This window comes from Pan paniscus, chromosome 18 (genome assembly GCF_029289425.2).
Source record: "Pan paniscus chromosome 18, NHGRI_mPanPan1-v2.0_pri, whole genome shotgun sequence".
NCBI classification, from domain to species: domain Eukaryota; kingdom Metazoa; phylum Chordata; class Mammalia; order Primates; family Hominidae; genus Pan; species Pan paniscus.
The window spans coordinates 34,540,703-34,656,601 of NC_073267.2; the positions used below are offsets into that span (position 1 = coordinate 34,540,703).

General features: G+C 49.8%; 4 protein-coding genes across 6 annotated transcripts; 2 read left to right on the forward strand and 2 right to left on the reverse strand.

Moving 5' to 3' along the window:
* The first annotated feature begins 21,570 nt into the window (after window positions 1-21,570).
* ITGAX (integrin subunit alpha X) lies at window positions 21,571-51,783 on the forward strand. Of its 2 annotated transcripts, XM_008959647.4 has the most exons (30): window positions 21,572-21,725; window positions 22,327-22,432; window positions 23,059-23,162; window positions 23,465-23,535; window positions 23,687-23,798; window positions 26,143-26,273; window positions 26,363-26,508; window positions 26,753-26,906; window positions 27,506-27,656; window positions 28,279-28,352; window positions 28,518-28,647; window positions 29,147-29,289; window positions 29,471-29,611; window positions 29,701-29,910; window positions 37,447-37,577; window positions 37,697-37,860; window positions 37,993-38,147; window positions 38,742-38,873; window positions 38,961-39,034; window positions 39,597-39,738; window positions 43,136-43,252; window positions 43,337-43,416; window positions 43,519-43,602; window positions 48,350-48,428; window positions 48,539-48,646; window positions 48,764-48,847; window positions 49,048-49,161; window positions 49,305-49,406; window positions 49,679-49,789; window positions 50,651-51,783. In XM_008959647.4, exons 1-30 carry the CDS (start codon window positions 21,689-21,691, stop codon window positions 50,753-50,755), a joined length of 3,492 nt encoding a protein of 1,163 aa, XP_008957895.4. In that variant the 5' UTR covers window positions 21,572-21,688; the 3' UTR covers window positions 50,756-51,783. The 2 variants fall into 2 exon arrangements, with proteins under 2 accessions (XP_054955161.2, XP_008957895.4); XM_055099186.2 differs by lacking the exons at window positions 49,048-49,161; window positions 49,305-49,406; window positions 49,679-49,789; window positions 50,651-51,783 and having other exon boundaries at window positions 21,571-21,725; window positions 43,519-43,610; window positions 48,764-48,853.
* Window positions 51,453-94,650, forward strand: ITGAD (integrin subunit alpha D). The gene is made up of 32 exons (XM_057299982.2): window positions 51,453-51,518; window positions 58,740-58,864; window positions 61,446-61,537; window positions 62,375-62,480; window positions 65,488-65,591; window positions 65,725-65,795; window positions 65,924-66,038; window positions 70,247-70,377; window positions 71,664-71,809; window positions 75,676-75,829; window positions 75,927-76,077; window positions 76,588-76,661; window positions 78,568-78,697; window positions 78,909-79,051; window positions 79,249-79,389; window positions 79,481-79,690; window positions 81,015-81,145; window positions 81,266-81,423; window positions 82,609-82,763; window positions 83,018-83,149; window positions 84,371-84,444; window positions 84,665-84,806; window positions 86,219-86,335; window positions 86,442-86,521; window positions 86,622-86,705; window positions 91,249-91,327; window positions 91,487-91,594; window positions 91,706-91,783; window positions 91,980-92,093; window positions 92,237-92,338; window positions 92,603-92,713; window positions 94,154-94,650. The coding sequence occupies exons 1-32, from the start codon at window positions 51,453-51,455 to the stop codon at window positions 94,265-94,267; spliced, it is 3,738 nt and encodes a 1,245-aa protein (XP_057155965.2). The 3' UTR covers window positions 94,268-94,650.
* An 869-nt stretch (window positions 94,651-95,519) lies between these two features.
* On the reverse strand, window positions 95,520-103,138 carry LOC100974033 (cytochrome c oxidase subunit 6A2, mitochondrial). Of its 2 annotated transcripts, none has more exons than XM_063597573.1 (3): window positions 98,750-103,138; window positions 95,830-95,966; window positions 95,520-95,663 (listed from the first exon to the last, which is right to left on the reverse strand). In XM_063597573.1, exons 1-3 carry the CDS (start codon window positions 98,778-98,780, stop codon window positions 95,580-95,582), a joined length of 252 nt encoding a protein of 83 aa, XP_063453643.1. In that variant the 5' UTR covers window positions 98,781-103,138; the 3' UTR covers window positions 95,520-95,579. The 2 variants fall into 2 exon arrangements, with proteins under 2 accessions (XP_063453643.1, XP_034795900.1); XM_034940009.3 differs by lacking the exon at window positions 98,750-103,138 and adding an exon at window positions 96,068-96,474.
* A 152-nt stretch (window positions 103,139-103,290) lies between these two features.
* Window positions 103,291-104,690, reverse strand: ZNF843 (zinc finger protein 843). Its single transcript, XM_063597572.1, is given in 2 exon segments — window positions 103,291-104,267; window positions 104,269-104,690. Coding segments are annotated over 2 exon segments (1,044 nt in total). The 3' UTR covers window positions 103,291-103,645.
* Window positions 104,691-115,899: the final 11,209 nt, after the last annotated feature.

Sequence of the window (115,899 nt, forward strand, 5' to 3'; positions counted from 1 at the left end):
CACAGCTACTCCGGAGGCTGATGCAGGAGGATTACTTGAGCCCAGGAGGTCTAGACTGCAGTGAGCCATGATCGCACCACTGCACTCCAGCCTGGGTGACAGAGTGAGATCCTGTCTCAAAAATAAACAAAATAATAAAATAAAGGTCGGGCACAGTGGCTCACGCCTCTGTAATCCCAGAACTTTGGGAGGCCGAGGCTGGTGGATCACCTGATGTCAGGAGTTTGAGACCAGCCTGTCGAACTTGGTGAAACCCCGTCTCTACTAAAAATACAAAAAAATTAGCCATGCATGGTGGCAGGCAACTGTAATCTCAGCTACTTGGGAGGCTGAGGAAGGAGAATTGCTTTAACCCGGGAGGTAGAGGTTGCAGTGAGATATGATTGCATCACTGCACTCCAGCCTGGGCGACAGAGCAGGACTCCATCTTAAAAAAAATAAAAATAAAAATAAAATAAAATAATAAAATAAAGAGATGGCTCCAGGAAATACCGAGGAAGGGAAGGCTGCCAATAACAGGTGTATCATCCACAGAGAAGCTGCTGTGAGTTCCTGGAGCTTCATCCCACTGGGCAGTTCTCGGAGGCAGTGCAGAACACGCACCTTAGTATCACCCCACCCAGGGGAGAAGGCTGGAGCGCATAGACACCGATTCCACTTAGCTATTGGATGAGGGCTGCTCTTGGTGGGGAGAGTGTTAATTTCCTACCACTTCTGGCCTGCCCTGAGTGTGAGGAGAGCGGGCTCTAGTGGCCAGAGAAAGTGATACCAGTGCTGCTGGCTGGATGTTTGACAGGTGAACACAGCCCCTGACACGGTGCCTTTGGTTCAGGTCAGGGCACCAGGAGCACTTGCTGCCAAGGTGTGTGCAGGTGACATTTTGGTGGCTGCTTCCTCAGAGGGAGGATGCTCAGTGCCTGTCCCTCATACTTTGCAAACACAGTAAACACTAGCCTGGCCTGAACATACCTCCTCTCTAATCCTCACACCAGTCCTTGGTATTTACATGAATTTCACTTATGAGGAAACCGAGGCTTAGATAGATCATACCAGTTGCCTGAGGTCATACAGCTGGGAAGGAATGGAGCTAGGAGTTAATCCCAGCTCTGCCTAGCTCTAAAGCTTTTCTCTTTTACTGTCCTGACAGCCTCAGAGGAATGGCCCCAGAACAGGCATGAGGGAGTGTGGGGAGAGGGTGGCTGTTATTTAACTGTTATGATATTGGGTTAAAGCATATGAAATTGATGACATGTTTTTGGACAAAAATGTTTCTTTTCTTTCTTTCTCTCTTTCTCTTTCTCTCTTCTTTCTCTCTCTCTTTCTTTCTCCTTCTTTCTTTCTTTCTCCTTCTTTCTTTCCCTTCCTTCCTTCCTTCCTTCCTTCCTTCCTTCCTTCCTTCCTTCCTTCCTTCTTTCTTTTTCTTTCTTTTTTTTCATGGTGTCTTGTTCTGTCACCCAGACTGGAGTACAGTAGTGTGATCTCAGCTCACTACAACCTCTCCCTCCCGGGTTCAAGTGATTATCTTGCCTCAGCCTCCTGAGTAGCTGGGATTACAGGTGTGCACCACAATGTCTGGCTAATTTTTTTTTTTGTATTTTTGGTAGAGATGGGGTTCCACCATGTTGGCCAGGCTGGTCTTGAACTCCTGACCTCAGGTGATCCATCTGCCTTGGCCTCCCGAAATGCTGGGATTACAGGCGTGAGTCACTGTGCCCAGCCAAAAAATGGTAATTTCATGATCTTCATTGAAATACAAGAAAATCATGGCTTAGAGGGACACTTGTTTCACATGTGGCAGGAGGAGAGAGGGCTTACTCCTTAGGGAGGTGAAGGAAGGGTCCCCAAGGGAGGTGACACCTGACTGAAGCAGGGCCAGAAGACCTCCAGGCAGAAGGGAGGGCAGGGGAGGCTGGGAGAGTGGGCAGGGCTTGGGCATGAGTGCTTTGTAAGCCAGAGTGAGTAGTTCCAATTTCACTCAAAGTGAAGTGAGATGCCCTCAAAAGGTGGCTAATGAGACAATGGCCCTTTGTATCTGTGGGGGTGGCACAAAACACGGTCACCTTTAGACGGTTCTTTGCTATTTCCTCTCCTGACTTAAATAAAGTCTGTTAAGAATTTCTGTGTTTCCTTATGTTGAAAGATAAAAGTCCTCAATATCTGCAGAAGTCCTGAATTGCTCCGGGAACAGAGAGAGTTCTGTACCTTTAGTCGCCTGTCCTTTCACCCTCCATGTCTGTAGTCGCCTGTCCTTGCAGCCTCCATGCTGGTCCTTGTAGCCTTCGTACCTAGTTGCTTGTCCTGGCAGCCTCCATACCCGTAGTTGCCTGTCCTTGCAGCCTCCGTGCCTGTAGCCGCCAGTCTTTGCAGGGCAGTTAAAGTCCTGTGAACTCAGAGTTCACCTCCGCGTCTTCAAATGAGAAGCATGTGTTGAATTCAGCCAGATAGGAGCTTTATGATGGGTTAGAAAAGTCAACCATTTCAAGCGACAGATTTCCCTAGCATGACCACAAAGTGACTAATAAACAGGACCATAAATCTGGTGATAAGTGGCCAAGTCCAGGAACGTCTGCTTGCTTTTATTTTTGGGGATTTCTCACTTCAGAATAAATGAATCCCTTCAGTATCCACTCTCCTTTTCCTACTTAGAGTAGAATCTTAATTTGGGCCACCATGGGAGATGGTTACAGTTCTGACTCCCAGTGAATGGTGCTTCCCGGCCCTACACCCTTGCAGTGTGACATTGCTGTCTCTGACATCACATGGTGCGGCCTGTCTACCTCTTTGAATCTGGGCTGGTCCTGTGGTTTGCTTTGATTAATAGAATACAGTAGGAGTGTGGTCGTGTGAGTTCTGGAGCCTAGACCTTTAGGAGCACAGCAGATCCTGCCCTGCACCCCTCGGAACACTGAGGCCACCACGCCGTGATCCATATGGCCCACTGGAGAATGAGTGGCCTCATGGAGGAGACAGCGGAGGCCACTGCCACTGTGCATGCATGAGGCCACTGTGATCCTTCCATCCAGCTGTCCAACACCTGCAGCCACTGGAGAGTCCCACAGAACTGCCTGGATTGTCACCTCATGCAACTGTGAGAAATAATCAATTACTGATGTCTCAGTCCTGCATGGTGGTTTGTTACGCTGCAATGGATATTGCGTATAGCCCCTTAGTCATAGGGTTCGTCTCCCCACCCCTTGTGCAGCTGGCGTGGCTGCCTGGCGAGGTTCTGGCTGATGGAATGTGAGCAGCAGTGAAGCGAGCAACTTCGGAGCCAGGTCCTTTGAGGGAAGAAGTATCGTTTCTTTTCACCACCTTCCCGCTGGCTGGAGTGTCAGCATCACGGTGCACAATTTTGGACCCTGAAGATGAGTTTGACATCGAAGAATGCAAGAGTGGAACAGAGGAGGCTGGGTCCCGCCTCTGTGGAGGCACCATGTCAGCCCTGGACTCCATATTCTCATGCCATTACAGGAGAGAGATGAGAACACTGGTCTTGTTGAAAACACTATCACTCAGAGCCTCCGATACAGCAGTTTATCTGTTTTGTTAACTGATATCACCACCTTCCCAAAGATTCTGTTCTCCCACTTGTGGTAAAGGCTGAAGTCGTCTTCTTCTTGTTCTTCTTTTTCTTTTTTCAGACAGTGTCTCGCTCTGCTGCCAAAGCTGGAGTGCAGTGGCGTGATCACAGCTCACTGCAACCTTGAGCTCCTGGGCTCAAGTGATCTCCCACATCAGCCTCCCGAGTAGGTGGAAATACAGGCATGTGCCACCATGCCTGGCTGATTGTTTTATGCTTTTTTTTTGTAGAGACGGGGTCTTGCTATGTTGCCCAAGCTGGTCTTGAATTCCTGGCCTCAGGTGATCCATCCTTCTTGGCCTCTCAAAGCACTGGGATGACAGGTGTGAGCTGCCACTCCCGGCCTCTGAAGGCCTCTTGGTGCAGCTACCCCAGCTTCTAGCATTTTAATCCCTTTCCTCTTATCACTACTCATGATAAGGCCAGCACTCAAAATAGAGGGTCCCCAAGATGGTCATAGGTGCAGTTATGTTTTCTCCATGTGTAGGACCTTCCGTGATGAGCCCATGTGGCTTGGTCTCTAGGGATTTACCCTCCACCTCTGAGAGCACTGTGGGGTGGGTCCTCTCCCTTCATTCCTTCCCACCTGGTGGCAGGATGACCTGATAGAGAAATAGGCCGTGACCTGTCCCCCCTGCAGATGCATGAGAAAGCTGCTAGAAAGGTGCTTCCCTCCCTTTCTGGAGTGATTCTCAAGAGATATGTGCCCAGATGGTGTGGATTTCCCTTTCCCAGGGAAAACACACAGGCTTTGTTTTTGGAGATTCTTAGCTCATAATCACTTCCAATTCAGAAAAGAGATTCCAAACTCGCAACCTTTGGACCAAATCCAGCTGTCAGGTCTTATTTGACCCACATGGTCTTGTTTGTTTGTTTTTGATTAGTTGCTGACATTTTAAAATTGAAAGATTTCTGAGAGGAATCTGTATTTATAGATTTTCTTGAAAAATTGGAGGCCAGTGGGGGGTGGAGCCAAGATGGCCAAATAGGAACAGCTCCAGTATACAGCTCCCAGCGTGAGTGATGCAGAAGATGGGTGATTTCTGCATTTCCAACTGAGGTACTGGGTTCATCTCACTGGGGAGTACCGGACAGTGGGTGCAGGACAGTGGGTGCAAGACAGTGGGTGCAGTGCACTGTGCATGAGCCGAAGCAGGGTGAGGCATTGCCTCGTCCGGGAAGTGCAAGGGGTCAGGGAATTCCCTTTCCTAGTCAAAGAAAGGGGTGACATACGGCACCTGGAAAATCAGGTCACTCCCACCCTAATACTGCGCTTTTCCAATGGACTTATCAAATGGCACACCAGGAGATTATATCCTGCACCTGGCTCGGAGGGTCCTACACCCACGGAGCCTCACTCATTGCTAGCACAGTAGTCTGAGATCAAACTGCAAAGTGCCAGTGAGGCTGGGGGAGGGGCGCCCGCCATTGCTTAGGCTTGAGTAGGTAAACAAAGTGGCTGGGAAGCTCAAACTGGGTGGAGCCCACCACAGCTCAAGGATGCCTGCCTGCCTCTGTAGGCTCCACCTCTGGGGGCAGGGCACAGACAAAAAAAAGACAGCAATAACCTCTGCAGACTTAAATGTCCCTGTCTGACAGCTTTGAAGAGAGTAGTGGTTCTCCCAGCATGCAGCTTGAGATCTGAGAATAGGCAGACTGCCTCCTCAAGTGGGTCCCTGACCCCCGAGTAGCCTAAATGGGAGGCATCCCCCAGTAGGGGTGGACTGACACCTCACACAGCCAGGTACTCCTCTGAGATAAAACTTCCAGAGGAACGATCAGGCAGCAGCATTTGCGGTTCACCAATATCTGCTGTTCTGCAGCCACCGCTGCTGATACCCAGGCAAACAGGGTATCAGCAGTTTACCTCCAGTAAACTCCAACAGACCTGCAGCTGAAGGTCCTGACTGTTAGAAGGAAAACTAACAAACAGAAAGGACATCCACACCAAAAACCCATCTGTACGTCACCATCATCAAAGACCAAAGGTAGATAAAACCACAAAGATGGGGAAAAAACAGAGCAGAAAAGCCAGAAACTCTAAAAATCAGAGCGCCTCTCCTCCTACAAAGGAACACAGCTCCTCACCAGCAACGGAACAAAGCTGGATGGCGAATCACTTTGATGAGTCGAGAGAGGTAGGCTTCAGAAGATCAAACTACTCCGAGCTAAAGCAGGAAGTTTGAGCCAATGGCAAAGAAGTTAAAAACTTCGAAAAAAAATTAGACAAATGGATAACTAGAGTAATCAATGCGGAGAAGTCCTTAAAGGACCTGATGGAGCTGAAAACCACAGCACGAGAACTACGTGACGAATGCACAAGCCTCAGTAACCGATTCGATCAACTGGAAGAAAGGGTATCAGCGATGGAAGATGAAATGAATGAAATGAAGCGTGAAGAGAAGTTTAGAGAAAAAAGAATAAAAAGAAATGAACAAAGCCTCCAAGAAATATGGGACTATGTGAAAAGACCAAATCTACATCTCATTGGTGTACCTGAAAGTGACAGGGAGAATGGAACCAAGTTGGAAAACACTCTGCAGGATATTATCCAGGAGAACTTCCCCAATCTAGCAAGGCAGGCCAACATTCAAATTCAGGAAATACAGAGAACGCCACAAAGATACTCCTCAAGAAGAGCAACTCCAAGACACATAATTGTCAGGTTCACCAAAGTTGAAATGAAGGAAAATATGTTAAGGGCAGCCAGAGAGAAAGGTCGGGTTACCCACAAAGGGAAACCCATCAGACTAACAGCGGATCTCTCGGCAGAAACTCTACAAGCCAGAAGAGAGTGGGGGCCAATATTCAACATTCTTAAAGGAAAGAATTTTCAACCCAGAATTTCATATCCAGCCAAACTAAGCTTCATAAGTGAAGGAGAAATAAAATACTTTACAGACAAACAAATGCTGAGAGATTTTGTCACCACCAGGCCTGCCCTAAAAGAGCTCCTGAAGGAAGCCCTAAACATGGAAAGGAACAGCCGGTGCCAGCCACTGCAAAAACATACCAAATTGTAAAGACCACCGATGCTAGGAAGAAACTGCATCAACTAACGAGCAAAATAACCAGCTAACATCATAATGACAGGATCTAATTCACACATAACAATATTAACCTTAAATGTAGATGGGCTCAATGCTCCAATTAAAAGGCACAGACTGGCAAATTGGATAAAGAGTCAAGACCCATCAGTGTGCTGTATTCAGGAAACCCATCTCACGTGCAGAGACACACATAGGCTCAAAATAAAGGGATGGAGGAAGATCTACCAAGCAAATGGAAAACAAAAAAAGGCAGGGGTTGCAATCCTAGTCTCTGATAAAACAGTCTTTAAACCAAAAAAGATCAAAAGAGACAAAGAAGGCCATTACATAATGGTAAAGGGATCAATTCAACAAGAAGAACTAACTATCCTAAATATATATGCACCCAATACAGGAGCACCCAGATTCATAAAGCAAGTCCTTAGTGACCTACAAAGAGACTTAGACTCCCACACAATAATAATGGGAGACTTTAACACCCCACTGTCAACATTAGACAGATCAACGAGACAGAAAGTTAACAAGGATATCCAGGAATTGAACTCAGCTCTGCACCAAGCGGACCTAATAGATAGCTACAAAACTCTCCACCCCAAATCAACAGTATATACATTCTTTTCAACACCACACCACACCTATTCCAAAACTGACCACATAGTTGGAAGTAAAGCACTCCTCAGCAAATGTAAAAGAACATAAATTATAACAAACTGTCTCTCAGACCACAGTGCAATCAAACTAGAACTCAGGATTAAGAAACTCACTCAAAACCGCTCAACTACATGGAAACTGAACAACCTGCTCCAGAAGGACTACTGGATACATAACAAAATGAAGGCAGAAATAAAGATGTTCTTTGAAACCAATGAGGACAAAGACACAACGTACCAGAAGCTCTGGGACACATTTCAAAGCAGTGTGTAGAGGGAAATTTATAGCACTAAATGCCCACAAGAGAAAGCAGGAAAGATCTCAAATTGACACCCTAACATCACAATTAAAAGAACTAGAGAAGCAAGAGCAAACACATTCAAAAGCTAGCAGAAGGCAAGAAATAACTAAGATCAGAGCAGAACTGAAGGAAATAGAGACACAAAAAACCCTTCAAAAAATTAATGAATCCAGGAGCTGGTTTTTTGAAAAGATCAACAAAATTGATAGACCCCTAGCAAGACTAATAAAGAAGAAAAGAGAGAAGAATCAAATAGATGCAATACAAAAATGACAAAGGGGATATCACCACTGATCTCACAGAAATACAAACTACCATCAGAGAATACTATAAACACCTCTAAGCAAATAAACTAGAAAATCTAGAAGAAGTGGATAAATTCCTCGACACATACACTCTCCCAAGACTAAACCAGGAAGAAGTTGAATCTCTGAATAGACCAATAACAGGCTCTGAAATTGAGGTGATAATTAATAGCTTACCAACCAAAAAAAGTCCAGGACCAGATGGATTCACAGCCGAATTCTACCAGAGGTACAAGGAGGAGATGGTACCATTCCTTCTGAAAGTATTCCAATCAATAGAAAAAGAGGGAATCCCTCCCTAACTCATTTTATCAGGCCAGCATCATCCTGAGACCAAAGCCTGGCAGACACACAACAAAAAAAGAGAATTTTAGACCAATATCCTTGATGAACATTGATGCAAAAATCTTCAGTAAAATACTGGCAAACTGAATCCAGCAACACATCAAAAAGCTTATCCACCATGATCAAGTGGGCTTCATCCCTGGGATGCAAGGCTGGTTCAACATACGAAAATCAATAAACATAATCCAGCATATAAACAGAACCAAAGACGAAAACCACATGATTATCTCAATAGATGCAGAAAAGGCCTTTGACAAAATTTAACAACCCTTCATGCTAAAAACTCTCAATAAATTAGGTACTGATAGGACCTAATTATCTCAAAATAATAAGAGCTATCTATGACAAACCCACAACCAATATCATACTGAATGGACAAAAACTGGAAGCATTCCCTTTGAAAACTGGCACAAGACAGGGATGCCCTCTCTCACCACTCCTATTCAACATAGTGTTGGAAGTTCTGGCCAGGGCAATCAGGCAGCAGAAGGGAATAAAGGGCATTCGATTAGGAAAAGAGGAAGTCAAACTGTCCCTGTTTGCAGATGACATGATTGTATATCTAGAAAACCCCATCGTCTCAGCCCCAAATCTCCTTAAGCTGATAAGCAACTTCAGCAAAGTCTCAGCATACAAAATCAATGTGCAAAAATCACAAGCATTCTTATACACCAATAACAGACAAACAGAGAGCCAAATCATGAGTGAACTCCCATTTACAATTGCTTCAAAGAGAATAAAATACCTAGGAATCCAACTTACAAAGGATGTGAAGGACCTCTTGAAGGAGAACTACAAACCACTGCTCAATGAAATAAAAGAGGATACAAACAAATGGAAGAACATTCCATGCTCATGGGTAGGAAGAATCAATATCATGAAAATGGCCATACTGCCCAAGGTAATTTATAGATTCAATGCCATCCCCATCAAGCTACCAATGACTTTCTTCACAGAATTGGAAAAAACTACTTTAAAGTTCATATGGAACCAAAAAAGAGCCCACATTGCCAAGTCAATCCTAAGCCAAAAGAACAAAGCTAGAGGCATCACGCTACCTGACTTCAAACTATACCACCAGGCTACAGTAACCAAAACAGCATGGTACTGGTACCAAAACAGAAATATAGACCAATGGAACAGAACAGAGCCCTCAGAAGTAATGCCGCATATCTACAACTATCTGATCTTTGACAAACCTGACAAAAAGAAGCAATGGGGAAAGGATTCCCTATTTAATAAATGGTGCTGGGAAAACTGGCTAGCCACATGTAGAAAGCTGAAACTGGATCCCTTCCTTACACCTTATACAAAAATTAATTCAAGATAGTTTAAAGACTTACATGTTAGTCCTAAAACCATAAAAACCCTAGAAGAAAACCTAGGCAATACCATTCAGGACACAGGCATGGGCAAGGACTTCAAGTCTAAAACACCAAAAGCAATGGCAACAAAAGCCAAAATTGACAAATGGGATCTAATTAAACTAAGGAGATTCTGCATAGCAAAAGAACCCACCATCAGAGTGAACAGGCAACCTACTGAATGGGAGAAAATTTTTGCAACCTACTCATCTGACAAAGGGGTAATATCCAGAATCTACAATGAACTCAAACAAATTTACAAGAAAAAAAGAAACAACTCCATCAAAAAGTGGGCGAAGGATATGAACAGACACTTCTCAAAAGAAGACATTTATGCAGCCAAAAGACACACGAAAAAATGCTCATCATCACTGGCCATCAGACAAATGCAAATCAAAACCACAATGAGATACCATCTCACACAAGTTAGAATGGCGATCCTTAAAAAGTCAGGATACAACAGGTGCTGGAGAGGATGTGGAGAAATAGGAACACTTTTACATTGTTGGTGGGACTGTAAACTAGTTCAACCATTGTGGAAGTTGGTATGGTGATTCCTCAGGGATCTAGAACTAGAAATACCGTTTGACCCAGCCATGCCATTACTGGGTATATATCCAAAGGATTATAAATCATGCTGCTATAAAGACCCATGCACACGTATGTTTATTGTGGCACTATTCACAATAGCAAAGACTAGGAACCAACCCAAATGTCCAACAATGATAGACTGGATTAAGAAAATGTGGCACATATACACCACGGAATACTATGCAGCCATAAAAAAGGATGAGTTCATGTCCTTTGTAGGGACATGGATGAAGCTGGAAACCATCATTCTCAGCAAACTATCGCAAGGACAAAAAACCAAATACTGCATGTTCTCACTCATAGGTGGGAATTGAACAATGAGAACACATGGACACAGGAAGGGGAACATCACACACCGGGGCCTGTTGTGGGGTGGGGGGAGGGGGGAGGGATAGCATTAGGAGATATACCTAATGCTAAATGACGAGTTAATGGGTGCAGCACACCAACATGGCACATGTATACATACGTAACAAACCTGCACGTTGTGCATATGTACCCTAAAACTTAAAGTATAATAATAATAATAAAAAAAAGAAAAATTGGAGGCCAGTCATGGTGGTGCAGTTCTGTAATCCCAGCATTTGGGAGGCCAAAGGGGGCAGATTGCTTGAGCCCAGGAGTTCAAGACCAGCCTGAGCAACATAGCAAGACCTGTCTCTTAAAAAAAAAAAAAAAAAGGGCCAGGTTCAGTGGCTCACACCTGTAATCCCAGCACTTTGGGAGGCTGAGGCTGGTGGATCGCCTGAGGTCAGGAGTTCGAGACCAGCCTGGTCAACATGTCAAAACCTCGTCTCTACTAAAAGTACAAAAAATTAGCTGGGAGTGGTGGCGGGTGTCTGTAATCCCAGCTACTCAGGAGACTGAAGCAGAAGAACCGCTTGAACCCAGGAGGCGGGGGCTGTAGTAAGCCAAGATCACACCATTGTACTCTAGCTTGGGCAACAAGAGTGAAACTCCATCTCAAAAAAAAAAAAATAATAATTAGCCAGGTGTGCTGGTGCACACCTGCGGTCTCAGCTACTCAGGAGGCTGAGGTTGGGAGGATTGCTTGAGCCCAGGAGGTCAGTGCTGCAGTGAGCTATGATGGCACCACTGCGCTCCAGCTTGGACAACATAACAATACCCTGCCTCAAAGGAAAAAGAAAAAAAAGAAAGAAAAAGAAAAACTGAAACGTTTGGCAATATGAGGCTGCAACAGAACTGCCCTATTAGGCAGGACACGGCTCTCCAATCACTCTGGTCCCCTGACTCCACATAGCACTCTGGCCTCTGAGCCTGGGCAGTTGTTTTTGAGGTGACCTTTGAGACCCTGGCTTCCTCTGTAGCTCAGCTTCTGCTCTGGCCCACCCCTCCCTCTTGAACCTCACATTTCCGAGGTGAGCCACACTTTGGGTGACCAACAGGCTTCTGAAAGTGAAAGGCATTGTGATTAGTAATTACCGGAGAAGCCCGGCTTCAACATGGCCTATCTGGGAAGGTCGGGACCTGTCCGCGTTCCCCTAACTCCCTTTCACCTCTCAACCTTTGCCTATGCTGTATCCTCTGCCCAGAACTCACTTCCTTTTCTTGTTCACCTGACCCCTGCCTCAGCTGAAGTGATCTTCCTCCAGATCCTCTTGATCCCCCAGCTGGGAGAAGTTCTGTCTCTCACTTGCTGCCATGGCAACCTGCATTTCTTTTCCTGGAGACTGTACATTCCCAGGGGACAGGAAGCCCCATCACACCCCTAGACCCTAGGACAATACCCAGAACATGTAACAAACAATTGCTGAGAGAGGGAATGAATGAATGAACAGGCTTGGGTTTCCCCAGCTTCCTATTCTCTGTGCACTCTTGAAGGAGAGACAGCTCTCAGACATCCCTTTCCCTTCATCCTAACACATCTTTAGGACCATATAGTATCCAACTGGGCCACTTCACATTTTTCTTTCTTTCTTTTTTTTTTTTTTTTTTTTCTTTTGAGACAGGGTCTCTCTCTTTCATCCAGGCTGAGTGCAGTGGTGCGATCATAGCTCACTGCACACTTGATCTCCCAGGCTCAAGGGATCCTCCTGCCTCAGCCTCTTGAGTGGTTGGGACTACAGGCCCACATTACTGTGCTAGCCTAATTATTTATTCATTTTTTTGAGACGGAGTCTTGCTCTGTCATCCAGGCTGGAGTGCAATGGCATGATCTCAGCTCACTGCAACCTCCGCCTCCTGGGTTCAAGCAATTCTCCTTCCTCAGCTTCCTGAGTAGCTGGGATTATAGGCACCCGCTACCACGCCTGGCTAATTTTTGTATTTTTAGTAGAGATGGGGTTTCACCATGTTGGTCAGGCTGGTCTTGAACTCCTGACCTTGTGATTTGCCCACCTCAGCCTCCCAAAGTGCTGGGATTGCAGGTGTGAGCCACCGTGCCCAGCCAGTACTAGCCTAATTTTTAAATTTTTGTAAAGTCAGGGTCTTGCTGTGTTGCCCAGGCTGGTCTTGAGCTCCTGAGCTCAAGTGATCCTCCTGCTTCTGCCTCCCAAAGTGCTGGGATTACAGGCATGAGCCACCGTGCCTGGCATACTTCACATCTTCTAGAGTCCAAGAGACTGAATATACAAAGGGATAGTGGTCAGACTAGACATAAAAATAGACATCTGCCCCCCAGCCTGCAGCAACCAGCCCAGGAAGCCTATCAATAACTAACAATCAGCCCCATGTCCAGGACTTAATCAATAACTGATGGCTTCCCTAATTTTTGTCCCTACTTCCAACTTAGGACCAACCAGACAAAGCCAAATATGTCCCCTAGTCAATTGCACAGGATGCCCGCTTCCAGTGAGCCACATACAGCCTCCCAGGCCAGCAGCTTCTACTTGGGGCATCCCTGAAGACTTCCCAGTTTCCACTACAAAGCTTTCCTACTGTACTGCCCATTTTTGAGTCTCTGCCAAAACACCAGTGATGGCCACTGACTCCCTTGCTAGAGCCAGCTTTGAATAAATAGACTTTGCCTGTTCTCATTTGGTTGGTCTTTGTGTCTTTCTGCAATCCTCTGGTCCAGCTACTGTGATAAATAGATCAATAGAGCAATTTCCTTTCTGCTTCCTCTGTGGGCATTCCCATCTTGGCGCAGACTTGAACAATTGCTAAAATCCTTCCCCTTATCTGCCCCCTATGCCCCACTGCCATTAAAGGATAAGATCCCTCTGCAGGCTGGGCTGAGTGAATGTGAACGGAATGCATTGGTTGCCAAGTTCTGCCATATACGCATTTGCCTGTTGAGACCAATCCTGCTACCATGCCAGGGCCAGGAGAGAGAAGCTGAGTGGGATGACCCTGCCTTACTCCTCCTCTTTGGAATTCTCCCTCTCTTAATTCACACAGGCATCTCCAGCCCAGCCCCTCCCAGGCACGGCCCCACTGGCTCAAGTTCTCACAGAGACCCTGGATTTCTGCCCTGTTCTGTTCTCTCACCCCACCTTCCTAGGGATTCTCTCACTCCCTCCTTTTACCCTAAAAAGGGATTAAGATGAAATCATTCTGTGGTCACTAGATGTTGTCTGTGCCTGAGACTGAGCGTGGATCCATCTCAGAGGCCTGCTGGGTTCCCCTACACATGGAAATAAAGAAAAATCTTGAGTTTCTTCAAGGAGAATTCCAGGCACCTTGCTAATCTGGAGAAGTATATGAGCAGCCCGGTAAGCAAGAAGATAACAGTCACTTCAAACAATAGCCAAGGAAGTGAGAGCCACAAGATGGAAGTGAGAGCCACAAGATGGTAAAACCCCAGAAAACCAAGGGTTTTAACATACATCCCTGAGTTGTTTTTCAGAAACCTGGACCCCCACTGTATTAGTCCATTCTTGCATTGCTACAAAGAACTTCCTGAGACCGGGTAATTTATAAAGAAAGGAGATTTAATTGGCTAATGGTTCCTCAGGCATTATAAGAAGCATGGATGGGGAAGCCTCAGGAAACTTACAGTCATGGTGGAAGGCAAAGAGGAAGGAGTCATGTCTTACACGGCTGGAGAAGGAAAGAAGACAGACCAGGGCGAGGTGCTACACACTTTTAAACAACCAGATCTTGTGATGACTCACTCACTATCACGAGAACAGCAAGGGAGAAATCCGCACCCATGGTCCAATCACCTCCCACCAGGCCCCTCCTCCAACACTGCAGATTATAATCCAACATGAGATTTGAGTGGGGACACAAATCCAAACCATATCACCCCCAGATGGAAAATGCCATCTGCTGGTATGTAGGCCACTGATAAGGAGGAAGTGAAGACTGAACTCTGATCACTATTCTTTGCTCTAAATTTCTTCCTGAGGGCCCTGGAGAGACAGTCACTCCCATAGGCCAGACCTTAATATTCCTTCCTGCTGACCCCAAGTTTTTAGATGAAGCTTTCCTTCCTTAACCAATTGCAAATCAAAGAATCTTTGAACCCATGTATGACTTGTAAGCCTTGCTTCAAGATATCCTGGCTTTTTAGGCCAAACTAATGTATAACCTCCAGGTATTGGTTTATGATTTTGCCTATAACTTCTGCTTTCCTGAAATGTACCTCGCCCTTAAAAACTCTTGCTTGGAGGGTTAACATTAGGTTAACACCAATTTCTCAGTTGCTGTGTTGACGCTCAAGGCTCACAAGTGCCCCCAATCTCTGGGGAATGGTCTTGCCTGCAGGGGAGTAGCCCCTTCTTCTGTGTGGCAGTGGGATAAGCTAGAGGAAGTGGGGAAGAATGGCTGGTGGTCAATGACTGACCCACCCGGGGAGAACCAAGGGCCACACTTCAGCCTCAAGGAAGGACCCATTCATGCTCACAGCTTCCGGGGACCAGGCTGGAGTCAGGGTCAGGGGAGAGCTCCTTGTCACTTAGCCTCTTTCCCCACTCTATCCTGCTTTCTTCTCCTTGTCTTTCCAACGATGGGCATTGGACACTGAGCAGATACAACCAGGGGTCAGTTCCTGTCTGTGGGTGTAGGACGGATGGGTGATGGGAGGGTGGATGGGTTTGTGTGTGGACAAGTGGATGGATGGAAGGATGGGGTGGTGGGTGGATGGGCAGATGGGTGGGTGGATGGGTGAACAGGTGGATGGGTGGGTGGAGGGAAGCCTCCACCTTCAAATGGAAGCCTTCAAATGGAAGGTGTGGGTGTTGTCACCAACACTGCAAACCCAAGCCCCCTTCTGTGACCACCTCTTTTCTATAATCTTTCCTCTTCTCTCCCTTCTTCCCCAGTTTCTCAGTGACTTGTCTTCACTTCCCCTTTTCTCCTGTGTGTCTATTTCACTGAATTTAAATACAAATTAAGTCCATATTCTTCTCATTCTGGTGAAATCGCTTGCCAGTGTGGGAGTCTGAGCAGGGACAGCCCTCATTTCTCCCGGGGCTTTGCCAGCAGGAGCTCCTTCCTCCCTCTTCCCTTTGCTCGTGACCCAGCATTTCCCTGTCTGCCAGGGATGCGTTGCCCACATTCCCCAACTTCTCATTGATTTCCTCTGCTTGACTTGTTTCCTGTTGCCTGTTACTCAAGTTAAATCCTTGTTTTATTCTAAATTTACACCAATTCAAGTTAGTTTACCTCTTAGGCGACTCTTGCTTTGCTCCAGGCGGCTTCTGATTCATGCAATTATTGAGCAGGTCTGCGGGTGAGGGGGCTGAGCATTTGGTCCATTTGCTTCAAACCTGTGCAGTCTCTTCTTCACCCACCCATCTACCCATCCACTTACCACCCCATCATTCCATCCATTCACCTGTTCACCCACCCATCTACCCATTTACCCATCCACGCACCACTGCATCCTTCCGCCTATCCACCTGTTCACCCACCCACCCACCCATCTACCCTTCCACCCATCCACTTGTTCACCCACCCATCTACCCATCCACCCACCACCCCATCCTTCCACCCATCCACCTGTTCACCCACCCACCCACCCACCCATTTGCCCATCCACCCTCCACCCCATCTTTTCATCCATCCACCTGTCCACACACAAACCTATCCACCCTCCTGTCACCCATCCATCCTACACCCACAGACAGGAACTGACCCCTGGTTGTATCTGCTCGGTGTCCAATGCCCATTGTTGGAGAGACAAGGAGAAGTGAGATGCAGTATCTCCCTTCAATGAACTCTCATCTAGAGAGTGTCATCTTTTATCCTTCACTGAGAAAGACTGATTATTAACTTCCCCTCCCCCACCCTCAGCTTAGAACCATTGCAGCAAATGCTCTTTCCCAGGCACATAACTGAGCTGCAATCGTGACTGGGACTGGAACTATCAGATCCTTGTGTTGCCTGGATAACATTCTGCCATTCTTTCACTTCATTCATGCACCAAGTATGGACTGTGTGCCTCCCATGTATCAGGCATTGTGTGAAGAAATGGGGATAAAAGGGTTAAAACTGCTGGGTGTGGTGGCTCACACCTGTAATCTCAACACTTTGGGAGGCTGAGGTGGTGGGGGTGATTGCCTAAGGCCAGGAGTTCATGACCAGCCTGGGCAACATAGCAAGGCCCCCAACTTCACAAAACATTTAAAAATTAGCTAGGCATGGTGGTGCATACCTGTAGTCCCAGCTACTTAAGAGGCTGAATTGGGAGGATCACTTGAGCCCTGGAGGTTGAGGCTGCAGTGAACTCTGATCACACCACTGCACTCCAGCCTGGGTGACAGAGTAAGACTTTGTTTCTGAAAAACAAAACAATAAAAGAAATGTTAGAAGGACACGGCCCCAGTGTGTGGAAGCCAGCAGTCCCTGCCCAGCCCCTGGAGCACCAGGCACTGCCTAATTCATCTCAAGCCTCTCCCTCTGCGATTCATCAAGCAGAGCTAATCACTTCCTTCCTTGGGTCACTCTGCTGTCTAGTAAAACTTCTGGGGTGTAATCTCCTTCTGGGGTGTGACTCCTTGAGGGCTGAGACCCTTTCCTGTTTGTCTTGCTTCTCACAGTGGCCAGCCCAGAGCCTATGTCATGTGGGCAGCCCATGCATGTGGGATGAGTGGTTGAGGGAACAAATATGACACAGGCAGCGTTTAGGGCAGAGAGGAGGAAGTAAAGTCATTAGCAAAATAGTCAAGACTCCAGCACCTTGAGTCCTGTCCTCAGCCCACACTAGCTGGGTGACCTGAGGAGGACGACCCAACTTCTCAGGGCCTCAGTTTTGCATCTGTGAAACAGGGGTGACAGCAGTCCCCGTCACAGGGCTGCTATGAGGGTTCAATTAGCTAGTATAAATAAAGTGCAATAGCAAAGACGTAGAATCAACCTGGGTGCCCATCCATGGTGGATTGGTTAAAGAAAACGTGCTACACACACCACGGAATACTATGCAGCCATGAAAAAGAATGAAATCACGTCCTTTGCTGCAACATGGATGCAGCTGGAGGTCATAGTCCTAAGTGAATTAATGCAGGAACAGAAAACTAAATACTGCACATTCTCATTTATAAGTGGGAGCTGAACATTGGGTACACATGTACATAAAGATGGGAACAACAGACACTGGGGTCTCCAGAAGGGGAGAGGGAGGGAAGGGAGCAAGGGTTGCAAAACCACCTATCAGGTACTCTGCTCACTATTTGGGTGACAGGATCAACAGAAGTGCAAACCTCAGCACCCCGCAATATACCTGTGTAATAGACCTGCACATGTACCTGCTGAATCTAAAATTTTAAAAAAGAAGCTGAGTGAGATGGCTCATGCCTGTAATCCCATAACTTTGGGAGGCCAAGGCAGGTGGATCGCCTGAGGCCAGGAGTTCAAGACCAGCCTGAGAAACCCCATCTCTACTAAAAAAATAAATAAATAAAAATAAAAAAGAGAGAAGAAAAAAATTGTTTTTACTAAGAAAATAAATAAAGTGCATGGTGCTATAAATGTCATCATGGCAGCTCCTGTGTCGGCCGCCCGATATCACTATCCCATGCCTGCTTCTTCTTTCCACCTCCTGAGCTTCCCAGACAGTGCTCCCAAACTGTCACGACACCGGAACGCCACGCCTTCAGGGTGGGTTTTTGGAGCAGAGCGTCTTCCCGAGTACCTCTGTATTTGTGTATTTTTACACTTTAGAATGAAAATAAATTGTATTTTAAGAAAATGTGGGGGTACAACAGGATTGTCCTTCAAAGAGAGAAGTGAGAGCGACTGCAGGCAGGGAGAGGAAGGGCAGAAACTTTAGGGTAACTCCACTCGGGCCCCGTGGGTGAAGATGGGGCGGAAACGGACCCAGAAATCCGAGGGTTTCTGCCCACCAGGTTTCTGTTCTCTTCTTTCCACAGAAAACAAAGGACACAGGAGACAGACCCCAAATTTTTCAGTTTCACTTAGGCAAATCAGATCCGAATTAAGGCAGCAGCGTCCGATCTGGTTTCTCCATATCCACCTCCTCCCCTGTTTGTGCCAGAACCACACCCCCCTGACCTGCTGCCCTGCTGGAACCTTTTTCAACCAGCGCTCCTGGGTTCAGGGATGGAGCAGGGATGATGAGGATCAGCCCAAGACAGGCTAGCTGCTCTCCAGACTCCCCCAGACCCTCCCTCTGCCCTTGACCTCTTGCCATGGGCTCAGCCTGGGCTCTGAGCACCCCAGGAGGCTAGATGGGGAGCTGGGCTCTGCTGACTCAGGGTCCCACGGGGCTGAGGAGATGGGTGACGGGCAGCCCCCTCCTTCCTCACTTTCATCATTTCCCCAGCTGCCATCCTTTCTCTGGAAACATCATAGTCATGATTCACTGAAGTGGGGCTATGAGTTTTAGACACCCTGAGTTCCAGCCTGCAGTCACACGGCTCTCATTTGTAAAAGGGGTGGGTTGAGTTGAGGACACGTCCTGTCTTCCTCTTTGCTGAGCCTGAGTTGTCTGTTCTAAAAGCGAGTGGTCTCACCATGGCTTTCTTCCAATTCGAGTTCACCTTGGCTGAGCCCGGGGCACCGTGGAAGTCGGTGGGCAGCTTGAGAGGAGACGGGGTCTTTCATATGTCCAGGGTCCTCCTCTCCTGCCTCCTCCGCCAGAGGTGGACCTCAACCCGCGGAAAGGGGGTGTCGAGAAGGCTGGGATTGTGGCCTCCTCGAAGGCGAGGGCTCTCTGGCCCTCACCCTGCCCACAAGCCCAGCCCTGCATCCCCAATTGCCAGTTCCTCTTCTATCCTCTCCAGACCCTGCACTACTTCCTCTTTTGGGGGGATTTTCTGTTGCTGTTTCCTTCTTGGCGTTCAACCCTCCATCTTCTCTCTCTGTAGTTTTCTTTGTCTCCCCCTTTCTCCAGGGCCCTCTCCTACCCATGCGGCTTGGAAGTGTGTCTGAGGCTGTCACTCCAGGTGACAGCACTGCCGCCTTCCTCACACCGGCCCCTCCTCTGCCCATGCCAGCCTGGCCTTCCCGCCGCCCCAGCATGGCCCACTCCGGGGTCTCTGATGGCCTCTGTGACCAGAGCCGGGGACCTCCTCATCTCCTGCCTCACTGGATGTCTGGCAGGCTGTGCCATGGTTCATGTCCCCTGTCCGGCCTGCCCGTCTCTCTCCCAGCCTCCTCCTGCCTCTCTGTGGGGCCTCCTCAGTCTTCAGCATCTCCTGCTCTGCGGCCACCGCTGCTGTTTCCATGGCCTGCATGCTCCTCCCTCATCACACTCTCACCAGGACCTTGCCCAGCACTTCTGCTGATGGGCCCAGAATCCAGGCTGTTCCTGAGGTCCAGACCCACACACCCAACTACCTCCGACCTCTCTCTCGGAGGCTCCACAGATGCCCTCTTCCCACCAGGACAGCCGTCACAGCACAGCAATGATCACAGCTGCCAGCCCAGGTTTCTACCCACTCTCCCGAGCCCTCCACACTACTCAACTCTCCCAGCAACAACAGGGGGTGTGGACTTTCATGATCACTCCCATTTTGCAGATGAGGAAACTGAGGCACAAAGAGGTTGAAATAGTCCAAGCTCTTAAACACTGCACTCTGGTTTCCTCAAAACTGAGGTTGGCCTAACCCCTATCCTTCCTCCTCCATCACCTTCATCCTCCCTGCAGTGACCGATCAGCCTCCAGCCCATCCCCACAGCCACCAGCCCACCCCAAAGACCCCCAACATCTCTCTCCTGACAAATCAGTCTCCAGCTGCTTCCCAAAGAAACCATGCCCCATATAACCCACTTTCTAAAATGCAAATGTGAAGATCTCAGTCCCCATGAATTCCCTTCAATGCTGTCCTCCACTCTCAGGACAAAATCAATGTGTCTTCACCAGGTGTGGTGGCTCACACCTGTGATCCCAGCAATTTAGGAGGCTGAGGCAGGAGGATTGATTGAGATCAGGAGTTTGAGACCAGCCTGGCCAACATGGGGAAACTCTATCTCTACTAAAATTTAAAAAAAAAAAAAAAAAATATATATATATATATATATATATATATATATATATATATATATATTCAGGTGCAGTGGTGCAATCCTATAGTCCTGGCTACTCGGGAGGCTGAGGCAGGAGGATCCCTTGGGCCCAGGAGTTTGAAGCAGCAGTGAACTATGCACCCACTGCACTCCAGCCTGGGTGGCAGAGCAAGACCCTGTTTCTGAAATTTAAAAAAAAAAATTGATGTACATTAGGGGGGCTTCCACGGCCTGAGGCCTGCTTCCCCTTCTTTTCCTCCCAGTGGCCCTGACCTTGTCTCTTACAACTTCCCACCCTGACTGTCTGGTTCCCATTGCTGATTTCACACACAGACCCTCCTGTCCCCTGCCTCATCCATGTCTGGCTGCTCTGTCATCTCCCAACTTTGGTTGCTTTCAATGCTCAGCTCAAGCGCCACCTCTTTCAGGAAGCCTTCTCAGAAAGCCACACCTTCACAACCCGGGTGAGGCACCCTGTGGTCTCTGTGCTTCCCCCTCACAGCAATGAACTTGCTGTTTATACATCTGCCTCTCCACTGACCCCAGGGCTGGGGCTTTGTGGTTTATGTTTTCTTCCCCACCTAGCAGAGGGCTTGCATCTCCATGCTCAAATTAGGCTTCTTGAATAAATGATGAATAAATGAGTGAATGAATGAATGAACAAATACTTGCTCTGTGCTCCTCCTAGGGACCCGGATGCCCCACTCCTTGGCCCAGACTTTCCAGGTCAGACTGGAGGGCTCCCACCAGGGTTTCCTTTAGGGTCCTGAGGGGTTGGCATCTGCCCAAACCCCCTCCAGTCTGGCTGAAATTTCAAGGTCAAGGGGTGCCTTCTGGCAGTCAAGGGTGAGCCTGAGAGGGGCAGGGCAGGGATTTGCATCCATCTAAGCAAAGGGCATCAAGCCAAGTCATCTGATGAGAGTGACTCCAGTCGGGGGGTGGGGGCATGTGGGTGGCCGAGCCTGTCCTCGGATCACTTGCGTACTCTGCCCGCCCCCTCTGACTCATGCTGACAATCTTCTTCCTTCCCCTGGCCACCTCTCTGCCCACTTGCTTCCTCAGTACCTTGGTCCAGCTCTTCCTGCAACGGCCCAGGAGCTCAGAGCTCCACGTCTGACCTTCTAGTCATGACCAGGACCAGGGCAGCACTCCTCCTGTTCACAGGTGAGCCTGGACCCCAATGAAGTAGGGCTGGGGACCCAGGCCCAAGGGAGCCAGGGCCCTGAACTGGGGGCTCAGGCTGGGGGGTTAGGATCTGGGTAGGAAGAGAGACTCAGTCAAGCCTGAGGGGGAGGCAGGCACATAGGGTTTGAGATTTGGAGTTTGTGGAGGGAGAGGATATTGATGAACCAATTTTGGGAGAGTTCCAGAGATGCTGGAAGAGAGGCCAGTTGTCTCTATACCGCAGAGATTTTTAAAATAGGCAGAATGCGCCAACTTGTGCTCTGTGGACAGGATGCTTTGGTCCGCAAGTTTTCCTGGACTCACTCTCATAGCGCCCGAGGTGCACGTTGGGGAAGGATCCTTTTTAGAGCCTGGGTACTGCTCTGCAGAAATGGAGAACTGCAACTCGATAGTGGATGGTGGGCAAGAGGCCTCCCTGGACCCTGGGAAGGAGAGAAGGGGATGAGTTGGGTGTCCAGAAGACCCAGGCACCCCGGGCATCAGGCTCGGAGGGGAGATTGGGACGCTGGGGCCGGGGGTGGAGGGCAGCCAGGCAGGAGGAAGACCCTTCTCCAAAGCTCTCTTCCCACCTCTTTCCCAGCCTTAGCAACTTCTCTAGGTTTCAACTTGGACACAGAGGAGCTGACAGCCTTCCGTGTGGACAGCGCTGGGTTTGGAGACAGCGTGGTCCAGTATGCCAACTCCTGGTGAGGCCCAGGTGGTGCTGGCCTTTGGCTCCATCCATCCTCTCCCTGCTCAGGGCCCCATGCCCCCGGCCCTGCCCTGTTATTTGCAAACTCTCCTCTCTGTCTGGTGTAGCGACTGCCCTGGCTAATGAAGATTTGCCTTGAAGGCAGGCACGGTCTCACAGCTAACATTTACAGAGCAGTAAGTGCAGTGCCAGGCTCATCACAGGTGGATGCTGATTTAGTCCACACGACAGCCTGTGAGTAGGAATCAGTCGTGCAACAAACACTTATTTGTTTTTTCTTTCTTTTTTTCTATACATTAAAAAATATATAGAGACAGGGTCTCACTATGTTGCCTGGGTTGGTCTCAAACTCCTGGGCTCAAGCAATCCTCCCGCCTCAGCCTCCCAAAGTGCTGGGATTCCAGGTGTGAGCCACCACACCCAGACTCAACAAATATTTCTTGTCTCCATATGCCAGAGAATCCAACAGACAGAAATCCCTTCCACATGGACTTTAAATTATCAAAATCCATCTTGCAGATGAGGAAGCTGAGGCTCAGGGAGGGAACGCAAACTTGCCGGAGTGGCAGCTGTGCTGCAGCGTCCACACTCTTTCCTAAAGTGTTCTTTGTCTCCTCGCAGGGTGGTGGTTGGAGCCCCCCAAAAGATAACAGCTGCCAACCAAACGGGTGGCCTCTACCAGTGTGGCTACAGCACTGGTGCCTGTGAGCCCATCAGCCTGCAGGGTGAGTCACTGCCCCTCCCGGGACCCAGGGCCGGGCTCCCAGGCTTCCCTGCTCCAGGGGCCCACGGACTCACCGGAGTGTCACTTCCAGCTTCCACTGTGTCTGAGACCCTCACCCTCAGATATGCTTCCTGGCCCCTTAAGGCCTCCCCGCCCATCGCACCCCCGCAGCTCTGTCAAGACCCGACAGCTTCCTTCACCGTCAGACCTCCTTGTCTCCCAGGTGGAGGTGACCCCTGCCTAGCTCTTCCACAGCCTTCTCTGTACCCCCGAGAGTGACCATGCACATATCTGTCCCCGCAGTGCCCCCGGAGGCCGTGAACACGTCCCTGGGCCTGTCCCTGGCGTCTACCACCAGCCCTTCCCAGCTGCTGGTGAGTGGCCCTGGGTCACAGGAGGCTTCTGAGGGAGGGAGGGAGGAGCCGGGGCCGCGGGGGGCTGGGAGTCTCCTGTAGGGTGGAGGTGCCGGAATGTGAGGGTGGGAGGAAGCAGGGGCAGCCCCCCAGCAGCCCGCTGTGTCCCCAGGCCTGCGGCCCCACCGTGCACCACGCGTGCGGGAGGAACATGTACCTCACCGGACTCTGCTTCCTCCTGGGCCCCACCCAGCTCACCCAGAGGCTCCCGGTGTCCAGGCAGGGTGAGTGTCGGGACCACCAAGGCTTTGAGGAGCTCACGCACATCCAATTGGGGGTGCGGTGGGCTAGAGACAGTCTTGCCAGAGTGGATCAGAAAGAAGGGATCTGGAAAAAGAGTTACCACGTGTTGCAGTGGTTCCTGACGCTGCTGCCCGCACATCCTGCCGGTCGCCCGCACGCTGCCGGACCTTTCCTGTGACCTTAACCTCTCCAAGCCTCAGTTTCTTCATCTGTTGGATGGGGATAATAACACACCCAGCACTGAAAGCAACACAGGATGATTCATGGCCAGGGGTTAGCACAGCAGCTAGCACCAGGCGACAGCCCCATGAAGGCCAGCTGTTGTTATTTTTAGAGGAGAGGAGCTATTTTCATCCAATGGGTCCTGGGATATGACCAATTGGTTTGTGCCGTAGTTTAGGAAAGGTCAGTGAAAGTGCAGTGTGAGCAACGTGTGTGTGTGTACATGTGTGTATATGTATGCACGTGTATACATGTGCACATGCACACATGTACATGCATGTGTGTGCATGTATGTGTGTGTGCGTGTGCACATGCAGGTTGAGACGCAGGGCCTGACTTCCCTGGTGCTGATGGGGAAGAAAGATAAGGAAGCAGAACAGTGGGCTTTTCAAACCTGGCAGGCTGAGGCCTCCCCCTGGTTTCACATTTGCTCTCAAGCCTTTGGTGAGACTGACATCTGGCTGCAAATAGGGTGTGCCTTCCAGCACCTCCGTGGGTCCAGACTCCATCCACAGGGGCCTGGGCACCCATCAGAATGCCCAGGACACCTGTCTCTCCGGTGGAGGCCTCTGGGGCAGAGGGGATGCTTGAGAGGTCACATGGAAGGGGGTTTCCTCTCCAGGTGCTGGAAGAGCGTCTCTTCTCAGGACAGATGCTAACTTCACACAGGAGGGGAGTGGGGGCCTGTATTTAAGCTGAGAACGGAACAGGCCCAGTGTGTGGCTGTTGCCTGGGATGATTTGTTTAAAATGTTAACAATCAAGGCAAGAGGGTTGTTTGAGGCCTGGAGTTTGAGACCAGCCTGGGCAACATAGTGAGACCTCATCTCTACAAAAAATAAATATAAAATACAAAGTAGCTTGGCATGCTGTTACATACCTCTAGTCCTAACTACTGGGGAGGCTGAGGCAGGAGAATCGCTTGAGCCCAGGAGTTGGAGGCTGTAGGGAGCTTTGATCACACCACTGCACTCCAGCCTGGGTGACAGAGTGAGACTCCATCTCAATTAAAAAAAGAAATTTAACAAAACTACCATTCAGCACTGAGCAGTGAGGACAAACACTGGCTAGGGACTGGTGCCAGTTTGTGTCATTGCTGGATGGGGTGACATTGAGGGAGGAAGGAGAGGTGGGTCCAGGGAGGGGCACAGATATCCAGGGTGGTGGAGGGGGAGGCCCTCTGCTTCCTACCGTCTGAATTGGAGAAATCTTCCTGTTTTTTTTTTTTTTCTTTCTTTTTTAGAGATAGTCTTACTCTGTCACTGAGGCTGGAGTGCAGTGGTACAATCACAGCTCACTGCAGCCTCCAACTCCTGGGCTCAAGTGATCCTCCCACCTCAGCCTCCAGAGTAGCTGGGACCACAGAGAAGAGCTACCATGCCCAGCTGATTTTTAACAATTTTTAGTAGATGTGAGGTCTAACTATGTTGTCCAGGCTGATCTTGAAATCCTGGGCTCAAGCAATTCTCCTGCCTAGGCCTCCCAAAGTGCTTGGATTATAGGAGTAAGTCACTGCACCCAGTCTGACCTTCACTTTTTTGTTGATGGGGCTGAGCAGCTTCATCACAGCCTTTTTCATTTTTTATTTTTTTGAGATGGAGCCTCACTCTGTTGCCAGGTTGGAGTGCTGTGGTGCGATCTCAGCTCACTGCAACCTCCACCTCCCAGGTTCAAGCAATTCTGCCTCTGCCTCCCGAGTAGCTGGGACCACAGGCGCGTGCCACCACACCCACCTAATTTTTGTATTTTTAGTAGAGACGGGGTTTCACCATGTGGGCCAGGATGGTCTCGATCTCCTGACCTCGTGATCCGCCCCCCTCGGCCTCCCAAAGTACTGGGATTACAGGCGTGAGCCACCACGCCTGGCTCATCACAGCCTCTTTAGGCAACTTTAAGAGAATGAAGGGCCTTGTTCCAGGCAAGGGGTTAGGGAAGCTCTGCCCCTGATGAGGAGAGGACCCAGGGTGTGGAACCTGACTCCCATCGCCAGACTAGGGGCTTAGGGGAGGAAGGGTTTTGGGAGAGTGAGCTCTTGTGGCCAGGAGGCCACGGTCCTGGACTCCAGGAGTGTCACTTGGAGGACCGGTGCCACCTCCTTCCCCAGAGTGCCCAAGACAGGAGCAGGACATTGTGTTCCTGATTGATGGCTCAGGCAGCATTTCCTCCCGCAACTTTGCCACGATGATGAACTTCGTGAGAGCTGTGATAAGCCAGTTCCAGAGACCCAGCACCCAGGTGTGCCTTTGGGGGAGGGAGGCTGCTGGGGGTGGGTGCTTGGATCCTGGTGAAATGGCCTCAGCCCCAGCCCTGTGTGCTTCTCCCAGTTTTCCCTGATGCAGTTCTCCAACAAATTCCAAACACACTTCACTTTCGAGGAATTCAGGCGCAGCTCAAACCCCCTCAGCCTGTTGGCTTCTGTTCACCAGCTGCAAGGGTTTACATACACGGCCACCGCCATCCAAAATGTCGTGTGAGTCCTGATTTCTTCCAGGCACAGTCCCAAAGCACCCAGGTCTTCCCTTGGGCCTCATCTGTCTCCACGAGAAGGGGACAGGCAGGGACCAAAATCCAGCCCGTGATACCCTTGCCAAGCTGGGGCCTCTGGGTGGGACTGGGGCCTCCCAAAGGAAAAGGCATCTTCTAATTTTCACAAGGGCACCAGGGGCTAGTGTGGTTTGGTTCACAGGCCTCTAAGACCTCTCCTTTCCTGATAGGCACCAATTGTTCCATGCCTCATATGGGGCCCGTAGGGATGCCGCCAAAATTCTCATTGTCATCACTGATGGGAAGAAAGAAGGCGACAGCCTGGATTATAAGGATGTCATCCCCATGGCTGATGCAGCAGGCATCATCCGCTATGCAATTGGGGTAGGGCGTGGGATGGCTTCCCACTTCTCCCACGGCTTCCTCTCAGGGCAACTTCCCTTTCTGTGTATGTTCTTTTCTCTTTGAGACAGGGTCTTGCTCTATCACCCAGGAAGTGGTGCAATCCTAGCTCACTGCAGCCTTGAACTCCTGGGCTCCAGTGATCCTCCCACCCCAGCCTCCCCAGTAGCTGGGACCACAGGTGTGTGCCATCAAGCCTGGCTATTTTCTTTTTGGTTGAGATGGGGTCTTGCTATGTTGCCCAGGCTGGTCTCAAATTCCTGGCCTTAAGCAATTCTACCACCTTGGTCTCCCAAAGCACAGGGATTACAGGCGTGAACCACCGCCAACAACATCCCTTTCAAGGATAGAAACACCAGCTCTCTCGGCTCTTCCTGCCTTAAGGATGAAAACTCTGCCCCAGACTGGAGACCATGATCCTTTCTCCTAAACTCCCTGATGCTGTCCGGGCTTCGTGTTTCTCCTGTGTCCACCGGGTGTGATCATGTTGATCTTGTGGGGTTATTGGAAGATGTTGCACCCAGTGCACACAGGCACATTTGATTTATTATTTTTACTGAGTTGATCTTTTCTGGGGACAGGTTGGATTAGCTTTTCAAAACAGAAATTCTTGGAAAGAATTAAATGACATTGCATCGAAGCCCTCCCAGGAACACATATTTAAAGTGGAGGACTTTGATGCTCTGAAAGATATTCAAAACCAACTGAAGGAGAAGATCTTTGCCATTGAGGGTGAGTCTGAAGGGAGCTCTTCGCTTGGGGAATCCTCAGCCGTTAACACCTTTCCACTTAGAACCCGAGGCTCCGTGAAACAGGTAGACAGCGTCTCGGTTCTCCTGCTTTCCCGGGACCCCGATAGCCACGTCTGTCAGCTTGTCCCCACTGACGTCCCCCAGCACTGTCAGAGCTGCCCCAAAGTGACCCCAGGGATGGCCCTGCTCCCCACAGAGAATGATCTCACACCACCACCGGCTCCACTGCAGAACAAAAAGCAATGCCAGGCCCAACCCAGGAGACCCTTCCACCCACACCGGGCCCTACCCAGCCCACGTCCCACCAGCCACTCACTCCCCTGGGCAAGGGGCACACGGACACCTGGCCCCCTCGGGTCTGCTTGTAGACCTGTGGGGGGCCCTGATGAGGACCAGATCGGTGCTGCCATCGCTGTCCACATCCATGTAGCAGAGGGGGGCCCCGAAGTCGGAGCTGATCTGGAGGGCAGAGCCTGGTCCCTGTCACAGGCACCAGCTCTCCCTGTAGCCTCCAGTCTTAGCTTCTCCTAAAGCTGAAGTGTTCTTGGACCTGGCAAAGCCCGTCTCCCTCCCTGGCACTCAAGCATCATGCCTTCCCCCAGGTACGGAGACCACAAGCAGTAGCTCCTTCGAATTGGAGATGGCACAGGAGGGCTTCAGCGCTGTGTTCACACCTGTGAGTGGGGCCCCTTAGGCCGATGATGTGCCATGAGGGGAGGGGGAGCAGGGAAGGCCAGGGTGGGTGTCAGGTGGGTAAGGGGCGCAGGCGGAAGGCATATCTCTGGTACATGCTGTCTTCCTGCTCCGGCCTCTGCTCAGCCCTGGAATCCTTTTCTCCCAGGATGGCCCCGTTCTGGGGGCTGTGGGGAGCTTCACCTGGTCTGGAGGTGCCTTCCTGTACCCCCCAAATATGAGCCCTACCTTCATCAACATGTCTCAGGAGAATGTGGACATGAGGGACTCTTACCTGGGTGAGAAACAGCCAGGGGTTGGGGACAGGTGGGAGATGCACTGCCCAGGGTGGGGTCCAGGGTTCTGGGGAAGGGGTATGGGGGCTGTGCTGCCCAGGGTGGGGTCCAGGCTTCTGGGGAGGGAGGATGGGCACTGTGCTGCCTGGGGTGGGTTCCAGGGTTCTGGGGAGGGGGGATGGGGACTGTGCTGCCTGGGGTGGGGGTCCAGGATTCTGGGGAGAGGGGATGGGCGCTGTGCTGCCTGGGGTGGGTTCCAGGGTTCTGGGGAGGAGGGATGGGGGCTGTGCTGCCTGGGGTGGGGGGCCTGGGGAGGGTAGAAGGGGGCTGCGCTGCCTGGGGTGGGTTCCAGGGTTCTGGGGAGAGAGGATGGGGGCTGCACTGCCCAGGGTGGGGTCCAGGGTTCTGGGGAGGGGAGATGGTGCTGTGCTGCCCGGGGTGGGGGTCCAGGGTTCTGGGGAGGGGGAATGGAGGCCTTTGTGCTGAGACCTGGGCCCCTCAGGTTACTCCACCGAGCTGGCCCTCTGGAAAGGGGTGCAGAGCCTGGTCCTGGGGGCCCCCCGCTACCAGCACACCGGGAAGGCTGTCATCTTCACCCAGGTGTCCAGGCAATGGAGGATGAAGGCCGAAGTCACGGGGACTCAGGTTGGGCGTGACAGGAGCCAGAGGGGAGGATGAGGGTAGGGGAGGTGGCTGGGGCAGAGGAGAGGATGGAGGGGCTTTGAGGGCCTTGGGGGAGGTCCTGGTACCTGGGGAGAGGTGGGACCTGGCCCACAGGGCTGCCTCTGGCAGGGACAGGCAGCTTGACCCAGGCTCTGCCCTTCAGATTGGCTCCTACTTCGGGGCCTCCCTCTGCTCCGTGGACGTGGACAGCGATGGCAGCACCGACCTGGTCCTCATTGGGGCCCCCCATTACTACGAGCAGACCCGAGGGGGCCAGGTGTCTGTGTGTCCCTTGCCCAGGGGGGTGAGTGACTGATGGGCCTGGGGTGGGTGGGGTCTGGTGTGGGTGGAGGGGTTGCCCGGGTTGGGCCTGGCACTGCTTTTTTTCTGCAGTGGAGAAGGTGGTGGTGTGATGCTGTTCTCTACGGGGAGCAGGGCCACCCCTGGGGTCGCTTTGGGGCGGCTCTGACAGTGCTGGGGGATGTGAATGGGGACAAGCTGACGGATGTGGTCATCGGGGCCCCAGGAGAGGAGGAGAACCGGGGTGCTGTCTACCTGTTTCACGGAGTCTTGGGACCCAGCATCAGGCCCTCCCACAGCCAGGTGAGGCCGTGTCCCGTTTCTGTCACTAGAGCAGCCTGCTTCTTGCCTCTCCCACTCTGTCATACTGGAAAACTGTCCCTTTTTACCTTTTCCTACCTCCCTTGCCCAGCTCTGAGCACCTTGTAGCAGTGGCGTGGTCTCAGCTCACTGCAACCTCCGCCTCCCAGGTTCAAGCGATTCTCTGCCTCAGCCTCCAGAGTAGCTGGGATTACAGGCATGCACCACCATGTCCGGTTAATTTTTGTATTTTAGTAGAGACAGGCTTTCTCCATGTTGGCTGGGCTGGTCTTGAACTCCTGACCTCAGGTGATCTGCCTGTCTCGGCCTCCCAAAGTGCTGGGATTATAGGCGTGAGCCACCATGCCCAGGCCCCTGCCAGTTTTACAAGGTACACAGGTCAGGCACAGAAAACCCATTTTACAGATGGAATCTGGGACACTAGGAAGACAAGGGCCTTGGTTTGTTGGAGGTTCAGAGTGGGTCCAAGATGGTGAAGGGCACTCCGGCCTCCTGACCTCTAACCCGGTGTGCAGTCTCCCGGCTCCCTGCTGCTCACCACTTAGGTCCAGTCATTTCAACCTTCCCTTCCACTCTCCCCTCTCCTCCCTGGATGCTACATGATTTTATTCCCTTCCTGCCATCAAGGTCCCACCAAATGCCCATCCCTGCAGCCGCCCTCCACCCCAAGGGAGCAGGGTTCCCTGAGAACAAAGGGCTGCTTTTCTTGGCAAAAGTCAAGAAAGCTCTGTTAAAAAATAGGCAAAGGGGCTGCTCCAGGTGGCTCACATCTGTAATTCTGACACTTTGGGAGGCTGAGGCAGGAGGATCACTTGAGGCCAGGAGTTTCAGGCCAGTCTGGGCAACATAGGGAGACCCCATCTCTAGAAAAAATTTTAAAAATTAGGCAGGCATTGTGGTGCTGTAGTAACTGTAGTCCCAATTACTCGGGAGGCTGAGGTGGGAGGTCACCTGAGCCCAGGAGGTTGAGGCTGCAGTGAGCTATGATTGCGTCACTTCACTTCAGCCCAGGTGAAAGAGCACAATCCCGTGTCAAAAAAAAAAAAAAAAAAAAAAAAGGGCAAAGGATTTGGATAGGGTAGACGTTTCTCCAAAGAAGAGGTACAAAGGGCCAATGAGTGCATAAAATGATTCTCAATGTCATTAGTCATCAGCAAATCAAAACTATAATGAGATGCCACTTCTCACCTACTAGAATGGCTAGAAACAAAGGCGGATAATGACAGGTGTTGGTGAGGATGTGGAGAACCGGGCATCCTCCCCCATGCTGGGGATGATGTAAATCCACGCAGCTGCTTTGGAAATCAGCATGGCAGGTCCTCAAAACATTAAACATAGGCTGGGCACAGTGGCTCATGCCTGTAACCCCAGCACTTTGGGAGGCCGAGGCAGGTGGATAACATGAGGAGTTTGAGACTAGCCTGGCCAACACAGTAAAACCCCATCTCTACTAAAAATACAAAAAAAAAAAAATTAGCTGGGCATGGTGGTGGGTGCCTGTAATCCCAGCTACTTGGGAGGCTGAGGCAGGAGAATCTATTGAACCTGGGAGGTGGGGGTTGTGGTGAGCCGAGATCGCGGCACTGCACTCCAGCCTAGGCAACAAGAGCAAAACTCCGTCTCAAACAAACAAACAAACAAACAAAAAGTTAAACATAGAGTTGCCATGTGATCTGGCAATTCCACCTATAAAACATACTAAGTGAGGGAAGCCAAACACAGAAGGCCACATGTATTCAGGCCAAATGTCCAGAACAGACAGATCTGTAGAGACAGAAAGTAGATGAGCAGTTTCGCAGGGCTGGGTGTGGGGGAAAGTCAGGGGCATGAGGGTGACTGCTAATGGGTGTGGAGTCTCTTTTTGGGGTAGTGGAAATGTTCTAAAATTGATTGTGGTAGTGGTTTCACAACTCTCTAAACATACCAAAAGCCACTAAGTCATATACTTTAAAGGGGTGAGTTGTGTGCTATGTGGTCTATAGCTCAAAAAAGCTGTTACCAAAAAGAAAAAAGTGCCAAGGAAGGTCCCTGCAGTTCTGTCACACACCAGCTGTATGATCTTTGACAGGTAACTCACCCTCTCTGTGCTCAGTTTTCTCACTGGTAAAATGGTGATACTAATAGAACCAACCTTATTGAGCTGCTGCTGTGAGGATTAAATGAGTTAGTATGCATGAAGTGCCTGGCACACAATAGGTATCATGTTGTTATAATCTGTTTTAATTATCATTAATATAGTTTAACAACTGGCCAGGCGCGGTGGCTCCCGCCTGTAATCCCAGCACTTTGGGAGGCTGAGGCAGGCAGATCACTTGAGGTCAGGAGTTCCAGACTAGGCTGGCCAACATGGGGAAACCCCGTCTCTACCCAAAATATAAAAATTAGTTGTGCGTAATGGCGCATGCCTGTAATCCCAGCTACTTGGGAGGCTGAGGCAGGAAAATGGCTTGAACCCAGGAATCGGAGGTTGCAGTGAGCTGAGATTGCGCCACTGCACTCCAGCCTGGGTGATAGAGTGAGACTCCATCTCTAAACAAACAAACAAACAAAAAACACATAGTTTAACACCTGAAGGGGAATCTAAAGAAGAGGGTGAAAGACTGTTGAGAATAACAAGGGCCCACGTGTTGTCATGAAACTGCAAACAGTTCGTACCAATTCCCACAACCCATCACATGCAGGCACACCTTGTTTTATGCGCTTTGCAGATACTGCATTTTTTACACGCTGAAGGTATACAGCGACCCTGCACTGAGCAAGTCTATCAGTGCTGTTTTCCCAGCTGCATGCACTCACTTTGTGTCTCTGTGTTACTTTGGTAATTCTCACAACGTTTCAAACTTTTTTGTAATTATCATGTCTGTGATGGTGATCTGTGATCAGTGATCTTCGATGTTGCTATTGTCCTCTTTTTGGGGCACCATGAAGCACGTCCGTATATGAAGGCGAACTTCATAAATGTGTGTGTTCTGACTGCTCCACCACTGATAGCTCCCCTGTCTCTCTCTCCCTCTCCTGTGGCCTCCCTATTCCCTGCAATGCAATGATATTGAAATTAAGCCAAATAATAACTCTACAATGGTCTTTAAGTGTTCAAGTGAAAGGAAGAGTCACATGTCTCTCACTATTTATTTATTTATTGAGGCAGGATCTCACTCTGTCACCCAGCCTGGAGTACACTGGTGTGATCTTGGCTCACTGAAACTTCCCCCTCTGGGGTTCAAGTGATTCTCCTGCCTCAGCCTTCTGAGTAGCTGGCATTACAGGTGGGTGCCACCATGCCTGGCTAATTTTTGTGTTTTTAGTAGAGATGGGGTTTCACCATGTTGGCCAGGCTAGTCTGGAATTCCTGACTCTAAGTGATCTGCCTGCCTTGGCCTCCCAAAGCACTGGGATTACAGACGTGGGCCACCACGTCTGGCCACATATCTCTCACTTTAGATCAAAACCTAGAAATGATTAAGCTTGGTGAAGAAGCCATGCCAAAAGCCAAAATGGGCTGAAGGCCTTTTGCACCAAACAGCCAGATTCTGAATGCAAAGAAAAAGTTATTGAAGGAAATTAAGAGTGTTACTCCAGTGAACATATGAATGATAAGAAAGTGAAACAGCCTAATTGCTGATATGAAGGAAGTCTGAGTGATCTGGATAGAAGATCAAACCAGCCACAACATCCCCTTAAGCCAAAGCCAAATCCAGAGCAAGGTCCGAATGCTCTTCAGTTCTGTGAAGGCTGAGAGACGTGAGGAAGCTTCAGAAGAAAAATTGGAAGTCAGCAGAGGTGGAAGTCAGCAGGGTTCATGAGGTTTAAGGAAAGAAGCAATCTCCACAACATAAAAGTACAAGGTGAAGCAGCAAGTACAGATGGAGAAGGTGCAGCAAGTTCTCCAGAAGATCTCTGATGAAGGTGGCTACACTCAACAACAGGTTTTCAGTGTAGATGAGATGGCCTTCGATGGAAGAAGATGGCATCTAGGACTTTCAGAGAAGTCAATGCCTGGCTTCAAAGCTTCAAAGGACAAGTTGACTCGCTTGTTAGAGGCTAATGCAGCTGGTAGGACTTCAAGTTGTAGCCAGTGGTCATTTACCATTTGGAAAATTCCAGGGCCCTGAAGAATGATGCTAAATCTACCCTTCTTGTGCTCTAGAAATGGAACAGAGCTGGGGAGACAGCACATCTGTTTACAGCATGCTTGACTGAGTGTTTTAAGCCCATTCTGGAGACCTGCTGCTCAGAAAAATAGATTTCTTTCCAAAGTTTGCTGCTTATTGACAGTGCACCTGATCACCCAAGAGCTCTGATGGAGATGTTCAAGGAGATTAATGTTGTTTCCATGCCTGCAAACACAACACCCATTCTGCAGTCCATGGACCAAGGAGTAATTTCGACTTTCAAGTCTCATTATTTCAGAAATACATTTCATAAGGCTATAGCTGCCATAGATAGTGATTCTTCTGATGGATCTGGGCAAAGTCAATTGAAAACCTTCTGGAAAAAAATTCACCATTTTAGATGCCATTAAGAACATTCATGATTCATCAGAGGGGGTCAAAATATCAACATTAACACGAGTTTGGGAGAAGCTGATTCTGATTTTCATGGATGACTTTGAGTGGCTCAAGGCTTCAGGGGAGGAAGTGACTGCGGATGTGTGGAAATAGAGAACCAGAATTAGAAGTGGAGCCTGAATTGCTGCAGTCTCATGATGAAACTTGCACAGATGAGGACCTGCTTCTTACGGATGAGGAAAGAAAGTGTTTTTTTTTTTTCAGATGGAATCTATTCCTGGTGAAGATGATATAAATATTGTTGAAATGACAACACAAGATTAAGAATGTTACATAATCCCAGCACTTAGGGAGGCTGAGGTGGGCAGACCACCTGAGGTCAGGAGTTCGAGACCAGCCTGGCCTACATAGGGAAACCTCTCTACTAAACATCTCTACTAAAAAAATTAGCTGGGTGTGGTGGCAGATGTCTGTAATCCCAGCTACTCAGGAGGCTGAGGCAGGAGAATCGCTTGAACCCGGGAGGCAAAGGTTGCAGTGAGCCGAGATCACACCACTGCACTCTAGCCTGGGCGACAGAGTGAAAGTGTGTCTCAAAAAAAAAAAAAAAGAATATTATATAAACGTAGTTGATAAATCAGCATAGAATTTGAGAGAATTGACTCCAACTTTCTTTTTATTTTTTATTTTTTATTTATTTATTTATTTTTTATTTTTTTATTGATCATTCTTGGGTGTTTCTCGCAGAGGGGGATTTGGCAGGGTCATAGGACAATAGTGGAGGGAAGGTCAGCAGATAAACAAGTGAACAAAGGTCTCTGGTTTTCCCAGGCAGAGGACCCTGCGGCCTTCCGCAGTGTTTGTGTGCCTGGGTACTTGAGATTAGGGAGTGGTGATGACTCTTAAGGAGCATGCTGCCTTCAAGCATCTGTTTAACAAAGCACATCTTGCACCGCCCTTAATCCATTTAACCCTGAGTGGACACAGCACATGTTTCAGAGAGCACAGGGTTGGGGGTAAGGTCACAGATCAACAGGATCCCAAGGCAGAAGAATTTTTCTTAGTACAGAACAAAATGAAAAGTCTCCCATGTCTACTTCTTTTTACACAGACACGGCAACCATCCGATTTCTCAATCTTTCCCCCACCTTTCCCCCCTTTCTATTCCACAAAACCGCCATTGTCATCATGGCCCGTTCTCAATGAGCTGTTGGGTACACCTGGTGGTGGCCAGGCAGAGGGGCTCCTCACTTCCCAGTAGGGGCGGCCGGGCAGAGGCGCCCCTCACCTCCCGGACGACTCCAACTTTCAAAGAAGCTCTACTGTGGCCAAATGTTATCAACCAGCATCGCATGCTCCAGGGAAATTTCATGAAAGGAAGAGTCCATCCAGGCAGCAAACTTCCTCACTGTCTTATTTTAGGAAATTACCATAGCCACCCCAACCTCCAGCAGTTGCCACTGTGATCAGTCAGCCGTGTCACCGTCAGGCAAGACCCTCCACCAGCAAAAAGATTATGCCTTGCTAAAGGCTTAAACGATTGTTAGCATTTTTTACCAATCAAATATTTTATTTTTATTTTTGAACTTTTATTTTAGATTTAGAGGGGGTACACCTAGCCTTTCTAGACTCCCTCAGTAATTGGTAAATTTCTCTTTTTATTTTGTTATTATTCCTTTTTTTCTTTTCTTTTTCTTTTTTTTTTAATTTTTATTTTTTAGAGACAGAATCTCATCATGTCACTCAGGCTGGAGTTCAGTGGTGCAATCATAGCTGACTGCAGCCTCGAACTCCTGGACTGAAGAGATCCTCCTGCCAAAGCCTCCTGAGTAGCTGGGACCACAGGCACAAAGCCAGTGTGCCCTGCCCATTATTATTACCTTTTTTTTTTTTTTTTTTTGAGACAGAGTCTCGCTCTGTCACCCAGACTGGAGCACAGTGGTGCAATCTCCGCTCACTGCAACCTCTGCCTCCCGGGTTCAAGTGATTCTCCTGCCTCAGCCTCCTGAGCAGCTTGGATTGCAGGTTTGTGCCATCATGCCCAGCTAATTTTTGTTTATTTAGTAGAAACGGGGTTTCACCATGTTGGCCAGGCTGGTCTGGAACTCCTGACCTCAGATGACCCACCCACCTCGGCCTCCCAAAGTGTTGGGATTACAGGTGTGAGCCACCGCGTCCAGCCATTATTATTACTTTTAATGGCTGCTAGTTCCAGGGTGCACAGAGATTTAAAGGGCACATTCTTCCAGGGATTGGGCATAACATGAGCACTGGGAATGAAGGTGATAGGTTCTACAGGGGAGGCAGTGCCTGGGAGGGTGGATCTGGGTGTGGGTGCAACCACTCCCTACCCCACCCCGGCTTTTTCTTGTCCTTTGAAGAGACAGAGTGACAGCAAGAAACAAAAAGGGGACTTGGGCCTGGGGTTGGACAGTCTGGTGTTAGGTCTGCAGTCAGCCTCTTAAAGGCTACCTGGGGTTGACACTGTCCCCAACCTCTCTCCTGCATCTTTGCAATGAGGGAGGTGAGGTTGGATGAACTCTGAGGTCCCTTTCAGCCTTAATACTCATTGTGATATATTATTGACTGCTGGCTGTATCCTGGGTGCTGTTCGAAGAACTGTAGGAATTCCTCTCCTGAGCATGGCTAAACTCTGAGCTAATAGTATCATTATGTGAAAGATGAGGAAACGGAGGCACAGACAGATTGAGTCCTTGCCCACGGCCTCGTGGCTCATACGTGGAGGAGTCAGAATTGGAACTAGAGACTGATCGAATGAATGACACTCGGGTCACCAGGACACCCTTCCAATCTCCACTCTTACATCTGTTTCTTAGCAATCATCTCCCAACTCCTACCTCCTCTTTTCAGGCTCTTCTTGGTGCCATCTGTTCACAACTCACCCCTTCTCTCCCTTTCCGATGGTCCTACCTCCATATTCCCCTTGTTACTTATTTCCAACTTCTTCCCCTACTTTCCATCTTGATTCACCCTTCTCTCCTCTGGCCAGCGGATCGCGGGCTCCCAGCTCTCCTCCAGGCTGCAGTATTTTGGGCAGGCGCTGAGCGGGGGTCAAGACCTCACCCAGGATGGACTGGTGGACCTGGCTGTGGGGGCCCGAGGCCAGGTGCTCCTGCTCAGGTGAGAGCAGCCTTTCTCAGAGGCTCCCCAGGTGGTCCTAGGTTCAGATGGGGGTGCCCACCCCACGTGGTGCTCCCAGGAGCCGACGGCCTGTCCTCAGCTCGGTGCTCTGCCCGCAGGACCAGACCTGTGCTCTGGGTGGGGGTGAGCATGCAGTTCATACCTGCCGAGATCCCCAGGTCTGCGTTTGAGTGTCGGGAGCAGGTGGTCTCTGAGCAGACCCTGGTACAGTCCAACATCTGCCTTTACATTGACAAACGTTCTAAGAACCTGCTTGGGAGCCGTGAGTCCCCTCCCCTCCAACCCAGGACACCCTGACCTCTGGAGTCCCCCATCCCAGGCCCCTGTCTCCCACCCTGCTCATTGTCCACCCAAGGAGTTCCTGTCTCAACGCCGTCCCTGCGACCGCCTACAGGTGACCTCCAAAGCTCCGTGACCTTGGACCTGGCCCTCGACCCTGGCCGCCTGAGTCCCCGTGCCACCTTCCAGGAAACAAAGAACCGGAGTCTGAGCCGAGTCCGAGTCCTCGGGCTGAAGGCACACTGTGAAAACTTCAACCTGCTGCTCCCGGTGCGTCTGGGCATGAACGTGGGTGGCGGCTGCGCTGGGGCTGGCAGAAGGCAGGGCAGGGAGAGAACAGGCTGTGTTCCGGCCTCCCTGTGGCTCAGCCCAGCACAGGACCAGCCATGCAGGATGTGCTTACTGCACGTTAGCCAGTGAGTGAGTGAGCGAGCAAACAAGTGATGAGATCGGCTGCAATTTCCAGGGGCCACACGGTTGGATTTCAGGAAAGAGAATTGGGCAGCCTGAGAGAGCTCTGGGGCTTCCGGCTGGGCTTTTTTTCAGGCATTCACTGGACAGGGGTTTATCGAGCTGCTCCTGGGAGACAGGCCTTGCCCTGGGGGCCAGGGGCATAGCGGTGGCCAAAACAGTCATTGCTGATCGGGAGGTCTGGGGGGAGGAGGAAAAAAACAAAGACAAACAAGGGGAGAGAACAGAGAGGGTGTCAGGGAGGCCTCCTGAAGGCGGTGACGCTGAGCAGGCCCTGGAGGAAGCTGAAGCCGCGTGGGAGCTGGGCAGAGGCAGGATAAGAACTGCGGATGAGGCCGAGCGCAGCTCTTACCCTCCCCTTACCCTCCGCTCCCCGCGACGCCCGTCCCCCAGAGCTGCGTGGAGGACTCTGTGACCCCCATTACCTTGCGTCTGAACTTCACGCTGGTGGGCAAGCCCCTCCCTGCCTTCAGAAACCTGCGGCCTATGCTGGCCGCCGATGCTCAGAGATACTTCACGGCCTCTGTGAGTCCTGGCACTGGGTCTCCCAGAGAGGGTGCACAGCGTGGGGCCTGGGTCTCGGAGAAAACCCCCCGTTGCCTTCCCACGCAGCTACCCTTTGAGAAGAACTGTGGAGCCGACCATATCTGCCAGGACAATCTCGGCATCTCCTTCAGCTTCCCAGGGTGAGCGCCCCCACCTTAGACCTGCCCTACTGCCCCAGCCTCCTTCCTGGAATCTGGGACTCCTGTCTCTGGCTCTCCCTAACATTGTCTCATCCTATAGTCAAAACCCAGGTGTCTTGGCTGGGCACAGTGGCTCATGCCTGTAATCCCAGCACTTTGGGAGGCCGAGGTGGGAGGATCTTTTGAGGCCAGGAGTTAGGGATCAGCCTGGGCAACAGAGCGAGATCCCATTTCCACAAAAACAAAACAACAACAACAACAACAACAACATCACTTGAGTGTGGTAGAGCATGCCTATAGTCCCAGCTACTTGGGAGGCTGAAGCTTAAGGATTGCTTGAGCTCTGGAGTTGGAGGCTGCAGTGAGCCATAATCACACCACTGCACTCCAGCCTGGGTGAAAGAGCAGGACTCTGTCTCTTAAAAAAAAAAAAAAAAAGAAGAAGAACCCAGGTGTCCGTCCCCTGTCTATCTCCCAAATCCCCACCCACCCCATTTTATCCCAGACCATTTCTAGCCTCAGTCACAGAATCACCTTCTCCTTCCCCTCACCTGATACCCAGCTTGAAGACCCTGCTGGTGGGGAGTAACCTGGAGCTGAACGCAGAAGTGATGGTGTGGAATGACGGGGAAGACTCCTACGGAACCACCATCACCTTCTCCCACCCCGCAGGACTGTCCTACCGCTACGTGGCAGAGGGCCAGGTGCACCCTCTGGGGAAGGAGGAGGAGGCAGGGCTGGGCGTTAGCGTAGAATCCCATGGGGTTCAGAACCCGGGCTGGGCTTGGAGGTGGTAGTGCCATCTGGGGCACGCCTCCGCTCGTGTGGGTGTTCAACTTTGGGCATTGCAGTTTAAGGACACTGACTATCAGGAATGATTTCCTGAGAGGCCGCTAATGTGGAGACAGAGGGGAACCTGCCCAAATTTCTTTCTATTCCATATTATATCAATATTCCTCTTTTAAATGAAAACATACCTCAGCCTTCAAATATTTTAAAACACTGTTCTGTAGAAGCAAGGGGTTGAATTTATTGGTCACTCTACATTAAGGCTTGGCGACCTTTTTCTATAAAGGGCTAGATAGTAAATATTTCAGCTTCGTGGTCCGCGTGGTCTGTGTCACAGCTGCTAACCTCTGGTGTTGTGGAATGAAAGCAGCCATTGACATGAATGAGTTTATGAGTGAATATACCTGCGATGCAGTAAAACTTTATAAAAATAGGTAGTGGCTGTTGGTTGCCAATCCCTGCTTTAAAATGCAGAACTAGGACCACGGGGAGTCAAAGAGAACCAGATTTTTTAAACAAAAATATTATGGCTGGGAGTGGTGGCTCACGCCTGTAATCCCAGGACTTTGGGAGGCTGAGGCAGGCGGATCACCTGAGGTCAGGAGTTTGAGACCAGCCTGGCCAACATGGTGAAACCCCATCTCTACGAAAAATACAAAAATTAGCTGGGTGTGGTGGCAGGTGCCTGTGATCCCAGCTACTGGGGAGGCCGAGGTGAGAGAACTGCTTGAACCCGGAAGACGGAGGTTGCAGTGAGCTGAGATTGTGCCACTGCACTCCAGCCTGGACAACAGAGCAAGACTCTGTCTAAAAAAAAAAAAGTTATTATGAAAAATTTAAAACATTTACAAAAGTAGAAAGTAGTTCAACAAACCTCCCCAAAACTTGTCACCTAGATTCAACAATTAGCAGCATTTTGCCACATTTGTTTCATCAATTGTTCCCCTTTGCTAAGGTATTTTCTTTATTTCTTTATTTTTGAGACAGGGTTTTGCTCTGTCACACAGGCTGGAGTGCAGTGGCACAATTTCAGCTTACTGTAGCCTCGACCTCCTGGGCTCAAGCGATCCTCCCATCTCAGCCTCCTGAGTAGCTAGAACCACATGCACACACCACCACACCTGGCTAATTTTTTAATTTTTTTTGTAGAGTTGGGGTCTACAAATGCTGCCCAAGCTGGTCTCTAACTCGTGGGTTCAAGCAGTCCTCCCATCTTAGCTTCCCAAAGTGTTGGAGTTACAGACATGAGCCACTGTGCCTGACCTGCTAAAGTATTTTAAAACAAATCTCAGACATGGGGGTCATTGTACTCCTCCTTATTCACTCTGCTATGGTTTGAATGCATCACCCAATGTTCGTGTGTTGGACACTTAATCCCCAATGCAACAGTGTTGAAAGGTGAAACCTTTTAAAGGTGATTAGGTTATGAGGGCTTTGCCCTCATGAATGGATGAATACTGTTATCTCAAGAGTAGATTAGTTATTTCAGGAGTGGGTTTCCTTCCTTCCTTTCTTCTTTCTTTTTCTTTCTTTCTTTTCCTTCTTTCTTTCTTTCCTTGAGAGGGTCTTGCTCTGTTGCCCAGGCTAGGCTGCAGTGGCACGATCTTGGCTCACTGCAGCCTCTGCCTCCCGAGTTCAAGCAATTCTTGTGCCTCAGCCTCCTGAGTAGCTGGGATTACAGGCGCCCACTGCCACGCCCAGCTAAGTTTTGCATTTTTAGTAGAGATGGGGTTTCACCATGTTGGGCAGTCTGGTCTTGAACTCCTGACCTCAAATGATCCACCCGATTCGGCCTCCCAAAGTACTAGGATTACAGGCGTAAGCCACAGAGCCTAGCCCAGGAGTGGGTTTCTAATTAAAGGATGAGTTTGGCCCCCTTTCCCTCTCACTCTCACATGCACTGCCTTGCACATGCAGCACAAAGGCCCTCACCAGATGCTGGTGCCATGTTCTTGGACTTCCCAGCCTCCAGAACCACAAAGCTTCTATTGATACATTACCTAGTTTGTGGTAATCTGTTACAGCAGCAGGGAACAGACAAAGACACACGCTATAGTTCTGAACAATGAGGACCTCTTATATGACCTCAACACCATTATCACACCCAATGAAATAAGTGATTCCTTGGTATTAAGATCATAGTCAAAATTGTGTAACTGTCTCAAAAAAAACTGGTCTATTTGAACGAAAATTCGAACTAGGTCCATGCATGATGGTTGGTTGTTATTTCTGCTGCCTCTCTTAGTCTAATATTCCCAGCGGAAGCGCATTTTGATTAATGTATAAAAGAACACAGCAGGAAAGGCCATCTCTTGCATGTGAGGGGTGATCACTGTCAATGAAAGTGCTCCTAGACATATCAACCAAATGTAATGGGTGGACCTTTGCTGAATATTGATTTTAACAAATGAGCTATAAAATAACATTTTTGGAGACAATCTAAGAAAATAGAACATGACCAGTATATTGGTATATTAAGGAGTAATTGTTAATTTTGTTGGCTGTGATTTGTTGGTTCTTGTGGTTACATTTAAAATACCCTTATCTGTTGGTGGTATACACTGAAGTATTTCTAGATGAAACAATATGGTGTTTGGAATGTGCTTTAAAGTGTTCAGAAAGAGAACATAGTAGAAACAAGAGTAGAAAAATGTTGGTTACTTAAAATGAGTGATGGTTATATGGGGTTGATTTTCCAGTCTCTCTATTTTTGAATGTGTTCCAAATTTTCCATAATAAGAGGCCTTTAAAATAACAATAAAAAGGTGAACATTTTAATACATTTGAGATTTCTACTTTGGAAGAAAGTTTGACCAGATAGCTATGGGGGAGCTTTTAAAAACGTAACCTTGGCTGGACATGGTGGCTCATACCTGTAATCCTAGTGTTTTGGGGGGACAAGATGGGAGGATTGCTTGAGGCCAGGAGTTCAAGACCAGCCTGGGCAATATAGCAAGGTCCCATTTATAAAAAAATTTTTTTAAAATTAGCCAGGCATGGTGGTGGTGTGTGCCTGTAGTCCTAGCTACTCAGGAGGCTGAGGCAAGAGGATGGCTTGAGGCCAGAGTTTGAGGCTGAAGTGAGCTGTGATTGCATCACTGCTTTCTAGCCTGGGTGACAGAGTGAGACCTGGTCTCAAAAAACAAACAAACAAACAAAAACATAAGCTTAAGGTGGGCTCCAGGAAGCTTCATCACTACTTCGTGGCGTGTCTTTGGAATGCTGTTATATTAGGTTGGTGCAAAAGTAATTGTGGTTTTTGCCATTGCTTTCAATTTCAACTAATACTCCTCTACTTTTTCTCATGCCTAGAAACAAGGGCAGCTGCGTTCCCTGCACCTGACATGTGACAGTGCCCCAGTTGGGAGCCAGGGCACCTGGAGCACCAGCTGCAGAATCAACCACCTCATCTTCCGTGGCGGCGCCCAGGTCAGCCTGGCTTCTGTCCCCTCACTGCTCCCCTGCCCCACCCTGACTTTACTGCTCTGTGACCTCTCAGTTCCTTTTCCTCAGATCACCTTCTTGGCTACCTTTGACGTCTCCCCCAAGGCTGTCCTGGGAGACCGGCTGCTTCTGACAGCCAATGTGAGCAGGTGAGCCGGGCCAGGCCAGGGGCAGTGCCCCTCATCTCCAGCCTCACACCCCATTCTCCTCCTCTGGGGCCTTTGGCAACTGGGTCTCTCCTCTTTCTCCAGTGAGAACAACACTCCCAGGACCAGCAAGACCACCTTCCAGCTGGAGCTCCCGGTGAAGTATGCCGTCTACACTGTGGTTAGCAGGTCAGCAGGTACCCCACTGCAGGAGAAAGGGTTCTTCTCTCTGACCCTGATGGGGGTGGATCTCACCCCCTGCAGCAGCTGAACATGAGATGTGTTAAGTTTTGTGTGGTAGATAATACTGCCAGCAGCACTTACCAGTCAACACATTTGTTTTGTTTTGGTTTTGGTTTCCTTTTATCTTTGATTCAATTATTATTATTATTATTGTTTTTTGAGACAGAGTTTTCTCTCATTGCCCAGGCTGGAGTGCAATGGCATGATCTCGGCTCACTGCAACCTCCGCCTCCTGGGTTCAAGTGATTCTCCTGCCTCAGCCTCCTGAGTAGCTGGGATTACAGGTGCGCGCCACCACACCCAGTTAATTTTTGTATTTTTAGTAGAAACGGGGTTTCACCATGTTGGCTAGGATGGTCTCCAACTCCTGACCTCAGGTGATCCACCCGCCTTGGCCTCCCAAAGTGATGGGATTACAGGCATGAGCCACCATGCCTGGCCTATTTTCTAAATTTTTATTTCAACTTTGATGTTAGATTGGGGGGTACCTGTACAGATTTGTTACATGGGAATATTGCATGATGCTGAGGTTTTGGGTACAAATCCCACCATTATGGTAATGAACGCAGAACCCGATAGGTAATTTTTCAACCCATGCCCCTCCCTGCACTCTCTAGTGGTCCACAGTGTCTATTGTTTCCATCTTTGTGTCCATGTTTGCTCAGTGCTTACCTCCGACGTGTAAGTGAGAACATGTGGTATTTGATTTTCTGTTCCCTCGCTAATTTGCTTAGGATTATGGACTCCAGCTCCATCTATGTTACTGCAGAGGACATGATTTCATTCTCCTTATGGCTGCACAGTATTCCGTGGTGTATATGCACCATGTATATGTACATTTTCCTTATCCCACAGATGGGCATCTAGGTTGATTCCATGTCTTTGCTATTGTGAATAGCACAGCAATGAACATATGAGTGCATGTCTCTTTTTGGTAGAATGATTTATTTTTGGGAAAGGGGGGATATATCCACTAATGAGATTGCTTGCTCAAATGGTAGCTCTGTGTTTAAGTTTGTTGAGAACTTAAACTACTTTCCACAGTAACTGAACTAATTTACTTCCCCACCAACATTGTGTGAGTTCCTTTTTCTCTGCAGCCTCATCAGCATCTGCTGTTTTTGACTTTTTAATAATATTCACTCTGACTGGTGTGAGATGGTTTCTCATTTTGGTTTTGATTTGCATTTCTCTGATGACTAGTAATGCTGAGCATTTTTTCATACATTTTTTGGCCACTTGTATAATGTTCTTTTTATTTTACTTTTTTGTTAATGTTTTATTACTGAAACACCATATATATTATTTTGAGAAGTGTCTGTTGGTATCCTTTGCCCATTTTTTTTTTTTTTTTTGAGATGGAGTCTCACTCTGCTGCCCAGGCTGGAGTGCAGTGGCGTGATCTTGGCTCACTGCAACCTCTGCCTCCCAAGTTCAAGTTCAAGCAATTCTTCTGCATCAGCCGCTGGAGTAGCTGGGATTACAGGCATGCACCACCACGCTCGGCTAATTTTTGTATTTTTAGTGGAGACAGGGTTTCATCATGTTGGCCAGGCTGGTTTCGAACTCCTGACCTCAAGTGATCCACCCTCCTCGGCCTCCCAAGGTGCTGGGATTATGCACGTGAACTATCATGTCTGGATGTCAACAAGTGTTTATTGTGGGCTAGTTATGATAATAATAATTGTGATGTTATTATCATTATATCCCAGTTTTAATAGAGGTTACTGAAGCCTTTCTCAAAAGCACCAAGATTCTCTTGGCTTCCCCAGGAGATACGAGACATGTCTCTACCTTTGATCTTCTTCTAAGCCTCACTGGGGAGCAGTGTCCAAGCCCGAATTCCATCTAGGGCCACTGTGGTTCTCTATTACAGGGGCGCGGGGGATGTGGGTTTCCGAGATGGGGCTAGGACCCCTTGTAAGGAGAGGCCTCAGTTAACACGGAAGGGTCCACAGCATCGAGGGGCCCTTGGCATCTGGACGGGACATTTCTTCTTGTCTTGGGAATACACTTGTACACTGCAGGGCTTTTAGAAGCCCCTCTTCCTCTTCCCAGTACCCTTGGGGAAGGATAGGGACAGATGACCTGCCTGCCACAGAGGCCGTATATCAGGGAGAAGCTGGGTAAAAATATAGGGCTGGCTGGGTGTGGTGGTTCATGCCTGTAATCCCAGCACTTTGGGAGGCTGAGGCGGGTGGATCACCTTAGGTCAGGAGTTCGAGACCAGCCTGGCCATGGCCAACATGGAGAAACCCCATCTCTACTGAAAACACAAAAATTAGCTGGGTGTGGTGGCAGGCGCTTGTAATCCCAGCTACTTGGGAGGCTGAGGCATGAGAATCACTTGAACCCGGGAGGTGGAGGTTGCAGTGAGCCGAGATTGCACCATTGCACTCCAGCCTGGGCGACAAGAGCAAAACTCCGCCTCAAAAAGAAAAGAAAAGAAAAAAAAAAGGCCTTGAAACGCTGCCAGAGAGGGTGAGATAAGGTGTTTGAAACTAAAAGGTCAGGTGTTTCAGCAGACACCTTCCTTCAGCCAATGCCTTCCTCGAATTTGCTGTGTGCCAGGCAGGGTGCTGTGGTTATTTTCCATACATTCATTTGACATTCATCGAAGATTTACTAAGCCCCCATTATGTGTGATCAAAACCAGACATGAACCCTCGCCCTTGTGGGGTGTGCCTTGCTGGATGTTCTCCTGTGCCTGGTGTTTCCCACTCTCACCTGCACCTGCATGCGTGGAGGCTCCCAGCCAGGTGCACGCTCTGAGCTCGTGTGCTGGGGTGTGCCCCAGGCTCTCATACCCCTTGGCAGGGGACCCACAGGCAGGGCTCATCTACTCTAGGCATGTGTGGTCCACAGCTTGGCCACACATGGCAGGTGTGATCCACAGCTTGGCCACACATGGCAGGTGTGACTCTGTGGGTTAGGGCACAGGGAGTGCCAGGTTGGGGCATTTCTGGGGGAGGCCAAGGTGGGAGGATTGCTTGAGGTCAGGAGTTCAGGATCAGCCTGGGCAATATAGTGAGACCCTAGCTCTACAAAAAATTGGCAGAGGAGGAATGAGGCTTCAGAGTAGGCGTGGTGGGCTGGTGTTTGGACTATGCCAGCTGGAGGACAGGTGCCGGAAGAGTGAAGCAGTGAGGCAGTGGTGAGACTGGCCACCTGTGTGATGGTCCTAGCTGCCCACCAGGTCTCCAGGCTTGTGCCCAAAAAGGGCTCAGGAGGTGTTAAACTGAGACCTCATGAAGAGTCTGCTGTGGGCCCTCCCTCCCCTCCAAGCCCCAGGCCCGGAAAAGCCAAGGAAATGGGAAAAAAGGGCCCCCGGGGAGGTATGTGGGGGACTGGGAAGGGGCAATGCTCAGTAGCATTTGGTCAACAGCGTCAGCCTGGGCCACCCCAACTCTGTGCTGTGTCCCACAGAGCCCTGGCATCCTACATCCCCACAAAGGGATGGAAGGAAAGCGGAGGGGCAGGCCATGGCCCATGCTCTCCTGCAGTCAGTGGCAGAGCTCTCTGATCCGTTCATTGTACCAACTACCCGGCCCCACTGGCAGCCTCCTCTGCAGGCAGCTATGAGCTCTTTGCACTCATTTTTTTTTTTTTTTAAAGCCCAGGTCTTGCTCTGTTGCTCAGGCTGGAGTGCAGTGGTGTGATCACAGCTCACAGCAGCCTTGAACTCCTCTTGGGCTCAAGCGAGCCTCCCACCTCAGCCTCCCAAGTAGTTGAGACTACAGATGTGTGCCACCATGCCTGGCTAATTTAAAAAATTGTTTTGGAGAGATGGGGTCTTGCTATGTTGCCCAGGCTGATCTTGAATCCTGGCCTCAAGTGATCCTCCCACCTCAACCTCCCAAAGTGCTGGGATTGCAGGTGTGAGCCACTGCACTCAGCCAATTAGCACTTGTTTGAAGCCCAGCCCTGCTTTTCTAGACTCTCTCTCTTTTTTTTTTTTGAGACCAAGTCTCACTGTGTTGCCCAGGCTGGAGTGCAGTGGTACCATCTCTGCTCACTGCAACCTCTGCCTCCTGGCTCCAAGCAATTCTCGTGCCTCAGCCTCCCAAGTAGCTGGGATTACAGGCACCCACCACCACACCTGGCTAATTTTTGTATTTTTAGTAGAGACGGTGTTTCTCCATGTTGGCCAGGCTGGTCTTGAACTCCCGACCTCAGGTGATCTGCCTGTCTCAGCCTGTCAAAGTGCTGGGATTATAGGCGTGAGCACTGTGCCTGGCCTCTAAACTTTCTCTCTCTGTTTTTTTTTTTTGAGAGAGAGAGTCTTGCTCTGTCATTCAGTGGCGTGATCTTGGCTCACTGCAACCTCTGTCCCCCGGGCTCAAACAATTCTCCTGTCTCAGCCTCCCAAGTAGTTGGGATTACAGGTGCACACCATCATGCCCGGCTAATTTTTGTATTTTTAGTAGAGACAGGGTTTCACCATGTTGGCCAGGGTGATCTCGAACTCCTGATCTCAGGTGATCCGCCCATCTCAGCATCTCAAAGTGCTGGGATTACAGGCCTGAGCCACCGCGCCTGGCCTCTAAACTCTCTTATAACCTAATTCAGCCACAGCCCTCATTCCAGGACATTCCAAGGCGCCACCGACCACCTGTCCTCTCATGCTCTAGCCAATGCCTTCTGCAGATGCCCCATGGTAGTTCACATCCACTTATGCGTCTTCTCTCTCCAGCCACGAACAATTCACCAAATACCTCAACTTCTCAGAGTCTGAGGAGAAGGAAAGCCATGTGGCCATGCACAGATACCAGGCAGGTGGTGGAGATGCAGGAGACTGGGCTGGGGTGGGAGGCTGGGAGCCGGAGACTGGGGAGGGATTTGGGCTTTGGCGTGGGCTCTGCCCTCAGTGCCCTCTGTGCAGGTCAATAACCTGGGACAGAGGGACCTGCCTGTCAGCATCAACTTCTGGGTGCCTGTGGAGCTGAACCAGGAGGCTGTGTGGATGGATGTGGAGGTCTCCCACCCTCAGGTACCAAAGGACTGCATGTGGCTCCTCCACGAATGCCCTTTCTACCTGGATTCCTTGTGCCCCATGTGGGTCCCTGATGTCCCAGCTGAGACACTTGTTCTCTGCATTTTCCCCCAGAACCCATCCCTTCGGTGCTCCTCAGAGAAAATCGCACCCCCAGCATCTGACTTCCTGGCGCACATTCAGAAGAATCCTGTGCTGGTGAGGAGGGCTCTGGGCTGGCCCTCACTGTAGGCCCCACATCAGAGGAATTCAACCCAGGAGTTCATGTTCCACATCCATCCTGCTGAAGTACCCTCTTGCATTCGGATATGGCCGCTGCCCTCAAATCACACCGTGTAATGCTGCCTCCCACCTTCACACTCATCTTTCTCAGCCCCATGCTATTTATCTGCCCCCAGGACTGCTCCATTGCTGGCTGCCTGCGGTTCCGCTGTGACGTCCCCTCCTTCAGCGTCCAGGAGGAGCTGGATTTCACCCTGAAGGGCAACCTCAGCTTTGGCTGGGTCCGCCAGGTGTGTGGGCGCAACGACAGAGCCCCTGCCCCAGACTCAGGCGGGACCTGGCATGTCTGTGCCCATCTGCAAGCCAGGGCACCCCCAGAGCTCTGAGCCTCCCCCAGAGCCAGTTCCACAGGTTTCCCCCAACCCCTTTGCAGACATTGCAGAAGAAGGTGTCGGTCGTGAGTGTGGCTGAAATTACGTTCGACACATCCGTGTACTCCCAGCTTCCAGGACAGGAGGCATTTATGAGAGCTCAGGTAGAGACCATGTGGAGGGCAGCGACCAGGCTGGAAAGAGGGCCCCTAGGGCTACATCTGTGGTGCTGGGTGGGGGGTTTGCAAGCCTTGGGGGAGGAGGGCGAAGGCCTCTGGGCAGGACAGCTGTCCCTAAGGGCACGGGTGCTGCTGTGTCTCACCTCTTGGAGCAGGGCCTGGGGAAGGAGGGGAGGGAGTTAAAAGTTGGGGAGCCTGGGAGGAGTCTGGGATAGTAGGAGGATGGGAGTGCTCTGACAGGGTCACTTCCACTTCAGACGACAACGGTGCTGGAGAAGTACAAGGTCCACAACCCCACCCCCCTCATCGTAGGCAGCTCCATTGGGGGTCTGTTGCTGCTGGCACTCATCACAGCGGTACTGTACAAAGTGAGTGTTTTATGCCACTCTTGACACCACCAGCATCTGGTACCGCTCTTTTTGCAGAGTGAGAAGGAGCTCACTTTGAAGGCAGAGGCACATTCTTACTGGGTCACTTCATATGAGAAACTGCCTCCCACCCGCAATGTCACCTGTCCCCAGTGGCCCCCTGCTTTGTGATTCCCAGGCTTCCTCTAATCTTTCTCCCTTTCTTTCCTGCTCTTCTCCATCATTCTACGTGTTTCCCTTGACAGCAGATTATCATATAAAAGCACAGACCTGGATTTGAATGTCGACATCACCACGGGTTCTTTTTGTCTTTGACCATAGGCCAGTGTCTGCTCCACTCTGGGCCTTGATTTCTCAATGTGAAGGTGATTCTACCCCAGCTCATAGAATTTTGGCTAAATCTAGGCTGGGCATGGTGGCTCATGGCTGTAATCCCAGCAGTTTGGGAGATCGAGGCAGGTGGATCACTTGAAGTCAGGAGTTAAGAGACCAGCCTGGCCTACCTGGTGAAACCCCGTCTCTACTAAAAATACAAAAATTAGTTGGGCATGGTGGCAGGTGGCTGTAATCCCAGATACTGAGGAGGCTGAGGCAGGAGAATTGCTTGAACCCAGGAGGTGGAGGTTGCAGTGAGCCGAGATCACACCACTGCACTCCAGCCTGGGCAACAGAGTGAGACTCCATCTCAAAAAGAAAATAATTTTGGCTAAATCTAGATGACATGATGCATATAAAGTTCCCAGTGCAGTGCTTTGAACCTAGCAAGGATTTCAGAAATAGTGACCCCTCTCCCTCAGTCATCTCTTTTCCTCTCTTCCACTGAATGGACTTCCTGAGTTTCTTCTTCGCCCTCCCCCCCAGGTTGGCTTCTTCAAGCGTCAGTACAAGGAAATGATGGAGGAGGCAAATGGACAAATTGCCCCAGAAAACGGGACACAGACCCCCAGCCCGCCCAGTGAGAAATGATCCCCTCTTTGCCTTGGACTTCTTCTCCCCGGCGAGTTTTCCCCACTTACTTACCCTCACCTGTCAGGCCTGACGGGGAGGAACCACTGCACCACCGAGAGAGGCTGGGATGAGCCTGCTTCCTGTCTTTGGGAGAAAACGTCTTGCTTGGGAAGGGGCCTTTGTCTTGTCAAGGTTCCAACTGGAAACCATTAGGACAGGGTCCCTGCTGTGTTCCCCACAGGACTTGACTTGCAATTTCTACCTAGAAATACATGGACAATACCCCCAGGCCTCAGTCTCCCTTCTCCCGTGAGGCACGAATGATCTTTCTTTTCTTTCTTTTTTTTTCTTTTCTTTTTTTTTTTTTTTTGAGACGGAGTCTCGCTCTGTCACCCAGGCTGGAGTGCAATGGTGTGATCTCGGCTCACTGCAACCTCCGCCTCCTGGGTTCAAGTAATTCTGCTGTCTCAGCCTCCTGAGTAGCTGGGACTACAGGCACACGCCACCTCGCCCGGCCCGATCTTTCTAAAATACAGTTCTGAATATGCTGCTCATCCCCACCTGTCTTCAACAGCTCCCCATTACCCTCAGGACAATGTCTGAACTCTCCAGCTTTGCGTGAGAAGTCCCCTTCCATCCCAGAGGGTGGGCTTCAGGGCACACAGCATGAGAGGCTCTGTGCCCCCATCACCCTCGTTTCCAGTGAATTAGTGTCATGTCAGCATCAGCTCAGGGCTTCATCGTGGGGCTCTCAGTTCCGATTTCCCAGGCTGAATTGGGAGTGAGATGCCTGCATGCTGGGTTCTGCACAGTTGGCCTCCCGCGTTGGGCAACATTGCTGGCTGGAAGGGAGGAGCGCCCTCTAGGGAGGGACACGGCCCCGGTGTGGCTCCAGCTCACCCAGCCCCAGGGGCAGAAGAGACCCAACCACTTCTATTTTTTGAGGCTATGAATATAGTACCTGAAAAAATGCCAAGACATGATTATTTTTTTAAAAAGCGTACTTTAAATGTTTGTGTTAATAAATTAAAACATGCACAAAAAGATGCATCTACCGCTCTTGGGAAATATGTCAAAGGTCTAAAAAAAAAAAAAAAGCCTTCTGTGGATATGAGTCCTGAAGGATGACACCCATGGGGTCCCTTTACCACGGTGGACCCTGGCCAGCCCTGAGGCCTGGGGCCAGGACAAGAAGTTAACCAGAGTAGGGTTGTGAATATCCCTCTCTTGGAAGTAACCTGACCTCTTAATCTGCTCACTCCACTCTCAGGGCTGGTGCCGATGGTAAGCTGGTGGAGCTGTCGGGTGGAGGGGGCATAGAATAGAGAAGGGACAACCTCCAGTGGCTACTTTTCCACCTGGAAAGGTCTCTGGAGTGACCAATACTCACAAGCGTTTCCTACAAGTCCTAGGATGTGTTGAAGGGCACACTGTCTGCATATAGTGAGTGATTGAAGAGCTCCCACATTGAGAGCTGCTGCCCACAATAAGGTCATTCTTGTTATTATGCCACCACCCTGGCATAAAGTTCATCATGGTGCTTGGCACTGAGCTGGGGGCCTCACAGGACAAGCCATTCCTGACCTCGGAGTGATGCCACTGCAGCTATCACCAGCAAGGGACCCGGGCCGTGTGGATGTTTCAATTAGAAAAACAGAAGGGAGGCAGTTGAGTGATTTGAAGGGAAGATGGAAAGTGGCCCTTTACCTCCAGCCAAAAATGTCTGTCCTATACATCAGCAGAGGGTCCAAAATCCCTGTGGATTTTGAAGCTTTTGAGTCCCCAGGATGACTAATTATTATGCAGTTTCCTCAGAAAGGGAATCAGAAGATAAGGCTTTGTAAGAATTCAGCCCTAATGGCTGGGCACAGTGGCTCATGCTTGTAATCCCAGCACTTTGGGAGGCCGAGGCAGGAGGATTGTTTGTGCTCAGAAATTTGAGACCACCCTGGGTAATATATTGAAAGCTTGTGTCTACAAAAAAATTTAAAAATTACCCAGGCATGGTGGCATGTGCCTGTAGTCCCAGCTACTTGGTAGGCTGAAGCAGGAGGATCACTTGAGCCTGGGAGGTTGAGGATACAGTGAGCTGTGATTTGGACCACCACACTCCAGCCTGGGAAACAGAGCAAGATCATGTCTCAGAAAAAAAAAAAAATTGACCGTAGAGTGGTGTTTCTCAGAATGTGTTCCACGAACCACTGGTGGTCAGTGATGGTCTTCTAAGTGGAAGGTTTTAGAGAAAAAGAGCAAGAAACCCATACATCTCAAACATTTGAAACTAGTGATTTGCACAGAAATAGTGTTGTGGCCTTAATAATTGTGTGGCACACGGACTCCAGGGACTACAGTGGGCTCTTGTCTAAATTCAGGCAACAAGTTGTTATTTTCTATTTTATTTTATTATTATTATTTTTTGAGACAGTCTCACTTTGTCGCCCGGGCTGGAGTGTAGTGGCACGATCTCGGCTCAACGCAACCTCTGTCTCCTGGGTTCAAGTGATCCCTCTGCCTCAGCCTCCCAAGTTAGCTGGGAGTACAGGGGCGTACCACCATGCCCATTTTTATTTATTTATTTTTGAGACAGAGTCTCTCTCTGTCACCCAGGCTGGAGTGCAATGGCATGATCTTGGCTCACTGCAACCTCCACCTCCCAGGTTCAAGTTCAAGTGATTCTCCTGCCTCAGCCTCTTGAGTAGCTGGGATTACAGGCGCGCACCACCACGCCCAGCTAATTTTTGTATTTTTAGTATAGACGGGGGTTTCACCATGTTGGTCAGGCTGGTCTCGAACCCCTGACCTCATGATCTGCCTGCCTCAGGTAAAGCAATAGAGATTTCTTAGAACAACTGCTACATGTAGCTTTCCTATTCAAAAGTGATTAGTGTTGTCACCGAATACAGAGGAGACAGCAAAACTACAGTGACATAAATTAAAGGTGCTTTTTAAAGTAGCAAAAGTAGGTACAAGTCACATAATTTCCAAGAAGCTTGTAGAAACGGCAGTAGAGTTCATACCTGTATTGAAAGGTTGCTTTTGGCTGCAAATAATAGAAAAAAACAAAAGCATGTAAGAGCAGGCAGAAGACCTTTACTCTGCAAGAGGTTCAGGTGCTGGTTAGTGTTTAATGCAGAGTCTCAGCATTGACAGATTCTTTCTGATCTTCCAATTGATCATCCTTGGGGGGGGCGGTTTAGTTCTTTCCCACTGACTAGGATTGGGTCAAATTCCATCCCCTTGGTTGCATGCAGTGCTGAGAAGGTGAACATGTGCTTTTCACAGGCTTAATAAAAAGAGGTAGCTCCAGCCAGGTGCAGTGACTCATGCCTATAATCTCAGCACTTTGGGAGGCCGAGGTGGGTAGGTCACCTGAGGTCAGGAGATTGAGACCAGCCTGACCAACATGGCAAAACTGTCTCTACCGAAAATACAAAAATTAGCTGGGCATGGTGGCAGGTGCCTGTAATCCCAGCTACTTGGGAGGCTGAGGCAGGAGAATCGCTTGAACCTGAGAGGTGGAAGTTACAGTGAGCTGAGGTCATGCCACTGCACTCCAGCCTGGGGGACAGAGTGGAACTCTGTCTCAAAAAAAAAAAAAAAAAAGAAAAAGAAAAAGAAAAAAAAAGGAGGGGTAGCTCCACCAGCCAGGAAGGTGGCAGCGCTGCTGGCTGTTGGATAGGCTACCTACAGTGTCTGGCAAATACTATGCTTGAAGACTATGCTGTGAGCAAGATTCCTTTGTGAAGGAACAGCTTGGACATTGTGTATGTCAGAGGTATACAGCAGAATAGCACTGACTAATGCTTGTGTGGGAGAGCAAGCATGTCACCTCATACTTGGAATAAGTCACTGCCACACAAAGTCTGAATCAGCTTTCGTCTTTGTGCAACACATGTATGTGGGAGCTTTTCAGCTGCTGAAACCTCTAGTGACAGAAAAGGAGGTTTTGTTGTTCGTTTGTAATTAATGTTAATCCTATGAGTGGTGGGAGAGATAGTGAGGTAGGAGATCAGCAGGACTTGTTTTCTGGTCACAACCCAGCTAATCAGAGCATGATCTGGTCAAGATGGGATGCACTAAAAAAACAGCCCAAACCAGCAGATGGCCAGGAAAGCAAACTCTCATTACCCTCGCCACTTATTAGCATAAAGACACTCCCACCGGTGCCATGACAGTTTACAAATGCCATGGCAACACACCATAGCAACGGTCAGCAAGTTACCTCATATGGTTCTGGAAACTCCCCACACCTTTTCCAGATAGTTCTGAATAACCCACCCCTTAATTTGCATGTAATTAAAAGTCGGTATAAGTACAGTTAGCCAGCAGCCCACTGGCTGCTACTGTGGGCTCACTGCCTATGGGTTGTCCTGCTCTGCAAGGAACAGCCACCTTGCTGCCACTGCTGCTTCAATAAACCTGCTTTCTTCCACCACAGGCTCGCTCTTCAGTTCTTTCCTGAGCAAAGCTAAGAACCCTCCCTGGCTAAGCCCCAATTTTGGAGCTTGCCTGCCCTGCATCAGTAGAATGGGCTAACTACTTATGGTGCACTCAGGCTAAAGAGGCTGATGCTTGCAGGGCAGTATTCACAGAGCACACGGTAGTTCGTGGGATGCCTCTCACCCTTGACTCAGTGCTTAAGAAAGGAGGGAAAATGGTGAACATGATCAAATCATGGCCATTGCCTATTCACCTTTTCAGTGTTGTATGGAGGAATAGGCAAGTAGGAGATTGCTTTTCACATTAATGTCAAAGAGAAAGATAGTTACTTGGAACTTAAAAAAATTAATTGTGATAAAATATACATAACATAAAATTTACCATCTTAACCATTTTTAAGTATAGCCAATCTCAAGAGCTCTTTCTATCTTGTAAAACTGAAACCCTATACCCATTAAACAACTCCCAATTCTCCCCTTTCCCTAACTCCTGGCAACCACAATTCTTTCTGTCTCTATGAATTTGACTGCTTTGGCATGTCATAGAAATAGACTCATACAGCGTTTGTCTTTTTGCGACTGGCATATTTTGCTTAGCATAGTGTCCTCAAGGTTCACCCATGTGGTAGCATGTGTCAGAATTCCCCTCCTTTTGAAGGCTGAATAATATTCCATTGTGTGTATATACCACGTTTTGTTTATCCATTTGCCCATCAATGGGCATTTGGGTTGCTTTTTTTGGCTCTCGTGAATGATGAATATGGGCGCACAAATATCTCTTCAAGACCATGCTTTCAATTCTCTTGGGTATACACCCAGAAGTGGAATTGCTGAATCATATGGTAATTTTTTTTTTGAGACAGAATCTTGCTCTGTTGCCCAGGCTGGAGTGCAGTGGCACAATCAGAGCTCACCGCAGCCTTGGTCTTCTGGGCTCAAGCAATCCTCTTGCTTCAGCCTTCCGAGCTTCTGGGACTAAAGGTGTGTGCCATCATGCCTGGCTAATGTTTTAAAAACGTTGCCAGGCATGGTGGCTCGTGCTTGTAATCCTAGCACTTTGGGAAGCTGAGGCAGGTGGATCCCCTGAGGTCAGGAGTTTGAGACCAGCCTTGCCAACATGGTGAAATCCCGCCTGTACTAAAAATACAAAAATTAGCTGGGTGTGGTGGCATGTGCCTGTAGTTCCAGCTACAGGCAGGAGAATTGCTGGAACCTGGGTGGCAGAGGCTGCAGTGAGCCGAGATTGCACCACTGCACTCCAGCCTGAGTGACAGAGTGAGACTCTGTCTCAAAAAAAAAAAAAAAAAAAAATTTTAGAGATGGTGTCTCACCGTGTTACCCAGGCTGGTCTTGAACTCCTGCCCTAAAGTGATCCTCCTGCTTCTGCCTCCCAAAGTGCTGGGATTACAGGCATGAGCCACCATGCCTGGCCTAGCTAAATTGTCTTTAATGTCGCATGTCTGCAAAAAACACATCTATAAAGCTAGAAAAGTTGAGCATCCAACTTTTTATGATTTAACTCTCATGACCTGGCAATTTTTGTAGCAAGGAGCCTGGGCTGGTGGTTTTAGGAGAACTGAGTGAAAAAAAGAAATACATTAACTAGATTGGATGCAAAGTGCCTGCTGGTCATGGGTGTTTTCTGCTGGCCCCTGTTCATCTGTGCCTGTTAGCCCACCCATGGGTGAGTGGGACAAAGTGGCCAAACTGATTCTTAAGAGAGGCATACATACAGAATCCAAGTTAGTCATGATTTCGTTTCTAGTCTGAGTGAATGTGTGTCCAGAATATTTTATAAACTTTATCAGCTCAGAGGGGAAAACCTGTCTCCACACTACGTGGTTTATACAAAGCTGTCAGGAACTCAGCATGATGAAGAAATGCACAAAACAAGTGTGAACAGATAAGTAAAAGGATCTACTGAAAATCTTCAGGGTAGTATATTGTGTGACATGACCAAGAATTTGAAGTCAACATCTGTATTTGTGCCCTCTGGACAAGGGTATTATCCCTGATGATATAAAAATTAATTTTGGGCTGGGTGTGGTGGCTCATGCCTGTAATCCCAGCACTTTGGGAGGCTGAGGAGGGCGAATCGACTGACGTCAGGAGTTGGAGGCCAGCCTGTATCAACTAATAATACAAAAAAATTAGCTGGACATGGTGGCGTGCACCTGTAATCCCAGCTACTCAGGAGGCTGAGGTGGGAGAATTGCTTGAACTGGGGAGGCCGAGGTTGCAGTGAGTCGCACCACTGCACTCTAGCCTGGGCGACAGAGTGAGACTCCGTCTCAAAAAAAACAAAATTAATTTCGAGGCCAGGTGCAGTGGCTCCAGGTGCGGTGGTTCATACCTGTAATTCCAGTGCTTTAGGAGGCCAGAGGATTGCTTGAACCCAAGAGTTCGAGATCAACCTGGGCAACATAGTGAGACTCCATCTGTAGAAAACAAACAAACAAACAAACAAACAACAACAACAAAAAAACCAGAGGTGGGAGGATCACTTGAGCCCAGGAGTCCGAGGCTGCAGTGAGCTATGGTCACGCCACTGCCCTCTAGCTTGGGCAACAGTGCCAGACTCTGTCTCTTAACAACAACAACAACAAAAATTAATTCTACTTTAACTGTCAGTTTCATGATATCCTTCTATTAAGAAAAACCTTTTCTATCTGATGAACTATTGGCTAGGTTTTCTTTCTCTCTGCTTTTGACTAATGCATTTAATTACTTTCATTTGCAAACTCTATCCTTCTCATCAACTTTGTATTTTAGATGTGTCTATTGACAGCCTGGCTTCCCTCAGCGATCATTATGATGATCAAAGTAGATGAATAGGTAAAATTCAATGCAAATATTCCAGGGCATCTAATCCATACCCCAAATGGAAAAGGGGAGAATTGGAAGCCAGCAATTTGAACACATTACTATGGATGTATTTTTCTCATGCAGGGGGAAAAAGTGATTTGGAGAGAGAGAATTATGAATGCATGTGAAGAATAAAGCCAAATTTCCTGGGAGGAGGGGAAGACCAGGAGAAACAAAACCAAATCCTGGCTGTGGCCTCTAAGGCATGGGGACCTGGAGTTGTGCTCTCCAGGCAGACACAGCTCATTCTGGAGAAAGGCTGCAAAAATATTCTCCTTCACATTGATTTGAAAACAATTATTAAATTCTTGTTTTCTTATTTATCTAAGTGTAACTTTTTAAAACTTACTGAGAGAAGACGGGCACGGTGGCTCACTGCTGTAATCCAGTACTTTGGGAAGTCAAGGCAGGTGGATCACCTATGGTCAGGAGTTCGAGACCAGCCTGGCCAATATGGCAAAACCCCGTCTCTACTAAAAATACAAAAATCAGTCAGGCGTGGTGGTGTGTGCCTGTAATCCCAGCTACTCGGGAGGCTCAGACAGGAGAATCACTTGAATCTGGGAGGCAGAGGTTGCAATGAGCTGAGATTGCACCACTGCACTCCAGCCTGGGCGACAGAGCAGGACTCCATCTCAAAATAAAAATTAGTTAATTAATTAATTAAAAATTTACTGAGAGCTGGTGGTTCCTTTAAGGGTGGAGCCGCCATCAAGTCCCCAGAGGATGCCCTGAATTTGGGGGCATCACCTTCAGCTGCTGTGGACTCTGAGCCTTGGCAGCTCCAGCTCCAGGCCTGGGAGAAAGATGATTTCCTGGCAGCGTGCAGTGATTGTGAGCATTTGACTACCTTACTGCATTTTGCCCTTATCATTGCTCTCCAAACATGAGTGGAAAACAAAAAATTTTGCTGAGACAAGCGATAATATGAGTTAGGGAAAGTTGGAGAATTTTATAGTTGCTGATATCAGCAAATCGTGAGTTTCAAGCACTACTTACAGAAGGAAGTCCAAAATTAAAGGGGATATAGAAATGTGTAAAAGATGAGGTGTGGTGAAGATGGAGAAAATGAAGAGCTCTTTAAATTTCTGAATTATGAAGAATCACCAACAAATTATTTTGTGGTTCCAAATACAGGGAGAAGTTCACAGATCCACAGAACTGATGACAGGGTGCTGCCAGCCACAAACCTTTCAGCACAAGAGGGAGAAGGCTGCCACTCCACTTTGCCTGGGCAGTCTTTGTAAGGCAGTAGATAAGTCAGCCTCGAAGTTAGCAATCACAGCCCTCGGCTCGGTTTCCTGCAAAGGCATCGTTACTGCGTCACAATTAATTTCTTCTGTCCATTAAATGTCAGCTCTCAAGTAAATTGATGTAAAATTTTTGTATAGAAAACTATTTCATATTATTTGCACTTGATGTTTAATTACATTTTAAATATTTTGTTTGTTTCATTTTGTTTTGTTTTTGAGACAGAGTCTTGCTCTGTTGCCCACGCTGGAATGCAGTGGTGTGATCTTGACTCACTGCAACCTCTGCCTCCTGGGTTTAAGCGATTCTCCTGCCTCAGCTTCCTGAGTAGCTGGGATTACAGGCGTGCACCACCATGCCTGGCTAATCTTTGTATTTTTAGTAGAGATGGGGTTTCACAATGTTGGCCAGGCTGGTCCCGAACTCCTGACCTCAAGCTATACACCTGCCTCAGCCTCCCAAAGTGCTGGAATTACAGACATAAGCCACTGTGCCCAACCAAATGTTTTAAATAATTGTCACATATATATACAAAATAATTTATGTTATAGGTAGGGATCTTGTTATATTTTAACCTTCAAAGTATATTCCTAAGCTTTTAATTTATTTTTTATTTTTTATTTATTGAGACAGTCTTGCTCTGTCGCCCAGGCTGGAGTGCAGTGGCGCAATCTCGACTCACTGCAACCTCCACCTCCTGGGTTCAAGCGATTCTCCTGCCTCAGCCTCCTGAGTAGCTGGGATTACAGGTGCGCACCACCATGCCCAGCTAATTTTTGTATTTTTAGTAGAGACGGGGTTTCACCATATTGGCCAGAGCTGGTCTCAAACTCCTGACCTCAGGTGATCCATCCACCTCAGCCTCTCAAAGTGCTGGGATTACAGGTGTGAGCCACTGCGCCTGGCCTATTCCTAGCCTTTTATATATAGACCTTTTTTTTTTCACATTTTAAAGGAAATTTTATGTTTAATCATGGAATATTTCAAACATACAGAAAAATCACAGAAAATAAATAACAACCAGTCATTTATCTTCTCCCCAACCCCATGTAATAAATGTTAAAATATTATGTTAAATGCTAAATTTAACACATGCTAAAGGTTCCTGGCTGGATGTGGTGGCTCACGCCTGTAATCCCAGTACTTTGGGAGGAGGAGGTGGGAGGATTGCTTGAGTCCAGGAGCTCGAGACCAGTATGGGCAACATAGTGCGATCTCATCTCTACAAAAAACAAAAAAATTAGCTGGGCATGGTGGTGTGCATCTGTAATCCCAGTGACTGGGAGGCTGAGGTGGGAGAATTGCTTGAGTCTGGGAATTTGAGGCTGCAGTGAGCCCTGATCATGCCACTGCATTCCAGCGTGGGCGACATAGCAAAACTTGTCAAAAAAAAAAAAAGTTTCCTCTCTGCCCCACCATAGACAACCACTCTTCTGATTTCTATCTTCGTAGATGAATTTTGCCCATTCTCTAACTTGTATATGAAAGGAACCAGACATTAGGCATTCTGGTGTCTGGTTTCTTTCACTTAAGATAAAATTGAGTTAACCTGTGTTGTTGTACAGAACTGCAGTTTGTTCTTTGTTATTTATTGTAAAGACAGGGTCTGGCTATGTTGCCCAGGCTGGTCTCGAACTGTTGGCCTCAAGCAATCCACCTGCCAAGCTCTGGGACCACAGGCATGAGCCACGGCATCTGATCTGTAGTTTGATCTTATTTCTTGCTGAGTAGTAGCCCATGGCATGACTTTATTATTTTGGGTGTCCATTTTCCTCTGGAGGGGCTCTGCTTTTTGAAACCACACCCTGGCCTAGCTCCCCTTCTCCCTGCCTCTCTCCCGGCTCACATCCACATGCCAGGGCCTCTGCAGCCATTCTGCTTCCTGTCCTTCCACTCCTGTGGGACCTCAGAGAGCTACGGGGCTCCCTGGGTACCAACTGGCTCCTGAGGCCTGGGGGAGGGTGGTCTTCTGGGAGAAGGAAGCCAGGTCCCTGCAGGTGGTGGAGGGGGACAGAATGAGGGTTTTTCCCCAGGGTGTTGTTGGCCCCTGCCCCCACTTCTGTTCCATAATTAACCACGGCCCTCCTACCCACTGTGCCCCTCCTCCTGCTGCGTGGAGGCCCTGAATCATTATTTTAACTACCCCCTGGGAGGGTGAGCACCTTCTGTGCTCTGTCCCTAACCTTCCACTTCCCCTCAACGCGCTGCTCAGGGATGACCTTCGGCACTGTGCTTCTTCTGAGTGGTAAGTGGGGCCAGGGGGCTGGGGAGAAGCTTGGAGGAGTTCTGAGGGGACTCCATCTGGGAGGGCAGGCTGGGGGCTGGTGGTCGGCTCCAACCACTCTTATGAGGAGCTGAGGCAGGGGAGTGCTTCATGTGCGAGTGGCCCGGAGTCAGTAGAGTGTGACCTGAATGAAGAGGGGCTCAGGGGCTGTGCTCAGGTGGCGACTAAGCTACCTCTCCAGCTGGCTATGTTGTCCCAGGCTTCCCCGCTCCTGCTCATGGAGTCCCTGGTGTGGGTGAGAGAGGTCTCCCCAGCCTCCCCTGGGAGTGGAAGGCCACAGAAGCCACCAGGGAGGGGGAAAGGTTGGACATCACCTCCCTGGGCCTGTTTCCCCCAAGTCCTGACTGCACGTAGGGAAGAGTCCGCTTGCTGAAAACTGCATCAGAGTCACATTCACGTGCCATCAAAAATCAGGCTTGGCTGGGTGTGGTGGCTCACGCCTATAATCCCAGCACTTTGGGAGGCCGAGATGGGCAGATCCCCTGAGGTCAGGAGTTTGTGACCAGCCTGGCCAACATGGTGAAACCCCATCTTTACCAAAAATGTAAAAATTAGCCGGGCATGGTGGCGTGCACTTGTAATCCCAGCTACTTGGGAAGCTGAGGCAAGAGAATCACTTGAACCCAGGAGATGGAAGTTGCAGTGAGCCGAGATCGTGCCTTTGCACTCCAGCCTCAGCAACAGAGCGAGACTCCAGCTCAAAAAAAAAAAGAAAAAGAAAAAGAAAAAGAGGCTGGGAGGTCCTAGGGATTGGGGCTTCTTTAACTCCCAGCCTCCCCGCCCGCCAAATATTCTTAGTCCTGGCTTCTTATCATGGATTCAACCTGGATGTGGAGGAGCCTACGATCTTCCAGGAGGATGCAGGCGGCTTTGGGCAGAGCGTGGTGCAGTTCGGTGGATCTCGGTAGGCCCCACTCACCCTCCTTCCCCAACCTCCACTACATCAAGTCCTGTGGATGGGTACACGTGGGTTACCCCAGGGAGGTGTCCTGGAGGAAGGCCAGCAGGGGTGAGAAGTCTTTCCTTGGCTCCTTGGAGGCCCTCACATCAGCACCTATTATTCTCAATCCCAGGAAAGGCCACAAAACTCTAGACAAGACCCTACCTTACCGCGGGAGGGAAGCCTTGAACCTGCCTTCCAGGCAGGGCCCACTTCTTGGGGCCAGTACGGTCACACAGGGCCCACACTCATTGACTTTGGAGTTTAATGTTCTGCCCTTGACCTCTTGAAATTCCTGATTATTTTTATTTTTATTTTTACTCCAGCTCCGTTACCCAGGCTGGAGTGCAGTGGTGCAATCACAGCTTACTGCAGCCTCAAACTCTTGGGCACAAGTGATCCTCTCACCTCAGCCTCCTGAATAGCTGGGACCACAGGTGCATGCCATCATGCCTGTTTTTTGTTTTGTTTTGTTTTACTTTTTACAGAGATGGAGTCTTGCTATGTTGTCCAGACTGGCTGAACTCCTGGGCTCAAGCAATCCTCCTGCCTTGGCCTCCCAAAGTGCTGGGATTACAGGTGTGAGCCACCCTGTCTTGCCAATTCTTAAAAATTTTATCTGTGCATTTGTGTTTTGCAAGTAAAGAATGATGGCAGGGCTGGGCACCATGGCTCACGCCTATAATCCCAACGCTTTGGGAGGCCGAGGCGGGCAGATCATCTGAGGCCAGGAGTTTGAGACCAGTTTGGCCAACACAGCAAAACCCCGTCTCTACTAAAAATGCAAAAAAAATTAGCTGGGCATGGTGGCAGGCATCTGTAATCCCAGCTACTTGGGAGGCTGAGGCAGGAGAATCACTTGAACCTGGGAGGTGGAGGTTGCAGTGAGCCGAGATTGTGCCACTTTACTCCAGCCTAGGTGACAGAGTGAGACTCCGTCAAAAAAAAAAGTCATGGGAGAAGGGAGATGCACTGGGGGTTTGGAGCCTTAGCTCAGCAGCAGCCCCACCTCCCACCGCCTCCTGAAGGGTGGTGAAGGGGTATCAGCTGCTGGCTCCCCCACCCATGTGGGAGCAATGACCGCTGCTACCTTCCGCCCCTGGCATGAGCTGGGTAAAGTCAGTTAGGGGCGCTCACCCTGGGAGTACCCCGAGGGAGTGGGACGCTACATAGCAAATAAAAAACGCCAGGACAGGTTGAGGAAGAGAGCAGAAGAAAGGTAAGAGCCCCCCAACCCCAAGAGACCCCACAGTTTTATTTCAAATTGGGACCCACAAATTATGAACCTGCCCCCACTTCCAGGAGCTCACATTCTCCTGTCCCAGAGAGTTCAAGTCACAATGTGACACAGGTGTCACCAAGGTCTGGGGGGCGCAGGCAGGGAGAGAGCAGACCCAGGAGGGCTCCATGGAGGAAGTGGTGCTGGCAGTGAGCCCCAGTGGACAGGAAGGCTCAGTTGGTCACGAGGAGCTATAAGAGGTCACCGAGCTCCCACCGCGCACCCCTCTCCCTTCCTCATGTGACTGGCAGTCTGGGGGGATGGAAGCAAGCACCAGGCACCAGGGTTTTGTTTTTCTTTATTTGGAAATGTGGTCAACTGAGGTGCACAAATCTGAAAGACCCAATCTGATAAAGGATACACATGTGCGTGCCTGGGTGAGCCCCACCTAGGTCAGCTGCTCCTGTGTAAAATCCCACAGGCACAGGGCTGCCGTGGACCCCTTCTCATCACCCAACATCCCCAGAGAACCCCTGGTCAGACTTCTGTCACCATCAGTTTTTCGGGCCACATTTTAAAAAAAGAATACATTGGCTGAGTGCAGTGGCTCATGCCTATAATCCTAGCACTTTGGGAGGCTGAGGCGGGTGGATCACCTAAGGTCAAGAGTTCGAGACCAGCCTGACCAATATGGTGAAACCCTGTCTCTACTAAAAAATACAAAAATTAGCCTGGCGTGATGGCAGGTGCCTGTAATCCCAGCTAGCTGGGTGACTGAAATAGGAGATTTGCTTGAACCTGGGAGGTGGAGGTTGCAGTGAGCTGAGATCACGCCATTGCACTCCAACCTAGGTGACAGAGTGAAACTCTGTCTCAAAAAACATATGGGTTGATGGGTTACACTAAAGTTTTGCTCATCGTTTGTATCAGCAGGTTCCAAACTGCTACCTCTCTAGCCAATGCTCAGATTTTCTTCACAAAGCCTTAGGCATCCCCTGAATCATGATGCACAGGGATTGTAGCTTTCTGTAAAGGAGCGGCACCTAGAAGGAACCCTCACATGGCCATTTAATGAAGCCTTGCTTGGCGCATTAAAATACACCAGTATCTGTCTGCTTTTCTCACCGGGGTGAGGAGATTGTGGGTAGTGAGAAAACATTTCCAAAATTAAAAAACTTTCCCACTCAGGGAGTTTTGCAAATAAACCCTTGACTCTACATAACTATAGATATAGTTATGGATCCTAGTACACTGCTTTACATTGGCCAATTGAAATTGCTTATACAATAGTTAAATTGGTCCAATGAATTACAGAATCAACTATTTGTTTTGAAAGCACATGTCTTCAGGAAATCGTTCCAATTAACTTGAGATGATCTTATTTCTTGGGTGGCTCAAAATAATGGCAACTCAGAAACGCAATGTGCTTACCCATGATTGGGAAATGCCATTTTGGTCTTTAAATAGGTTTTTTTTTTTTTTTTTGGTGAATGTTAAAAAAAAATTTCTAAACATAAATACACACATACGTACGTATGCACACTCAAAACCAAATAAACCCCAGCATGGCCCCTGGGCATCTGTGAGTTACACTTGGGCCCTGATTTCTGAATATTCTGCCAAGTGGCAAATGCCAGGAATTTCCCCCACAGAGTCTCGCTTCCCCATGGAGGGACACTTCCTCACCCCCAAGTGCCCGCTGCTCCCACCCCTCCTGTGGCTGCAGTGACATGGCCATGGTTGTGTCTCCAGACTCGTGGTGGGAGCACCCCTGGAGGTGGTGGCGGCCAACCAGACGGGACGGCTGTATGACTGCGCAGCTGCCACCGGCATGTGCCAGCCCATCCCGCTGCACAGTGAGTGACCACCTGGGAATTGGGCCCCTCAACCCTCCTGGACCCAACTGTGCCCCCGCTTAGCTTCCAGTCCAGACCTTCCCCGCAAATGAGTGTGTGCTGTGAGTGAGACCCCGCGTGTCTGCCCTTGCAGTCCGCCCTGAGGCCGTGAACATGTCCTTGGGCCTGACCCTGGCAGCCTCCACCAACGGCTCCCAGCTCCTGGTGAGTGAGTGTCTTGGGCCACGGGGGGGGGGGGGGGTGCGGGGGGTGTTGTTGGGGAGGAGGCTGGGGCTGGGGGTGAAGGAGGAGGGGCTGCTAGGGACTCCTGGCTCACAGGCTTCTGCCTCCAGGCCTGTGGCCCGACCCTGCACAGAGTCTGTGGGGAGAACTCGTACTCAAAGGGTTCCTGCCTCCTGCTGGGCTCGCGCTGGGAGATCATCCAGATAGTCCCCGACGCCACGCCAGGTAGGTCCCTGGCAGGCCATGGTTCCCTGTGGAGCACATGCTGGCACTGAGGGTGAGCAGGCATGAGGCCTGTGTCTGGGCCCCTGTGCCCTCCCTGGAGGGCCGAGTGTGGCTAGGAGAGAAGCCAGGAGAAGAGGGTGGCTCAGGCAGGAGCCCTGCTGCTCCAGGGTAGAAGTTCTTTGCAGGGTTTTTCTTTATATTTTTTTCTTTTTAAGACAGGGTCCCTGCCAGGCACGGTGGCTCAGGGCTGTAATTCCAGCATTTTAGGAGGCTGAGGTGGGTGGATCACCTGAGGTCAGGAGTTAGAGACCAGCCTGGCCAATGTGGTGAAACCCCTCTACTAAAAATACAAAACAAAACAAAACAAAATAGCTGGATGTGGTGGTGTGCGCCTGTAATCCCAGCCACTCGGGAGGCAGAGACAGAAGAATCGCTTGAACCCAGGAGGCGGAGGTTGCAGTGAGCTGAGATTGTGCCATTGCACTCCAGCCTGGGTGACAAGAGCAAAACTCCATCTCAAAAAAAAAAAAAAACCAAAAAACAGAGTTTCTGTCAGGCTGCATGCACCACCACACCCTACTAATTTTTTTGAGACAGAGTCTTGCTCTGTCGCCCAGGCTGGAGTGCAGTGGTGCAATCATAGCTCACTGCAGCCTCGAACTCCTGGGCTCAAGTGATCCTCCTCCCTCAGCCTACTGAGTAGTTGGGACTGCAGGTACATGCATCACACCTGGCTAATTAAAAAAAATCGTTTTTGTAGAGATGGGGGCCTTGCTATGTTACCCAGCCTGGTCTTGAACTCCTGGGCTCAAGTAATCCTCTGCCACAGCCTCTCAAAGTGTTGGGATGACAGGCATGAGTCCTTGTGCCTGGCCTGAGGGGTGAAAGTTCTGATGGAGGCAGAGAGGAGCCCCACTGTGCGGGCTGTAGAGGGCACAGCATCTTCCAGTTGCCAACAGGTGCATGGCCACTTCTTGAGTTTCAGAGGAAGGACCTTAGTGTGGTAAAGAACGTGGTGAGGAAGATAAATCCATGAGGGAGGTGTTTCTTCTGGATGGTTCACTGCTGAGCTTCCAGGATTCCCCAAACTAACTTTCCTCTCGAAGAGGAGCAAATGACAGGGCTGCGGAAAATGCGATGTGCAATTTTGTCAGTGCCCATGTCTTCCACAGAGAACAGGGCCTGGGGACACCACCATGACATCTCTCTGAGGGTTGGTCTGCATCATGGTGGTTCCCAAGTTTGTTTTCCATGGGCACCAGGCTTCATTCCCTTGAAGCTTCATTCCCTCAAAGCCATTCAGTTTCCTCATTGGTAAAATAGAGCTCAATAATCAGGGGGTTATGAAGGTGAAAGGGATTGAGGTGCATAAAGCACTTGGAACCCTGCCTGGCACATAGTATGTGATAGCCCCTCTGACCCATCTTCCAGCTGGGGACTGCATGCTGGGACTGGGAGGAAGATACAGGCAAACTGTCTCATCTGCCGTGCGAGAGGGAATGCCAGGGGCTGCTCAGGGTGCTGACCGAGGGTGGGGCTTCAGACCAGAGAGGCCATGATGACAGGCATGCTGGGCCTTTAGACAAAGGTGGAGCAGCAGCAGAAACATTACCAGAGCAAATGGTAAGGGTGGAGTCTATGGAGGGGACCAAGGGAAGGGGGAAGGGACATCCAGGGCTCTTGGGGGGACCGTGCCCAGCCTGAGATGTCTGCGAAGTCAGGTTAGGGAGGTGGCACTTAAAAACAAGGGGTAAATGTCTTCTCACAGCCATCCGTGGAACTCATGAGGTGGGATGCCTGATGCAAATGGGACTGGAGCACAAAACTGGTGCAGGCAAGGAGGGTGTGGGTCCAAGTAGAAGGGACCAGGGTCCACTGAGGATCACCTGTGTGCCAAGCAGTGCTGAATACCTGGTATGAATCACCTTATTGCATCCTCACAACATCCTGGGTGGTGGGCAGGCCCATTCCCATTTTACAGATATGAAAACCAAGGTTCAGATAGATGAGTTCCATTGATAGCAAGAGGCAGAGCCCAGAGCTTGAGCCATCCTTGCCTGATTGGTGGGGTCCTTTTTCAAAAGGATAAGTCCAGGCTTCTGCTAGTGGGAGACCAGGGGATACAATAAAAAGACCAAGAAACAGAAGAGACATTGTGAGAGGATTTGCCACAGACCTGGCCTGAGAGAGGATGAGAGGGTGGTTTCTTGATGCAGCTGAAAAAACAGGCACCACTGCAAGATGTTGGCTGCCCAGATGTGGGCAAAAAACGGGGAGCTCCTGGGGGGATCTGCAGCCTGCCCCATGGATGTCAAGATTTGCTGGTGATTGAAGAAGCAGGAAGGAAGTGACCTTCTGTTTCTCCCCAGCACCCTTGAAGCACCAGTGGTTGAGCAAGTGGGGTAGGGGAGAGGAAAGAGGAAAAGGCATTTTTTTTTTCTGCAGTGGTGGGCAGGGGGCAGAAACCACAGCCCTGTGGTGTGGGCCTCACACCTTAGTGCTCTGGTGGCCTGATCTCCCAGTGCCCTGCGGGCAGCACAGGATGTGGCTGCTGGTGGAGGTACCAACTGGGCCCTGAACACAGGCCACACACCCCCCATGAGCCTGGGGACAGCATGAAAAGTCTTATTTGTTCATGTGCATATGATGTGCCCTCACGATTGCAGAGTGAACTCCACAAACTCTGAGGTCACTTGGGAATGTTCTTTTTTTTTGAGACAGAGTCTCACTCTGTCGCCCAGGCTGGAGTGCAGTGGCACAATCTTGGCTCACTGCAGCCTCCACCTCCCAGGTTCAAGTGATTCTCCTGCCTCAGCCCCCCAAATAGCTAGGATTACAGGCACCCGCCACCATGCCAGGCTAATTTTTTTGTATTTTTAGTAGAGATGGGGTTTCACCATGTTGGCCAGGCTGGTTTTGAACTCCTGACCTCAAGTAATCCGCCCACCTCAGCGTCCCAAAGTGCTAGGATTACAGGCGTGAGCCACCACTCCCAACTGGGAATATTCTTGGGTGCCGCACCCATGGGAGCATGAAGGGTGGATGCAATGCAATCATAACAGAGGCCCAAGGTCAGCACGGGGGTGCTTGCCTGTCATCCCAGTGCTTTGGGAGGCTGAGGTGAGTGGATCGTTAGAGCCCAGGAGGTTGAGACCAGCCTGGGCAACATGGCGAAACTCCGTCTCTACAAAAGGATACAAAAATTAGCCAGGCAAGGTGGCGCACACCTGTAGTCCCAGCTACTCAGGAGACTGAGGTGGGAGAATTGCCTGAGCCTGGGGATGTCGAGGCTGCACTGACCTGTGATCACACCACTACACTCCAGCCTGGGTGACAGTGAGACTCTGCCTCAAAAAGACAAAAAATGAAAAAACCAGAGGCCTCAGCCAATGCCTGGGGGGCTCAGAGTGCAGCTGGCCCTTCAGACGCTGAACCAGTCATCGGTAAAGGTTTCCTCCAGGGGCAGGAGGTGTCCCAGTGGGCAACAGTTCCCCTCTGCCTAGCGTGATTCCTGGGAAGGGACTCAGCTCAGAGCCAACTCCACGTAGCTGGAAATAAGGACCTCTGACCTGACTGGGGGTAAGGTGGGGTCTGGGGTGGATCCCTGCCCCGCCCCCACAGCATCCCTACAGGCATATCCTACAGGCCTCGAAGGTGCCTGGCACGTGGTGAGAATGGTGCCAGCGGCTGACCCTGGCAGAGGGCCAGGACTTGTCTCCAGCACCCATGTGCGTGTTGCTTTATCCTTGCAGTGATCCCACGTGGTAGCCACTGGTATTACCTTCATTTTACAGATAGGGACACTGAAGTCCAGAGAAGTTAAGTAATGTGCCTGAATTCACCAATTAGCACGTGGCTGAGCTGGGGTTTAGCCCAGGCACACTGGCTCCAGAACACGCGCCCTGAACCACTTTGCTAAACATTCGCCCATGATGCTTGTGGCACCCCTAGCATCTGTGTTTAATGAATATTTGTTGATTAAATGGATGAGGAGCCCACCTGGGTCCTGTGTTGTCATCCCTCTCTTTCCAGGCCATGTGGGAGGAAGGGAGCAGGGGGCTGGGGTGGCAGATTGGGGCCTCCTCCAAGGAGGGGTCGGAAACTAGGTGGGGATGCCAAGAACAGCCCCTGGGCTCTGTTGAGCAGGAGCTGCAGGAGGGGGTTGGGCCCCCGCAGTGCATCTCCGATTCCTCCCCATTCCCCCACAGAGTGTCCACATCAAGAGATGGACATCGTCTTCCTGATTGACGGCTCTGGAAGCATTGACCAAAATGACTTTAACCAGATGAAGGGCTTTGTCCAAGCTGTCATGGGCCAGTTTGAGGGCACTGACACCCTGGTGAAGACTGGGCACCTGGGGCTGGGGTTTGGGGGACGGGGGAGGCTGGCCTCGGGGAGGCATCCCGGGAGGGGTGGGGGCAGGCCAGTGAGCCGTGTGTGATGGGGCTGGGGTGGAGAATGAAGCTATGGTCCCAGCACAGGCCCAACTTGAGCCCTGACCTAGGAGGCCCCCCTTGGCATTTAATAATGTATCCAAAAGCTACAGGAAATACAATGTTTCTGCTGTTTAAAAACATTGAAAGTGTTTAAAAAATAATTTTGCTATGGAATTTGACTGACTATAACTCAGCCAACTGATTGATGATTTATTATATTTTCTATGTAACTAATGATTTCTTTTTATTATTTTATTTTCCCATAACTAGTGCCTATGTATGTGCAAAAAAACCCCACTGTTTTGTTTTTTAAACAGGGTCTTGTTCTGTCATCCAGGCTGCAGTGTGGGGGTGCAATCATAGCTCACTGCAGCTTTGATCTCCCAGGCTCAAGTGATCCTCTTTCCTCAGCCTCCTGAGTAGATGGGACTACAGGTGCATGCCACCATGCCTGGCTAATTTTTAAAAATTTTTATTGTAGAGATGGGGTCTTGTTATATTGCCCAACCTGGTCTCCAACTCCTGGCTCAAACAACCCTCCCACCTTGGCCTCTCAAAGTGCTGGGATTACAGGCATGAGTCACTATGCCCAGCCACAAATTCTTGAGAAGGGAGGAAATACACAAATTGATTTAATGTGTGATAAAAATTTTAAAAAGCTAAGCGTAGCAAATATTGTGGTTGGCAAAGTTATTTTTAATAAACTGTGAAGGAAATATCATTTGGTTTAGATTTTCCAGTTTATATTTTGTATTTTTGGGCCAATGAATTTTCTTCTCTGGGTTTCAGTATATTATTTGTAGGGCTTCAAAACACATGGGAAATGGTTTGTAAATCCAAAATAATTCCAAAATAAAGTTTATTAAAACTGAAAACAATATGGCTTGGTGTGGTGGCTCACACCTGTAATCCCAGCACTTTGGGAGGCTGAGGTGGGAGTATTGCTTGAGGCCAAGAGTTCGAGACCAGCCTGGGCAACATAGTGAGAACTTGTCTCTACCAAAAACAAAACAAAACAAAAAACAAAGCCAGGCATGTGACGTGTGCCTGTAGTTCCAGCTACTTGGAGGCTGAGGCAGGAGGATCACTTGAGGCCAGGAGTTTGAGAGACCCTGTCTCTACAAAAAATTAAAATAAAAACAATAGTAACAGGCACTGAGCCCTGGGCCCTCCCCACTGGCCTTTGCAGTTTGCACTGATGCAGTACTCAAACCTCCTGAAGATCCACTTCACCTTCACCCAATTCCGGACCAGCCCGAGCCAGCAGAGCCTGGTGGATCCCATCGTCCAACTGAAAGGCCTGACGTTCACGGCCACGGGCATCCAGACAGTGGTGTAAGCACCCCCGACCCCAGCCTGGCGATGTGACTGCCACCCCCACTTCCTAACCCTGGGTCAGCACAGCTCTTCTCAGAGGCTGAGGGAGGCTCCAGGGAAAGGGGCTACCAAGGGGCATGTCGGGGCTGCAGGGAGAACCTCCCCCCGGGGTGCTCCTGGTTGCCTCGCTGCCGGTCTCCCTGATATAGGACTAGGCTCCTCTGCAGCTATGCCTCCCCTTTGCCTGGTTCTGCAGAGCCTGGACCCCAGGACCCCTCCCCACCCCACAGCAGCCAGAGGCCCGGGCTTTGGCTCAGACACATCAGGCTCCCATCCTGGCTCCCCGTGAGCTACTCTGGGTGTAACCCTGGGGGTGATGGGCTCTAAGTCTCAGTAACTCTCAGATGAAGATAAGCTCACAGCTTAGGATTGAGATCATGTGTGTGGGGTGCTCAGCCCGGGGCACGCAGGAGGTGTCGGATAAATGCCTGAGGTTTTATCAGAGAATGGAGCAGTCAGGGACTCAGGAATTGTCACCCAAGGTCGTCCTGGTGCCTTTCTCCCCACTCACCTCCTCTCCCGCATCCCTCACCCCTGCGCACCCCCTGTGCTACCCAGGCACTCACCGTGGGCCGGCCCCATGCACATGCAGTCTATTCCTAAAACGATGTAGAAGGTGGGACCCCCGAGAAGGGCATGTGGTTCTTGTAGGAAGGAGCTGGGCTGAAGGTCGGGGATCCTTGGCTTCCTGCACACACCCCTGGGAGCAGCCCTGGGGTGGTGCTAGAATTTGGCTTAAACAAGAGATGCTCCCACCAAACGCACCCTCTTTACTTCTGGGAGGCTCTTCTGCCTTGAACGGTGGCCCCTTGTGACTCAGCAACCCAGAGGAAGGCCTCCGTCTGTCCTGTAAGTTTAAAGTCACACGGGAGTGTCCCATTCTGGAGTCTCCACCTCACCCCTCAAAGTTCTTCCAGTGGTGGGGCCTGGGGAAAAAAATGAATGAGGCAGGGGTGACCGAGTGGTTCTCACCAACTCCAGTCCTGCTCTCATGCCCAGACTGCAGGAAATTTCCCAGCAGCCTTTGCTCCCCAGAGCCAAGCCCATCTCAGGGCTGGACTCAGCCAAGGATTGGACCTCCCTGCTGCCGGTCCTTCCCTTCCCTCCCTCCCTTCCTTTCTCCCTCCCTCCCTCTTTCCCTCCTTCCTTTCTTCCCTTCCTCTCTTCCTCCCTTTCTCCCTTCCCTCCCTTCCCTCCCTCACTTCGTTTCTTCTCTCACTCTGTTTTGTATTTTAGACAGAGTCTTGCTCTGTTGCTCAGGCTGGAGTGCAATGGCACAATCTTGGCTTACTGCCACCTCCATCTTCTGGGTTCCTGGATTCTCCTGCCTCAGTTTCCCAAGTAGCTGGGATTACAAGTGCACACCACCATGCCCGGCTGATTTTTGTATTCCAAGCTCAAGCAATTCTCCTGCCTCAACCTCTGAGTAGCTGGGACTACAGGCCCGCACCACCACACCTGGCTAATGTTTGTATTTTTAGTAGAGATGGGGTTTCACCATGTTGGCCAGGCTGGTCTCGAACTCCTGACCTCAAGTGATCTGCCTGCCTCAGCCTCCCAAATGCTGGGATTACAGGCGTGAGCCACCATGCCCAGCCTCTTCCTTCTCTTTCTTCTTTTCTTCCCTTTCTTTCTTTTCTTCTTTTTTTAAAAAGTTTTATTACAAAAAAACAAAAACAAAGCAAAACCCAAACAGCAATAATAGTAAGGAAACTTTTTTAAAAAGAAGTATTATATTACCCACAGTCCCTCTAGTCAACCACCCTACAGTATTTTAGTAACATCAAGGGATACTTACAAGTGAATCAATAAATCTCAGCTGCATAGCACAATGCCACTTCCATACTCATCTTTATTCAGGCTTATTTTGTATGGTCACATTCAGGGCAGAAGCTATTTTCATCCTGTCTGGGTTTTTTTCCCCCTCATCTAGGTCCACAATTTTTTGTTTTCCTTTTTTTTTTTTTTTTGAGACAGGTCTCACTCTGTCTCCCAGGCTGGGGTGCGGTGGCACGATCACGGCTCACTGCAGCCTCCAGCTCCTGGGCTCAACAATCCTCCTGACTCAGCCTCCTGAGTTGGGATCACAGGTGCATGCCACCACATCTGGCTAATTTTAAAAAACATTTTTTGTAGATATGGGGTCTTGCTATATTGCCCAGGCTGGTCTTGAACTCCGGGCCTCGAGAGAGCCTCCTGCCTCGGCCTCCCATACTGCTTTCCTTTGAAATGGCTGTGTCTACTAACAGGCTAGGTCATGACTGGCTAAACCCTTTCCCCAGTGTTGGATATTTGGGTTATTTCCAATATTGTATTTGACACCTGTGTGTATTTGCTCTGAGTTTATCTGAGTTTATAGAGTTACATGAGCAGGTAGTTACTTTTTTTTTTTCTTTTTTTTTGAGACGGAGTCTTGCTCTGTCGCCCAGGCTGGAGTGCAACGGCATGATCTCGGCTCACTGCAACCTCCATCTCCCAGGTTCAAGCAATTCTCCTGCCTCAGCCTCCTGAGTAGCTGGGATTACAGGCATGCGCCACCATACCTGGCTAATTTTTGTATTTTTAGTAGAGATGGGGTTTCACCGTGTTGGTCAGGCTGGTCGCAAACTCCTGACCTCGTGATCCTCCCACTTTGGCTTCCCAAAGTGCTGGGATTACAGGTGTGGGCCACTGTGCCCGGCCGATAGTTACATTTTTAATTGTTTGTTACAGCTGTTATCTAATTAGTAGTCACCGTAGGCCATTCACTGTAAAAGCTTGACCTTGTTTAATCTTCAGGATAACCTGACACTAATTTTTTCAGTTATCTACTGTTGCCTAACAAACCATCCCCAAATTAAGTGGGTTAAACAATCCAGCACTAAGCTGGTGTCTGGTGCCTGTGGGGGATATGCTGGAAGGCAGGCTTGGTGGGGACGGCTGAGCCTCTTATTTCAGGTGGCCTTCCTCCATGGGTGCCTCCAATAGGGCAGCTGGACTTCTCTCATCGTGGCTCAGGGCTTCCAAAAGTGCAAAAGCAAAAGAAACCAAGGCTTCTGAGACCTATAACTGGCATGGTGTCACTTCCACCGCACGCTACTGATGAGAGTGGGACTCAGCCAGGCCAGGTCCAGTGTGGGAGGGAACCAGGTGTGGTTCACTGGGGGCCATCTTTTGAGACAGCTACAGCACAGTTATCCTCATCATGCATGGAGAGAGGCAGAGGCCCGGAGAGGTTAAGTCCCATGCCCAAAGTGTGTCTGACTCCAAAGCCCCTGCTTTGAATCACACTGCCTCTGGGGAAGAGAGTTCAGCCATGGATAGAATTTAGAAACAAAGAATGTGACTTCTTTTATTATTGATTTAATTATGGTTTGTGTGGCTTTCAAAAATGGCCAAATTAGCTGGGCATGGTGGCTCACGCCTGTAATCCCAGCACTTTGGGAGGCTGAGGCTGGTGGATCACTTGATGTCAGGAGTTTGAGATCAGCCTGGCCAACATGGTAAAACCTCCTCTCTACTAAAAATACAAAAATTAGCCGGTCATGGTGGTGGGCACCCATAATCCCAACTACTCAGGAGGCTGAGGCAGGAGAATCACTTGAACCCGGGAGATGGAGGTTGCAGTGAGTGGAGATCATGCCACTGCACTCCAGAGCCTGGGCATCAGAGCGAGACTCCGTCTCAAAAGAAAACCCAAAACGGCAAAATCAATTCCTTAACATGCCTGATAGAATGTGAGGGTGCCAGGACTCCCCAGCCTCTCCAGATGAGAGGACTGCAAATGATGTCTTTCCAGAATCAATCACATCTCAGTAGAGTCATCTTCCTTTCCTCCCCGACAGGACACAGCTATTTCATCATAAGAATGGGGCCCGAAAAAGTGCCAAGAAGATCCTCATTGTCATCACAGATGGGCAGAAGTACAAAGACCCCCTGGAATACAGTGATGTCATCCCCCAGGCAGAGAAGGCTGGCATCATCCGCTACGCTATCGGGGTGCGTCTCTTCTTCACCCCTGCCCCAGGCTCAGCCTGCACCTCCTTCAGGTGCAGTGCTGCTGGGCTCATCCTCCTCGGCTGCCTCTCTGCTGCAGGTGGGACACGCTTTCCAGGGACCCACTGCCAGGCAGGAGCTGAATACCATCAGCTCAGTGCCTCCGCAGGACCACGTGTTCAAGGTGGACAACTTTGCAGCCCTTGGCAGCATCCAGAAGCAGCTGCAGGAGAAGATCTATGCAGTTGAGGGTAAATGGAAGCAAGGGTGCGCCTGGGAGCCAAGCGGTCCCCACCCAATTGTCCCGTGCAGGCTTTTTTTTTTTTTGAGATGGAGTCTCACTTTGTCCCCAGGCTGGAGTATAGTGGCACGATCTCGGCTCACTGCAACCTCTGCCTCCTGGGTTCAAGTGATTCTCTCGCCTCAGCCTCCTGAGTACCTGGGATTACAGACACGCGCCACCACGCCCAGCTAATTTTTGTATTTTTAGTAGAGGCGGGGTTTTGTCATGTTGGCCAGGCTGATCTCGAACTCCTGACCTCAGGTGATCCGCCAACCTTAGCTTCTCAAAGTGCTGGGATTACAGGCGTGAGCCACTGCGCCCAGCCTGTCCCGTACAGTCTTGATGGGCCATTCCTGTTCACAACTCACTCAAAATTGCTGTCTGGAACCCAAGCCTCAGATCATGTTCTCCTCCCTGTGTTCTGAGTCCTCATGGGTCTCATGGCTTCTAGGAACTTCACTGACCTGTTTCCCCACAGGAACCCAGTCCAGGGCAAGCAGCTCCTTCCAGCACGAGATGTCCCAAGAAGGCTTCAGCACAGCCCTCACAATGGTGGGTAGAGCCTGCCCTCAATCCATAGCTCTTGGATACCAACTCTGCGCCCACCCTGGGCTGGGGGCTGGGAGCCAGACATAAACAAGAGCAGACCCCATCCTCAATCGCCAGGGAGAGGCCCCCACACGTGTGTTAGGGGCCAGGAGCACAGCAGGGAGGAGGGTAGCCTGGGTTCCTGCTCTCAAGGATCACGTATTCTAGTGGAGGAGACAGTAAGCAAGAGCCTCTCAGATAGCACTAAGCGTCAGGGTAGAGAGAGAGATAGCCAGAGGAGCCTCAGTAATGGAAAAGGCCAGCCCTGGACAAATCAGGGGAGACTGTTCTGGGCACAGGACAAAGCAAGTGCCAAGGTCCTGAGGCAGGACCCAGGTCCTCGGCGGGAGAGATCCGGGCTTGCCAGAGCCCAGGGAGCCCAGGCAGCCTGGAAGGAGAGGTCTGGAGGCTGAGAAGGACCAGGTGGGATCAAAGATGTGGTTTGGAAGTGCGTGTGTGTTCAAAGGATCCAGATGGGGCCGGTCACTGTGGCTCATGCCTGTAATCCCAGCACTTTGGGAGGCTGAGACGGGCAGATCACTTGAGGTCAGGAGTTTGAGACCAACTGGCCAACATGGCGAAACCCCACCTCTACTAAAAATACAAAAAAAAATAGCCAGGTGTGGTGGCTCATGCCTGTAATCCTAGCTACTTGGGAGGCCAAGGCAGGAGAATTGCTTGAACCCAGGAGGCAGAGGTTGCACTGAGCCGAGATTGTGCCACTGCACTTCAGCCTAGGTGACAGAATGAGACTCCGTCTCAAAACAACAACAAAAACAACAAAAACCAAACCAAACCAAAACAAAACAAAGCAAAAAAAAAAACCCCAGATGGGTTTACTTCAGAGTTAATTTGGGGGTGTCTAGGGGGTGGTGAAATGAAATAAGATTGGTCAAGAATTGATCACTCAAGGTAGGTCACATGTACTTGGGGGTTCATTATACATTTATTTCTACTTCTGTATGTGTTCCAAATTATCCATATCAAAAGTTCAAGAAAGCAATAAACAAAGTACACCCAGGAGGAAATGCCTGTGGCTCCCTGAAGGAGCTGAGGAAGACCTCACAGAGGAGGCAACATTGACGTTGACTTTTCCAGCCGGGCATAGTGACTCACACCTGTAATCCCAACATTTTAAGAGGCTGACGTGGGAGGGTCATTTGAGGCCAGGAGTTTGAGATCAGCCTGGGCAACATAGTGAGACCCTGTCTCTACAAAAAATAAAAAAAAAATTAGCCAGGCATGGTGGCACATGCCTGTGGTCTCAACTACTCAGGAGGCTGAGATGGGGGGATTGCATGAGTCCAGGAGTTCAAGACTGCAGTGAGCGATGATTGTGCCACTGCGTCACAGCCTGCGTGACAGAGCAACAGCCTGTCTCAAAAAAAAAAAAAAAAAAAAAAAAGAGAAAGGATGAAGTTGACTCTTCCAGGGAGGGGAAATGAGCTGAGTCCCAGAAAACAAGAAGGGGAGGGAGGTGTCCTGGCCAAAGGCTTGATGTGCTTTGGAACAGAGTGAGGCTCCATGGCTTTGATGGGGAAGGGTCCTAAGTACCACCGTAAGGGCCTTGGCGATGGTTTTCCAGCAGGGGTGGCTGCACATTTGGGTTTGGGAAAGCCTGGCACTGGGGCAGTAGACAGAGAGGCAGTGGTGAGCACAGCGGGGGCAGACAGGGTGGTGAGTGAGAGGACAGGGGGCTGGCGGAGCAGTGGCTGTGGGGACAGGCAGAGGCACAGAGGCTGCTGGTGCGGGCCGGGAAGACAGAGAAGAAAAGCCTGGATGGCGAGTGATGCGGGTGGCAGGCGTGTCTCTGGGATATGCTGTCTTCCCGCTCTAGTCTCTGCCCAGCCCTGGAATTCTTTCCTCCCAGGATGGCCTCTTCCTGGGGGCTGTGGGGAGCTTTAGCTGGTCTGGAGGTGCCTTCCTGTATCCCCCAAATATGAGCCCCACCTTCATCAACATGTCTCAGGAGAATGTGGACATGAGGGACTCTTACCTGGGTGAGAAACGGCCAGGGGTTGGGGACAGGTTGGAGATGCACTGGCCAGGGTGGGGTCCAGGGTTCTGGGCAGGGGGGATGGGTGCTGTGCTGCCTGGGGTGGGTTCCAGGGTTCTGGGGAGGGGAGATGGGGGCTGCGCTGCCTGGGGTGGGGGTCCAGGGTTCTGGGGAGGGGGAATGGGGGCCTTTGTGCTGAGACCTGGGCCCCTCAGGTTACTCCACCGAGCTAGCCCTGTGGAAGGGGGTACAGAACCTGGTCCTGGGGGCCCCCCGCTACCAGCATACCGGGAAGGCTGTCATCTTCACCCAGGTGTCCAGGCAATGGAGGATGAAGGCCGAAGTCACAGGGACGCAGGTTGGGCGTGACAGGAGCCAGAGGGGAGGATGAGGGTGGGGAGGATGAGGGTGGGGACAGTGGCCGGGGCTAGGGAGAGGATGGAGGGGCTTTGGGGGCCTTGGGAGAGGCCCTGGTACCTGGGGAGAGGCGGGACCCTGGCCCACAGGGCTGCCTCTGGCTGGGACAGGCAGCATGACCCAGGCTCTGCCCTTCAGATCGGCTCCTACTTCGGGGCCTCCCTCTGCTCCGTGGATGTGGACAGCGATGGCAGCACCGACCTGATCCTCATTGGGGCCCCCCATTACTATGAGCAGACCCGAGGGGGCCAGGTGTCCGTGTGTCCCTTGCCTAGGGGGGTGAGTGGCTGATGGGACCTAGGCTGGGTGGGGTCCGGTGTGAGTGGAGGCGTCACCTGGATTGGGGTCTGACACTGCTTGTGTTCAGCAGAGGGTGCAGTGGCAGTGTGATGCTGTTCTCCGTGGTGAGCAGGGCCACCCCTGGGGCCGCTTTGGGGCAGCCCTGACAGTGTTGGGGGATGTGAATGAGGACAAGCTGATAGACGTGGCCATTGGGGCCCCGGGAGAGCAGGAGAACCGGGGTGCTGTCTACCTGTTTCACGGAGCCTCAGAATCCGGCATCAGCCCCTCCCACAGCCAGGTGAGGCCCGTCTTCAGCCTCTTTTAGTCCCAGCTCCTTCCCATGTCCTGAGTTCACTGAACGCAGCCTCCTGTCTCTGTCACCATTCCTGTCCTTGTTGCAGTGGTTTGTCAGCTAAGCACACGTCATCTCTCTTCTCTCCTTTGTTCCAGAAAGCCTTCCATCTGTGTGGGTGGCTTAATGGTTAGGAGAGCAGACTTTGAGGTCAGAGGCCAGTTCAAATCCCTGGCCGGGCCGGCCATCCTGAGCTGTGTGGCCTTAGGCAGGTGACTGACAGCCTTGGTCAGCCTTAGTTTCTTTCTATAAAACGCAGAAATGATAAAACCAACTCCTTAGGCTTCTTGTAGAAATAACAGTGAGAGTGCTAAGGCAATCACCACTGCACTCACTGAAGGTTCATGAGTGACCTGACCAGTGATGAATACACAAATATATTATATGCCTATTGTTATGCTCTTACTTCCTCACCAACCTGCACCCTCATGACGGGTTGGACCCAAAGAGTCCCCTTCTCTGTTTGGGGGTCCCGAGGTCCTCACCCTGTTTGCTTTTTTTTTTCTTTTTCTTTTTTTCTGAGACAGAGTCTCACTCTGTTGCCCAGGCTGGAGTGCAGTGGCGTAATCTTGGCTCACTGCAACCTCCCGAGTAGCCTCCCAAGTAGCTGAGATTATAGGCTTGTGCCACCACACCTGGCTAATTTTTGTATTTTTAGTAGAGATGCGGTTTCACCATGTTGGCCAGGCTGGTCTCGAACTCCTGACCTCAGGTGATCTGCTTGTCTCAGCCTCCCAAAGTGCTCGGATTACAAGCGTGAGCCACTCCGCCTGGCTGTATTTGCTTTCAATTTCTATCTCCACATCTCTCCTTTCCAATTGCTGTCTTCTGATCCTCTTTCACCACAATCTGTTTTCCAAATCTCTCTTCTCAAACCTTTCCCATCACCTCCCTTTGACTTCCGCCTCTCCCATCTCTCTGGCCAGCGGGTCGCTGGAAAGATGAGCAAACGGAGGGACAGACAGATTGAGTCCTTGCCCACGGCCTCGTGGCTCATACGTGGAGGAGTCAGAATTGGAACTAGAGATTGATTGAATGAATGACACTCGGGTCACCAGGACACCCTTCCAATCTCCACTCCTACATCTATTTCTTAGCAATCATCTCCCGACTCCTACCTCCTCTTTTCAGGCTCTTGTTGGTGACATCTGTTCACAGCTCACCCCTTCTCTCCCTTTGCCACCATCCTACCTCCATATTCCCCTTGTTACTTATTTCCAACTTCTTCCCCCATCTTCCAGCCTGATTCACCCTTTTCTCTTCTGGCCAGCGGATTGCCAGCTCCCAGCTCTCCCCCAGGCTGCAGTATTTTGGGCAGGCGCTGAGCGGGGGTCAGGACCTCACCCAGGATGGACTGATGGACCTGGCCGTGGGGGCCCGGGGCCAGGTGCTCCTGCTCAGGTAGTGACTCCCCAACATCCTGCCCTCCCGTGCTGTGTCTGATTCACCGGTGCTGCCTCCCCAGCCACGTTATCCTCCCAGAAGCCAGTGTTCTGTCCTCCCCACTACTCTGCCCCTCAGGAGTCTGCCGGTGCTGAAAGTAGGGGTGGCCATGAGATTCAGCCCTGTGGAGGTGGCCAAGGCTGTGTACCGGTGCTGGGAAGAGAAGCCCAGTGCCCTGGAAGCTGGGGATGCCACCGTCTGTCTCACCATCCAGAAAAGCTCACTGGACCAGCTAGGTGTGTTTCCCCCATAAAGGGGGCCCAGGCCCCTCATTCCATTAGGGGCCCCAATGCCATCCTGAGGATGGGATGGGCCTAGGAATCCAATCTTACCTCCACATTCACTCACCACCTGTGCCAGAAACCTGGCTCATTCTCTCCCCTCTTCCTCACACCTGGGCCTGTGGATTCTGTCTCCAGGGCTGACCTGAAGTCCACCCAGTTCTCTCCTGGGCCCCAGCCACTGCCTTCCCCCAGCCCCTGATTCCCTTCCACCTACACCAAAGTCATGACATGAAGCAGTTCCCACATCTCTTCTTGCACCCTCCCACCCATTTTCCACAGAGGAACTAGAGTCGACTGGTCCTGAAATGCAAATCTGGGCTCCTCACTCCCCTGCGTAACCCGCCTTGCATTTACAAAGACTCCAGTCCTTCCCTCCAATGCCCTCTCTGACTTGGCCTCCTGGCCTCTCTGACCTCATAGCATCCCACTCCTCCTTACTAGGCACGCTTTTCGTAAATGCACCAGCTTTGCTCTCCCTTCTGGTCTTAGGCCCTGTTCCCATGGTCCTGGATGTTCTCCCCACTCCTCACCTGGCTCCTGCTCATTCTCCAGGTGGCTGCTTAGCCATGGTCCATCCGGGATGGCAGCCTGGCCAGGTCCAGCGAGCGTGCTCTCCTTAGAACCACAGGAGAGCCTCCCCTCGCACTGATCACGCTGCAACATCACGGCCCATGTGCTTGGCTTCTTTCTTAGATTGTGAGGTTCATGAGAGTGGGGGCCATATCTATATAGCTAGCTAATCTATCATCTATCTGCCAAATCTATCATCTATTATCTATTAATCTAATCACCTATCTAATCATCTATCTACCAATCTATCACCTATTATCTATCATCTATCACCTATCTAATCTATCCTCTACCAAATCTATCATCTATTATCTATCATCTGTCTATCTAATCTGTCACCTATTTAATCTATCATTTATTTATCTATTATCTAGCCATCCATCCATCCATCCATCCATCCATCATCTATCCATCCATCTATCTTCTTCACATGTATCCCCAGCACGTGGTACAGTTCATGGCCCATAGCAGTGTCCGGCAAACATGTATTGCATGAACAAATAAATGAAAACAGAGCATTCTAGGTTATTTCTGCCTTTTCATTTTGCACTCTCCCCTGCACTTCAGGTGACATCCAAAGCCCTGTCAAGTTTGATCTGGCACTGGACCCAGGTCGTCTGACTTCTCGTGCCATTTTCAATGAAACCAAGAACCCGACTTTGACTCGAAGAAAAACCCTGGGACTGGGGATTCACTGTGAAACCCTGAAGCTGCTTTTGCCAGTGAGGACTTTGGGTTCTGGGAAGGGGGAGAGAGGAGGAGCCCAAGGCTGGCCTGGGGCACCCCCGTTCTCTGCTGAGCGAGGTGGGAAGGGTTAGGATGTTGGGGCTGGAGAGAGGGACATTAGGGCAGGAGAACCTGGCTCCACGGCTTGGAGGGAGCACTGTCAGGGCAGTGGGGAGTGGATGCAGTGGAGGAGGACTTGTGGTGGAGCGTAGAGAGGACAGCAGGTTCTTGAAAGCCTGTTCTCTCTCAGGATTGTGTGGAGGATGTGGTGAGCCCCATCATTCTGCACCTCAACTTCTCACTGGTGAGAGAGCCCATCCCCTCCCCCCAGAACCTGCGTCCTGTGCTGGCCGTGGGCTCACAAGACCTCTTCACTGCTTCTGTGAGTCTTCCAATGAAGTCCCAGGGATGTGCTGACTTCATTTTGTCTCCATGAGCTTAAAAATCCACTGTAGCTCCCCAACACCCAACCACATCCAGTCCAGAAACCTGACTCCAGTCTCTCCCTTCCTCCTCACACCCAGGCCTGCGGGTTCTGTCTCCAGGACTGACATGAAGTCCACCCATTTCTCCTCCTGGTCCCAGCTGCTGCCTTCCCCCAGCCCCTCAATTCTCTCCCACCTACACCAGAGTTGACACGAAGTGGTTCCCATATCTATTGTTGTACCCTCCCACCCATTTTCCATAGAGGAGCTAGAGTCGACTGGTCCTAAAATGCAAATCTGGGCTCTTCACTCCCCTGCGTAATCCCCCTTGCATTTACAAAGATCCAAGTCCTTCCCTCTGATGTCCTCTCTGACTTGGCCTCCTGGCCTCTCTGGCTTCACGGCATCCCACTCGCCCTTACTAGGCACGCTTTTCATAAATGCGCCAGCCTCGCTTTCCCTTCTGGTCTTAGGCCCTTCTCCCACCTCCATCCACACACCCAGGAACTGTACACATCCTAGGCAGTTCCCACTTTTCCCTAGCACAGACTCTCTTGTTCATTCCCAGATCCCTCCCAAGTTTCCTCATTCCTACCTCTGTGCCTTTGTCCCTGTTTCGCCCCTCACTTGGAAAACAGTGCCTTCTGCCTTCTCTCCCCGTCTCCCCCCGAAGCTCCAGCCTTACCTCCCTCTCTTCTGAAGGCCACACTCAGCATCTGCCGCTCCTTCTCTGGTCCCTGTTACACCAAGGTGGTGCCACAGCAGATATCACATGGCTGTTATAACCATCTGCATCTACATTTGAGGCTGTCTTGGGACTGTAGTTTCTTTGAGCATAGGAACCATGTCGAATTGGCCTGTCATTTCCACCTTCCCCCAGCCCTCGCCCAACCCAGAACCTGCACAATTATTGGCACTTAATAATGTTTGTGGAATAATTGTTCCAGGATAAGCTGGATGTAACTCAACTGAACTTTATGTCCCTTGAAGCCAAGGATCTTGTCTTATCTTTCTTTTATATGCCAACCTCCAAACCGCACCTGCGCCCCTTGTTGGTGTCCAGCAAAGTGCTGGGGGCAGTGGCTTAGTAATGCTCAATGTTGGAGAGTGCTTCTAAGGAGGGGCTTGGAGAAAGACTAAGATGTCAGATGGGAACAGAATATACTATTTTGCTGCAGCTCCCCTTCGAGAAGAACTGTGGGCAAGATGGCCTCTGTGAAGGGGACCTGGGTGTCACCCTCAGCTTCTCAGGGTGAGCTGTAACTCCCTTCATATCCAGACACTCAGGCTTCTGAGTCCCCCATCCTCCTGGGATGCTTGTGCTGCTCTCTGGCTCTCTTTCTAACAAAAGTGATGTTCACTGGATTGTTATTGGCCCAGAGCTCCAGAGTTCTTGGGATTCTGCCCTGCCCTTCCCAGTTCCCACCTATTTCCAGTGGAGCGCCACTCCCAGCCTCGTCCTTCCCCTTCAGCCTGCAGACCCTGACCGTGGGGAGCTCCCTGGAGCTCAATGTGATTGTGACTGTGTGGAACGCGGGTGAGGATTCCTATGGAACCGTGGTCAGCCTCTACTATCCAGCAGGGCTGTCGCACCGACGGGTGTCAGGAGCCCAGGTAACAACTGCTGTAGGCTCTAGTGGGAGGGGGCCTCTCCCCTGCCCTGTAGCCCCGGGAGTTACACAGTGTTCTTCAAAATTGTTCTGTGATGATATGTGCTCTCTCTCTCTCTCTCTCACACACACATACACACAGAGAAAGTGCATAAAGCATACATATGGTTTAATGAATAATATTAAACAAACCATAGAGTTAACATCCAGATCAAGAAATAAATCACTGCTAGCATCCCCAGAACCCCCTCCCTGTTTACCTTTCCCCATCACAGCTCCATCCTGTCCCCAAAGGTCATCACTATTCTGACTTTGTGGTCATCATTTCCTTGTATCTCTCTCTCTCTCTCCTTCCCCCCTCCCACACCCCTCCCTCCCTCCCTCCCTCCCTTACTTCCTCCCTCCCTCCCTCCCTCTCTCTTTTTTTTGAGACCAAGTCTTACTCTGTCACCCAGGCTGGAGTGCAGTGGCACAATCACCACTCACTGCAGCCTAGACCTCTTGGGCTCAAGCAATCCTCGCACGTCAGCCTCCCAAGTAGCCGGGACTACAGGTGCATGCCACTATGCCCAGCTAATATTTATTTATTTATTTATTTATTAGAGACAGGGTCTCACCATGATGCCCAGGCTGGTCTCAAACTCCTGGGCTCAAGTAATCCTCCCACCTCAGCCCTTAAAGTGCTGAGATTACAGGTGTGAACCACCACACCTGACCATATTGTTTCTGTGTGTGGGTCTTATTTAAGAAACACTTCCAGGTTATGAAAATAGCCCCCTATATTATATTCCAAAAGCTTCATGGTTTTGCTTTTTCACATTTAAGTATTTAATCCAGTTGGAATTTATTTTAATTTATGGAGTGAGGTAGGGATCCAATTTCTTTTTCTTCTTTCTCCTCCTCTTCCTCTTGTACTTTCTTTACTTTTCTTCTGCTTTTAAAAAATTTTTTTGTATGGGTCAATTTTCCTGGCATTGATGGAAATTGATTGAAAAGTCTGTCCTTGGCCGGGTGCAGTGGCTCACACCTGTAATCCCAGCACTTTGGGAGGCCAAGGCGGGTGGATCACCTGAGGTCAGGAGTTTGAGACTAGCCTGGCCAACATGGTGAAACCCCATCTCTACTGAAAATACAAAAATATTAGCCAGGCATGGTGGCAGGCATCTGTAATCCCAGCTACTCAAGAGCCTGTGGCAGGGGAATTGCTTGAACCCAGGAGGTGGAGGTTGCAGTGAACCATGATCATGCCATTGCACTCCAGCCTGGGTGACAAGAGTGAAATCCGTCTCAAAAAAAACAACAACAAAAAAAGAAAAGTCTGTCATTTTCCCTAGTGCTCTGCAGTGCCACCACTGCTGTGTATCAAGCCCACACATGCATGCGGGTAACTTCTTAAAATTCATTCTCCTCCCCTAGAAGCAGCCCCATCAGAGTGCCCTGCGCCTGGCATGTGAGACAGTGCCCACTGAGGACGAGGGCCTAAGGAGCAGCCGCTGCAGCGTCAACCACCCCATCTTCCATGAGGGCTCTAACGTCAGTGCTTCCCCCTAAATCCCCATCACTGTCCTCCCTTGTCCCAATCCGTCCCTCACTCTGCCATGCCCTTCCTTTTATCCCCATTCTTTCCTTCTTCCCTCAGGGCACCTTCATAGTCACATTCGATGTCTCCTACAAGGCCACCCTGGGAGACAGGATGCTTATGAGGGCCAGTGCAAGCAGGTGGGTCCAGGCCAGGGTATCCCCCACCCTCCATCGCATGCCCCGGCTAGAGACCCCTCTCCTGGATTCCTTCCCATTGGTCCCCCCTTTCTGTCTCCAGTGAGAACAATAAGGCTTCAAGCAGCAAGGCCACCTTCCAGCTGGAGCTCCCGGTGAAGTACGCAGTCTACACCATGATCAGCAGGTGCCCAGTCCCTGGCCTTCCCCTTGGACCTCTGGCCTTCCTCTATGCCTGGTACTCCTTCTGAGTCCCAGCCTGCTCTTCCAATGATGCACATCTAAGCTCTCCTGTTTTGGGACGCCTTTGTGGGTGAATGGCCATATATAATGACGTTTATGCTGCATAAAGATGTTTCTGGGCTGGGCGCGGTACCTCGCGCCTGTAACCCCAGCACTTTGGGAGGCTGAGGCAGGTGGTTCACCTGAGGTCAGGAGTTCGAGACCAGCTTGGCCAACATGGTGAAACCCCATCTCTACTAAAAATACAAAATAAATTAGCTGGGCGTGGTCATGCGTGCCTGTAATCTCAGCTACTCGGGAGGCTGAGGCAGGAGAATCACTTGAATCCGGGAGGCGGAGGTTGCAGTGAGCCGAGATCATGCCACTGCACTCCAGCCTGGGTGACAGAGGGAGACTCTGTCTCAAAAAAAAAAAAAAATTAGCTGGGCCTGGTGGCGCATGCCTGTAATCCCAGCTACTCAGGAGGCTAAGGCAGGAGAATCTCTTGAACCTGGGAGGCGGAGGTTGCAGTGAGCTGAGATTGTGCCACTGCACTCCAGCCTGGGCAATAGAGCAAGATTCTGTCTCAAAAAAAAAAAAAAAAAAAAAAAAGGTGTTTTTGTCAACAGTGGACCCACATTTACTACGGGTGGTCTCCTAAAATTATAACGGAGTTGAAAAATCTCCTAATGATGTCATAGCAGTTGTAACATTGTAGTGCAACTCATTGCCTTTTTTATGTCTAGATACACAAATACTTTCCATTGTGTTACAATTGCCTACAATATCCAGTACAGTAACACGCTGCACGGGTTTGTAGCCCAGGAGCAATAGGCTATACTATATCACCTAGCTGTGCAGTAGGCTCTACCATCTAGGTTTGCATAAGTGCAACCTATGATGTTTGCACAATGATGAAATTGCCTAAGGCCGGGCGCAGTGGCTCACACCTGTAATCCCAGCACTTTGGGAGGCTGAGGCAGGCGGATCACCTGAGGTCAGGAGTTCAAGACCAGCCTGGCCAACATGGCGAAACCTTGTCTTTACTAAAAACGCAAACATTAGCCGGGCGCAGTGGCACACGCCTATAATCCCAGCTACTGGGGAGGTTAAGGCAAGAGAATCGCTTGAACTTGGGAGGCAGAGATTGTGGTGAGCTGAGATCGCGCTGCTGCATGCCAGCTCAGGGGTGACAGAGTAAGGCTCTGTCTCAAAAAAAAAAAAAAAAAAGAAAGAAAAGAAAAAGAAATTGCCTAACGATTAATTTCTTGGAATGTATCCTTGGTGTATTTGTACCCTAATAATATATACCATAGCTCTTGCTGCTTCTCTCAAATCGACTTGCTGGTGGGACACACACACATTGCCACCACTGTGCCTTTCCCCCTCTCCCTCTAAAAGGAAGGCTTCCTTTTTTAACATGAAACAAATCCTGTCCTTTGTATTAAATGTGAATGTGCTGAAGCAAAGCTGCTACATGGAGATCAAGGCTTTTCTGAGCACCCTGAATTGGGGAGCTTGTGCCCAACAGGATATGGTCTGTCGCCACACAGAGGAAAGGAAAGGTCAGGTTTCTATAAAACTCAGAGTGGGGCAGAGGTGTGAGAAACTGTTGGGAAGGTCTCTTAAGAGCCTGGCCAAGGCAGCGCAGGAAAGGCAAGTGTAGGGCTGAAGGCAAGAGGGTTCTGCAGGTGGTGGAGGCACAGGGGCAGGCGAGGCTGGATGCAGAGCAAGGCATCCCATACACTGGGCTGAAAGACTGTAACATTGCTGTGGGACAAAGTTTGCTGCTATTGCTTTTTTTTTTTTAGACGGAGTCTCACTCTGTCACCCAGGCTGGAGTTCAGTGGTGCAATCTGGGCTCACTGCAACCTCCACCTCCCAGGTTCAAGTGATTCTCCTGCCTCAGCCTCCCGAGTAGTTGGATTACAGGCATGCACAACCACATCTAGCTAATTTTTTGTTTGTTTGTTTGTTTGTTTTTGAGATGGAGTTTCACTCTTGTTGCCCAGGCTGGAGTGCAATGTTGCGATCTCAGCTCACTGAAATCTCCACCTCCCAGGTTCAAGTGATTCTCCTGCCTCAGCCTCTCGAGTAGCTGGGACTACAGGCATGTGCCACCATGCCTGGCTAGTTTTGTATTTTTAGTAGAGACAGGGTTTCACCATGTTGGTTAGGCTGGTCTTGAACTCGTGACCTCAGGTGATCCACCCCCACCCCATGGCCTCCCAAAGTGCTGGGATTACAGGCATGAGCCACCACACCTGTCCACTGTTGCTTCTGATGTATTAAGTTGTTAGGGGAAGGATCAAGGGAGATCAAGCAGTGTCATTGTCCTTTCAAGTCACATGTAGGTTTCCCTTTCTATCCACAGGAAAATACTTACAATAAGAGCTTACAGTTATATATACCCATGTCAGGCATCGTTTTATGTTGCTGTTGTTTTATGGTGGTCTTCTTGCACCATCTTAAGTACTTTATATGTATTTACATTTATTTAATCCTACCAATAATTATATTGTTATCCCTATTTTCACCAACAAAGACATCAAGAAGTGAAATACTTTGTTCCTGTCAATCTCCAAGTGGGCAGCAGAACCAGGAATCAGACCCAGACGGTTTGGCTGCAGAGTCCATGCCCATGGCCATACATGGCATGCCTCTCCAAGGACTGGGGAAAGCTGGGTGGTTTACTTAGATCTGAAAACAGGCTTAGGCTGCGCACGGTGGCTCACGCCTGTAATCCCAGCACTTTGGGAGGCCAAGTGCTGGGATTACAGGCATGAGTGGGAGGATGGCTTGAGCCCAGGAGTTTAAGACCAGCCTGGGCAACATAGTGAGAACCCATCTCTACCAAAAAAAAAAAAATTAAAAATGAAAATAAAATAAAACTTTAAAAATGAAAAGAGGTTTAGAACTAGATTTTAAGATGAGAAAACAGCATAGAGAGAAGGGTTTGGGGTGGGGGGCACAGAGGAAAACCGGCATACTTAGGGAAAAATAAACCTTAAGATTTATGGAGGAGTCCCTGTGTGCTGGGCACTACCAAGCCCTGGTCACAACTCTACTACAGGGAGGTGCTACGGTTTGCATCCCCATTTTAAAGAGTGAAAAGCTACAGTTTCCAGAGACGTGAAGTGGCTTGCCTCAGTGACTCAGGTAGGAAGTGGTCGACCTGAGATGTGAACCTAGGCGGTTTGACACTGGAGCCCATGTTTTTAGTCATCAGGCTGATGGGGGGTGGACTGCTGGGGCTGTTTCTGTGTGGCTGGTCTGGCTGCTGCATGTGAGGTGCAGGCCCGTCTGCTGGTCTGCTTACTTTTGCTTTTTGTTTGTTTTGAGACAGGGTCTCACTCTGTCACCCAGGCTGGAGGGAGGTGGTGTGAACGTAGCTTACTGCAGCCTCGACCTCCCAGGCTCAAGCAATCCTCCTGCCTCAGCCTCCTGAGTAGCTGGGACCACAGGCGTGTGCCACCACTTGCAGCTAATGTTTGTATTTTTTTTTTTTTTTTTTTGCAGAGACGACGTCTCTCTGTGTTGCCCAGGCCAGTCTTGAACTCCTGGGCTCAAGCGATTCTTCTGCCTTAGTCTCTCTAAGTGTTGGGATTACAGGCGTGAGCCACCTCGCCTGGCCAGCTTGCTCATTTTTACTAAAACTTTAGATGTTAAGTGGTGAGAGGGCAGGGAGTTATGGCTTAACTTGAATCCCCAGTGCCAACCACACAGCCTGTGTTTGCTGAAGGAAGTTTGGGTGGAAAGACCCCACCTGCTGCCTGGAACACTGATGTCCCTTCCACAGGCTTGTGCACAGGCACTATCTTCCTTCACATTTACTCACCTGCCCCAGGACAGCCGAATCTATTTTCTTCATTCCCACCATGAAGGGGCCCTCACTCCATGTCTTCCTGAGTGATCCAGCTCTCATTCCTAGAGTCCCCTTAGGCTAACTTGTTCTGCTACAATCTCTGTAAGCATTACCAGAGGCCAAACACTACCTATTAGAGAAAGCAATGCAAACGCCTTTGCCCCATGTAGGAGACATGAGGTTTAAGTTGGGTCTTTAAGTGTAAATTTCCAAAACTGGAGACAGTAAGAACGTTCCAAGGAGAAGAGCTTGAGCAAAGTCATGAGGCTATGAAAGAGCCAGCGGTGTGCATGGCAGAGCTAGTGGATCTGGGTGATGGGGGCAAGGGACATCGGAGGGAGGGGAGCTGAAGCCGAGGCAGCAAAGGTTATGTGGGACCATCTTTTACTTATTTACTTTGAATAGGGACAGGGTCTCACGATGTTGCCCCAGCTGGTCTGGAACTCCTGGGTTCAAGAAACCCTCCTGCCCCAGCCTCCCAAAGTGCTGGGATTACAGGCATGAGCCACTGTGCCCGGCCAAATAATGTCCATCGTTATTTCCCTGAGACATCTGCCCAGCCCAACAGAGCTCTCTGCAGTAGGACAGGGCACAACTGGGGACAGTTTCAGGGCTGTTTTTCACCCACAGGCTCTCTCTCCAGGCAGGAAGAATCCACCAAGTACTTCAACTTTGCAACCTCCGATGAGAAGAAAATGAAAGAGGCTGAGCATCGATACCGTGTGAGAGTCTAGGGAGTATCCATGTCTGCCTTCCACGTTGTGGATAAAGTTGGAAGTTGGTGGAGAAGATGGAGAGGAGCCTTGGGGTAGGGCCAGGAGGGAAGTAGGATTTGGAAGGCTCCAGAGACCACAATAACACTCTGCCTTGATTTCCTGCAGGTGAATAACCTCAGCCAGCGAGATCTGGCCATCAGCATTAACTTCTGGGTTCCTGTCCTGCTGAACGGGGTGGCTGTGTGGGATGTGGTCATGGAGGCCCCATCTCAGGTACCCGCCTGTCTCTCCTCTTTCTTCAGACTGACATCCCACAGCACAGCACTCCCTCTTACCAGGGACATGTTGCTCATTCTGAGGCTAAGTGCTTCTTTCTCTCCCCAGAGTCTCCCCTGTGTTTCAGAGAGAAAACCTCCCCAGCATTCTGACTTCCTGACCCAGATTTCAAGAAGTCCCATGCTGGTGAGAAAGTCCCTGAACCTCCACCGCCAAGATCAGCCCCCACCGGGGATACTGGGAAATGTACTGCTAGGCCACAGAGTTCCGTGCATGTCCTGTAACTGCTCATCTGTTCCCCACCCCAAACCTGACCATATTTTTTCCTATGGTTCCCTCCTCAGGGAAGAACCCCTCAGTTTCACCCCTCTTCTGCCCCCAGGACTGCTCCATTGCTGGCTGCCTGCAGTTCCGCTGTGACGTCCCCTCCTTCAGCGTCCAGGAGGAGCTGGATTTCACCCTGAAGGGCAATCTTAGTTTCGGCTGGGTCCGCGAGGTGTGTGGGGGCAGCGGCAGAGCCCCTGCCCCAGACTCAGGCAGGACCTGGCATGTCTGTGCCCATCTGCAAGCCAGGGCACCCCCGAAGCTCTGAGCCTCCCCCAGAGCCAGTTCCACAGGTTTCCCCCAACCCCTTTACAGACATTGCAGAAGAAGGTGTCGGTCGTGAGTGTGGCTGAAATTACGTTCGACACATCCGTGTACTCCCAGCTTCCAGGACAGGAGGCATTTATGAGAGCTCAGGTAGAAACCATGTGGAGGGCAGCGACCAGGCTGGAAAGAGGGCCCCTAGGGCTACATCTGTGGTGCTGGGTGGGGGGTTTGCAAGCCTTGGGGGAGGAGGGTGAAAGTCTCTGGGCAGGACAGCTGTCCCTAAGGGCACGGGTGCTGCTGTGTCTCACTCCTTGGAGCAGAGCCTCAGAAAGGAGGGGAGAGAATTAAAGGTTGCGGAACCTGGGAGGCATCTGGGATGGCATGAGGCCAGATGCTCTCTGATCTCTAAATCAGATGGAGATGGTGCTAGAAGAAGATGAGGTCTACAATGCCATTCCCATCATCATGGGCAGCTCTGTGGGGGCTCTGCTACTGCTGGTGCTCATCACAGCCACACTGTACAAGGCAAGTGTTTTATCCAACTCTTTTTTTTTTTTTTTTTTGAGACGGAGTTTCCACTCTTATTGCCCAGGTTGGAGTGCAATGGCATGATCTTGGCTCACTGCAACCTCCACCTCCCGGGTTCAAGTGATTCTCCTGTCTCAGCCTCCCGAGTAGCTGGGATTACAGGTGGCCTGCACCATGCCCGGCTAGTTTTTTGTATTTTTAGTAGAGATGGAGTTTCATCATGTTGGCCAGGCTGGTCTCGAACTCCTGACTTCAGGTGATCCGCCCACCTTGGTCTCCCAAAGTTCTGGGATTACAGGCGTGAGCCACCTCACCCGGCCTTATCCCACTCTTGACACCACCAGCATCCAACCCAAGCCCTCCTACAGACTGGCTGATATAGTGAGAACTCAGACTGTGGAGGCAGACAGGCCTGGACACACATTTTGGCTCTATCATGTACTCACTGTTTAATGTTAGGCAAGTTGCTCCACCTCTCTAAGCCTGTTTCTCTCTCTCTTTTTTTTCTTTTGAGATGGAGTCTCACTCAGTTGCCTAGGCTGGGGTGCAGTGGCACAATCTCAGCTCACTGCAACCTCCACCTCCTAGGTTCAAAAGATTCTCATGCCTCAGCTTCCCAAGTAGCTAGGACTACAGGCACACACCACCACACCTGGCTATTTTTTGTATTTTTAGTAGAGAGAGGTTTCACCATGTTGGTCAGATTGGTCTCAAACTCCTGACCTCATGTGATCCGCCCACCTCGGCCTCCCAAAGTGCTGGGTTTACAGGCATGAGCCACTGCGCCCGGCCGTTTCTCATTTTTGAAATGATAATAATGCTTATATCACAGAGTGGCTGAAGTGAGAGAGAAATGAGGCCAGGGCATGTGCACAGATCTGCCTGGATCTATGCTGTCCTGCCACGGGTCGTGTGTGTACCTACTGTGCTCGGGGCCAGCAGATGCTCGATATATGATAGCTGTTCACATAAATGTTCTCGCACACAAACGTAAGTTAGCTTAGTTGTTGCCTCCTCTTCTCTCTCAGCTTCTTCTTATTCCCAATTTTCTTCCCTGCCCTCTTACCCAGCTTTTCTTTCTTTTCTTTCTCTTTTCTTTTTCTTCTTCTTCTTTTTTTTTTTTTACATGGAGTCTTGCTCTCTTGCCCAGGCTGGAGTGCAGTGGCATGATCTTGGCTCACGGCAACCTCTGCCTCCCGGGTTCAAGCGATTCTCCTGCCTCAGCCTCCTGAGTAGCTGGGATTACAGGCGCACCACCACACCCAGCTAATTTTTGTATTTTTAGTAGAGACGGGGTTTCACCATGTTGGCCAGGCTGGTCTCCAGCTCCTGACCTCAGGTGATCCACCCTCCTCAGCTTCCCACAGTGCTGAGATTACAGGTGTGAGCCACCGGGCCCGGACTTACCCAGCTTTTCTAATTTATTTCCCCTGATAGCTTGGCTTCTTCAAACGCCACTACAAGGAAATGCTGGAGGACAAGCCTGAAGACAGTGCCACATTCAGTGGGGACGATTTCAGCTGTGTGGCCCCAAATGTGCCTTTGTCCTAATAATCCACTTTCCTGTTTATCTCTACCACTGTGGGCTGGTCTTGCTTGCAACCATAAATCAACTTACATGGAAACAACTTCTGCATAGATCTGCACTGGCCTAAGCAACCTACCAGGTGCTAAGCACCTTCTCGGAGAGATAGAGATTGTAATGTTTTTACATATCTGTCCATCTTTTTCAGCAACGACCCACTTTTTACAGAAGCAGGCATGGTGCCAGCATAAATTTTCATATGCTTAAGAATTGTCACATGAAATGAGGATGTTTATAGCACACTGTCCTTGCGTGGAAGAGCTATAACCCAGGGACCTGAGTGCCTCTCTGGGAATAGTCGGGGGAACCTATTTGTGGGCATTGAAAAAGTTTTTTCACTTTCTATGGTGATGGGAGCCTGAGGTCATCTTTTCTTGATGGGGCTGAGAGGTGTGTATCAGGGGAGAGGGTCAAAGAGTGTGTATGTGTGTGTATGTGTGCATGTGCATGCACGTGCACGCAGGCATGCATTGGTCATGGGTTTCTTCACACACTTCAGGTTCCTCCGTAATGGTAAGTGGGCAGGCTGTCCTAGGAGGTGAAGAAATGTCCAGAGCTCATTTGAACTCCTGTCCCCCTTGAATGAGGTACTCAGAAGCCAGGAGAGCCAGGCTAGGAGCATGTGATTTCCCATACAGAAGACTCATTAGGAAAGATTATAGAGAATTATCAAAAGATTCCAAATCCAGCATTAGGTCCGAAGGCCTCACACACAGGACTGTGGAGCCTCCGTCTGAAATCCAGAGAGCTGGGATTCACAGACACCAGCAGCTCAGGTGTCAGGCAAGAAGTGGGACTTCAGGATCTGCAGCCCTGGGCTCCCATGGGGGCTCTGCCGAGCTGCCGGAACTTGGACAAGTCATTTAATTCCCAAGAATCTCAGGTCCTCCTCTGGAGAAGGTGAACTAAATTTATACCCTGCTCCCAGCGTTACTGTGAGGATTCAGTGTACGGGGAAGCCCATGACAGCCAGAGCCCTAATTATTAATAGGGGTGTGTGAGAGAGAGGCCTCATTATTACCAGGTGAGAGACAGGGAGCTGGGATCGCCTACCTGTGAGTGGAGGAGGCTCCCTCGAGCACCTCCGTATCAGCGGCGTGGGAAAAGCACGTGGAGCGCCCACCGCGCTAGGCGCATGCGCGGAGCAGGAGCGCTTACCAAGCTGGGCGCATGCGCGGAGCGGGCGCCTCTGGGCGCGCTCCCCGCGGCCCCGCCCTCCCCACAGAGCCGCAGACTCGAAGCTTCACACCTTTATTGTGCCCGGGGGCGTCCGGGGCCTCAGGGGTGTTCGTAGCCCGTGGGCAGAGGGTTCACGTGGCTATTGTGGAACAGAGTGTGGTTGCCGTCCCCCCAGGGGTAGGGCTGTGGAGAGAGCGGGGGAGGGAGCGCGCGTATGCGCCGTGAGTCCGGAGTCCGCGCCCCGCCCCGCGCGCCCCGCGCGCACCCCCCCTCAGCACCCCCCCGCCCCCTCAGCACCCCCCCCGCCCCCGCAGCACCCCCGTGCCGCCCGCGCGCCCGTCCCGCGTACCTTGGTGCGGATGCGGAGGTGTTGGTAGGGACGGAACTCGGGGCGCGGGCGGTGGCCCGAGTGGAGATAGGAGTTGAAGGTGCAGAGGGCCACGCTGGGCAGCGCCAGCACGAAGGTCAGCAGACGCCAGGTGCGAGCTGCGGACGGAGCGGGGTGAGCGCGGCGGTCCTGGGGCGGCGGGCCCGGGAACAGGTGGGCAGGGTAGCGGAGCCCCGGGATCCGCCCGCTCCCCACTCACCTCCTGCTCCTCCGTGGCCTCCTTTGGCAGCGCTGGCCAAGCCCCGGGTCAGGGGCCTCAGAGGCAAAGCCATGGTGGTGCGGGGAGCCGGGAACCAGCGCTGTCCTCGCTCCCTTTCCTGGGGCCTGGGGTCACCTCCCCTCTCTGGGCCAATCACCTGTTGAGTCTGGAGCACTGGCGGCTATTCTTAGGGGTTTCTATATTTAAAATGGGGCCTGACTGGCTTGAGGTCATCTCCAGACAGCTGTTGTCCTGTGCCTCTTATTTTGGCAAGGAGGCATTTAAGTACAATATGCCATTCTTTTTATATAGTTGCAGGGAAACTATTTTGTTCCCTATTCTATGCCTGGTGGCTGGCACACAGTTGGGCTTTAATAAATATTTGTAGAATGAATTAAGTGTCTTTTTGAGTCTCAGTGTTTTCAGCTGTAAAATGTATAATAATTCGTACCTTAAAAGATTTTTTAAATAATGGAGATGGGGATCTCACTATATTGTCCAGGCTGGTGTGGAACTCTTGAGCTCACGTGATCCTCCCGCCTCAGCCTCCCACAGTGCTGGGATTACAGGCATGAGCCACTACACGGCCCTTACATCATTTTTATGAAGTTTATGTAAGGTAGGAATGTGTCAACCTGGATTTTGGCAGGTAACAGTAGTTCAGTATATGTATTAGTCACAGTTCTTTGCAAAGAACGGAACTCTCTCTTACTAGTTTTAGAAGATAAGTAATTGAGAATCTTAGGTAGCTTACTATGTCTGGTATAGCCAGAGATGCCTACAGTCTGCACAGTCATAAACAAGTCATTCCGTTGGCCAGCTGCAGTGACACCCCCACAGCTCACACTGCTGGACCCTGGATGCCAAAAGCTTCATTAAGGCTGCCCTGGAAAGCCAGAATTTTCCACCCTCATCCTCTCTTGAAAACAGATTCTTCATGAAACCTGTATCCTGGGTCGCTCTTTTCTGAAAGAATTATGTGATTGCACCAACTGGCAACCCCTAGGTCCCCCAGCTGCAGGAGGGGATGGGAAACTGAGCTCTGGATTCTGCCTTAGGGAGGCAGGAATTGTAGGGAAAATCTCCATGTCTAGGATGAGTATTCAAAAGGTTCCAGGCAGCCACAAGCCTGACAGGTGTCTACTGCAAAGTGCATTATTTCAATCTGAAAAATATGACTAGTTGGAGAAAGCAAGCCTAGACAGGGCTGGTGTGAACCCTCTATCAAAGCAGGTCACAAGAAAGCCACAAGACCAGGCAGGGATGACATCTGCCTGTTCTGTCCTCAGCAACGGGCAGGGACCTTGGCATGAAGGTGTTCTAAAAATATGTATGTAATGAATGCTTGAACCTTGTTACTTTGGTTAACCCTACAGCAATGCCTTTTCAGAATTACAATCCAATAGGAAGCTTCTAGCTTTGATCAAGGGCTGATGTACTAATATGAACTTAATATACAAAAGAAGAATGAATTATATAGACATATAATCTGAATTTAATATATAAAAGAAAAACGAGGAAGATACATTTTCAAGAAGGGGCTCTATACCTGTTTCTCATTGGTAATAAACTGAACAGTATGTTCCACCCAACTTTAAGCTGCTGCTATTACTTTTTTAAAAAAATAACCTCCTTGAGCAGTCAAATGTTATACGGTGTTACAAAAATTATTCCTGAGCTCTCACTGAGCTATAATAGAATTCTTCCTACAGTTTTTTCCCCAGCTGGACTTTGGCATTGTTGCAGAGAAGATGGGGCCCTATTCCAGTTAAAGATACCTGGCATCTCCCTCTACACATAGCCCCCTCCCTACGTATATAAGATAATGGCTCCTGGAGAAAACAGACATGAAGACAGGTATTTTTACTTGACAAAGTTCTAGAGGCCTGGCATAGTGGCCCACGCTTGTAATCCCAACACTTTTGGGAGAATGAGGGGGGCGGATCACTTGAGGTCAAGAGTTTGAGTCCTGCCTGGCCAACATGGTGAAACCCCATTTCTACTAAAAATACAAAAATTAGCTGGGTGTGGTGGCCTGTGCCTGTAATCCCAGCTACTCGGGAGGCTGAGGCAGGAGAATCGCTTGATCCCAGGAGGTGGAGGTTGTAGTGAGCCAAGATTGTGCCACTGCACTTCAGCCTGGGCGACAGAGTAAGACTCTCTCAAGAAAAAAAAAGAGAAGGAAAAAAGGAAGAAAAGGTTCTAGGTTTCTTTTCTCCCCTAAATGGCCCCTCAGAGTTTTTCTGGTTGCTGCCAAACAATTCCCTGGGAATTCCCATCCCTTTGTTCTCAGCTTGGGAGCCCCTGTGGAGAGGTTTTCTTGCTGGGATGTCAAGAACGCCCTGAGGAGGGCCACTTCTGTCCTGGGCTGCTGTCACCATCACGAGGTGCACTTGCCCAGGTACCCAGAGACCTCCGCTCAGGTGGTCTGTGCTTTTCTGGGCCTGTCACCATCTTACCTGCCTCTCTAGAGGGTGTGCAGAGCTGTCTCTTCCAGGCTGTGCACTCACCATTGTTTCTGTAAGTTCTCACTCACACAGTGAGAACTGTGTGTAACCTGTTACACTGTGTGTAACTGTGTGTAACAGGTTACACTGTGTGTAACCTGGCTGCTGCCAACACTTTCAGTTTCTAGAGGTTTAATTTTTCCTCCACTTTAGGCAGAGGGAAGAACAAACTCACCAGGTGCTAAATAAACCCCGGAGGGCAGCATCTCAGCGTCTGTTCAGAGTATCTCAGCTGTTGGTGGTGAAGGAGGTGGAGGCATGACTCAGGGTCAGTTTCTCTTGTGCCTTCTTCCTGGGATGCTGCATACCATGACCACATTTTCTAAAGCAAAGATTGATTACATGTGATCTACTAAGTATAAATGTTTATGGGGGCCCTAGGGACAGCGTATTTGAAATTAGAATTGTCCTGGAAAAACAACTGTATGGTGATACAGGACATGGGTTAGCTAGAACGAACAGGTACAGAGAGATGGAGCTCAGACAGCATTGGGGTGGGGTCCAGTGGCAACAGGGACATAGACTCTAAATAAATGGGGCTCTGAGCTCCCTCTGCACTTGGGAGGGGCCAGTGGCTATGTAATAGTGGATGTCTACTGTTTTGTGTCATATGACCAATATATCTATGCCTTCTTTTCTGATACTGACACACACACCCCTGCCCCCCTTATTCTCAGTTCAAGTTCAAGTGGGGTTGACTCCCTCCTCTAGCTCCAAGAAGGGCCACATGATCCAGGCCTACCCAATCAGAGCATTCTATTCTCCAGGCCATAGTGATTTTTTTTTTTTTTTTTGAGACAGAGTCTCACTCTGTCCCCCAAGCTGGAGTGCAGTGGTGCAGTCTTGGCACACTGCAACCCCTGTCTCCCATGTTCAAGTGATTATTCAGCCTCAGCCTCCTGAGTAGCTGGGATTACAGGTGCACACCACCATGCTTGGCTACTTTTTTGTATTTTTAGTAGAGATGGGGTTTCACCATGTTGGCCAGGCTGGTCTCGAACTTCTGGCCTCAAGTGATCTGCCTGCCTCGGCCTCCCAAAGTGCTGGGATTACAGGCGTGAGCCACCCCACCTGGCCGTAGTGATTGTTTTTTGTGTTTTGTTTTGAGACAGAGTCTGGCTCTGTCACCCAGGCTGGAGTGCAGTGGTGTGTTCATAGCTCACTGCAGCCTCGAACTCCTGGGCTCAAGCATTCCTCCTATGTCAGCCTACCAAGTAGCTGGGATTATAGGCACAAACCACTATGCTCAGCTAATTTTTAAATTTTTTGTAGAGATGGGTCTCACTGTGTTGCCCAGGCTGGGATGATTATTGTAGGGAGGGGCACAAGTCCATGAGTTCCAATTTTCAGGCCTGTCTCTTGGACTGTTGAAACACAATTATACTTCAACTGGACTTGGAGCTGCTGGAGCCTCAGGCTGGGGCCTTCAATTGAAGCCAATATTGAAGCCATTTTCAGAGCAGACCTGAAAAATGGGAGATCTAGCCTTGTTAATATTATGTGAATCCCTGAGTCAAGATGTGCCGGAATTGAGAAAGAGCTGAACTCTTAAGACTTTTCAGTTATGTGAAATAACAAATCCCCTATTCGTAAAAGCCAGTTAGAAATGGGGCTTTAAGTCCTAATTTATTGTTAAACATTTTTTATGAAGCTATACCACATCTCTAAAATTTTACCAGCACATTTCTGATTTCTGTTCCTCTGTACTGTGATCCATATTTTATTGAAGTTTTGGGGCTTCTTTTGTAGAAATGGTAGAAATGTATTTAATAAACATTCTGGAGTATGCATGCCTTTAATGAATTAAACCTCATAGGCACTTGATATGAAGGGATTTAATGTTTGTGAAAATGAAGTGAGACAAATAAATTACACATTGAGATACAGCCCAAGTTGCTAAATGTTTAAAGGTTGAGGCTGTAATTTTATTTTCTTCCATTTCATAGTAGTGTAGTGACACATCACTATACATCTCTACACTGTGACTTGATTTCTCCCGAATCTGTGTCTGATGCTGGGAACACTGATGTTCTGGCTGAATCCATGACACTTGCACACTTGTGCTCAGTTTGCCTCATGACTGGGGTCACTCCAGCCAAGGCTGCAAACTAGGACAGAGTTTGAAACTGGTGCTCCCCTGCGAGACCTTTACTTCACATATTACGGAACCAGGACCACTAGGCCAGCTGGTCTATAAAGAGCTCCTAAAATGGCAACCTATTAATCTCAGATTTTTTTTTTAGACGGAGTCTCACTGTGTCGCCCAGGCTAGAGTGCAGTGGTGCGATCTCAGCTCACTGCAGCCTCAGCCTCCTGAGTAGCTGGAATTGTAGATGTGCGCCATCACGCCCAGCTAATTTTTGCATTTTTAGTAGAGATGGGGTTTCACTATAATCTCACCATCTGAAATTATGGCCAGACTGGTCTTGAACTCCTGACTTCAGGTGATCCATCTGCCTCAGCCTCCCAAAGTGTTGGGATTACCAGCGTGAGCTACCGTGCCTGACCATAATCTCAGATATTTTCTAAACCAGTATTTTGCCACCAGTAAATGCTGATTATTAAAAATACACTCAAAGGCCTTTTTGTCCTATGACTGATGCTGCTGAAAATTTGATGTAACCGTCTTGGCAATTTGTGGTAATCTCATTTCTACAAATGTGTGGAGGAGATGCACGAGACCCGAGTAAATAATATTGTTTTCAGTTGCTTTTTTCTGTTATCACTATAGACATAACCATGGAATCATCGAATGACAGGCACAATAACCAGGAAGACATAGATTGATTGGGTGGGGTCACCTTCATAGTCACCTTGGCTAACTTTCCAATTATGTACACATTGTATCTTGGGAGGACAACAAGGATGAAAGAAACCCAAGTTTTAGCATAGAATACTTGAGCAGCTGGAAGTGGTTCCTTCACATAAGTAATATTAATTGAGCACCCACTGTGAGCCAGGCCCTGCACCAGGGTCTCTGCTCTCGTGGAGCTCAGTCTGCTGGGGAGATAGACAGGTTACCAGACAGACATGCCCTATGTTCTTAATGCCACTGGAGCACTCACCACATCAGGTGTGACACGAGAGGTGGGGCAGTCTCTAAGTGGAAGTGGGGCTCATATGAATGAGTAGGGCAAGTCTGGGAGACAGAAAAGGGGAAAGGTCATTTTGGGCAGTGGAAAGAAATAAATCAAGTGCAAAGACACAGAGGTGCAGGAGGCCCTGGCCAGCAAAGGCACAGAGGTCAGGCGAAGCCCAATGGAGAAGCATGCATGCCATGCTAAAGCATTTGAACCCTGTTCTGTAGGCCCTGCTGGGGTCAGCGGAGGGGGTGGAGGGGTGGGAGTGGCAGGCAGGAGATCCTTTCGGGCAGGAGACTGACATCAGATTTAGTGTTGGAGTCTGGAGTCTGAGGGAGGAATCTATAATAACTGGTAGGTTCTATGGATGCTGAACCAGAATGCAGAGGCAGGAAGCAGGGGAGATTGGCTAGGAGTCTTCTGCAACAGTCCAGGCTCATGATGACAGGACTTGCACCTGTGAGAGAGCACAGGCCACAGAGGGCACGGGGTGCTGTCGAAAAACTCTTCTGAGGTACAGCAAGTAGACGGCAGTGCCTGATACTACTTGGATTGGGAGAAAGAGGCATCAAGGATTGAGGTAGCAAGCTTGGAACCGAACCAGTAATGCTACCACAGACGTTCATGCAGTTTAAATTCTCATAGGGTAACTTTTTTTCCTCACTCTAATAGCACATCGTTAAGACAACCAACAAGCTTTTTTTTTTTTTTTTGATTCGGAGTCTCGCTGTCGCCCAGGCTGGAGTGCAGTGGCGCGATCTCGGCTCACTGCAAGCTCTGCCTCCCGGGTTCACGCCATTCGCCATTCTCCCGCCTCAGCCTCCAGCTTGGCTGGGACTACAGGAGCCCGCCACCATGCCCGGCTAATTTTTTTGTATTTTTTTTAGTAGGGACGGGGTATCACCGTGTTAGCCAGGATGGTCTCGATCTCCTGACCTCGTGATCCGCCCTCCTCCGCCTCCCAAAGTGCTGGGATTACAGGCGTGAGCCACCGCGCCCAGCCGACAACCAACAAACACGTTTAAAAATACTTATCTAAAAAGCACAAGAGAGGCTGGGTGCGGTGGCTCATGCCTATAATCCCAGCACTTTGGGAGGCTGAGGTGGGCGGATCACCTGAGGTCAGGAGTTCGAGACCAGCCTGGCCAGCATGGTCAAACCCCCTCTCCACTAAAAATACAAAAATTAGCTGGGCGTGGTGGTGGGCGCCTGTAATCCCAGCTACTCAGGAGGCTGAGGTAGAAGAATCGCTTGAACCCGGGAGATGGAGGTTGCAGTGAGCAGAGATCATGCCACTGCACTGCAGCCTAGGCAAAAGAGCACGATTCCGTCTCAAGAAAAAAAAAAGGAGAGAGAAATAATATTAATCACTAATATTAAGATAACACAATATTATTCCTGTCCACACCAAGAATATACCTTGTATATTGTTACTTCGATAATATACCTTTGCCTACTACCTACCTAAATCCTTTTGTTATTTTAGTTATTTTAGAGAGACAGGGTCTCACTCTGTCTCTCACGCTGGGGTGCAGTGGCCTGATCATAGCTCACTGCAGCCTTGAACTCTCCAACTCAAGCGATCCTTCCGCCTCGCCCTCCTGAGTAGCTGGGACTACAGGCCAGCGCCACCACACCAGCTCGTTTTATTTTTATTTCACAGAGATGCGGTCTCGCTAGGCTGCCCAGGCTAGTCTCAAATTCTTCGGGCTCACGCGATCCTCCCACCTCGGTCTCTTAAAGCGCTGGGATTACAGGTGTGAGTCACCGCCCGCAGCCGCACCTGCCTAAATCCCTTAATGTATAAGGGAAAGGAGTGAGAATTCAGGGGAAAAAAACAGACAAAATAGCCCCCAGCACTTCTGAGAAAGATCTGCCATACAGAAAAGCCGTCCTGAGCGGGTCTGTGTGGAGGGAGGGGACTGCATCTCAGATCCACAGTCCACCGGCGGCTGCAACAATTCCACCCAGGGCTGCAGCACGCTGGTTCTTCAGTGTCGGGCCAGGTTGGACCTCCGGCTGGAGGCCTTCCACACCGGAAACACTGGTAGGGCTCCTCTCCAGTGTGGGTTCGAGGGCGGCGGAGGAGCTCGGCACTGTCGCTGAAGCCTGGCCCTGGCCTCGCCGAGCGGTCGGGCCGCTCTGTGCTGCGAGGCCTTCCGGGCTGGCTCAGGGTAGCCTGGGGCCTGAACCGCCTCCCGCGAGTCCCGTCCCGCGCTCGCACAGCTTCTGGGCCCCATCGCCCCCTCCTGCTGAGCTGCCGGCTGGGTGGCTGGCGGAACCTGGGCAACTTCCAGGCCTCCCGGAGGCACTGCAGGCACTGCAGGAAGGCCGGATGGAACCAGAGGCTGGAGACTGAGTGGGGGGCCAGGATAAAGGAAGGGAGGTCGGGGCAGGAGTGTGGATGGGGGCAGATGTTGAAGGAAGGACCCGGGGCTCCCACAGGGCCGGAGCCCGGAGGTGCTGTCCGGGGCGACTGAGCTGGGTGCGAGGCTGACGCTCTCCACGCTCCCACCCCTGCAGGTCTTCTCCCCTGGGTGCGGAAGGACGCGCTGGGAGAGGGAGGTCTTCTCATTGACACTGTCACCGCAGCTGCAGCAGCAGAAGGGACACTCTCCTGTGTGAATTCGCTGGTGGCCGATCAGCTTCCACCGGTCCCCAAAAACCTGCTGGTACTGGGGACAGACGCAGGGCTTCGGCCAGTGTGTGCTCCTTGGTGAGCCAGCAGCAGAGCTGGCCGCTAAACCCTTGCCGCACTCCCGCAGACGAATGGCTTCTCCCGAGTGGACTCGCTGGTGCTTGATGAGGTTGGAGCGGCCACAGCAGGTCTTGCCGCACTGGGGACAGCGACAAGGTCTCTCGTCAGTCGCTGTGGACCCGCCAGTGCTGGAGGAGGGATGCGCTCTGAGTAAAACCCCTCCCGCAGGCCTTGCACTTGCAGGGCTGACGGCCCTGGGTGAATCTGCCGGTGCTGCAGCAGGAAGGAGCTCTGGCTGAAACGCTTTCCACAGTCAGGGCAAAGGGGAGGCTTCTCATGAGCAGGGCTTCGGAGATGACCGCTCAGGGAGTAAGTGTACGGGAGGCTTTGCCGCACTTGGCGCAGCTGTGGGGCCTCTGCCGCACTCAGGCTTCCCGTGGCCACGAGCTCACAGTCTGGGAGCAGCACCCGGCCCCAGGCCTCGGGGGCTGTCTGGAGAGTTCTCTAATGTAAGACGCTGGGCAATGTCATCTGAAGATGTTTCTTGAGGCTCTCGGGCATGTCCCTGGGTGTTCCCCATCACTAAGTCCATCCTCTTGGATACGCTGGTCCTCACTGCCGTGTCCAGTTCCTGCGGAAGGAAAGATTTCAGATCCCAGAGCCATCATTCTCTCTAGAGGGAGAGAAAACCACAGAAAAATTTTACTACAAACTGCAAAGGAGACTTTGCTTTCAGAATCCTATAATCAATGCTTCTTTATTACTATTTTACGTTTTCTTTCCTTCGTCTTCTTCTTTTTTTTTTTTTTTTAAAGACAGGGTCTATTTCTGTTGCCCAGGCTGGAATGCAGTAGTATGATCTCTGATTACTGCAACCTTTTCCTCTCTGGCTCAAGTGATCCTCCCACTTCAGTCTCTCAAGTAGCTGGGACTGTAGTTGCACACCACTAGGCCCAGCATTTTTTTTTTTTTTTTTTTTTTTTGGTAGAAGCTGGTTTTTATCATGTTGCCCAAGCTGCTCTCAAACTCCTGGGCTCAAGCGGTTGGCCCACCTGGGCCACCCAAAGTGCTGGGATTGCAAGCATGAGCTACCATGCCCGGCTTCCTATAATCAATGCTTTTTTTTTTTTTGAGAGGGAGTCTTGCTCTGTCACCCAGGCTGGAGTGCAGTGGTGCTATCTATGTCGGCTCACTGCAACCTCTGCCACCCGGGTTCAAGTGATTCTCCTGCCTCAGCCTCCTGAGTAGCTGGGATTACAGGCACCTGCCACCATGGCCGGCTAATTTTCTTTTGTATTTTAGTAGAGACAGGATTTCACCATGTTTTTCAGGCTGGTCTCAAACTCCTGAGCTCGTGATCCACCCACCTTAGCCTCCCAAAGTGCTGGGATTACAGGCGTGAGCCACTGCACATGGCCAATCCATGCTTCTTAATAGTAAGATTTATTTTAAAATTTGGATTGGGGTTATAAGACTTTCAGTAGTCTTGGATATTACCATCTTTATCCTGAATGAAAGTGTAGCAAGAGGCTGGGCACAGTGGCTCATGCCTATATTCCTAGCACTTTGGGAGGCTGAGGCCAGAGGATCCTTGAGCCCAGGAGACTAACCTGGGCAATAAAGCAAGACCCTGTCTGTATTAAAATTACAAAAGCGTGGTAAGGATCATTTCCTCATTAACCTTGAACATCCAAACACAAACCATCAAAAAGAATCAACTTCAGAAAGACATTATTGCTTTATTGGTTAAGGTGATTAAAAGAAGGGGGCCCCTCAGGCCACAAAGATAATTAACTGATTGTCACAAACCATATTGAAACTCTTTTTTAAAAAGGGTATAGATAACTTTTAATTTACAATTTTAACAAAGTAGCCAAGAGTAGAGCTTGCAATAGGACTAGAAAGTATTCCAGTGGCTCATATATAAGTGGGCTAATTTTATCTATTTTTAGGCCTATTAGGCCTGTCAGTCTGGATTTTCCATTACTTGGAAATGGGGACTGGGGAACAGATGCTTCTGGCCACTCAGCCCTGGCTTGATCCTTGGGTCTCATCTCTCTCTCTCTCCCCGTTTGTGCTTCACCTCTCAGCGGATACTTGGCTCTTATCTCAGGACCTGACCTCCCACTGAGCTCCAAGCCTGCAAAGCATGCTGCCACCCAGGTATTTCCCCCTTAACATCCTGCCATCACTTCAAATTTAATACCCCTATGCCAAAAAATCACTGACTCCTAATTTCACTTTTGTTGGTGGCACCAGTTTTATTCTCTTGGACACCTAAGCTCAAAAACAGTGGAACTTCTTTTGACTCATCGCTCTCCTTCCTTCCCTAGAAGTGAGCTACCATTTAAAAGTGATGTGCTCATTCTCAGCAAACTATCCCAAGGACAAAAAAACAAACACCGCATGTTCCCACTCATAGGTGGGAATTGAACAATGAGAACACTTGGACACAGGAAGGGGCCTGTTGTGGGGTGGGGGGAGGGGGGAGGAATAGCATTAGCAGATATACCTAATGTAAATGACGAGTTAATGGGTGCAGCACACCAACATGGCACATGTATACATATGTAACAAACCTGCACATTGTGCACATGTACCCTAAAACTTAAAGTATAATAATACAAAAAAAAGTGATGTGCTATCATCAGTCACCGGGAAATGCAAATTAAAACCACAAGGAGTGCCCTTATGCACCCACTAAAATCGAGCAGACTGAAGGTGCTAACTGTTGCCTGAGGATATGGAGTCTCACACGTTGCTGGGGAAATGTAAAATGGCCTGGGCATTTTGGAAACCAGTTTTGGTTAACAGTAAATTAAATGTACACTTACCACATGACTCAATAATTCTACTCTTAGGATTTACTCAAGGAAAATAAAAACATATGTCCACACAAAGACTTTTTCACAAATGTGCATATCAGCTTTATTCATAATAGGCATAAGCTAGAAACATCCAAATGTCCATCAATGGGTGGAAGAATAAAGTGTGGTTTACTCATGTAACAGAATACTAGCAACAAAGAGGAACTGCTGTTACCTGCAAGCAATGGATGAATCTCAAAATTATGTTAAACCAGAGAAGCCAGACACAAGAGAATACATACTATATGATTCAATTTCTGTGAAATTCTATTTCTACAAAAAGCAAAACTTACTCATAGGGGCAGAAAGTAGACCAGTGGTTCTCTGGGGCTGGGTCAGGGAGAGAGCAGCTGACTGCATGGGGCATGAGAGGGTGATGGCAAAGTTCTGTACCCTGAATGTGATGATGGTTATGCCCGTGTACACATTCACCAAAAACCAGCAACCTGTACACTTAAAATGGGTGTGTTTTATATATAACTTATACTTCAGTAAGTGTCAGCACAGATAGGCTAAGCTTCTTCTGAGATGTAACACAGGTAGACAGGAGTATCAGTGCTGACTGGCCAACTATCTTTAAAATATTTTATTAAGCTATAAATAATACGGAGTTGAAATAGCCAGGACTTACAGTGTACTTACTACGTGCCAGGTACTATTCTAAGAGTTTCCACATATTGGTTAGACCTCACAACAACTCTCCAAGATACTAACGATTACCCCATTTTACAGATGAAGAAACTGAGGCATAGAAAGTTTAAGTAATTTAGAAAAGCCATATATACGGTAAAAAAATTTTTGGCTCCAGGGAGCTTCCTCTGAACTACTATGCCACAATACTTCTCATTAGGACAATTTTGAAATAGACACACTCCTTCCTCCATAATTTCATCTCCTCTACAAAAAATATTTTCACGTTTGCATATTTTATTCAGGCTTTGCCAACATGCATATGCATTTTAACTACTCCATAATCATAGTTTAGACACAGAGCAAGAGGAAGCCATTCCAAGCAACAGACGAGTCTAATTTTGCTCTCTGAAAAATAAGCATTTTTTTAACTTATGAACATTTCTCATTCATTCACATTCTTTCATAATGATCTATTTTAATGGCTTTGTTTGAAATACCATATTATATTGTATTCATTTCCTTTATTATTGGAATAGATCATTAGTAGAGATAATGCTGTAATGAGCATCTTCATGGAATGCACAGAGCTTATTTTTTTTCCATGTGGAATCTTTTATGTAGGAATCATTCCCAGGAGCGCAGCTGCTGCCCCATATAAGAAAGGGCCTCTGGCCTCGATAAAGCAGCAGCTCTTATACCAGTATGAATGAGCTACTGTTCAATTTGCTAGTGCCTGAGACTGGTCCAGACTCCAGCCCATTCATGGTCTTGAGGGCCCTAGGAAGACCACAGCAATTCCCGCAGCTCTCCTTTGGGAGTCAGGGGGACCTGTTACCAAAATCAGTCCTTGTGCCAATTAAAAGTACCACAGGCTGCCAGAAATTTCCATCTAGTTTTCTACTATCACTCAACATTCTTCCTGTGACTATAACTCCTCTCCTACATTCCCTGTCATCAGCCTTGCCCAGGCTTTCCTAATCTCATCCCTAGATGAGTGTGTTTTCCAGTTGGCCTTTTGTGATTTGATTCCCCTCTCTTCCAATGGATGATCTGACACAAGGGCTGTCAAGCATGCTTGTTACTGTAGGGCAGTGTTTACTGTTTTCACAGCATGGAACCCACAGAAAATGTTACAATATGAGTAACTCACAGGGATAAAGGGTTGAGATTGCTCCCTACTGAAGGTGCCCGGCCCAGTGCTTCGGGCCACCCTAGGCCCTACCTACCTTCCTCAGGGGTTAAAGCAGTGGTTCTCAGTGCTAGCTGCACATTAGGATTACCTGGGAGCTTTCAAAATTATTTTGCCTGTGCTGCACCCAGGAGTAACAACATACAGCCAAGGTTAAGAACCTTTTTAGCTAAATGGTTATCTGTTTATCCTCAGTTACCGCCACAGCTTATCCTTCTACTACAGTGCCTCCTGAGTAATGGGCACACCGTACAGTATTATTATTGATTATTATTAGTATTAGAGACAGGCTCTCCCTCTATCATCCAGGCTGGAGTGCAGTGGCACCATCATGGCTCACTGCAGCCTCGACCTCCTGGGCTCAAGCGGTCCTCCCTCAGCCTCCTGAGTAGCTGGGATCACAGGTGTGCACCACCACACCTGGCTAATTTTTTTTTTTTTTAAATAATTAGTGTAGACAGGATCTCATTGTTGCCTACGCTACTCTCCAACTCTTGGGCTCAAGCGATCCTCCCGCCTTGGCTTCCCGAAGTGCTGGGATTACAGACGTGAGCCGCAGCGCCCGGCAGAATACAGAAGTAATAAACTAAGGTCAAAGCCATGTACTGAGGTGTTCAAGGCTCTGAACTGCTGGACTCAATGTCACAAGATAAATTTTAACCTCACCAAACCCTCTCAGCTTAAGAGTATCTGCTAAGTTCTGAGAAAGCAAACGGGGCGTGTGAAAAGATGGGTGTTCATGCCTGTGTGTATGTGGGGTCGGTGATGCGGTTAAGGACAGAACCCAGGGGAGGACTCCGGGACGGGGGAGGCGGCTGAGATTTTAAGGCGGGCCGGGTGTGCTGCAGCCAGCACTGCCGGAGAATCGCTGGGAAACGGCTCCAGCAGGAGAATGGAGGGTGGACGGCCGGCCACAAAGGCGGTGGAGGTGCTGGCCCGCCCCTTCCCTCCTGATAACACCGACGTGCGTGTGGGGTCCACGGAACGCCCCACCAAGCCTCGCCTGGCGCGGGGTCGAGGGGCTCGGCGGAGGCGCGTGTTCAGGTGGAGGCGGTGGGCCCGGGCTGCGGCCCTTCGCTCGATTTTATTTATTTATTTATTTATTTATTTATTTATTTATTTATTTTTGAGAGGGAGTCTCGCTGTGTTCCCCAGGCTGGAGTGCAGTGGCGAGATCTCGGCTCATTGCAACCCCTGCCTCCCAGGTTCAAGCGATTCTCCTGCCTCAGCCTCCCGAGTAGCTGGGACCACAGGCGTCTGCCACCACGCCCGGCTAATTTTTGCATTTTTAGTAGAGAAGGGATTTCACCATATTGGCCACGCTGGGCTCGAACTCCTGACCTCGTGATCCGCCCGCCTCGGCCTCCCAAAGTGCTGGGATTACGGGCGTGAGCCACCGCGCCCGGCCCCTTCGCTCGCTCTTACCCGGTGAGGTCCCGTGCCCGCGTACCTCCCGCATGACACTTGGGCGTGCGGCCGAGCCGGGAGCGCCCCTGCCCCGCGAGCCGCCCCCGAGAGACACGGCGGATCGGAACCCAGCCGGGCGCGTAGCTCCGGGAAGGGGACGTGGCGAGGACCCGGCAGCCGCGGGGCCTGTGGGGAAACGTGGTCCCCGCAAGGGACCCTGGGAGCTGGAGGCGTCCTGGCTCGGCGTCCGGAGCCCACGGCCCAGGACTAGGATGCCGGGGGTCTCGGGCGTCCTCCCTAACCTCAGTCATAGGGCGCTCCGTATCCAGCCCGCCCTGCTTGCCTCTCGCTTCCCCCAAATACTGCCCCGACCTGTCCCCTGGCCCTCACCAAGACAGGGAGAAACGACCGAGACACTGAGGACTCCGCTAACAGCTGCCTGAGACCCAACCCCTCCACTCCCTGACCAGGATGAGGGAGTCCGCGCCATGCGCATGCACACGCGCGGGCCTCTCCTCCTCCCACCTTTTGCGCGTCTCGCCCGGGAATCGAAGGAAGGGAATGACGGCGCGACGGCGACCCCTAGGGGCGGGAGGAGGCGCTAGGAGCGGGGCTGGGAAGCGCCATGGTGCAGGTTGAACGGGGACATTGGGTCACCGGGATGGGTGGAATTAGGGTAGGGCGAGTGAGGCACTGGCTTCTGGCACAGAATTTAAGGAGACACCCCAAAATTTAGTAATCAGGATACACAGACTGAGCGCAGTGGCTCACGCCTGTAATCCCAACACTTTGGGAGGCCAAGGCGGGAGGACTGCTTGAGGCCAGGAGTTAGGGATCAGCCTGGGCAACAAAGCGAGACCCCCATCTCTACAAAAAAAAATTAAAATTTAGCCAGACTTGGTGGTGGGCGCCTGTGGTCCCAGCTACTCAGGATGCTTAAGTGGGAGGATCACTTGAGCCCAGGAGGTTGAAGCTGCAGTGAGCTATGGTGACACCTCTGCACTCCAGCCTGGGCAACAGAGCAAGACCATGTCTCTTTAAAAAAAAAAAAAAAAAAAAGCCAGACGCGGTGGCTCACGCCTGTAATCCCAGCACTTTGGGAGGGCAAGGGTAGTGGATCAGTTGAGGTCAGGAGTTCGAGACCAGCCTGGCCAACATGGTGAAACTAAAAATACAAAAATTATTCTACTAAAAATACAAAAATTAGCCGGGTGTGGTGGTGCACACCTGTAATCCCAGCTACTTAGGAGACTGAGGCAGGAGAATCGCTTGAAGCCAGGAGGCAGAGGTTGCAGTGAGCCGAGATCATGCCACTGCACTCCAGCCTGGGTGAAAGAGTGAAACCCTGTCTCAAAACAACAACAACAACAACCACCCAAAGTATATTATATGCACACCCTACTGAGTTTGATTCCTGGTTCCACCAGTTAATAGCTGTGGGAGTTTGGGCAGTTTGGTGAATCTAATCTCTGTATCTCAATTTCTTCATCTGTAACATGGCAATAATAACAGCACCTACTTACCTCATAAGGTTGCTGGGAAGATTCAAGGAGATAAGCCAAGTGAAGAGCTTAGCACAATGTCTGGCACATGGTAAGTGTTCAGTGACTGTTAGTCAGTTGGTGGCTATGGCAGCCATCTGCTGAGATAGTTCTCAGTGATCCTACTCCTGGTGTTCACACCCTTTTTAGTCCCTTCCCACAATGCACCAGGGTTGGTCTATGTGACCTGTGGAATACTATAGGAGTTTCTTTCTTTCTCTCTCTCTCATTCTCTTTCTTTCTTTCCTCTCTCTTTCTTTCTTTTTTTGACAGAGTCTTGCTCTATCACCCAGGCTGGAGTGCAGTGGCACGATCTCGGCTCACTGCAACCTCTGCCTCCTGGGTTCAAGTGATTCTCGTGCCTCAGCCTCCCAAGTAGCTGGGATTACACATACGGCCACCACATCTGGCTAAATTTTGTAATTTTAGTAGAGATGGGGTTTTGCCATGTTGGCCAGGCTGGTCTCGAACTCCTGACCTTAGGTGATCCACCCACCTCAGCCTCCCAAAGTGCTGGGATTACATGCATGAGCCACCGTACCTGGCAAGAATTACTTATAATTAGGTTATAAAAGTCACGACAGTGAAAACCTCCCAACTTATTCTGAGGCCAGTATTACCCTACTATCAAAATCAGACAAAGACATCACAAGAAAACTAGAGACTAATATCTCTTATGAATATAGACATAAAAATCCTCAAGAAAATACTGGCAAATAAAATTCAGAAATATATAAAAAGGATAACCAGGTGGGATTTATCCCAGGAATGTACGGTTAGCTTAACTTATGAAAATCAATTAATACACTACATCAATACAATAAAGGAAAACATTATTATTTCAATCGGTGTAAAACCAGCATTTGACAAAATTCAGCACCCTTCATCATAAAAATACTCAGCAAACTAGGAATAGAAGGAAACTCAATTAACGTGATAAAGGGCATCTATGAAAAAACCCACTGCCAACATCATACTCAATGGTGAGAGAATAAAAGCTTTTCCTCTAAGATCAGAAACAAGAAAGGGATGCCCACTTTTGCCACATCTATTCAGCCTTGTACTGGAAGCTCTCACCAGTTCTTGCCTGGAAGCTCTTGCCATGAGGCAAGGAAAAATAAAAAGCAAGCAAATCAGAAAGGAAGAAGTAAAACTATCTCCATTTATAGATGAGGTGATTTTATAGAAAATCCTAAAGAATCTATGAAAAAAACTTTGTTAGAGCTAATAAACAAATTCTGCAAAGCTGTAACAACAAAATCAATACAGAGAAGTCAGTTGTGTTTCTATACTCTTGATATATTCTATATTCTGGTGTAGTCTATTTTCTGCTGCTATAACCATGCCACAGATTGGGTAATTTATAAAGAAAGGAGATTTATTTGGCTCACAGTTCTGCAGGCTTAGAGGTCCAACAGCATGGCACCAGCATCAAGGGTCATCCATGGCAGAAGGTGAAAGTGCTTTGTATTAGTCTGTTTTCACACTGCTGTAAGGAACTACCTGAGACTGGGTAATTTATTTTAAAAAAAAAAAGAAAGAAAGAAAAAAAAGAGGCCAGGCGCAGTGGCTCACGCCTGTAGTCCCAGCACTTTGGGAGGCAAGGTGGGCAGATCACTTGAGATACGGAGTTTGAGACCAGCCTGGCCAACGGTAAAACCCTGTCTCTACAAAAAATTTAGCTGGCTATGGTGGCAGGCACCTGTAATCCCAGCTATTCAGGAGGCTGAGGCAGGATAATTGTTTGAACCTGGGAGGCAGAGGTTGCAGTGAGCTGAGACAGAGCCACTGCACTCCAGCTTCGGTGACAGATTGAAACTCGGTCTCAAAAAAAAAAAAAAAAAAGTTTAATTGACTCACATGGCTGGGGAGGCCTCAGGAAACTTACAATAATGGCAGAAGGTGAAGGGGAAGCAAGGCACATCTTACATGGCAGCAGAAGAGAAAGGGAGAGCAAAGAGGAAGAGCCACACACTTATCAAACAACCAGATCTCCTGAGAATTCGATCATGAGAATAGCAAGGGGGAAGTCCACCCCCATGATTCAGTCACCTCCCACCAGGCCATTCCCCCAACATGTGGGGATTACAATTTGAGACAAGATTTGGGTGGGGACACAGAGCCAAACCATATCAGGCATGCAATCTTGTGAGACGTGAGACACAGAGAGAAATAGCACTGAATTTATCCTTGTATCAGGAGCCTACCCCTGTGATAACTAACTCATTCCCATGATAATGGCATTAATCCACTCATGAGGACAGAACTTTCATGACCTAATCACCTCGTAAAGGCCTCATCTCTTAATATTGTTACAATGGCAATTAAATTTCAACATGAGTTGGAGGGGATGTTCAAACCATAGCACTCTCAATAAAAAATTATACAATAGGCAGGGCGAGGTAGCTCACTCCTATAATCCCAGCACTTTGGGAAGCCAAGGTGGGCGGATTACCTGAGGCAAGGAGTTCGAGACCAGCCCAGCCAACATGGCAGAACACTGTCTCTACTAAAAATACAAAAATTAGCTGGGCATAGTGACACACACCTCTAATCCCAGCTACTCGAGAGGCTGAGGCACAAGAATCCCTTGAACCTGGGAGGCAGAGGTTGCAGTGGGTTGCGATTGTGTCTCTGCACTCCAGCCTCAGCGACAGAGGGAGACTCTGTCTCAAAAAAAAAAAAATTAAAAATTAAAAAAATATATGTATATATACAAGGTAGATATTGAATATCTGCATGCAAAAGAATGAATTTGGATCCCTATATCACAACACATATAAAAGTTAACTCAAATTGAATCATAGAACTAAAAGTTAGGACTCTTAGAATCTTTATAACTTTGAATTAAGCAATGCTTTCTTAGATATGACACCAAAAGCACAAGCAACAAAAGAAAAAAATACAGAAACTGAACACCATCAAAATTGAAACCTCTTGCGCTTCATATGACATTATTCTTTAATTTTTTTCTTTTTCTTTCCAAATACCCAGACGTCAGGGAGATTCACAGGACATTATTAAGAAAAAGAGAAGATAAAAAAGAAAAGAAAAGGAGAAGATAACCCACAGAGCAGGTAAAAATCTTTGCTAATCATATATCTGGTAAGGGATTTGTACCTAGACTGTATAAAGAACTATTGCAACTCAATGATAAAAAAGACAAATAATCCAATTTAAAAATGGAATTAGGCTGGGCACGGTGGCTCACGCCTGTAATCCCAGCACTTTGGGAGGCTGAGGTGGGCGGATCACCTGAGGTCAGGAGTTTGAGAACAGTCTGGACAACATGGTGAAACCCTGTCTCTACTAAAAGTACAAAAATTAGCCGGGCATGGTGGCATGTGCCTGTAATCCCAGCTACTCGGGAGGCTGAGACAGGAGAATCACTTGAACCCGGGAGGCGGAGGTCGCAGTGAGAAGAGATCACGCCACTGCACTCCAGCCTAGGCGAGAGAGCAAGACTCAGTCTCAAAAAAAAAAAAAAAAAAAAAAAAAAAAAAAAAAAAGGAAAGAAAGAAAGAAATTAGTCGAGTGTGGTGGCCTGCACCTCTAGTCCCAGCTACTCGGAAGGCTGAGAATCACTTGAACCATGGAGGCGGAGGCTGCAGTGAGCCGAAATTGTGCCACTGCACTCCTGGGCAACAGAGGAGTCCTTGTCTCAAGAAAAAGAAAGAAAAAGAAAAAAAATTAAATGGGCAAATGACTTGAATAGACAGTTCAAAGAAGTTATATAAATGGCCAATAATTACATGAAAAGATCCTCAACATCATTAGTCCTCAGAAAAATGCAAATCAAAACTACAACGAGGTGCCACATCATACATATTAGGATGGTGATAATAAAAAAGACAGGTAATTACGCCAGTAGTGGCGGCTCATGCCTGTAATCCCATCACTTTGAGAGGCT

Excerpts from the sequence above, each read along its gene's own strand:
- ITGAX (XM_008959647.4), top strand. The coding sequence starts at position 21,689 with ATGACCAGGACCAGGGCAGCACTCCTCCTGTTCACAG. Across the intron at positions 26,509-26,752 it reads ACCGCCATCCAAAATGTCGT|GCACCAATTGTTCCATGCCT; the intron begins GTGAGTCCTGAT and ends CTTTCCTGATAG. Across the intron at positions 37,578-37,696 it reads GGCCAGGTGCTCCTGCTCAG|GACCAGACCTGTGCTCTGGG; the intron begins GTGAGAGCAGCC and ends CTCTGCCCGCAG.
- ITGAD (XM_057299982.2), top strand. The coding sequence starts at position 51,453 with ATGTCAGCATCAGCTCAGGGCTTCATCGTGGGGCTCTCAGTTCCGATT. Across the intron at positions 86,706-91,248 it reads GTCTACACCATGATCAGCAG|GCAGGAAGAATCCACCAAGT; the intron begins GTGCCCAGTCCC and ends CTCTCTCTCCAG. Across the intron at positions 91,328-91,486 it reads AGGCTGAGCATCGATACCGT|GTGAATAACCTCAGCCAGCG; the intron begins GTGAGAGTCTAG and ends GATTTCCTGCAG.
- LOC100974033 (XM_034940009.3), bottom strand. The coding sequence starts at position 96,140 with ATGGCTTTGCCTCTGAGGCCCCTGACCCGGGGCTTGGCCAGCGCTGCC. Across the intron at positions 95,967-96,067 it reads AGGCCACGGAGGAGCAGGAG|CTCGCACCTGGCGTCTGCTG; the intron begins GTGAGTGGGGAG and ends CTCCGTCCGCAG. Across the intron at positions 95,664-95,829 it reads ACCTCCGCATCCGCACCAAG|CCCTACCCCTGGGGGGACGG; the intron begins GTACGCGGGACG and ends CTCTCTCCACAG.